Source organism: Bufo gargarizans, chromosome 6 (genome assembly GCF_014858855.1).
Source record: "Bufo gargarizans isolate SCDJY-AF-19 chromosome 6, ASM1485885v1, whole genome shotgun sequence".
Classification (NCBI taxonomy): Eukaryota; Metazoa; Chordata; class Amphibia; order Anura; family Bufonidae; genus Bufo; species Bufo gargarizans.
Window position 1 is genome coordinate 318,373,950 of NC_058085.1, and position 144,179 is coordinate 318,518,128.

At 43.3% G+C, this 144,179-nt stretch overlaps 1 long non-coding RNA gene across 2 annotated transcripts; it reads left to right on the forward strand.

The window, feature by feature from the left end:
* Positions 1-48,561: 48,561 nt before the first annotated feature.
* Positions 48,562-120,733, forward strand: LOC122942585. 2 transcript variants are annotated; one of them, XR_006390598.1, is made up of 3 exons: positions 48,562-48,649; positions 107,742-107,928; positions 120,455-120,733. It is a non-coding gene; the product is annotated as an uncharacterized LOC122942585 (long non-coding RNA). The 2 variants fall into 2 exon arrangements; XR_006390597.1 differs by lacking the exon at positions 48,562-48,649 and adding an exon at positions 107,262-107,410.
* Positions 120,734-144,179: the final 23,446 nt, after the last annotated feature.

Consider the following 144,179-nt stretch of genomic DNA (forward strand, 5'->3'; position numbering starts at 1 on the left):
GCAATCAGGTCACATGAAGCACTGTTAAAAAAAAAAAGATACAATAGTCCCTGTAAATAACATAGTATCTATAAGTATCAGCGCTGCGATGCAGTCTGCAACAGAAAAAAGAATTTTTATTAATTATCCAAACACATAATCTCAACAATAACAATTCTGGAACACCTATTCTTACGTCTCTATGTTGTACCATTCCTGTGTTATTTTTACTAGAAGTTATGAATGAATTGCTGGCAGTCTGCAGTAAGTGTACAGAGGGGTGTTACCAGTGGGGGGGGTCTCTGCACAGTCTGACAATGGCACCACTGATTGGATACAGTTAGACTGTGCTTGTACACCCCCCAACTGGTTACCACCCCTCTGTACCCTTACTGCTGACTGCTAGCATTTCATTCATAACTTCTAGTTGGAATAATATAGGAATGGTACAATATAGAGACATAACAATAGATGCTCCAGAATTGTCATTACACGAGGAATGCAGGAAGCTGTTAAAACAGGTTTGTTGAACCTGCTCTACTATTGATATTTTAACTGAGAAATGGAATGATTATAATTATGAAAATAAAAAGGTATCGGTAATAAAAGATTCTTCTTGCGAATGGTTGACATGTTTGTTGATGCGATCTTTGATGGCTTGCATGGGTCTGGATAGGTCATCAATATCTGATCAGTGGAAGTCCGACACCCGGGATCCCCATCAATCAGCTGTTTGAGAAGGCAGTGGTGCTCCTGTGAGCGGCAAGGCCTTATTCCCGCTTTCCTTAGGCCAGTGACGTCATGTTCATCTGTCACATGGCATTCAAGTAAATGGGGCTGAGCTGCTATACAATCTACGGTGCTGTGCTTGGTGAGCTGCGAGAAGGCAGGAGCACTCACAGGAGCACTGGTACATTCTTAAACAGGTGTCGGACCCCCACCGATCAGATACTAATGACCTATCCAGAATATAGGTCATCAGTAATAAAGTCGGGGAAAACCCTTTTAATACTAGCAGGCTATTTAAAGTCTAAGGTCTTGGTCAGAGTTATTTGTGTGCTCAAACTTCTTAGTTTCCATACTTTTGCAAGGTACACCTTTCCTTTTTTCAATCTAAAATTGTACAAAACCAAAATAATACACTGATATTTCTTAACCCCTTAACGCCCAGAGCTGTACATGTACGGCGCAACCAGACGTGACTTAATGCTCAGCGCCCTACATGTACGGCGCGCTGATCGGGCGGTTGCAGGAGCTGATAGCCGGACCCCTGCTGTATGTGCAGTGACCAGGATGCGGGTATAATAGTCTATAGTTTGTTCGTGACGCCAATTGCAGCGTGCGCAGGGTATTGTCACAGGCCCCTTCAAAGATGTTACAACGCACGTCCCAGTTTAGGAATGCCAGAGTGGTGTAATGTCTCTGTATGGTAGTGGTACTGGTGTCAACAGTGTCTCCTACCTGGGTACGGCTGGACTCCTGGATCCTGGCTCACTTGCAATAAATTGAGGGTAGTGATAGTGGGAGTAATAGAGGAATTTGCAGCAGAAATTGAGATCCAGAGTTTTGGTGAAGTTCAAACTTGTCTTTACTGATTGTAACTTTCATCCAAGCAAGATACAGAACTATCCCTACCAATGATGCTGCCACCTGCAGGTCAACCTGGAACATTACAAGGAAAAAATTACCTTAAACATGGTTTTCTGCACATTTGTGAATGACATGAGCAAAATCATATGTGATGACAATGTAAAGGCCCTTAACAGATAGTAGCAGGGTAGAGAAGTGTAGTAACACAAATCTGGGGTGTTACATATGCACCAGCATCGGTGAAAACACAGACGCCGGCGCATTAACCCTTGATGTGCCGCAGTCAGCACTGTGTAATACACTGACAGCCAATGCATTACAATACAGAAGTATTGTAAAGCATTGTAAAGCGGATCAGACACCCAAAAGTTGAAGTCCCAGAGTGGACAAAAAATAAAGCGAAAAAAGAAGTAAAAAAAATTAAGTAAAAAAAAAAAAAAGTTTTTCAAGTAAAAAAAAATAATGCATCCTTTTCCCAAAATAAAGTAAAAAAATTGAACTGCGCTAATAAAATAACTTTTTTTCTCACCTTACATTACTAAAATTGCAACACCAAGCGATTAAAAAGGCGTATTCCCTCCAAAATCATACCAATCTAATCGTCACCTCATCCCGCAAAACATTAGCCCCTAGCTAAGACAATCAGCCAAAAAAATTAAAAAAAACTATGGCTCTCAGACTATGGAGACAATAAAACATGATTTTTTTTGTTTCAAAAATGCTTTTATTGTGTTAAATATTAGGTATCGCCGCATCTGTAATGACCTGCTCTATAAAAAATAACACATGACCTAACCCCTCAGGTGAACACCGTAAAAAATATTAAATAAAAACAGTGTCAAAAAGCCATTTTTTGTCATCTTACATCACAAAAAGTGTAATAGCAAGCGATCAAAAAGTCATATGCACCCCAAAATAGTGTCAATTAAACCATCATCTCATTCCACAAAAAATGATACCCTACCTAAGACAATCGCACAAAAAAAAAAAACTATGGCTCTCAGATTATGGAGACACTAAAACATTTTATTTATTTTTTATTCAAAAAAGATATTGTGCAAAACTTAAATAAAAAAGTATGCATATTAGGTATCACCGCGTCCGTAAGAACCTGCTGTATAAAAATATCACATAAACTAACCCCTCAGATTAGCTATTTTTTGTCACCTTACATCACAAAAAGTGTAATACCAAGCGATCAAAAAGTCATATGCACCCCAAAATCATACTAATCAAACCATCATCTCATCCCACAAAAAATGAGACCCTACCTATGACAATCGCCCAAAAAATATAAATAAAATATGTCTCTCAGAATATGCAGACACTAAAACATGATTTTTTTTCAAAAATGCTTTATTATGTAAAACTGAAACAAACAACCAAAAAAAGTATACATATTTGGTATTGTCGCGTCTGTAACAAACTGCTCTATAAAAATACCACATGATCTAACCTGTCAGATGAACATTGTAAATAACAAAAAAATAAAACGGTGCCAAATCAGCTATTTTCTGTTACCTTGCCTCACAAAAAGTGTAATATACAGCAACCAAAAATCATATGTACTCTAAAATAGTACCAATAAAACTGCCACCTGAACCCATTGTTTCCAAAATGGGGTCACTTTTTTGGCCTTTCTACTCTAGGGGTGCATCAGGGGGGCTTTAAATGGGACATGGTGTCAAAAAAACTGTCCAGCAAAATCTGCCCTCCAAAAACCATATGGTGTTCCTTTCCTTCTGCGCACTGCCGTGTGCCCATACAGCAGTTTACAACCACAGTAAACTACAGAATCCAGGGCCGTCTTTACCAAGGAACAAAAGGGGCAGCTGCCCCGGGCCCAGTTGCTCCTGGGGGGCAGCTGCCTCTTGAGCCCTGCTAGCCATTGCCACAGGTGTCAGGCTGTCAGCTACACAGGGGGTGCTGCCATGCCATGCCTGCCTGCACTAAGTCCAGGCATCGTACTGTGTTAGAGCTGTGATCTAGGACCTTAGATGACATCATCACCATGTGACCAGTAACCTAGCAATATTACTGGTCACATGGCTATGAGGTCATCACAGGTAACATAGTAACATAGTACATAAGGCCGAAAAAAGACATTTGTCCATCCAGTTCGGCCTGTTATCCTGCAAGTTGATCCAGAGGAAGGCAAAAAAAAAAAAACCCTGTGAGGTAGAAGCCAATTTTCCCCACTTTAGGGGAATAAAAAATTCCTTCCCGACTCCAATCAGGCAATCAGAATAACTCCCTGGATCAACAACCCCTCTTTAGTAGCTATAGCCTGTAATATTATTACTCTCCAGAAATACATCCAGGCCCCTCTTGAATTCCATTATTGTACTTACGATCACCACCTCCTCAAGCAGAGAGTTCCATAGTCTCACTGCTCTTACCGTAAAGAATCCTTTTCTATGTTTGTGTACAAACCTTCTTCCCTCCAGACGCAGAGGATGTCCCCTCGTCAGTCACAGTCCTGGGTATAAATAGCTCATGGGATAGATCTCTGTACTGACCCCATATATATTTATACATATTAATTAGATCTCCCCTGAGTCGTCTTTTTTCAAAAGTGAATAACCCTAATTTTAATAATCTTTCAGGGTACTGTAGTTGCCCCATTCCAGTTATTACTTTAGTTGCCCTCCTCTGGACCTTCTCCAGCTCTGCTATGTCTGCCTTTTTTACAGGAGCCCAGAACTGTACACAGTACTCCATGTGTGGTCTGACTAGCGATTTGTAAAGTGGTAGGACTATGTTCTTATCACGGGCATCTATGCCCCTTCTGATGCTACCCATTATCTTATTGGCCTTGGCAGCAGCTGCCTGACACTGGTTTTTACAGCTTAGTTTGCTGTTTATTAAAATTCCTAGATCCTTTTCCATGTCAGTGTTACCGAGTGTTTTACCATTTAGTATGTACGGGTGACTTGCATTTTTCCTTCCCATGTGCATAACTTTACATTTATCAGTGTTAAACCTCATCTGCCACTTATCTGCCCAAGCCTGCAATCTATACAGATCCATCTGTAGCAGTATACTGTCCTCATCAGTGTAAATTACTTTACACAGTTTAGTGTCATCTGTGAAAATTGATACTTTACTATGCAAGCCTTCTACAAGATCATTAATAAATATATTGAAGAGAATAGGGCCCAATACTGACCCCTGAGGTACCCCACTAGTGACAGTGACCCAATCTGAGTGTGTACCGTTAATAACCACCCTCTGTTTTCTATCCCTCAGCCAGTTACTTACCCACATACAGACGTTTTCTCCCAGTCCGAGCATTCTCATTTTATATACTAACCTTTTATGTGGTACAGTGTCAAATGCTTTGGAGAAGTCCAGCTATACGACATCCATTGATTCACCACTGTCAAGTCTAGAACTTACCTCCTCATAGAAACTGATTAAATTAGTTTGACATGACCGATCCTTCACGAAGCCATGCTGATATGGCGTTATTTGCTTATTTCCATTGAGATGCTCTAATATAGCATCTCTCAGAAAACCTTCAAACAGTTTACCCACAACAGATGTTAAACTTACCGGCCTATAGTTTCCAGGCTCTGTTTTTGGACCCTTTTTGAATATTGGCACCACATTTGCCATGCGCCAATCCTGTGGGACATTCCCTGTCAGTATAGAGTCTGCAAATATTAGAAATAAGGGTCTGGCTATGACATTACTTATTTCCTTTAGGATACGGGGGTGTATGCCATCCGGTCCTGGCGGTTGGTCTATTTTAATCTATTTAAGTCGCTGTTACACTTCTTCCTGGGTCAGACAGGACACTTTTAATGGAGGATTTGTTTTTACATTCTGCATGTCATCTGACAGTTTATTTTCCTCAGTGAATACATTGGAGAAAAAAATATTTAACAGCTTTGCTTTCTCCTCGTCGCTCTCTGCGACTCCCCCCTCATTACTCTTTAAAGGGCCGACACCTTCAGATTTATACTTTTTAACATTTATATAATTGAAGAACATTTTAGGGTTAGTTTTACTCTCTTTGGCAATTAATCTCTCTGTCTCTAGTTTGTTTGAAGAAAGTGAGGAAGCAGCACACTGTATAAGCAGGGGGTGCACGTCCGGCCAGTGTGGACCAGCACCTTGGTCCAATGTACTAGAAGTGAAAAATAGCCAGCAGCACTCCAAATCAATTCAAAAGTTGATGATTTATTGGACCCAAAATCAGGCGACGTTTCAACAGCTTGTTAAAGACAGCAACAAGCTGTTGAAACGTCGCCTGATTTTGGGTCCAATAAATCATCAACTTTTGAATTGATTTGGAGTGCTGCTGGCTATTTTTCACTTCTGTCTCTAGTTTGGCCGCTTTTATTTGTTTTTTACATGTTCTATTTTTTTCCTTATAGTTTTTCAGTGCTTCCGTGCTACCCTCCTGTTTCAGTGATTTATATGCTTTCTTTTTGTCATTTTTTTTGCTTTCTTTACCATTCTATTTATCCACATTGGTTTCTTTTTGTTCCTTAACCTTTTATTTCCATACGGCATGTACCTCTCACAATGAGATTTTAGGATGTTTTTAAAGATATCCCATTTTGTGGCTGTATTTTTATTTTTGAGGACTTTGTCCCAGTTAGTTCTGCCTATGGCCTCTCTTTAGCTTTTTTGAAGTTTGGTATTTTTGTTCCTCCCTGTAGAAACGCTCTTTTGAATGATAATTGGAAGGTTATTACTTTATGGTCACTATTTCCCAGGTGTCCCCCAACCTGCATGTCTGTTGTTCTGTCAGGCCTATTGGGTTAATACTAAGTCCAGTATGGCCGTCCCTCTAGTCGGGTCCTGAACCAGTTGGGAGAAGTAATTGTCTTTAGTTATTGCCAAGAAGCTATTTCCCTTATGAGATATACAAGTTTCAGTTTCCCAGTCTATATCTGGGTAGTTGAAGTCCCCTATAATAACCACCTCATTATGATTTGCCGCCTCGTCTACCAGGAGTGTTTCAGGAGAAGTTTGCCTTAACTGTGGAGCTTTTTTTGTGTGAAGATTACATCAGAAAAAGGTGACGGGCTGTTATGCTAATATATTGTAAACTACCGTATAGTGGGGTGCTGTATACTGTGTGGGGGCCTGTATACTGTGGGGGGCTGTATACTGTGGGGGGCTGTATACTGTGGGGGCCTGTATACTGTGGGGGGCCTGTATACTGTGGGGGCCTGTATACTGTGGGGGCCTGTATACTGTGGGGGCCTGTATACTGTTGGGGGCCTGTATACTGTGGGGGGGCTGTATACTGTGGGGGACCTGTATACTGCGGGGGGCCTGTATACTGTGTGGGGGGCTGTATACTGTGTGGGGAGTTGTATACTGTGTGGGGGGCTGTGTATACTGTGTGAAGGGCTGTATACTGTGGGGGGCTGTATACTGTGTGAGGGGGCCTGTATAGTGTGGGGGCCTGTATACTGTGGGGGCTGTATAGTGTGTGGGGGGCTGTATACCGTGTGGGGGGCTGTATACTGTGTGGGGGGCTGTATACTGTGGGGGCCTGTATAGTGTGGGGGGACCTGTATAGTGTGGGGGGCCTGTATACTGTATACTGTGGGTGCTGTATATTGTGGAGTGCTATACTGCTGTACTGTATACTGTGGGGGTCTGTATGCTGTGGGTGCTGTATAGTGTGGAGTGCTATACTGCTGTACTGTATAGTGTGGGGGGCTGTATCGTGTATAGTTTGGGGTGCTGTATACGGTGAGGCGCTATACTGCTCTACTGTATACTGTGGGGTGCTGTATACTGTGGGCTGCTATATACTGCTCTACTATGTACTGTGGGGTACTGTATAGTGTGGGGTGCTATACTGCATACTGTGTGGTGCTGTATACTATAGGGTGCTATACTGCATACTGTGGGGTGCTGGGGTGCACTGTAACACTAGGGTGAGCCGAGCCCTGGTCTCCTTTCTGCAGAGCGGTGCCCACTTCCAGCCTGAGCCCAGAGCACTGATCCTGAGCCGCTGGAGTCTTCAGAACTGAAAGCATTTACAGTCATTCACTGGACTCTACCAGATGTGTGGATTTTTTGTGTGTGTGTTGTGGTGGAGGGCGTGATTGCCTGCTAGGGTGTGGGAAGGCGGGATCCAGGGGGTCCAAGTAAATTTTTGCCCAGGGTCCAATCAATATTAAAGACGGCCCTGACAGAATGAGGGCAATAAATATTGAGTTTTGTTTGGCTGTTAACCCTAGCTTTATTAGCAGAATTTTTTTTTATTAAAATGGAAAATCTGCCAAAAAAGTGATATTCTGAAATATCATCTCCATTTTCCATTAATTCTTGTGGAACACCTAAAGGGTTAACAAAATTTGTAAAAATCAGTTTTGAATACCTTGAAATTGTAAAATGGGGTCATTTTTAGGTGGTTTCTATTATATTATCTTAAAAAGTGGGTTTTGGAAATTTTCTGAAAAATGTCAAGATTTGCTTCTAAACTTCTATGGGTACTGCCTTTGGATCCGTCTGATAAATGCATTGAAATACCGGATCCGTCTCTCCGGTGACATCTGGAAAAATGGATCCGGTATTGATTTATTTTAATGCATTTTTAAAGGTCTGCGCATGCGCACACCGCAAAACCGGATCTGTTTTGCCGGAACACCTAATGCCGGATCCGGCACTAATACATTTCAATGAAAATGAATGCCGGATCTGGCATTCTGGCAAGTGATCAGTATTTCTGGCTGGAGAGAAAACTGCAGCATGCTTCGGTATTTTCTCCGGCCAAAAAACGTAAGAGGGACTGAAATGATTTATCCTGATGCATCCTGAACGGATTGCTCTCCATTCAGAATGCATTAGGATAAAACGAATCATTTTTTTTCCGGTATTGAGCCGCTAGGACGGAACTTAACACCGGAAAAGAAAAATGCTAGTGTGAAAGTACCCTAAGCCTTCTAACGTCCCCCAAAAATAAAATAGCATTCACAAAATGATCCAAACATGAAGTAGACATATGGGGAATGTAAAGTAATAATTATTTTTGGAGTTATTATTATCTATTATAAAAGTAGAATAATTGAAATTTGGAAATATTCAAATTTTTCAAAATTTTTGGTAAATTTGGTATTTTTTTATAAATAAAAATGACATTTTTTTACTCAATTTTACCACTGTCACGAAGTACAATATGTGACGAGAAAACAATCTCAGAATGGCCTGTATAAGTAAAAGCGTTTTAAAGTTATTACCACAAAATGTGACACTGGTCAAATTTGCTAAAAATGGCTTGAAAAAAGTGTTGAAAAGTGTGTTTCATCTTCAACTTGCTTTACTGTACACAGTAACAGTAATTTTGTCCAGGGGTGCCCAAACTTTTGCATGCCACTGCAGATAGATAGATAGATAGATAGATAGATAGATAGATAGATAGATATGAGATAGATAGATATGAGATAGATAGATAGATAGATAGATAGATAGATAGATATGAGATAGATGATAGATAGATAGATAGATAGATAGATAGATAGATAGATATGAGATAGATAGATATGAGATAGATAGATAGATAGATAGATAGATATGAGATAGATATGAGATAGATAGATAGATAGATAGATAGATAGATAGATAGATATGAGATAGATAGATAGATAGATAGATAGATAGATAGATAGATAGATAGATAGATAAGAGATAGATAGATAGATAGATAGATATGAGACAGACAGACAGATAGATAGATAGATAGATAGATAGATAGATAGATAGGAGACAGACAGATAGATAGATATGAGATAGATAGATAGATAGATAGATAAGAGATAGATAGATAGATAGATAAGAGATAGATAGATAGATAAGAGATAGATAGATAGATAGATAGATAGATAGATAGATAGATAGATAGATAGATAGATATGAGACAGATAGATAGATATGAGATAGATAGATAGACAGTCTTTTTCAGCTTTCCGGCATAGGAGCGCTCAGTCGTCTGCCCGCTCTTGCCCTTGTGTTCTTCTGCAATCCTGTGAACAGACAGCTGATGCTACCTGGGAATGTGGAAAGTGACTTCTGGAAGACGCAGAACTTGACACGATAATCTGTTCATTTTCACCACCCAGCTATGTCAAAACTGCAGACACTTCAAAGCCGGAATGTGATCGCCTGGGGCCCCGTCTTAATTAAAAATTAAATAGCGCATATGAAGCTGCATCAATTTGTATTTCTGCAGCAGCGTTTTGCAAGCATAAGTTTCCCCCCAGGTAAAGTGATGTGACAAATACACAATGACGAGCCCTGCACCTAATCTAAATGCCTTCATTTACTATGCAGCGTGCATTTAGTATACTATGTATATCCTCAAAATAAACCAGAGCAATCTTCAGAAATAAATAGGCATGAGATAGATAGATAGATAGATAGATAGATAGTTAGATAGATATGAGATAGATAGATAGATAGATAGATAGATAGATAGATAGATAGATATGGAAAAGATAGATAGATAGATAGATAGATAGATAGATATGGAAAAGATAGATAGATAGATAGATAGATATGGAAAAGATAGATAGATAGATAGATAGATAGATAGATATGGAAAAGATAGATAGATAGATAGATAGATAGATTAAAGTATCCCTTGCACAGGGCTACAGAAAAAAGAACAACCAGCCACTGTGAATGTAGCTTTGGGTGTGACTGGAGTATAAAACATAAATTATACATTTTTTTTAAAAAAATTTTTTACAAAATGTCAATAAAATGTTTGCATAATACTTCTGTTAAAGAAAAAAAATGTCTCAGCTACCTAGAAAGGCCAAGATGTCGTTCATATCCATGTCGCTCTTTGTGTTGCGCTTACGGTGGATAAACCTCCGATGACAGATTCTGCCACGGTATGTAAAGTTGAAAACTTCCTATGTCACTGCTGGATTTTCTTTGATGGGGGGGGGTGGGGGGTGCAGCACATTATTCTCCTGCTCTATGTAAACTCTGTTTCCCTATGGCTGCAGCGACGCAGATTGGCAGCGCCAAATTGGTAGAGGGCTGGCGTGGAGCAGGAGACAGCTTTATGATGTTGATAAAGCGATCTTGACGTTATATATCATGACAAGGAGGATTAGCTTCTTGGCCAATAATCAAAGGCAGATCATTTTGGAACATGTTACAACTCTCCTCCTGCTACAACGGCAGCGGATAATAGGAGGACCTGGAGCCGGCGAGAGCTGGATTTCAGTGACTAAGACGTCTTAACTGCATAGAAAATCCCCATAAAATTATAAAATCCCAGCAAAAACCTAGCCCATTTATTGGAATTTCCAAATTTCCAATCAAGCAGTATCACAAGTATACCTGCCTCTGGTAAGATACCGTGCACATGGTGCATATTATGCTGCGAATTTCCATGCAGATTTCCGTACTAAGGGTATGTTCACATGGAGTCTTTTGCCGTGGAACTTTTTGAACTTTGGTCAGCGCCGTATGAGTTCTGCCGTCCATTCTTATCAATTGCACCCGCACTGAATCCTGACCCATTCATTTCAATGAGGCGGTACACATGAGCGTTGTTTTTCACGCAGCACTTGTGCGTTGCGTGAAAATCGCGGCAGGTTCTATATTCTGCGTTTTTCACGCAACGCGGGCTCCATAGGAATGAATGGGGCTGCGTGAAAATCGCAAGCATCTGCAAGCAAGTGCGGATGCGGTGCGATTTTCACTCATGGTTGCTAGGAGATGATAGTAAATAGGGATCAGCAACCCCGGACCCCATTAGAGTCAATTCACTGTACTATTTTCCCTTCTAACATGGTTGTAAGGGAAAATACAGTAAGAGCATTCTTAATACAGAATGCTAACTAAAATGTCCATTGAGGGGTTAAAAATAAAAAAAAATAAACTCACCTCATCCACTTGATCGCACAGTCGGTATCGTCTTCTTTCTTCTTCCTGCACGACGTGGTGAGCGCGGTGACTTCAGCGCAGGAAGAAGAAAGAAGACGATGTCGGCTGCGCAATCAAGGGGATGAGGTGAGTTTATTTTTTTATTTTTTTTAACCCCTCAAGGGACATTTTACCGGTAGTTAGCATTCTGTATTAAGAATGCTATTATTTTCCCATATAACCATGTTAGAAGGGAAAATAATAAAATCAACAGAACACCTAACCCAAACCTCCCTTTCCAACTGAGCACCCCCATATATCATAGATTGTAAACTCTTGTAAAACGGGCCCTCACTACTATTCTTTGAATTGTTAATAAGTTGCTTACATGGTAATGTTTGATTTTGTCTGTACATGTACCCTCTGATCGTAAAGGTCTGCAGAACATGTTGGTGCCATATAAATAGTGATGTTTATTATAATACAGTACATCTAGTAGAGACAGCAGTGACACCTAGTGGTTGTGAAACACACTGCAAGTGTGGAAACTATTATTTTGATTCACTTATATGCAGTGTATGGAAAAAGATCACAACCTTTACTGCACTTGTGATTTTCACGTAAAACGTGTGATATGGACCATAAATTAAGACCAAAGGTCAGGAAAATGCATATGAAGTACGAAACTGATCTTCAGATTATGTGAGCATGTATGATGGTTTTATGTGTGAAAGATGTGATGGTATTATTGGCACAGTATGGCATTATTATTATTGAGGGCATTATGGGTTAGCATTCAGTGGGTACTGTATGGTATTTTATGGGGTCGGTGCATCATACTCTTATGGTGGTATGTATACTTTTTCTTTCACCAATGAATAGCATCGGTACAGGGAGGAGGAGACTGCTCTGTTTCTCAATGGGCGTCTCCTTCTCCCTGGTAGTAGCGCGGTCTAATCACAGCCAAGAGCGTCACAGCTAGGGAGAAAAAACAGCTCACCTTCACGATCCATGGACTATGCCCTACATAACCTGCTACTTATTTCATAATGTCTGGACCCATGAAAGGATCTCATTAAGTGCTGAATGTCACAATGTGAACTGGGGTATTATCTTGGTGCTGTATGACAATGTTTTATGGGCACCATATAATAATATTATGTGGGAAAACTATGGCAGTATTTAATGGGCATTGTATGATGATAAGATGTGGTCACTGTATCGTGGTATTTGGTTGACGCTGTATGATGGTATTACATTGCCACTACTTAGTGTTATTGTGTGAGGCAGTATTATGGGAACACTATATGGTGCTTTAACATTGCTGTTGTTTGGTGGTATTATGCTGACACTATATGGTGACATTACAGAGGCAATGTTTGACATTTTTCTCATGGCAGCAGAGGGTTAATTCTTTCTATTTCCCTCTGCTTACAATATGGGTTGGTGCTTTAATAAGATATTTAAAACTGCTAAATGATTAAGATTTGATTGACAGGTGTAACTGGTAGCATAACATTTTGGCTTAAAATTAAATGAACCTCACCCATTTGTCCCCTGCAGGCATCAGCTAAATACTTCTTCTAACACACATCGCTCAGAAGCTGTCAGATTAATGGGGCTTGTGCAATTACACATACAGCAGGAAAGTCACTTTACCATGGTTACACAGATTTCATTTACCTGATATTTCACTGAGGTGCAGCTTATATAAGTTCAATTATTTATATCAGGTACGGTAAAAAAAACTACACCGCCCCCCTTCATCTTTACCATGTTTTCCTTTATATTGTGGCGTGCCCGACAGGACAGGGACCATCCCAGAAAATCCTTAATAGGATTAGACAGACCTTTCTGCTAAGTACTTAAAGATTGTCTCTTTCGTGTGAGTCTTCGTGTTCTCTACAGAAATCCCATAATTAAAAACACTCAGTTATCATATGCCAACGACTGTAATGTCTTAATGGCTGAGAACGACTGCAGTTCGCGGCGTCATTCTAATGAATAAAAAATTAGTTTTACTGTCTTGACCTTATAAATGACCACATTTTTCAGACTATAAAGCACACATCCAATGTCATAACCTAGACTACCAGGGAAGCAAACATTAACTCCTCCTCTACCCTAAACCTTCAGTGAAGCTTGTGTAATGACCCAGAGTGGGCATTACCACCTCCTTTGTACCCCCACTATCTTGGTTGGTGCATCCTGCGTCATCTCTGATATTTAATGTAATTTCCTGCAATATGTGTATATTCATTTCCTTGCAAATGTTATGTTAATATGTAATGTGCCTGGTCCGCCAGCAGGTGGAGGCAAATCTGTGCAGAGATAGCTTCTCTGGAGAGGAATCTCCTAGTTTCCTTCCAGCCCTCTCTAGGGAGGGAGGAGTTTAGTTAGTGGGTCAGTCTAGTCCACCCTCCTTAGGGAGAGGTGGAGTTGTCGGCTAGCAGAGCACTGCTTGCTCTGCTAGGCCCACAGGCCCTGCCTCTGAAGTCTACATGGTTGCTTGTCCCCTCCTCAGCTTGCATTGCCTTCATCCAAGCTGAAGCTAGAGTTTGAGGTACTTCAAAGCCAGGACAAGAAGTTCCTAGGATTAGAGTAAGAGACAAACTACAGACAGCAAAGTTCCAGCAGAAGAAGAAAAGTTCCTATTTACTCCAGCTAGCATAGCAGAGCTGAGATTGTTGTAGAGAGGTATTTGCCTGTCAGATTAAGCCAATACCTGCTGATGACCAAGATACCGTTTGGAAACAGTTTGGATTAGCGTTTATGCCAAGTAAAGCTGTGTTCAACGTTACTACAAGTCTGGACTCCATTTATTCTACTTACTCATCATCCAAGTTCAACTACCCTTTTTGCACTTGCTTTGGACTACACCACATCTGGGATCCAGGGATATTCAGGTAGGAACACTGTGACATGTGTATACAACATCTACAGAGATTGTAGGCCACTCTACACCACTCTGGCAATCCTACCCTGGGTACCAGCATTACTATCTACAAAAGGGAGCCTTGTGCTTCTACTGCTTAACGGCAGCTGGCGTCACGTTTACTTGCTCTATAAGAGGGAAATGTTTCATAGAAACCTCCTAAGGAGCAAGGGATAACCCAGACGCTGGCAGTGGGCCGCTGCAATCAATTGGCGTCACGAACAGGATAAGGAAAGGATAAGTACAACGTTTAAAAACTGTGTTCCATTAAGGATTCTGACAATACCATACTGTGTGGCGCATACCATTATACTAAAAAACAGGAATCAAACAGAAAAACGGTGTGCCTACCAACTTTATTAACCTATTGGATTTACAACTTGACTTTGAAAGTGACTTCGTTAACTTTGCCGCACAACGACCGGCGCAAAACACTGCCTGCCGGCACCCAAAGAGTTAATTCGCCATTTTTGTATGCTATGGTGCATCATCTTTTTCATGCCCAGAGGCGCAAAGCTGAAAAAACGCCCCCACTGGAAGCGCGAAAACCTAGCTTTGCTTACAGGGAGCAAGACTACTGTATGACAAAGGAGTGGAAACACCTCCCAAGAAGCTCCTCCTTAATCACCAGTGCTGGCCTGCGAAAAAGAGAGCAAGATGGTGCAGCAGGATGACAAAAAGGGTGGACGTCCTGCGTCACTAACGGAGTACATCAGAGGGCAGGTTCTTTCCTTCTCTGCTGTCACCGCCAGCTCTCTGAGAAGGTCTGGCAGACGTTCTTCTGTACCTCTTGCACGATGTTCTTTGTTTTGGTTTCACTTTGTCATCTCCTTTCCTTCTCCCAGCTGTCACCTATTCACACTAATTGCCTCCCTTTATATTCCCTCCCATACTGTCTCACTTTGCGGTTTATACTACTTCCTGGATTGAAGTGATCACTGCTGGAGACTTCTGTTACTGCTTGTTGAGATAAGTGACTATTGCCTTAATGCATTATTTTATTGCATTATTAATAATGTGCCTTATCTAATTGCACTAACGTTTTAAGTTTTCAGCAACATTCAAGTTGGGCTGGACGATATGGCCTAAAATCTATATCACAATATAATTTAAAGCATGTGCGATATAACGATATATCACAATATATTATTTTTTTTGCTGTATGTATACAAATTACAAAACTTTTAAAGAAACTTTTAAGATGTCTATTTTGTAACAGATCTTTTTCCAAGCAATGTAAAGATGAAGTGTTAGTAAAACTCAAAATTGTTTAAAATAAAGTGCAAAATGTAAAAAAAATAAACATTACATTTCTTCCTGCTGTCCTGATTACTTAGTTATAGTGCACAAAAATAAAGCTGCACATATTTGAACTAAAAACCCTTCAAGTTCAACAAGTTTATTTTCCATTAAAGGGAACCTGTAATCAACTTTATGCTGTCCATACTAACAGCAGCATAAAGTAGGGACAGGCGAGTTGATTTCAGCGGTCTGTCATTTAAAAGTTAAAAGTAAGTGGTTGCCGAGAACCAACATCACAATAATTGCAGACTGGGCCTGGAAAAGAGTCACGGCCTCAGGGAATCAGACAATAGCCCCTCTACTACCCTACATAATCAGGGAATCAGGCAATAGCCCCTCTACTACCCTACATCATCAGGGAATGAGACAATAACCCCTCTACTACCCTAGATCTTCAGGGAACCAGGCAATAACCACTTTACTACCCTACATCATCAGGGAATCAAACAATAACCACTCTACCACCCTACATCATCAGGGAATCAAGCAATAACCCCTCTACTACCCTAGATCACCATGGAATCAGGCAATAACCACTCTACAACCCTACATCATAATGGAATCAGGCAATGGCCACTCTACTACCCTACATTATCAGGTAATCGGGCAATAACCACTCTAATACCCTATATCATCAGGGAACAACCCCTCTACTCACCTAGATACCAGGGAATCAGGAAATAGCACTCTACTATCCTACATCACCAGGGAATCAGGCAATAACCACTCTACCACCCTACATCATCATGGATTCAGGCAATGGCAACTCTAATACCCTACATCATCAGGTAATCGGGCAATAACCACTCTAATACCCTACATCATCAGGGAACAACCCCTCTACTCACTTAGATACCAGGGAATCAGGAAATAGCACTCTACTACCCTACATCACCAGGGAATCAGGAAATAGCACTCCATGACCTAGACAACCAAGAAAGGCACTGTAATCTGTCCACCACGCTAGACCAAGAGCCAATGAAGTGTTGCTGCTTAGTCGGTATTCCATTATCTTCCCCTGTATATACAATTTCATATTTAGAAGACAAAACTGGATTGCACTGAGGTTTCTCTAATGTTGTAACATCGTATGGCAAATAGTAAACAGAAGAAATAACAAATTGGCAAACTCAATAGAGGCCGACCAATAAACAGGAACTGAGCTCCACTGAGAGAACTGTGGTCACCTTGTTTGTTATGTCTGATACAGAGCCATCCTGTTCATTACAGCAAATAGCTGCAAAGTTTTTACCAAACGATTTCCGCTGATATGGAAACACAGGGAACACATTAATCTAAGGCAGATGCCACATGAAGCTTTTGGGCCGTAACAGAAAATCTGTAACAGGGAGCCCATTTACAACATGCCAATAATAATACTTGCTTTCCAATTAAATGATTGTCAATAGGACTTTTTTTTATTTTATAAGGGCAAATTGGGGAGATATATTATTATACTTGTACTTAGATTCCATCGTAGAATGCGCCAAAATTATTCTTTAGAATTTATAAAGTGTTTGCACCTAAAATAATACTCATTTGCAACATGAGAAAGTCAATTTTTAACCAAATTTGTACCTTCTTTTGTTTTTGTTTAGACAGGCACTTATTTTTTACAATTACTGGAATGAAATATATGCAATAGTTGATAAATTATTGAGGCAGTATGTCTGAGAAATCAATTTATCTAGCAAAGTGACCAATTTGGATTGTCTAGGAAGCCGATTTACATATTCATGTATGTCATATGACATCTTTCAGCTCTGTTGATTGGCTGACAGACGACATAGGTAACAATCTATTTACCAGCCTTTTAATAGACACCTTAGAAGGTTATGCTAATGTACGGTACTCCTTTTTAAGATAATTGTTTCCATGACATTTTCTTTAACCAAAAATTATTCCTAGAACTGCATCTGCACCCTTAAAAATTGTCATCCTGATTTTTATTCAAACTCTCATCTCATGAAAATCAGCTTTCCTTTCCTGCAGTACCACTTTTCACTACAACAGTCAGCAAATATTTCCTATAGACATCAATTAAACAGCGCCCCAGTTCTCCTCTAGCAGAGATGGAAAAATTATCTTTGAGGTATAGTCATTTTGGAATAATCCCCTCATTTTATTTAGCAAGAAATAGCTTTATAACAGGACGGTTTTGAAAATAAAGCAAATATATTTTTGAGGAAAAAATAATTATACAAGCTGGTAATAGTTACAGAAATGGAAGCCATTGTACCCTGTAAGCCTTGAACCACAGCTCACGTGTAAAGACTAAATGAAGGCAAAATTCTAATGTTTTGCATACAAACTGCTGCAAGCCAACACAACACAATGTAGTTATAAACAGAATATAATTTGTCTGTCCTGCATCCCACTATTTTAAAGTCACATGTGGCCACCATATTGCCTAATTTCTTTTTCTTCTTTTCCATTACATTTAATGTATTCCTCAAAAAACTGCCCCTTAAAAATAAAGCAAACATGCTCTAGGCTGCAGCCGAATTAACAAAAATTTCATAAGAATATGCAAATAGAGTTTCCTGATGTAAAATGGGACAATGGACACTTAAAGGATCACGCAACCTTCAAAGAAAGACATCTTGGCCCAATGCGGGTGTACATCAATATAGTGGGATAATTCTTAATAAAGGAGTGATGGTGCCATGAAAATAAAAAACAAAGTGCATACAAAAGAACAGAAATGGGCACATTCAGGGTACACAGTCAGACTTTCTCAAAGAAAGCTAAATTTTGCCAGTGGGAATATTATAGACTTTACAGGAGTACACCCATATAAACGAAAACTTTACAAGTGATTATGTTTTTGGATAAATAGATATTAAAGGAAATCACTACAAAAATATTAGATGTCAATAAAATTTTACAGGTAAAAATATAATAAAAGCCAACATCATAACATTTAGATATAGAAATAAACAAATAAATAATACAAAGTATATCCTACATTAAAGGAGTTGTCCAGGACTCAAATATTGATAGGTCATCAATATCACATCAATGGGGGGTGACTTCCAGCACCCCCACCAATCAGCTGTTTGAAGGGGCTCACAGTGGTCACATCAGGTTTATTATATGCAGTATACTATAGACGCAGCAATGAAAGGGTCACAGATAATGATGGCAGGAAATCAGTGAGAAACTTTCTCCATTCCCTAATAACCAACTTGAGTAACCGAGATAAAAATGCCTGAGGGAAACCATCCCTGATCTTTACTGAATGCCATGTAAAATTATACAGTGGATTGTGTTACAGCTAAAACTGTTACATTGTAGCGAGATAGAAACTGTGACAAGTAAAAACTGATCTCTAACCATAGTAAATCTCATCCGGATTCTTTACAAAACCATAGGAAAAAATTATATTTATTTATATTTTAGCTATATTCTTACACATGGGTATCCCTATTTTAGTAGTCACATTCTTCTAGATAGGAGGCACTGCTATATGTAGTAGATAGGGAACAATATTATATTGGTTATATTCTTGTACATAAAATACAGTATTATAGTTGTGATACTTTTTTAAACAGAGGCAGTAGGGGCAGTTTTATAGTAATCTTGTACATAGGGGCAGTTTTATAGTAGTTGCCACGAAGAGAGACGGATCAGTGGTAATGGTGAGCCACTGTACCAAGTAACTGGTGTGACGTTGAGCCAAACCCTAAGGGCGTTATCCTGGTGCCTCCACGGTATTCATCCTTTAAGCTCTATACAGGGATGTGGACTTCGCTGCAGGTTAGCGACCACACTGCTACCTGCTGGGATGGTTCCGGTGTACTTGGCAGCTGATCCTCGGAACACAGGCAGGATCAGGAAATGCAAGAAGGCACAGTCTGAACAGGAACTAAGATTAGAACACAGGACTCTGGAACACCACAGCAGGCCGACTGGAACAAGAGCAGGGTAACACAGACTGAACATGAACAGAACTATACTGTGACCAAACAAAACCACTGACAGACCATGGCAGGAACACAGGCAGGAACAGGTGAGACATGACAACAGACACTGGTCAGACATACAGACTGGGTAAGGAGTGGACAGAGAACAGAGCACCAGAAGCAGACACAGGAACTATTGCTGCTGCTCTGCCAAGGGGTGGGATAAACAGACAGAACATATAGCTGAGCTCGTTAGCCCACACCACTTACAGGTACACGAAAACAGAAAGAGGGAATGACCTTTACATGGAACAGAACCCACAGCAAGCAATGGCAATTAACCCCTGCCTTGCTTAACACAACAGAGAGGCATACACAATGGTCATGTTTGCACAGAGGCGAATATGCACATGGCCCTAGACACATACCCACAAGTATAAGGTAACCATCCCACATGGAAACAATGGGACACCACATGTATCCGTGGCCAGTATGCACAAGACAGAGGCAGATGTGAACTACCACACCGACACTTGGCCTTAGATACACATCACCAGTATCCGGCAACTAGCCTACACGGCATACAAGGACCACATGAACAGATGTTATAATAGTAGTTATGTTCTAGTTTATGGGATAGTACTATAGTAGTTATATTTTTGTATTAGTATTATAATAGATATATTCTTGTACATAGAAACATAGAATGTGTCGGCAGATAAGAACCATTTGGCCGATCTAGTCTGCCCAATACACTAAATACAATGGATTGCCCCTGGCCCTATCTTATATGAAGGGTGGCCTTATGCCTATCCCATGCATGCTTAAACTCCTCCACTGTATTTGCAGCTACCACTTCTGCAGGAAGGCTATTCCATGAATCCACTACTCTCTCAGTAAAGTAATACTTCCTGATATTACTTTTAAACCTTTGCTCTTCTAATTCAAAGATATGTCCTCTTGTAGCAGTTTTTCTTCTTTTAAATATTCTCTCCTCTTTTACCTTGTTGATTCCCTTTATGTATTTAAAAGTTTCTATCATATCCCCTCTGTCTCGTCTTTCTTCCAAGCTATACATGTTAAGGTCCTTTCATCTTTCCTGGTAAGTTTTATCCTGCAATCCATGTACCAGTTTAGTAGCTCTTCTCTGAACTCTCTCCAAAGTATCAATAACCTTCTGGAGATATGGTCTCCAGTACTGAGCATAATACTCCAAGTGAGGTCTCACTAGTGCTCTGTAGAGCGGCATGAGCACCTCCCTCTTTCTACTGGTAATGCCTCTCCCTATACACCCAAGCATTCTGCTAACATTTCCTGCTGCTCTATGACATTGTCTGCCTACCTTTAAGTCTTCTGAAATAATGACCCCTAAATCCCTTTCCTCAGATACTGAGGTTAGGACTGTATCACTGATTTTATATTCTGCTCTTGGGTTTTTATGTCCCAGGTGCATTATCTTGCACTTATCAACATAAAATTTTAGTTGCCAGATTTTTGACCATTCCTCTAGTTTTCCTAAATCCTTTTCCATTTGGTGTATCCCTCCAGGAACATCAACCCTGTTACAAATCTTTGTGTCATCAGCAAAAAGACACACCTTACCATCGAGGCCTTCTGAAATTTCACTGATAAAGATATTAAACAATATGGGTCCCAGAACAGATCCCTGAGGTACCCCACTGGTAACAAGACCATGGTCTGAATATACTCCATTGACTACAACCCTCTGTTGTCTGTCCCACAGCCACTGCCTAATCCATTCAACAATATGGGAGTTCAAGCACAAAGACTGCAATTTATTGATAAGCCTTCTATGTGGGACAGTATCAAAAGCCTTACTAAAGTCTAGATAAGCGATGTCTACTGCACCTCCGCCAACTATTATTTTAGTCACCCAATCAAAAAAAAAAAATAAGATTAGTTTGACATGATCTCCCTGAAGTAAACCCATGCTGTTTTTCGTCTATCAATCCATGGGATTTTAGATGTTCCACAATCCTCTCCTTAAGTATGGTTTCCATTAATTAATTTACTGGCCTATAGTTGCCCGATTCCTCCCTACTACCTTTCTTGTGAATAGGCACAACATTTGCTAATTTCAAATCTTTTGGGACGACTCCTGTTACCAGTGATTGGTTAAATAAATCTGTTAATGGTTTTGCTAGTTCACCGCTAAGCTCTTTAATAGCTTTGGGTGTATCCCATCAGGCCCCTGTGACTTATTTGTATTAATTTTAGACAGTTGACTTAGAACCTCTTCCTCTGTAAAGACACATGCATCAACAGATTCATTAGCCTTCTTTCCTAACAGATCCTTTTCCTTCCTTTTTCTTTTGTAAAAACTGAACAGAAGTATTCATTGAGGCAGTCAGCTAGTTCTTTATCTTCTTCCATGTACCTTCCTTTTTTGTTTTTAATTTGGTAATTCCTTGTTTTGGTTTCCTTTTTTCATTTATGTATCTGAAGAATGTCTTATCGCCTTTTCTTCACTGACTGAGCTAATTTCTCTTCTGCCTGTGCTTTAGAAGCTCTTATAACTTGCTTGGCCTCTCTCTGCCTAATCTTATAAATTTGCCTGTCACCCTTGTTTGTTTGTTTTATAATTACTAAATGCTATCTTTTTGTTTTTAATGAGTTTGGCCACTTCTGCTGAGTACCACAGTGGTCTCTTTCTTTTTTTGCTTTTACTGACAAGCCTAATGCAATTATCTATTGCCTTCAATAGTGCCACTTTTAAGTAGTCCCATTTCTCCTGGACTCCATTGAAACAGTTCCAATTTGATAGGGACTCGTATACCACTAATATAATTTTTGAAAAGTCAGTTTTTCTAAAAGCTTTTGTTTTTGTGTGGTGTGACTCAGTCACTGTACTTATAGTAAACCACACTGACTGGTGATCACTAGATCCCAAGCTTTCCCCTACAGTAATATCAGATACCTCAGATACCATCAGATACATAGGGGCTGTATTATAGTAATAATAATCTTGTACATATGGAACAGTATTATAGTAGTTATAGTCTTGTACATAAAGAAGCAGTATTTTAGTAATTATATTCTTGTACATTGAAGGCAGTATTATAGTAGTTATATTCTTGTACATAGGAGCAGTATTATAGTAGTTATATTCTTGTACATAGGGTCAGTATTATAGTAGTTATATTCTTGTACATAGGAGCAGTATTATAGTAGTTATATTCTTGTACATATGGAACAGTATTATAGTAGTTATAGTCTTGTACATAGGAAGCAGTATTATAGTAATTATATTCTTGTACATAGGTAGCAGTATTATAGTAGTTATATTCTTGTACATATGGAACAGTATTATAGTAGTTATAGTCTTGTACATAGGAAGCAGTATTATAGTAATTATATTCTTGTACATAGGTAGCAGTATTATAGTAGTTATATTCTTTTACATAGGGATCAGTATTATAGTAGTTATATTCTTGTATATAGGGAACAGTATAATAATAGTTATATGTAGATTGCAAGCCCTCATGGACAGGGCCCTCTCTCCTCCTGTACCAGTTTGTAACTCATATTGTTCATGCTTATTGCAATTGTCTGTATTATGTATGTACACCCCTTATGTTATGTACAACGCTATGGAATGGATGGTGCTTTAATAATAAATAATAATAATATTCTTGTACATAGGAGGCAATAGAATAGTAGTTATATTTTTGAATATAAGGGGCAGTTTTATAGTAGTTGTATTCTTATACATAAAGGAATCTAAATAAAGTACATGAAGGTAAATATATTCTTTTTCATAAGGGACAGTGTTATAATAGTTATATTTTGTACATAGAAGGCAGTATTATACAAGTTATTTTCTGGTACATTGGGACAATATTATAGTAGTTAGTGGTACAGGTAGAATCTCAGTCCTGCTATAAGTAGGTAATCACAGTTTTATTCTAGCAATGTGTAGCTTATTTTATTGTATTCTTGCACCATAAAAATAGATAGATAGATAGATAGATAGACAGAGTACATAGATATGAGTCTGGACGTGCCTTCTAGTCAAATTCAAAAATATATCTTTCCTGTTTGGAAAGTTCCACTGAGCACATTTATAATCCGGTTGATCTGTTATTTTTTGTTAGTTTTGATCCCTCCCTGGATTTGTATTTCTGCTGTCAGGATTTTGTTATTAATGGCTCTCCTTCTCAATAAATCTTTTTTCTATTATTTCTATGTGTGATCTCTGGTAGCTCTTCACCTTCCAATATTTCTCAGTGATGGCAGGTGCTCGATCCCTTGGGGCTAGTTATTTCTTAATAAAAATTCTGTAACTGAATATAATTGTTGACTATTGCTTTTATCATTTTATATATAGCTTTCTGGGTCACCTCGATTACCACCATAAATTTTTCCTTCACAAAACACAGCTCGGTGTCACCTGCAGAGTTACTTTTTTGCAAGATGGAATAACCATAAAATCACACTGCAACTTCAATGATTACCTATGGGAAAAAAATTCATAAGAAAATATTGAAATGTTATGGGGTAAGTTACCTCAATGTTATAATTTTTCCATGACTGAGGGGTGTTTCATTAAAACACAGGTTAAAAAGTGATGGGCCCAGTACAGACCCCTGGGGTCACTAATCAAAAATTGTGCCATCCAACAACCAGAAGACCTTTACATGTGTAATAACCACATGTGAAGCACAGTATCTAATGCTTTGGAAAAGGAAGGGGAATTCACGTTTCCCCTTGTGCCAGAAAACTGATGTATAAAAGTTTTACATTTTGGAAAATTTTTCCTCAAAAATGTGCGACTTTTTGTAATTGTAGGTAGCTCTGGCCACTTTTGAAAACTGGTTGTGTATGGTTAGCAAGGCTAGTGGTTATAGGCCTGATTTATTAAGCCTGACTATTCCAAAAGTCGCATAAAATATCACAAACTCACTTACTAGAGGGTGACATGAGAAATGAAGATCTCTAGGCAAAAGCACTAATTGTTAATATGCGCCAACAATCAAACAACGTACAAGAAATTGTATCAATGCAGGCTCAAGCAAAACTAAATTCCAAAATTCCCCTCCTAATAAAGTATATTACATATACTGCCAGGCAGACCTATGGCTAGATTCTTTAAATGCAGTACTTCCTTTATACCTGCAGATGTCAGAATGTGCAATGTCTCTTTTCTACCTGCAAACGTCAGTATTATCAATTGCAGTGCCCCTCTCTGCCTGCAGGTGTCAGTGTTTGCCAACACATTCTGTAAAATGTTTTTTTTTTTTTTCAATTATGGAAGTTGCTAACCTTTATAACACTATATTAATGCAACAACGTTAAGACACAACATTTGTAATCATACCCCCAACCCTCCCTGAATTCCAAGGACTCACTGGGACTTGTATAACTAGTATTTGGACATTGACGGAGAGTTTGAATAGTCTCTATGACAAGCCTGAAGAAGGACTGAACGCTGACAAGATGTGTTGCCATGAGGACTAATGTTAAGCAAAGTATACTAAAATTTCATTTGGCTGCTTCACCGAATTTCACAAAGAAATTCGCTTCTTGATGAATTACTTTGTCACGAAGCCCATTTCTTTGTAAGTGGTGGACGCAAGGTCAGGGAACAGCGATTGCACCGCCCCCCGTCTTTGAACCCCTCAGATGCCATGTTCATCGCTGATCACAGAATGGCCAACGTCACCGCTCGTGAGATTTCGCACTGGATCTTCAATCAAGATGGCAGCAGATCTCGCTCAAATGAATGATGTATGTTTTGTTTTGTTTTTTTAACGCCATTTCAGGGAAATTTGATTCGTTACCCTAAAGCATGAGGAAATTCAGCTTTGCAGCTAATGAAATTTTCCCTGAAGTCCACTTTGGATACTTCGACTCGCTCAAAACTAAAGAGGACACAAAAGCAGTAGTCCTTGGTCATGTAACGTTAGGCACATGTATGTGTATTTTGTTGCAGCTTTGCTTAAGTATGGTTGCAGTTTCTTTAGGAACATTTCTGAGAATTAATTCTATGGCAAATGTTCTTGGTAGTAGTAGTTTTCCCTATTTACATCCATTGGGCAAACCCCCTGAAGTCATTGATTACACACACATTTCCTAAACTCCCATTCAAAACACTCTGGTAATTCCCTGATCCGGCAGAGAATGCAAGGAATCAGACAGACACAAACTGCACCATGCAGCGGTTTGTGTGCCGCCGATTATCTGCATTTTTGCCATATTGTGGCCAGATCTCTGCCAGACTGCATTATAGTTAATGGGGCCAGCGGGCATTCCGTCTGCATCCAGCAGTGCCGGAGCCAGTGAATTCCGGCTGGAACAGCCTGCCAGAATCAGTAACGCAGATGTGAAAGTAGCCTAATACAGCGCCACATCCATCAAGTGACATCTCCTGTGATGTAGGTGTTCTCTTTCCTCATCTTCTCCTTCTCTTGTCTCTGCAGAGTTTGACAAACAAACATCTTAGTTTCATACTTTTCCATCATCCTCCCCACCTACTGAACACCCCATCCTGCCACCCCCAATACTGTGCCCGCTGTGCTCCCCAATAGTGATGAGCGGCAGGGGCAATATTCAAATTTGCGATATTTCGCGAATATTTGGGTGAATATTCGTCACATATTCGAGAATTCACGATTATTTACTTGATGGCAAAAATCAGCAATGTAATATGCGCGTATTGCGAGGACAATACAGGCGTGGGTCACTGTTGCTACATTTTCAAGCTGCTAGAAGTTTCCTGAGACTGGAGAAAATGGTTGGCACGGCAGAACATTACAATAGCTTTATATGCAGATAGAGTTCTCCAATATATTCGCGATTGCGCAAATTGGCAGTTAATGATGCAAATATTTTTGCGCATATTACTGATTGGTGCACTAAGTATTGTTGTGAACTTGTGACATCACAGCACTATGTCTGTAGCATGTATGTATGGACAGCAGAACCTCAGCTACACTATATCAGGATCTAACCTACACTGACTATCTCCCACTAACTATCTGTATTATATATATCAGCTAACTAACTATCTAATGTAAGGACACAGTAAAGCACAGAGCACAGCAATGACACTGCTGACTCTCTCAACTTTAAAAAAACTGCAGAAAATGGCTGCTGGGGAGGTTCTTATATAGTGAGGGGTAGGCAACTTTCCTATTGGTTGCTAGGGATGTTGCTAAGCTTAGACAATGACATTGCAGCCTTCTCATTGGCCCACAAGCAAGAACGGAGGTTACTGATGAAAAAAAAAAATCTAGAATATTCGAGAATACGAATATATATAGCACTATATTCTAAATCTTCGCAAATTCTCAAAGTGGCGATATTTGCGATTAAAATTCGCAATTCGAATATTCGCGCCCAACAGTACTCCCCAATATTATACTGCAGAAACAAATAAACCCCCTGAAAATACTAGTACCACACATAGTGCCCCCTTCAATAATTATTGGCACACATTATTGCCCTAAAAAATAACTGCGCCCAGCACATAATGTCCCTGACGCTAATAGTGTAAATATAATGCCCCCGCAAAATAATTGTGGTAGTGTGCCCCCCACAGTAATAGTGCTCTCCAAAGTCCCACGAATAGTAATACTTCTCTGTCACAGTGCACTTAGTATTAGTAATAATTCTCTTTATAATGTGTGCTAGTACAAAAAATGCCCTGTTATGTGGCAGTAAAGAAAATACCTCTCTCAGTGCCCTCAGTTGAGCCCGCATAATGTGTGTCCCCTTACTGTGTGCCAGTATAAAAAAAAACTTTCTTAGTGCCCCCAGTTTAACTAAAGTCCCCATAGTGCCCCCATAATTTGTGCCAGTGTAAAATACTTCTATACAGTGCCCCCAGTTGATGCCCCCATAATGCTCCTCTTCCCCTTTCCCCATAGAGCCCCATAATGTGTGCCAGTATATAATGCCAATATATAGGGCCCCCAGTAGATGCCCGCCATAGTGCTCCTCCCCATTCCCAAAGTGCCACCCATAATGTGCCCGTATAAAGTGCCCCTATAGAGCACCCCAAGAAGATGCCCCCATGAAGCTCCTATCCCCCTTGCTCAAAGTGCCCCCATAATGTGTGCCACTATAAAATGCCCCTATTGTGCTCATCCCCACCCCCATAGTGCACATACAATGTGTGACAGTATAAAATCCCCCCCAGTAGTGCTCCTCTACCCTACTTCTCCATAGTTCCCCCATAATGTGTCCCAGTATATAATGCAAATATATACGGCCACGAGTAGATGCACCCAATTTGCTCCCCCCATTCACCATACTGTATAACAGCATAGTGCAAATGAAAAAAATAAACACATATACTTACCTCCATAAGTAACGGAGAAGTGAGACACCTCCCCCCTGCCCCATCGCAATGTTCAAATGTATTGCCGTCCTAAGGACAGCGATACAGTTGAATATAGCGAGGTGAGTGTGCAGTGTCCCAGGGGGTCAGTAGTGTATGCTGGGCTTTGTAGTGCAGATTGACCACTAACCTGGGATCCACTGTCGTCTTCAATTGGGGCAAATACTGGAACAGGCAGGTATTTAACAGTTCGTGACGCCAGTGTCAGTTAAACGGTGACACGCCGTGTAAAGTATGGTGGAAGAATGAAGCAAGCACAGGATAGCCAACAAAAACTGGAACTTTTACTGAATATCAGTCAGGATAATACATGGACACAGGAAGAGCACAGTTCCATAAAAGACGGTTGGTTTCTTATAGCAATACAGGTGGTTCTTGGGAGTTACAGAATGGCCGGTCCTAGCAATGTATAATACAGAGTGTTGATTGCAGGAGATGCAGTACAGGCGGCTTACACACTATTCCTGACTGGGTCCTGACTCATATGTGACTTTCTCTCCAAGGTCTAATGCCCTTTATCTGGCGTACCCTTGAAGCTGTCCTTATCTAGTACCTCCTCTGTTATATGGAGTACCTCTTGCTTATCTGATCGGCCTCTGTGGTATTCTGTGTCTTGGCTTGTGGCTTGCTTATGCTGCTTCAGCTAAACGGATGGTGACTCAGGAGGAAACCTCTCTGCAGTCAGTCTGGAAACTTCTACACTTCCTGAACTAGGCCCTAGCCTATTTATACTGAACTGGGGGCTCCCTCTGCTGGCTGTGATAAGGATTGCCAGTAACCGGCCTGACTGGCTTAAAGGGAACTACACATTCAAATCTAGCAGTGTCGGGTAGCCTACCCGTATGCTGCACACCCCCAGACTTTGACGTGAGTAAGGCCTCGTACTCACACACATGCCTGAACCAACATAAGCTGATGCATAATTTAAACAGTACATTATAAATATAATAAACAACTATTTCACATAAAAATATAACATTTGCAATAACTGACGCAAGAAAAAGGGGCGTCTTTTTTCTTTTTAGGCACGGCCGCTGACCTGGCACAGCGGACTTAAGGTGAACCAGGTTAGTGTATTTTTCTTGACTGAGGTATAATAAGGAACTACACAGGGTTTCCCCGTGGGTGTAGAACAGGCAAGGGCTCACGTGGAGGAGTCCATTCTTGCGCACAAACATCAAGCAGGCTATTTCCGATAGTAACTGTTCGAGAGGAGACACCACCAGCATAGTCAAAGTCTCTTAAATGGACTGGCGGAAGTCCCCTGGTCATCCGGGTGGACCTTCTCAACACAGGGGTTTCCTCTCCTCTTAGCACCGGGGTAGAAGAGAGAGGAGCAACAGGAGGATCTCCATCCGTGAGACCTTGGTCAGGAACAACGGGAACAACAGGAACAACAGGAACAACAGGATCCACTAGAGGGGGAACTGGATCCGGGGCATCTTGAACCGGCTCTTCTGGAAGTAAAGGTACTGTAGGTGCCGGAGCGGGCACCAACAAGTTCAACCATGGTGTCAGAAGCCAATGCATGGGATCAGCGTCATACCTTAGATTACGGACAGCCTGCATAGGATCCTCGGGCTGTGTCGATGACTCTGACACAGGGGGTTCAGATATAGAACTCTCGGCACTGGGTTCTGGTGTCAGGCAGAGCTTTAACCGGTTTCGGTGTACAATTTGGGATCCCCTGCCCTCCCGGGTGATCTCATAAGTGTGAGTTCCAACATTTGGGATTGCAGTGACAACATAAGGACTTTGCTCCCATTTACTGTCCAGTTTACTGGTACGGCGGTTATTTTTTAACCATACCACAGCCCCTATCTTCAGGGGTTCTGCATGGGCTGCTTGGTCATAGTCTCTCTGCTGCCGGTCTCTAGCATAGTCCATACGTTCCTGAACAATAGCTTGGGCCGTATTCAATCGCCTTTGGTGTTCAGCAACCCAGTCGGTATTAGGGAATGGGTTGATGCAATCAGGTACGAGTACATCCAAGGAGTGGTCAGCAGGCAATAATCCTTGGCGCCCAAACATCAAATAAAAGGGGGTATACCCGGTGGAACAGTGTATGGTATGATTGTATGTGAACATGAGCTGTGGCAACAGATTAGGCCAATCTCCCCTGGTTTCAGGAGGCACGGTCCTCAGCATCTCTATCAAGGTCTGATTCATTTTTTCACATAATCCATTACCTTGCGGATGGTAGGCCGTCGTCCGGATCTTCTTACAGTTGTGCAGGCGGCACAGTTCATGGAACAGATGGGACTCAAAAGCAGGACCTTGATCGGTGAGGATCTTTTCTGGACAACCGTAGGGCAGGAGGAAGTGTTTCCAGAACAGTTCGGCTGTAGTCTTGGCCGTCTGGTCTCTCACAGGCACCGCTACAACAAACTTAGTGAAATGGTCAATAATAGTCATAGCGTACACATACCCTGAGCGACTAGGCTCCAGTTTCACATGGTCGATGGCGACAAGTTCAAGAGGACGAGTACTTACAATGGGTCTCAGTGGTGCCCTCTGATCATGGTGTTCACCTCGTTTCAAGGCACAGGCTACGCACTCCCGACACCACTTCTCCATGTCTTCTCTCATGCCCACCCAGTAAAACCGCTGGCGGATATTTGCCTCAGTCTTTTGGACCCCGAAGTGACCGGATTGATTGTGGTACATCTCCAACACCATACCTGCATCTCGTCGGGGTATGAGAATTTGATGCACTCTTTCGTTGGACACTGGGTCTAGGCTTCTCCGTAGCAACAGGCCCTTTTGTATGAAGAGTTGATGGCGCTGTCTCCACAGTTTGATGAGCTCAGGATCTGTACTCTTACGCCGAATCCTCTCAGGGGTTCTGCCACTGGTAATGAAGTCCAACAATTCACCCATCACTCTACTTTCAGACTGTAGTTTCACCCACCTTTCTTCTTTGAGTTCCGGCCTACTGGAGGGTGAAGGAACTGCAGCTCTGTTACTGGTAGCCCGAGCCTGATCCTGTTGAGCAAATTTATGGTAGAAGGCCGGCATTTCTACATCTTCCCAAGCATCTCGCACATCATCAGGAGCTGTCTCTGTGGGAAGTCTGGATAAAGCATCAGCATTGTCGTTAGTACGTCCAGCGCGATATTTTACAGAGAAATCATAGTTGGCGAGACGAGAGGCCCATCTTTGCTCCAGAGCCCCCAATTTAGCTGTATTTAGATGTGCCAGAGGGTTATTATCAGTGAATGCAATGAATGGGGTAGCGGCTAGATAATCTTTGAATTTTTCCGTCACTGCCCACACTAATGCCAGGAATTCTAGTTTGAAGGAACTATAATTCTGGTCATTTTTCTCAGCTCCTTTCAGGGAGCGGCTTGCATAAGCTATCACTCTTTCTTTTCCCTCTTGAATCTGGGCTAACACAGCCCCCAGGCCTCGCTTGCTAGCATCAGTATACAGATGGAAGGGCTTGCTGTAGTCGGGATAACCTAACACGGGAGGCTCGGTCAGTTTCTTTTTTAACAACTGGAACGCTATCTCTCTCTCTTCATTCCACTCAATGAGCACTGGAGTTCTAGGACTTTTCTTGGGCTGCCCCCTCAAGAGTTCCTGGAGAGGATCGGCTATTTGAGCAAAATGGGGGATGAAACGTCTATAGTAGCCGGCAAAACCAAGGAAACCCCTCACCTCTTTGACGGTAGTGGGTACCGGCCAGTTACGGACAGCCGCTAACTTATCAGGGTCAGGTTGTACGCCCTCTCCGCTTACCACATGCCCCAGGTATTTTACCGCAGGTTTGAGCAAGTGGCATTTAGATGGCTTTACCTTCAGGCCATATTTGACAAGGATTTCAAAGACCTCTGCTAAGTGTTTCAGGTGGTCTTCATATGTTTTTGAGTACACAATGACGTCATCTAGATACAGCAGCACTGTTTCGAAGTTTTTGTGACCCAAACACCGCTCCATTAGTCTCTGGAAAGTTCCTGGGGCATTACATAACCCGAACGGCATACAATTGAATTCGAACAGGCCCATGGGAGTGGTGAAAGCAGTCTTTTCCCTATCTGCCGGGGCCATGGGTACTTGTACAAAAAAAAGAGCAAGGATTTTTTCAAGGTAAAAAATCTCATTTTATTCAATATAAATCACATGATCATTACAGGTATTGCTCAATAGGGACAGGACATGGAGACTGAGCCACAAGGGGCTATACAATGTGGAGAATCACAATGGGGGATAATGTGACCATACCCAGCAGAGAACAACAATATACCAGAGGCCGTGAGCAAAAGTGTAGTTGCGGGTGCAAATGCTGACCCCTAGTATAAAACAACTACTGACTATTGCTCACAACCTCTGTCCGGGGATGCTGTGAGGTGTCAATGGACGGTGCAGTACTACTAATAAAGATGGCATATAACAATGAACTGCAAACCTCTCGTCCCACCCTGATCCAGCTACCAAGTTACCTACCCATGTTGCTGCTGTAGAATGGTAACACGACTCCCCCACTGTTTCAACCTCGACACGTGTTTCGCCACGTAGGCTTCGTCAGGAGGTATATCAAATATGGGGCCATGGGTACTTGCCAGTAGCCACTGGTCAAGTCCAATGTGGAGAAATAGGCAGCGGAGCCCAGAGCAGTTAGTGACTCTTCAATGCGGGGCAGTGGGTATGCGTCTTTGTGGGTTATTTGGTTAATTTTTCTATAGTCCACGCAGAAACGGATACCACCATCCTTCTTCTTTACAAGGACCAGGGGTGCCGCCCACGGGCTACGACTGTCCCGGATTACATTAGAGTCTTTCATCTCTTGGATCATTTCTTTTACAGTCTGATATGAAGTAGGCGGTAAGGGTCGGTATCTCTCCTTGATAGGAGGATGAGAGCCAGTAGGTATGGTGTGTTGTATGGCACTAACCTCTCCATAATCAGCAGCATGTTTACTGAAGGCCTGGTGGTGCTCTTTGACAAGCCGTAGTATCCCTTCTTGTTGATGTTGGGGGGTAGTCTCGTCCCCGACATGTAGCTCTTCCCACCAGGGTACTTGTGACTGGGGCACCGGCGGACATCCGCTGACTGCAGCTGGCGGCTTTTCTGTCACTGGAAGACGGATGATGTCTTGGAAGAACACCTGAGAAAGCTGGGCAACAGGGTAATGCTTAGTAAGCGCCACAGGATGATCACTCAGGTTAATCAGACGGACAGGTACTTTACCTTGGGAGACGTTCACCAGGCACTTGGCAGCTCTCACATAAGGGTAGTTCTCCATCTGGATTGGCTCCACCAGGGCTGGATAATCTTGGCCTTGGACTCCCAGGACAGCACGACACCATAAGAGAGTTTGGGAATTAGGAGGCAAAGTCACAGGCCTATTATCACGAATCTTGGCAGTACAAATTTCTCCTTTCCCGTTAGCAAACCTCTGCTGGGCACTTAACACAGTGATAGTCTTTTGAATCACCCTCTTGGACGCAGAGGAAGCGGTGGGCAGAGTCTGATGTAATACGGCAAGTATTTCAGCATAACAGTTTTTGAAGACATTGGTGCCTAGAATGACAGGATGTCCTCCTCTGTCGCCGGCCTGTACTACTATCACCCCCTGTTGAGGCAAGGTGACTTCTCCCACCTGCAGGGTGGGTTCCCAGTATCCATGGATCTTTACCGGTTTGCCATTGCTGGCGATAATCTCTACCCAGGATTCAGGCGGCTGGGTCAATTGATTGGTGTCCCAGAATCTTTCAAAGGCGGGCAGCTGAATAGTAGTGACCTGAGACCCAGTATCTAATAGGGCTTCAAAGGGGACCCCGTTAATCTCCACATTGATTTTAGGATGGGATCCTACATACCGTGGCATCCAATTTGGATCTTTTGGACCTAGTGTTCTACCTCCCGAGGGGTGGTCCTCAGCCTCAGGGGTTGCCCGTTTAACTGCCAGCAAGTGGATTCTGTGTGTCCCATCTTTTTGCAGTATGTACACACGGGCCGCTGGCGACCCCTATTGCGCCTCCCAGGATCCCTGGGGTGAGTCTCTTGGTATGGAGGTGGGAACGGCTTAGAGGGTGACAGGAACTCCTCTTCTGACATCATAGGTTTTTCCCATTCCTCCATTTTTCTGCACACTCTCTCTAGGCTTTTAGTGAGGTGATTTACTTGCTCTGTCAGCATGGCAATAGTATCGGTAGCTGTAGCTTGAACAGCTTGACCGGCCTCAGCTCGGTTAATGATAAACGGTTTTGACCTGCAGGCTGATAACTCAGGTGGGGTGCTCAACTCTGTAGATACTGCTGACCCCAGAATTTTTATAGCCAGTTCTTTAAAGTCCAGAAAGGTACTGTTGGGGTGTTGGGCGGACAGCATCTTTAATTGGGTCCTTATTTGCTCACTAGCCACTCCAGTAATAAATTGTTCCCTCAGGGTCTGATCCTGGTTATCAGCTTCCTTGGGATCTATCTGGATTACAGCCCCCAAAGCCTCCTGAAGTGATAGGGCATAGTCACGGAGGGACTCACCGGACTTCTGTTTCTTGCCAAAGAAGTGCATCTTTATCTCTGAGGCAGTCCTCGTTTCAAAAGTGGCCCTGAGGCGGGTGAATATCTGCTCTAGAGTACTCCTTTCAGCAGCAGGCCAGGATAATACCTCTCTGCGGGCAGCCCCCTCAAGTTGCGCTAGCAAGATTTCCATTTGCTGCTCGGCATTTATGGGGTACAGTTTGAATAAGGCCAGCAACTTTTCTTTAAAGTCTCTTAGGGTATGGGCCTCTCCGTTATAGCGGGGAAACCATGGGGCCCCAAAATAGTAAGGCATGGTAAAGGGCATCATGCTGGGGGCTATAGGATGATTAGGAGCCGCAAGCTCTCCCGGGTCCGGCCGCTCGGCAACTCCCGGATCTGACATGTTAACTTATTACGAGGTGGCCGCTGGTGACTAAAGGGGCCGGAACAATCCCCTTCCCTCCGGATACAAGTTCTTACCGGAATCGCCGGGTTCGCACAGGCCAAATCTCGTGAGACTCCGGACGTCCTGTGTACGCGGTGACGTTGCTGACGCAGGAAAAGCAGGGCCGCGGCGGTGCGATGATGAAGAGGGGCGGGATTCTCTGTGTCTTTGAAGGGATCCGCCCACGGAGGTCCTCAGCAGCGCGGGAAACTTTACTCCAGGCGGCCGGTGGCCATCTTGATCACGATTCCCTGACAGCAAGCAGGGTGTTGCAAAGTCCAATAAATCACAGTCCACACATACGATTTTCCCTCTGGGGGTAGCGCAACACAGTACAGCGCCTCTGATTCCTCCCAGGCACAATTTTAATCCACCGGCTTGGAAATAAAGGGTTACAGTCTTTGCCATACGGTGGTGAAATAGTTAAAGCACACAGTTCACACTTCTCTGCACTGTAGAAGTATGCGGATCCTGTTCGTGACGCCAAAAAGAGCGATGCAGTGTCCCAGGGGGTCAGTAGTGTATGCTGGGCTTTGTAGTGCAGATTGACCACTAACCTGGGATCCACTGTCGTCTTCAATTGGGGCAAATACTGGAACAGGCAGGTATTTAACAGTTCGTGACGCCAGTGTCAGTTAAACGGTGACACGCCGTGTAAAGTATGGTGGAAGAATGAAGCAAGCACAGGATAGCCAACAAAAACTGGAACTTTTACTGAATATCAGTCAGGATAATACATGGACACAGGAAGAGCACAGTTCCATAAAAGACGGTTGGTTTCTTATAGCAATACAGGTGGTTCTTGGGAGTTACAGAATGGCCGGTCCTAGCAATGTATAATACAGAGTGTTGATTGCAGGAGATGCAGTACAGGCGGCTTACACACTATTCCTGACTGGGTCCTGACTCATATGTGACTTTCTCTCCAAGGTCTAATGCCCTTTATCTGGCGTACCCTTGAAGCTGTCCTTATCTAGTACCTCCTCTGTTATATGGAGTACCTCTTGCTTATCTGATCGGCCTCTGTGGTATTCTGTGTCTTGGCTTGTGGCTTGCTTATGCTGCTTCAGCTAAACGGATGGTGACTCAGGAGGAAACCTCTCTGCAGTCAGTCTGGAAACTTCTACACTTCCTGAACTAGGCCCTAGCCTATTTATACTGAACTGGGGGCTCCCTCTGCTGGCTGTGATAAGGATTGCCAGTAACCGGCCTGACTGGCTTAAAGGGAACTACACATTCAAATCTAGCAGTGTCGGGTAGCCTACCCGTATGCTGCAAGTGCTTCCACAATGGAAGCGCTAATTTACCTTGGCCCTGCTGACACCACCACTAAGAATGGGCCCCCCTCCCACGCTGGGCCCCTGTGCAGCTGAACCGGCTGCACAGGCAGTATGTCCTCCCCTGAGCTCAGCCCCATTCAAGGTGTAAACATTCCATATCTGATACAGTATTGTATACAGTTGAGTACCTTGCCCTCTATAGAGGGGTGGTATTCCCAATTCCTTTACACTGTTTTGGACAGGTGGCACTCCCATTTAAAAGAAGCTCAAGCTGGTGGAGGTACTCCGACCACATCCAGCTGCTGTTTTCTAAAGGGCAGAGCATATGTCAATCACAATCAGATTGTGAGTGGGTTTGCGGTTTATGAGACAGATTTTTAATGGACGGGCAGCAATATGTGGCAAAGTATCATTTTGGTATTGAGAATTTTGATAGTGCTCATCTAGTTAGCTATCGGTAAGTCCAAATTTAGGTAACATGATATGTCAACCCTAGTTGCATGGTCATTTAAATCAGACTGGTTTTGGAGTTGGGACCATGTAATGTGGAGTGGGGATTACAGCTCGAAAAAAATAAATACATTTCAAGGCTTCTAAATGGCAGCTAGGCATATTTTTTTTAAAAACAGCTAGCTGTGTACTTCTGTTGTATAATATAATATCACAGCAAAATATTACATATAAACCTTAAATATTATTTTTAAAAAAGCATAAGCTATTGTAATAGAAATACCATAGCACTAATATTCTAATACTGGTCTGAGTATAGTGTACGTAATGGAAAGTCTCTGGCAACATCTAGTGGTGAAGGTTAATAATGACCATGGGATATTAATTTCCTATCTGTGATATGAGTTTAAAAAAGCAACAGAAGCCTTAGTTTTGCATTAGTTTTCCTTTTCTAGTGCCTAAAACACTATTCCTCAACCTGTGGCTGTGTAGCTGTTGAAAAAACAAGCATCCCCAGCATTGCCTGTCAGCCACAAACAATATAAAAAATGTCTTTTAATGACACCTGGTGTCGGTCGTGTGAGTGTCTGAACTATACATGATAGCAGTAGGCGCTGTCCATCCTTTCTGCAAACTCTGATGCGGCCATCATTAGTACCAAGGCAGAACTCCTTTCATCACTGAACACCATTGTTGATAGAGAGAGAAGCACTCAGACAGATAAACTAAGTAATACCAGAGACATCACTGCCATCCTGCCAGAAAACTGACATAAAATAATGAAGGATAAATAGCAGGATGTAGTTAGTGACGGGGATGTGGAAGGACAGTCCTGCATTGACAATTGGCAATGTAATGGCACTTGTAGGCACTTGTGGATACAGATGTCTGCTATATGATTCAGGCTTGATGTTTGTCTGCCATGGTTGCTAGCTAAGTGATGGATGCCTGTGCCATAGTCCCTCACCTGCAGCAGTATCTGTAAAGCTATGATTTCACTAATCACTCTGCTGTCTTGACAGCCTGATACTTTCTGGGAGCAGTGTTCTGAATTCTGAAGATCTCTCTGGAGTAGCGATCTTACAGGAGAATTGGATGCATTTCCTAGGAGTAGGAGCTCTGACATGTGCTTACTCTCCCTTTGCTGTCTTCTCAGGAATTCGCCCTCTTGGCAGGAAGGAGGACCAACCCACTCCTACCAAGAGGGGAGGAACAGGGTGGTGCCAACCATTACCTATTCTAGTTGGAATGAATGGCCAATACACATGGAAATACACAACCATATATAATAAGACACAATAAAACATAACAATTGCAGGTACTCCCATGTCTGATGTTTCGCTGCCAACTCCAGCCTTGAATATAGGGTCAGGTTGGGCCCAATATGACTGCCAGCTTTTCCCCGAACCCACAGTGCCACTGTGGTTCCATCGGTTTTAATAAGCGTCTTTACATGGCACACAGGTTTTCCACTGCAGTCTATAAATTAGGAACCACTACAAGATAGAAAAAATAATAATTACTGAAAAAAAAAACACTACAATGATAGCAGTACTGCAACTATTTTGAACAGCAATATATGAACAGTAATAAATAGCAACAGGGCCTCCTCCAACTCCACAGAACAAATCGAAGTTCATACAGCTATTGTTCTAGCACAGAAAGAGTCTGAATATATAGCAGTCCATTTAGGCGCAGTTACTGGTCACGCCCCAAATATTTACAGTGCAGGGTACAGGCAGCAACAGGACAGCTCCTGTTTGCATCTCAACCCCGATGCAGTGATACCACTGCTGGGCCAGTGGTGTCCTCGGTTGGCCTGGATCCCTCTCTCCTTGCAGCTGTGTTGATGCACAATGCAAGGCTTGCAATTCTCTTGACTTGGTGGAAGCTATCCCTGCTCCAGTCTACTTCACTTACCGCTGGGACCTAGATTCTTGTGGAAGGCTGTCTTACCATATCCTTTTGCCATCTTTCTTGGACATCAACTGTATGGTTTGCACCCCTGGCAGGGGATAACATGCTATACACGGGCACACGGCCAAATTGCCATGGTTTACATCATCCAGTGTATTTATGCAGCTCTTTCTATGTGTGAGTGTCATGTCTCCATTCACACAGTCCAGATGAGAACACAGAGCAACAGCATCATCTGCCTCCAGCATGAAGACTGTGCCACTGTTCCATACGGCAGATAATGGCCAATAGGATAGAGAAGGCGCTCGTAGGGTAAGTAAATTCAGCAAATCAGGTTTGTAGTAAAAGAAATGGTTTGCTCACCTATTGCGGTTGCATCAATTGGACGCAACTGCAATGGAGATCGAGTGTAAATAGGTGACGGTTGGTGCAGCCTAGATTCGTCCGATCGCCTTGGGCAGGAGCCACCCTGCTGCTTGGGTAACGGTATGAAGAAGAGTACGCTGGACCTTAGGTCGAGCGTGTGGACCACAGAGGGTGCACAAAACAACCGGTCAAAGGCAATATTTGAGTTCAGCAGTGTTCCATTTATTCGTAAGACAACGCGTTTCGGGGTGCTAAGGTCCCCTTTATCAAGTCTGAGCTGGAGGGATATCACGGCTCGTCTGTAGAGGCACGTGCAGAACGTGAAGCAACTTAAGCAGGGCGGAATCATGACTTCAGATGGAAACAAATTTATGAATATTCTAAAAAACAAATATATAGCACTATATTCGAAATATTTGTGAATTCTCTAAGTGCCAATATTCGCGATTAAAATTTGTAATTCGAATATTCGCGCTCAATACTAATTCTATAGAGAGAGACTTCAGCAAGAGAGTGTGTAAAGAGGGCCAGAGTTTCCAGTATTGCCTAACTCATGCATTGTCATCTTGGAAAGAGCCTGCACTGTGTACAGACTGTTGTTGTCAGGCACCCATACAACCACCAACATCAATGCCACCCCAAACTGGTGTGCCCTCCTTTTCACTGCACTGGCCCCAGGGAGTGACAGCCTGGGGGAGACCACTCTGACACATCCTCTAGTCAGGGCCACTACACCACTTCCATCCTCTGCGGCTCTTTCTTGCTGCATATGCATTACAGTCACTCACCCTGAGTCTTCTTTATGGTGTTGCTGCGCTATCTTGAATAGTCTCATATTTTCCAACTCTCCAGGAACATCTAGGAGGCAGTGGCGTACCACCAATATAGGCAGGCCACGCCGTTGCTATGGGGCCCGCAGCACAGGGGGGCCCGGAGCACATGGAAGGCCCCGCCCCCTACTCTGCACAAGATAGTGACTGACAGTTTATTCATAGAAGGCTTTCTGTGGACCACCCACTTGTTTTTTTCTCCCTTCGGCTCCTACCCCGGGCCCCCCCTTGGTTGACAGCACGCCACCCCTCCCTGTCTGACCTCCGGGCTGCGGGCTCACTCCCTCCTCTGGGCTGAGCCTGCGGTCATCTGCATTTCACACTAGCCAATCAGCTTTTAGCAGCGCAAAGATCCTGCTACTGATTGGCCAGTGTATCGCAGGCACAGCAGGAATGTAGGAAACAGATGTATGCACGTGCTGCCCGGAGTGCCCGCCACCTGACTGCCGCCCTCAAGAAAAATCATCAGCAGTGTGCCAGTGAGTGCAGCCCCCCCACCCCGGCCCATAATGAAGGAAGGACCGCTCAGGTCAGTGAACATAGGACCCGGCGGCTAGAATAAACAGACGTGTGTGCCACATACAGTAAGAGGTCTGACAAAAAAAAGTTCATATATGTGTTCCAGGATGGGTATTCTTGAGGGCAGCAGCAAGCATTGGGATTTGGAGGGGGGGGGGGGGGCTGTGGGCTCATAGAGGACTCAGGAGGACAGTGTGCTTTCCTCCTACTCTCCAGAAAGACACACTGTACTCCTGAGTCCTCTATGAGCCCACATGCCCCCCCCCCCCCCCAGCACATCAGTCACCTTGCGGGAGGGATATGATTGGTGGCTATGTATGTGCACACTCAGCACCAGCAGCAGTGAAAGGGGTTATATATAATGCCCCCCAAAATGTCCGGGGCCGGGCACCTTACTTACCTCATTCCCCGTCACCCGCATTGCTCCTGATGCCCGCACAGTCGCCACTGCCTCCCGTCACGCAGATGAAAACATCCAGTGACATGGTGGGGCAGTCAATAGCAGGCCATGATTGGAACGAGCCTCCCTAGCATCGTAGGTGACGCTAGGGAGGCTCATTTCCGACGCAGCCTGCTATTGACTGCACCACCCATTGGCCATAAGTATTATCTGTATGCGGTGCCTGGGCATTTTGGGGGGCATAATAGGGGTTAGATAGCCCCTTTAACCCTTAAGATACCGGAATTGGCAAATAGGGGTGTGGTAGGGGAGGAGCCAGGGCAGGAGGTGGGATGGGCCAGGGGTGGGTAGTGGGCGGAGTTAGGGGCCCAATTCAGATTCTCGCTATGGGGCCCAATGATTTTTATGTACGCCCCTGCTAGGAGGCTCCAGGAAGAAAATGGACAGATCTCCTGGGACATATCATACCGGAAAGTGGAACTGGGATGCAGCCCCACAGCACAAACACAGCACAAACATTCATAACCCCTGGAAACGAGCAGCGTATAATATGATGGAAAAATGAATCCAGCCAGCAAGGGAAATAAATATGGACGATCGCAATACATTAGTAATTGCCTTGTATTAACTTTCTCTACATGATAAATGCCATTTGCTGAAGTGAGACAACCCCTTTAAGGAAGCAGCTGTATTTTGTCCAGTTAAATGATGGAATGTATTACAGTAAATGGGTTTGGGCGGGCACAGGAGGCGTCCGGCGTATGCTGGATTGGCCAATTTCTATTGGTTTTCTGTTCTTTCGTAATTGACATAGCCTTCGAGTTATGGGGTGGCTTGGGAAACTCCATTCTTTGCTAGAATTTTGGCACAAAACTCTGTTGAAAATTAAGCAAACCAATGGCTATTATGAAGTTAGACAAGTGCTTAGCCTTGCATCAAATATGGCAGATCTTTAGACTGTCTGTCTAAGGCCTCATGCACATTACCATATTTAGCGAATCATACATTGACCCATTTATAGGGCTGCAAAAGATTCAGACAGCACACGAATATCATCAGTGCATGTAGCATTTTTCTGTCTGGCTGAATATTGGCATATGTGCTGGGTAGTGGCTGGATCTCCGCTGGTTCCCATTATAGTCAATTGGGCCGGCGGACATTGCGGTAACATCCGGAAATGCCGGATCCAGAGAACTCCACCAGGCTGTTCTCTGGCGGAACAGCCTGCAGGGACTGTGTGTGAAAGAAACCTTAGAAAATCTGCTCCATTGTTTCCAAAAAAAAGTATCAGAGAATATGTAATGACAGTCAGTGCCCTGTAGATGGCGACATTTAAACAAAAAAAAACACAGCTGCCTGCAAAAAGGGAAAATTAAGAATGACATTTATACATTAAATATTCCTGCAGTCTTGTGATATTAAAAAAATAAAATAAACAGTTAAAGCCCCCTTCCCTTTTTATTCACCCCCTAATGCTATATGATGAACATGTATGTCATAAGCGTTAATGGGAAGTACAGCTTTGAGCTGTAGAATACTGCTGAGACACACCAGCAGTAACAAGGTAGAGAGATTACTTTGATCATGGTGAATTTACCCCTCTAATGCCATTAGCGACCGTAGGCTTTGTGGGGATTTGCTCTGGTAGACAGGCTAGCGGACGCAGTATAGAGGCAATGACAACGTCTTTAACTTAAACAGTTTGGTGTTTATTCACACATAAGTATAATCAAAACAAAACGTCAGTTTCAAGGAAAACAGTCACCTTGAGTCTGGTGTTTGTTCACACCATGCAGCAATGCAGAAGTCCTTGCACATGGCAAAAACCACCTGCTCTCACGCCAACAAGGTAGCAGGCCTTTACCCAGGCCCAAACTCCCAGGTCCCAACACAGAGACAGACAGAGCTTCACTGTCAGAGAGGAGTAAATCCCTACCACCTGACAGTGCTGCCTGTGTTTTATAGCCCAAACCAAGACCCGGCCTGGAATGTGGGGAACAGCCACCCACCCTTAACTTTGGCTGCTTTCAGTAAGAGCCGTCCCGGATCGGCTTTACAGCTATACTCAAGAGCAAAACCATGTCAGCCAGCACTAGCTGCCTCTGACACATGAAATGACCAGCTCTTACCTCACCGAGGACATACCTTCCGTCAATGACGGACCCTTGCGCCTTCCTACAGCTTAGACAGAGGGAGGGGGCTCCCTACAGCGAAATCGAGGGTCTCTGCTCAGTTGCTATAGCAGTCTGGGGCCTTGTGAAGGCTCATAGGTCTGTCATAGCGAGCATCCTGCAAAGCCGAGCCTGATGCACAGCCTAACAGGCAGCCTGTGAAAACCCCATAGACTGCAATTGCATTCTATTGCAGCCTATGGTACAAGTGAGCCGAAGATCTCATGTATAAGTCCATTAAGGTGAACAAAGCGTTACTGGTATCAACCTATCTGAAAATGTCCAAGCTATTGTAGTATTTATTGTCTGCAGTTTTTTTGGTCATGTTACCGCCCCCCCACCCCCCGAAAAAAGTGATCAATAAGTAATATGTAACCCAAAACGGTACCAGACTACCAGTAAAGATTACAGCTCAGCCCACAAAAAATTAGGACTGACGCAGCTATGTAGATAGAAAAATAAAACCGTTTTGACTGTCAGAATATGGCACTGGAAAGAAAAAATTTTAAAAAATATTTAACATTTTTTAAAGTATTAAAATATAATGTAAATATATAAATAATTTAAAAGAAAGTACCGGTATATAAATTTGGCAACTCCATAATAGTACTGACCCACAGAATAAGCCTGTCATGTGTACACTGAACGACATAAATACAAAACAGACAAAAACATGGTGGAATTGCATTTTTTTAAAATTTTACCTTACAAAGAGTTTTTTCCCCATTTTACAATAAAAGCTATGGTAAATTAAATTGTGTCATTAAAATATACAACTTGGCATACAAAAAAAAGGCCCTTATATGTATATGTGGATGAAAATGTTAAAAAGTCATAGCTCTTGGAAGGGTGGGAGGAAAAAAATGAAAACAAAAAAACAAAAATTTGCTGTGTACTTAAGGGGTTAAAACTGAAAAATAGTGGAGTAACTCAGGAGTTAAGCAGCCTCATGGATCTTTCCTTCCCACGTTATCCAAATCCATTATTTTTAAACCTCAAATGTGGAAAGAAGATTTAACAGGAACCTGAATGCTGAAAATCAGCTTAACTAGATGGCTCTTGTTCCCGGCTGAATGGGGGCCTTTATTTAGGGATCAGACCCATATGTACTGAGCGATGAGCAAGGTCATTTCATGTCACAGCACTGAAAATAAAACATATTCTGTAATAGCAGGAAAATAATAATAATGTAATAACCAGTGCAGAAACTTTTATATTCTGCTGTAAGGTGAACGCTGGCAACAAACGGGTGTGAAAATCCCAGTGTCTCCAGATCTGCTAAGCTAATGGACACAAAACCCAAGAGACTTGCATCTGTAATAGCAGCAAAAGGTGGATCCACAAAGTATTGACTTTAGGCTCCATTCACACGTCCGTGGTGTGTTGCGGATCCGCAACACACCCGCCCGGCACCCCTATAGAAATGCCTATTCTTGTCTGCAGCTGCGGACAAGAATAGGACATGTTCTATCTTTTGCGAAGCTGCGGACCCGAAGATCGGGGCCGCGCTCCGCAAATGCGGATGCGGACAGCACACTGTGTGCTGTCCGCATCCATTCTGTCCCCATAGAAAATGAATGGGTCCGCAACCGTCCCGCAAAATTGCGGAACGGATGCGGACCCATTTGCGGACGTGTGAATGGAGCCTAAGGGTGTGAATAATAGTGCACATAAAAATTATTTGTTTCTTGGTCTTAATTATTGTTTGCGTCACCTTCAAAGGTATAGTAAAAATACTGTAATACTAAGTCTTATATACAAAAATATAACTACTATTAACTACTATAATACTGCCCCTATGTACAAAAATATAACCATTATAATACAGCCCCCACTGTATAAAATTTTAACCACTAAAATATGACCTCTATTTACAAGAATGCAGCTTCTATAATAATGTCCCATATGTACAAGAATATAACTCCCACAATAGTGTCCCTATTTACAAGAATATAACTACCATAATACTGCCTATGTACAAAATATTTCTACTATAATACTGTCTCCTATGTGCAAGAATATAGCTACTATAATATGGTTTCCTATGTACAAGAATATAGCTACTATAATACTGCATCCTATGTACAAGAATATAACTGCTATAATACTGCCTCCTATATGCAAGAATATAACCACTATAATACTGCCTCCTATGTACAAGAATATAACTGCTATAATACTGCCTCCTATATGCAAGAATATAACTACTATAATACTGTCTCCTATGTACAAGAATATAACTACTATAATACTGCCTATGTACAAAATATATCTACTATAATACTTTTCCCTATGTACAAGAATATAACTACTATAATACTGTTTTGTACCAAACTTTGTGGCTGTTCTGCTTTTTGCTGCTGTAGATAGGGTTCCCAGCCCCGTAATTGTTAAAGTCATAAATCACAGCAATATGTTTCTTTTCAATGGTTTTTATTTTCAATGGATATGCGGCAAAGAATTTTTTTGTGCAAACGTTTACGGCCGTGTCTGGCCTTCGTCAGGCACTGTGCCGCCGGAGGTAAACAGGGGAAGATGCAGGTGCATAAGTTGGAGCCTATGGCCGCCGAGAATATAGCTACTATAATACTGTTCCCTATGTACAAAATATATTTACTATAATACCGCCTCCTTTGTAAAAGAATATAACTATTATAGTACTGTTCCCTATGTACAAGAATATAACTACTATAATTACTGTCTCCTATGTACAAGAATATAAATCCTGTAATACTGCCCATATGTATAAACATATAACTACTATAATACTGCCCCTATCAGGGTTTTCAACCTTCCAGAAATTTCTGGACAGTATGTAAAAATAGATGACTTTTTTCCTGTGTCCATGATTTTTTTCAGGCTGGTGGTACTTAGATTAGGTTATTTTGGTGGCAATTATCATGATATTACAGCTCACAGTTAATACTGGTAATTAGTTCTTAGTATATTTAGCAACAGACATGTATAACTTAGAATCTTTATCTTTCATTATGATCTTCGAATTTGTCCATAAAAAATGTTGGCTGTCTGCGATTTTGGGATAAGTTGTGCAGAAAAAAGGAAAATTCTGGTTGGCAACCCTGGCCCCTATGCACAAGAATATACAGTAATTGCTATAATACTCTCCCCTATATATAAGAATATAACTATCATAATACTGCCCCATGTACAAAAATATTACTATAATACTGTGCACTATGTACAAGAATATAACTACTATAATACTGCCCTCTATGAACAAGAATATAAGTTATAAGTACTATATTACTGCGCTTTGTACAACGATATAACCACTATAATACTGCATCTATGTACAGGAATACAACTACTATAATACGTTCTTGTAATATGTACAAGAATATTATAAAGCTACGCCTTATGGAGCAGAATATCTGCAGTTTCTTTGTACAGTATTCTGTTTCCTGTGCTTCTGGATATTTTCTTCTCCTGTAGACTCTGGCAATCTTTTTTTTTTTTTTTTTCTTGGTTTGTTGTGATTTCTTCAGAATGTTAATGTGACAAATCATCTTCTTAATCAGTTAAGTAAATGTTGTAGATAATTGCCAGAAGGAATTTCTCGTCTTTGCCAGTATGAATGAGACGTCTCTGAGTGGAGAACAATAGTTCGGCTCATACTGGTGAAATCCCAACAGTCGCGCTTTGTTCCTGCAGGAACCCGGCTTTGTGTCGGCCACAGAGAGACAGAAAGTTGATCCTCCAGCATCAATGTGGCCATTGCACTGAGTTGGTGCAGAACGTTTATCGAGTTGGCAAATACAAAAATCACCAGCCTCACGTTATCAGTATTGCAGGGGGGTATGTTTCATAGGCAGTAAGGGCATATAGTTCCGGCGGTGTTACTGACATTATTTCCTGACTGATAACCCATCTCGTGACCTCATCTCCAATAAACTCTTATTTTACTTTTAAAAAGATATCCCCAGTAAATAAGATATATATCCATCAGTCCTCACCAAGAACAGATAACATAGGCCCATTACATATGAGCCAGGCAGTATAGGAGGGAAGGCTGGGTTTAGTCTGGATAACTGTTGTCTACACAATGAGAGTGGCCATTTTGTTGGATGAAATCTCCTAATTAATGATAGTACAAAGTAGATTTGGTTAACATGTAGAGCTTTAATAGATTGTAGAATACTAAATCTACCAAGGTTTAGAAGAGAGAAGGTCCCAGCATTATGGGACATCAGTGGACATTATCAGGAAAGGGTCATATGGGGACAAAACTACAATTTCCAGCACGCCCAGACTGTTATTATGGGGTATCAATGACCATTACATGTAGAGGGGTATAAGAGGAGAGAACTCCAACTCTTGGCATGTTCAGACTGGTTTTGTGGGGCATCAGTGACCATTATAGGGAGTGGGGTATAAAAGGAGAGAACTACAACTCCCAGCACGTTCAGACTGTTATTATGGGGCATGAGTGGACATTATAGGAAGAGGAATATAAGAGGAGAGAACCAACTCCCGGCATGTTAAGTTATTATGGGACATCAGTGGCCATTACATAGAGTGGAATATAAGAGTAGAGATGTAACATTCCCAGCATTTCTAGGATGTGATTATGAGGCATTAGTAGACATTACATGGAGAGGGGTATAAACCGAGAGAACTAAAACTCCCAGCATTTCTAGGATGTTATTATGGACTATCAGAGGACATTACAGAGAGGGAGTACAAGAGAATAACTACTCTGCTCTGCTCACATCGTGACATCACTCATGTCTTTCACCACTTACTTCTCAGCACTGCTGAGCTCTGTTGTGAGATGTGGAAACAGCTCTCATTGTCTGAACTCTGTTTGTGCAAATTAAGTTAAATATCTGGACTGACATTCTGCTGTTTGGCCACAAGATGCCGCTGTTTCCTAAACACAGACTGAATATTTTTCCATATTTATGATTGGTGGGGTTACAAAGCCTGGAGAGACAGAAAATCCACATATGTGTGAATGAGGCCTAAGTAAAATACTGTTTTGGCAAAAGCTGGTGTTGGAGTTGCTTTCCTCGTTCGTGGCTTTGCTGTATTCTGGAGAACCCATCCTGGTACACGGCTTACACTGTCTCAATTAGTAAATGGGGTGAATTTATATTGGAGTGGAATAAGCAAGTTGAAAAATCAGGGAGGCAGATGATAGCTCTGAAGGGAGTGGGAACAGAAGTGGCCGGGCAGACCAAGAGCAGAGACTACAGCATTGCAAGCAGATTGATCTGCTGGAATTTCAGTGGGTAGTCTTTAAATCCCATGCGCCTTAAGGACCTTGTGATGTTCCAGAGTCATATAACAAGCCTCCATTTCAAAGTGACCATTATTATTATTATTATTATTATTATTTTTATGTTATATTACAAATTTTTATTACCAGAGTGCATTGGATATAGATATTACTCTGCTGCCACATCCCACAGCTGCTTCAAACCCACGTGACTTTAGCATGTCAAGTGAGCCTGCAACATCACAAGGTCCTTACGGCAATCCTAATGGGATTTAGACACTATCTAGTAGGCTGGTTAACCCCTGCCCCTCTCCTGAACTCCCTATTAAGTGTGTGTGTGAAGGACTCAGGCATGCTCACCTAGCCATCCTGTAGCCACAAATGCAGCAGAGTGGGGAAGATCTCTCCTAAACGGCTTATGACAGCTATTAGCTATTCAAGGAGCCATTATATTCAAGGGACGCGGTGTGTGGCATTATTAAAATTTTTTTTTTTTTTTTTTAGGGGCATAGCATACAAATGAGGAGCTACGGATATCTGGGTGAAAAACTCTGCAGAGACTTATCCAGTTGGAAGAAGTCATCATGAAAGTCTGGGCCAGATGGAGAAGAAAAGAAAGCAAACAAATCTAATTACATCTGTAAGTCACTAAATGTAAATGTTTATTTAGCCACTGACAGTGTCTGATCAGTGATGTATTTCCTTTTAAAGTCTGCCCCATGATAATACTCTGCAGACTGCCCATAAGCACCTAGCATCTGACCATCATATGGTCACTGTATAGCCATATTATAGGTTACATTGGCAGCATACACTTGTCCCCGACTGAAAAGCAATACCTGTCCCTGACCATGTGTTGAAGTGTTTCTATGTTACCTTTTTATTCCTTCTTCTGTTGATTTATCTAGAATACATAGTTAAACGGGTCACCAATCTGAGACGTTGGTGGCCTAGCGCTAGGACGCCTAAAGTGGTTCCCAAAGGTGGAACCTAGTGATATGCTACCAATGTCTAAGATAAGACATGGGGGGGGGGCTAATTTAAGGAAAATGTATTGTGCGCCACCATTTTTCCCCTGCAACTCAACCTACCAAGCTCCCCCCGTAGGTTCGAATCCTGGTTGTGCCCCTGCAAACAGTACCTGTCAGTCAGAGAGTACTCCCATATACAGCCAATATGTTTCAACTGAAAAATAACTAAAATGACACATAGTATTAATAATGTGCATTTTTTTCCTGAGTTCCCCTGGCCCTGTGCATGAAGGATCACAGGAGCCATGATTCACTGACTTTTCTACATTATGCATTAATAATTTTTTTGGCTTTTTCTAAATTTCCGAAGCCATACTCTGTGGTGATAGAGGGGTTTGACGTGTTCACATATTTAATAAATCTGTGGGGTGATTTTGGATGCCTTTCAGGTGCAGCAGAGGACTGATAAGAGGCTGTGATGTTCAGGGACTGGAAACATGAAATGCTTCCTGCATAGGGGGGATTATGACAGAAAATCTCAAATATATTAAAGGATTCCACAGAGTTATTTTGTCCAAGAAAAGCACTTAACCAAAATGGCCATTTTTAAACATTGAAAACGGGGTGATTTATTCACCAGGGCGCTGGAGTCATTGCTAGAAAACCATTTTAAAGGAGACCAGTCGCCAGAAAAAAGCTGCCTTTAAGGGGTTGTCTAACTTCGGTAAGTGGCATTTATCATGTAGAGAAAGTTATTACAAGCCACTTGTGATTGCCCATATTGCTTCATTTACTGTCTGGATTCCCTTACGTCCTACCAGCAGCACAGATCGGGGTTAACTGCCCCCTGTGGACTGGTAGGACCGGCGGAATTTTTAATGAGCCCAAGAACCAATAAGCGATCTTCAGCTCCCTGAAAGGGAGTAGATCGCCCCCAGCCCACCGTGTTTTTTTCTGTCCTTTGGACAGGTGGACTGGCGTGATGCTCCCCCTTTGGGGAGCTGAAGAGGCTAAGGGGCTCTATTGAGGCCTTTGGGGGGAAAAAATCGCCACTTTTGTTTCCCCCCTTTTTTGCCTCTATTTAAGGCTAATTGCGGCCATATAATTTTACAAATGTACCGTCGAGGGGGAGGGCGCCCTCCCCTGTTTCTCCCGCCTGTTTTTCTGGCGACTCAGCGGTACCCCGTCTTGTTCCTGGCCGGGTTCGCGCGGCGCCGTGGGCGCCGCCATCTTCCAGAAGTGACGCGTAGTGGCGCAACGTCACTTCCGGTTTCTCGATCTCTGATGCGGTGACATGGTTTAATCTCACCGCTCGTTTTTTTTTTTCCTCCAGCAGACATCCTGAGTAGTCAGGGTGGTTTGGGAAAGGTACTGGGTTTTGGCTGAGCTTATTATAAAGCTCCTTTTGGATCTCTGGGTGTGTTCTCCAGAGGTCCCGCCCACGGGGCGGGGCCTCCCCTTTTTAAACGGCCCAGAGACGGTCATTCAGTCTCTGGTAGCATCGCTTTGACAAGCTAGCTCCAGAGTTCCCTGTGCTTGGATAGATTTCTTACTTTGAGTAGTTTTCTTCCAGCTCTGATTACTTCAAGTGCTGGTGGGCGCCCATATGGTCTTTTCTTCCACCTCCCTGTGTGTGTAGGTGTTATGACCTGTCTCTTTTTTCTGTTACAGTGATGGCTTCCCCTAGGGATACTGATCAACAGCGGAAGTCCACAGCCAAAAGGAGGCACTTGGCCTGTTATGAATGTAACACACCCTTGGACGACAACTTCCCTTACTCAAGGTGTGAAAGTTGTTGCACACACGCAACCACGGAACCCACGATGCAGGAGATGTTCCAGTGCAGGGATCTTGGTCTCCTCTGGAGCGGCGTCTCTCTTCCAATCTCCGCGAGATGCGAGCTATCCGGCTAGCCCTCCTTCACTTCGCCCCTCAGATCCGGGGCAAGGCAGTGAAAGTCCAGTCAGACAATATGACTGCGGTTCTCTACATAAACAAGCAGGGAGGCACAAGGTCATTGCCCCTTCTGTCAGAGATCGGGGTAATTCTTCGGTGGGCAGAGGCGAACCTTTCCCATCTATCTGCCACTCATATTCGAGGCTCCCTCAATATGATAGCGGACCGCTTAAGTTGAGGACTACCGACCATGGAGTGGTCTCTGCATCCGGAGATCTTCAGGCAGTTAGTTCACAGATGGGGTATGCCAGAGGTGGATCTCATGGCGACCAGGTTCAACGCCAAGGTGCTGAGGTTCTGTTCCCTGTACAGGGAAGACAACCCCCTGGCGATAGATGCTCTGTCGATACCGTGGAGGTTCAGGCTGGCTTACATCTTCCCTCCGTTTTCCATGATACCGAAGGTATTGATGAAAATCCATCAGGATCAGGCCTCAGTAATAGCCATCATACCGTTTTGGCCCCGGAGATCCTGGTTTACCCAGCTCATTCAGATGAGTCGGGACAATACTGGAGACTCCCCCCGGAGCAGACCCTGGTGTCGTGGGACACTCACCTCTGCCCAGATCTGCACAGGTTCAACCTGACAGCCTGGAGGTTGATCAGTCCCTTCCCAACATAGAAGGGCTTTCCGAGTCGGTCCTGAGAACTTTGTCGCATTCCAGAGCAGAGTCTACGAGGAAGGCCTACTCCAGGATTATGAGAATCTTCGTGTCATGGTGTGATTCCAAACAGGTGGCGTCTGCAGATCCGCCCCTTCCTGCGATACTGCAATTTCTTCAAGATGGATTAGATAAAGGTCTTTCTCCAGCCACCTTGAAAGTACAGATTTGTGCCATTTTGGCCTGCCTTAACAGGCCACATTCTCGGGACCCACTCATCAAACGCTTCCTGAAGGGAGCTGAAAGACTAAAGCCTACTATACTGAGACCTATTCCCCAGTGGGATCTCTCAGTAGTGCTCAGGGGGTTAGCATCTCCCCCCTTTGAGCCATTGGAGGAGGTAGGGTTAAGATTTTTGACCTTAAAATTAGTTTTTCTTCTGGCTGTAGCTTCAGCCAAGAGGATTTCTGAGCTACAAGCTTTCTCTGCAATTCACCCCTACATCGTTTTTTTGCAGGACAGAGTACTCCTGAAGTTTCTACCTTACTTCAGGCCTAAGGTTCCAACCTTCCAAAATATTAACCAGGTAATCTCTTTACCAGTTTTATTTTCAGCCTCCTCCTCTGATACTCCAGCCAGACATCCGCTGGATATTTCGAGGTGCCTCCAGGTCTATGTGGATAGATCTAGAGAGTTCAGGATAGATGAGAATCTGCTCATCCTGTTTGCCGGTAAGTCTAAAGGCCGTAAAGCGTCTAAAGCCACCATTAGTCGCTGGATCAAGGAAGCCATTAGGGAGTCCTTTGCCTCCCAATTTCTAGATCCTTCGGAGTTTGTGAGGGCCCACTCTACTAGGGCTGTCTCCACCTCTGTTGCGGAGAGAAGTCTTCTCCCCTTAGAGTTGATCTGCAAGGTGGCTTCCTGGAGCTCTGAGTCAACCTTCATCTCCCATTATAGGATAGATGCTAGGGTGGCAGAGTTTTCGGCTTTTGGGCAGACAGTTCTTAGTTCTGCCAGGCATGAGGACCCTCCCTAGGGAATTCTTCTTGCTATCTCCCCATCTGTGCTGCTGGTAGGACGTAAGGGAATCGTTAATTTCTAACGATAATTTGTTTTCCCTTAGTCCTAACAGCAGCACACAAATATCCCACCCTAGGTACATGATGCTTGTTAAAGACACGGTGGGCTGGGGGGCGATTTCCTCCCTTTCAGGGAGCTGAAGATCGCTTATTGGTTCTTGGGCTCATTAAAAATTCCTCCAGTCCTACCAGTCCACAGGGGGCAGTTAACCCCCATCTGTGCTGCTGTTAGGACTAAGGGAAAACAAATTATCGTTAGAAATTAACGATTCATTTTTCTATCACATTATACACTGCTTGTTTCCATGGTTACAGACCACACTGCAATCCATCAGTGGTGGTCGTGTTTGCATAATTTAGGAAAAAGCACTAGCCTATGTGCGCTACCATGGCCCCAACCACCAGAGAGGCTGACGGATTTGCAGGGTGGTAACCATGGAAACGAGCAGTGTATAATGTGATAGAAAAATGAATGCAGCCAGCAAAGGAAGCAATATGGACATTGACAATACATTAGTAAGTGGCTTGTATTACCTTTCTCTACATGATAAATGCCACTTACTGAAGTGAGACAACCCCTTTAAATTAGAGCATCTGACCCATTATTACTCTGTTGATTGGCAAAGGCTGCACCTAGAGCAGAGGGGCATTTGAGACCAGCCATTTTCCTCATCGAGGATTGTAACCAAATAGAGATGTATTTTAGGACCCACTCAGTTCCATTTAAATATAAAAATGGCCCTTTTTAGGGTTCAAATCTGACCAAGGACAACAACTGCATGCAGTTTTTATTTGTTTGTGTGGGTTTCCGGTTTCCTCACACACTTCTTAAAGGGAATCTGTCAGCAGTTTTAACAGTACTATACAGCTGACAGCACTTGACGGGGCTGGGAGAGCAATACAAATATATCTTTTGTGGAGCTTTTATCAACAGGAGTAGTGTGAATATGAAGCTTTATTGTGCTAGATTCTACTCCTTAAAAGGGTTATCCAGTTTGTATCAACATCCTTTAAAATAATCATTTATGAAAGTAGTTATTATTTTGTAATGTATTTCTTTCACCTTAATTGCTCTTATCTTCTGTTCTGGGCTGTGGTCACCCTGTCCATGCAGTTTTCTTATTTCCTGTGATGTTATGTCCATGGGGGTGTCAAAGCACCAACGGGGCAGTGATAGGGGAGTGTCTGTGTTATGAGTTGGGAAGGAGATGCTGTAAGGTGTCGCTGGAGTTGTGTTAGAGAAAGGAGAAGTGCATCATGGGTTTGGTTGGATACAGTAACAGGAGGGGTTACATACAGGGTGGAAACAAACCCGAGTGATTTGTTTACATGGTGAAAACGGGTCAGGAGATACCAAATTTAAAAAAAGGAATGGAGAAGATATGCATGAGGTAAGCAACTACATGAGCATTTCTATTAAAGACCGTCAAAATCCTGTAAAACCCCTTTAAGTGCAATGGAGGTAAAGCTGCACTATAAAAGTGCTCTCTGCATTGAGCTGTTTCACAGATCTCCCCTCTGCTATAACAGCTATCGTTGTCTCCTGGTTGGATGTTGCAGCTGTCAATCAAAGGAGAAGGGAGGGAATGTGAAGCAGCTCAATGTAGAAAGCAAAGTGTACTTCACAGGTATGCTTCCATTGCACTATAGGAGCAGTACCTGAAAACATAAAAGTTCATATTCACACTACTCCTGAAGATAAAAGGTCCACAAAATGTATGCTTGTACTTCTCTCCCCAGCCACTCCTTAGTGCCGACAGCAGATTAGCATGGTCAAAACTGCTGACAGACTCCCTATAAAACATACTGATTGATCTGGAACTACTGTAGCTTGTGAGCTCCGATAGGCACAAGTAGTGATGTGAATACAACCTCTGTACAGCTCTGTGGAATATGTTGCTGCAATATAAATAAGTAAAAAAGTTATAATACTGACAACAGCAGCAGCTTTATCGGTTATCACCCAGCTTTCCGTGAGTCCTGAACAGCAAATGTATGCAGTGCCATAGGCCTGTTCTTCTACTGCACACTGACTAGACATCTGGGAGGCATTGGGGGTTAATCAGTTACTGTATACAATGTATCCGCCACCTCCAAAAGGGGTTTGGGGGGAGGTTCTGTGACCCAATCTATTATCTTCCATTTTAAAAATTTGTTTCAAGTATCAAAGGAACGGAAATTTTAACGAGCAGAGAATGTCCTTGTGATCTTTTACCAGACAGTAAAATCAAGAAACAAAAACCATAAAAATACAAAGTTTATGTGTCACTGGTGTGAGACCTGGCAGCACCGCGTCCTGGCAGAGGGAAGTGACTAAGAAGAGAAAAAAATATGGCTCCAAAGGACCGAACACTGCAGCTGTAGATTTTATTGTATTTACATTACAAAATGCTCGTCAAATGAATTAGACCAGATGGTCATCGGCGTAACCATGTACCCATAATAGCAACAGGGGAGGAGGACAGCAGCATGAAAGGGACCAAAGGAGGCCTCATCCTGTAATTTTATTACATTTTATTGTAATGCATCCAGTATATCTGAGCCCATCAGCCTACGCCATGGTGATACTGTCTACTGAGCCTGTGTATCTAAGCCTATCATGTTTGATACTGACTGATGAGTTGATGTATCTAAGCCTGTCATTACTGATACCATCTACTGAGCTGGTGTATTTAAAGCCTATCATGAATTAATCTATCTGCTAAGTCTGTGTAGGCTAAGGCTACTTTCACACTAGCGTTCGGGGCTCTGCTTGTGAGTTCCGTTTGAAGGCTCTCACAAGCGGTCCCGAACGGATCCGTCCAGCCCTAATGCATTCTGAGTGGATACGGATCCGCTCAGAATGCATCAGTCTGGCACCGTCTGTCCTCCGCTCCGCTCAGCAGGCGGACACCTGAACGCTGCTTGCAGCGTTCGGGTGTCCGCCTGGCCGTGCGGAGGCAAACGGATCCGTCCAGAGTTACAATGGAAGTCAATGGGGGCGGATCCGTTCGAAGGTGAAACAATATGGTGCATTTTTCAAACGGATCCGCAGCCCATTGACTTTCAATCTAAAATCTGGACGGATCCGTCTGAATACAAATTGTACTTAGACTTTTTTAGTAAAATATAATGCAGACGGTTCCGTCTGAACGGATACCAACGTTTACATTATAGGAGCGGATCCGTCTGTACAAATACCAGACGGATCCGCTCCGAACGCAAGTGTGAAAGTAGCCTAAGCCTGTAATTTGTAATACTGGCTGCTGAGCTGATGTATATAAGCTGGTCATATTTAGTATATCTAGGCCTAGACGTAAATATGGTGCAGTGCGTAACAGCGGGGAACCTTCCATGCCAGTACCATATCTGACGTTGGCAGAGAATCAGAGAAGGCAGCCAGTGGGTAGAGCATCTCCTCCGTCCACTGTAAAAAAATAAATAAGTGAAATTTGAGATTGAAGGAGCCTGGAACGCGTCAGCCTGCAAGAAGGCAGAGGGGAATGGGGCAGCGCTCTTCATCCATCTCTATAGCTGCACCAAGTACAGTATGAGGGGAATGACCAGAGTGTAATTTTTCTTGGTGCAGTGCTCGGACTGAGATTATAATACTTTGCAATGGTGGAAAAGGGAATTATGTCAGTCTCTTAAACATTTGGTTCATCTGACATTACATCAGAATCTGTGCTGCTGAGAGAAATATTCCAGAGCATTATACACATAGCAACTCACCCCTGAGCCACCTGCAGATGTCCTCAAAATATTTGCTCTAGAAACTACTAGCTGTGACTTTGGCTACAAGCTCGTGCCTGCGATGACCAGGTGGGCAATGAACCTCGGAGGTTGGAGGCATTGTTTCCTTCATTGTCATGATCCTCTGAACAGACCAGACCATGAATGATCAGGCAATGGTTCCCCATACAGAACAATGACCAGTGACCATCTAACTCCATCAAACAGAAAATAAGCAAATCTAGTCATACATTAGCACAGGGGTAGCCATAGACAATGGTGGTACTGTTGCTGCACAGCAGGGGGAGCACATATGTATGTTTGGAGGTCTGGGGGCAGTGAACCAGTGGTTCACTGCTAAAGGGTTAATGTCCTAATGCACTATGGTTCACTGCTAGAAGCGTTAATGCACAGTGTGTATGCACTTCCACTGACAAAAATAGCTAATATGACTTTACTGTGCTCTCTATACCCCAAAAGGCTGTATATAGGTAGGAATTAGTTAACTTATTGATCCCATGACTCCTGGATAGTGAGTTCTTGGTAAATAACCCAACAGGTAGGGCATACATCCTGCATGTAAGGCTTCTTTCACACTAGTGTTTCAATTTTCTGGTATTGAAATCCGGGAGAGGAACTCAATACCGGATAAAAACGCTTCCGTTTGTCCCCATTGACAACTGAACAGAACGGAATGCTACAAAATGCATTCCGTTCCGTTTGTTTGTATTCCCATACCGGAGAGCAAACTGCAGCAAGCTGTGGTTTTCTTTCTGTCATGGGATGCGGAGCCAAACAGATCTGGCATGACCCACAATGCAAGTCAATGAGGACGAATCCGTTTTCTCAGACACAATAGAAAATGCATCTGTTCTCCATTGACTTTACATGGTGTTCATGACAGATCCGTCATTGCTATGTTAAAGTTAATACAACCGGATCCATTTATAACAGAAGCATTTTGCTGATCCCTACTGATCAGGCAAAAACTCAAGTGTGAAAGTAGCCTAACCTGGAGAGATTGAACTTAATTTTGCAACTGCCTGTGTGTGATATATGCCCAAAGTGCTTCAGTAAAGTACAGTAAACTTATCTTCAAAATTGGCCTCCTCCTTGCCTTGCATCGCCTATTTGCACTGTGACACACTAGCACATCAAGGGAGCCCTGCCTCGCATTCCAGCACCTACTGACAATTCTTCCTGGTGCCCCCAGGAAGAAGGTTTGGCTGAAACGTATGTTGGGGTGACGATACCGCAGTCCCCTGGATCCCTTGGTCTGGTATACTCATTTACTTTGTATGTGTTATATTATTTAGGAATGCTTTTTTGCCTGAGAGAGATTATACTGCTGCATTTTTGTGGTTGAGGTATTATAATGTGATTATGTAGGTAATTTACAATATTGACAACCATATGGCATATTGTATTGCATTTAAGTAGCAAGCAGTACTTGGCGATTTGTGGCTATTCCCTATTCTATTATCTGATAATATTTATATGACCACTGCGAGAGTCTGGGGATGGTTTTTTTTGGTGACGTGGTGTTCATCCAAGATTGTGGATATTTTAATGAAATTTTTAATTATTATTTTTATTATGTTTCAATAAAGATGTACTATTTATGGATACTGTGTTGCTTTTTGTTTGCTGGTGCTTACTATTGCGATTCCACACAGAATAGACGAGTTATCACTATAGGTGTTATTATTTCTTTTCATGGGAGTCGGGACAACACAAGATCTGACACTGTGATACAATGTTAAGTAGTCAGCGTACAGCTTGTATAACAGTGTAAATTAGGTGTGCCCTCAAAATAGCTCAACACACAGCCATTAATGTCTTAACTGCTGGCAACAAAAGTGAGTTACACCCCTAAGTGAAAATGGCCAAATTGTGCCCAATTAGCCATTTTCTCTCCCTGGTTTCATGTGACTCATTAGTGTTACAAGGTCTCAGGTGTGAAATGGGGAGCAGGTGTGTTATATTTGGTGTTATCGCTCTCCCACTCTCTCATACTGGTCACTGGAAGTTCAGCATGGCTCCTCATGGCAAAGAACTCTCTGAGGATCAGAAAAAAAAGAATTGTTGCTCTACATAAAGATGGGCTAGGCTACAAGAAGCTTGCCAACACCGGGAAACTGAGCTGCAGCACGGTGGCCAAGACCATACAGCGGTTTACACTGCATCAAATTGGTCTGTATGGCTGCCATTGCAGAAGGAAGCCTCTCCTAAAGATGATGCACAAGAGAGCCCACAAACAGACTAAGGATTACTGGATTACTGGAACATTGTCCTGTTGTCCGATGAGACCAAGATAAACGTATTTGGTTCAGATGGTGTCAAGCGTATGTGGCGGCAACCAGGTGAGGAGTACAAAGACAAGTGTCTTGCCTACAGTCAAGCATGGTGGTGGAAGTATCATCGTTTGGGGCTGCTTGAGTGATGCTGGCTGTGGGGACCTACAGTTCATTGAGGGAACCATGAATGCCAACATGTACTGTGACATACTGAAGCAGAGCATGGTCCCCTCCTTTCGAAGTATTCCAGCATGATAACGACCCCAAACACACCAACAAGATGACCACTGCCTTGCTAAAGAAACTGAGGGTAAAGGTGCTGAACTGGCCAAACATGTCTCCAGACCCAAACCCTATTGAGCATCTGTGGGGCATCCTCACATGGAGATGGTGTGAAGCAGAAGGTTGGATGGTGTGAAGCAGAAGATGGAGGAGAGCAAGGTCTCTAACATCGACCAACACCGTGATGTCATCATGGAGGAGTGGAAGAGTATTCCAGTGGCAATCTGTGAAGCTCTAGTGAACTTGATGCCCAAAAGAGTTAAGGCAGTGGCCACACAAAATATTGACACTTTAAGCACAATTTGGCTATTTTCACTTAGGGGTGTACTCACTTTTGTTGCCAGCAGTTCAGACATTAATGGCTGTGTGTTGAGTTATTTTGAGGGCACACCTAATTTACATTGTAGTGGGGGGATGTGTACTAGGATAGTGCACAAATATGATATCTCTTGGCGCAAATACATAACCTCAATGCGCCACCCACAGCAGCATGGATCCCACAGTTCTGTGATCAGCCACGCTATCTGCACCAGCTCGGACCCCAAAGACTTGAAAAAGGAGTATATTCACTCCGAAACACATTGTCGCTCTGTACCAATCGAAAATAAAAAAAGATTTTATATACATCCATTGAGGTTGTGTATTTGCACCAAGAGGTATCATATTTGTGCACTATCCTAGTACACATCCCCCCACTGCATTCTACACCACTACTCTGGAGGACTGGCAACTCCATTTACGAGGACTGAGAGATACCGGCAGCACCGACCCTTTGCCCTCACAAGTGTTGTGCCTGCGTAGGCACAACACCAAAAGGTGAGCATAACGATTGACACGTTTTATTCATAAACATTGTTTTATCTACATACTACTCTATGAGCACCTTTCCTTTTTCTGCCACATTTACTTTACATTGTATCACAGTGTCATCTCTTCAGTGTTGTCCCATGATAAGATATAATAAAATAGTTACAAAATTGTGAGGTGTGTACTCACTTTTGTGACATACTGTATATAGAAAAAAAAACATTTTATTACAGTGCTTCTTTAACTCCTTAAGTACACAGCCATTTTTTGCAAATCTGACCAGTGTCACTTTAAGTGGTGATAACTTTAAAACGCTTGACTTATCCAGGCCATTCTGAGATTGTTTTCTCGTCACATATTGTACTTCATGACACTGGTAAAATGAAGTAAAAAAAAAAAATAATCTTTATTTATAAAAAAAAAATACCAAATTTACCAAAAAATTGTAAAAAATGGCAAATTTTAAAATTTCGATTTTTCTAGTTCTATAATACATAGTAATACCTCCAGAAATAGTTATTACTTTGCATTCCCCATATGTATATTTCATGTTTGGATCATTTTGGGAATGATATTTTATTTTTTGGGGATGTTACAAGGCTTAGAAGTTTAGAAGCAAATCTTGAAATTTTTCAGAAATTTCAAAAACACAATTTTTAGGGACCAGTTCAGGTCTGAAGTCACTTTGTAAGGCTTACATAATAGAACCCACCCAAAAATGACCCCATTCTAGAAACTACACCCCTCAAGGTATTCAAAACTGATTTTACAAACGTTGTTAACCCTTTAGGTGTTCCACAAGAGTTATTGGCAAATGTAGATGACATTTCAGATTTTTTTTGCAAATTTTCCATTTTGATCAATTTTTTTCCAGTAACAAACAAAGGTTTAACAGCCAAACAAAACTTAATATTTAATTGCCCTTATTCTGTAGTTTACAGAAACACCCCATATGTGGTCATAAACTGCTGTACAGGCACACGGTAGTGCGCAGAAGGAAAGGAATGCCATATGGTTTTTGGAAGGCAGATTTTGCTGGACTGTTTTTTTTTTTACACCATGTCCCATTTGAAGCCCCCCTGATGCACTCCTAGAGTAGAAACTCCAAAAAAGTGACCCTATTTTAGAAACTACGGGAAAGGGTGGAAGTTTTGTTGGTACTAGTTTAGGGTACATATGATTTTTGGTTGCTCTATATTACACTTTTTGTGAGGCAAGGTAACAAGAAATAGCTGGTTTGGCACAGTTTTTATTTTTTGTTATTTACAACATTCATATGACAGGTTAGATCATGTGGTATTTTTATAGACCAGGTTGTCACGGACGCGGCAATACCTAATATGTATACTTTTTTTTATTTATGTAAGTTTTACACAATGATTTCTTTTTTTAAACAGTGTTTCCATAGTCTGAGAGCCAGAATTTTTTCAGTTTTTGGGCGATTACCTTGGGTAGGGTATGATTTTTGCGGGATGAGATGACTTTTTTTGTGCACTATTTTGGGGTGCGTGTGACTTTTTGATCGCTTGCTATTACATTTTTTGTGATGTAAGGTGACAAAAAATAGCTTTTTTTACACCGTTTTTATTTTTTAGGGGTTAGGTCATGTGATATTTTTAGAGCAAGTTGTTAAGTTCGCTGCGATACCTAATATGTATACTTTTTTTATTTATGTAAGTTTTACACAATGATTTCATTTTTGAAGCAAAAATGGGTAGGGTAGGGTATGATTTTTGCGGGATGAGATGACGTTTTTTTTGGGGCACTATTTTGGGGTGTGTGTGACTTTGTGATCGCTTGCTATTACACTTTTTGTGATGTAAGGTGACAAAAAATGGTTTATTTAGCACAGTTTTTATTTTAAATTTCATCTGAGGGTTAGGTCATGTGATATTTTTATAGAGCCGGTCGATACGGATGCGGCGATACCTAATATATATACATTTTTTTATTTATGTAAGTATTACACAATAATAACATTTTTGAAAAAAAATAAATCATGTTTTAGTGTCTCCATATTCTGAGAGCCATAGTTTTTTCAGTTTTTGGGCGATTATCTTAGGTAGGGACTCATTTTTTGCAGGATGAGATGATGGTTTGATTGGCAAAAAAATGTTTATTTAGCACAGTTTTTATTTTTTATTATTTACGGTGTTCATCTGAGGGATTAGGTCATGTGATATTTTTATAGAGTCGGTCGATATGGACGCGGTGATACCTAATATGTATACTTTTTTTTAAATGTAAGTTTTACGCAATAACAGCTTTTTTAAAACAAAAAAATGTTTTAGTGTCTCCATATTCTGAGCCATAGTTTTTTTATTTTTTGAGAGATTGTCTCAGGTAGGGGCTCATTTTTTGTGGGATGAGGTGACGGTTAGATTGGTACTATTTTGGTGGCCAAACGCCTTTTTGATCGCTTGCTGTTGTACTTTTTGTGATGTAAGGTGACAAAAAAATTGTTTATTTAGCACAGTTTTTATTTTTTATTTTTTTACGATGTTCATCTGAGGGGTTAGGTCATGTAATATGTTTAGAGAGGCGGTCGATAAGGACACGGCGATACCTAATATGTATACTTTTTTTCCCCCTATTTTTTACCAATTTTTTTATTTTATTTAGGGAAAATTTTAACTTGAAACTTTTAATTTTTGGGGGGAAAACTTTATTTTTTCAACCTTTTTTTTACTTTATTTTTTGTCCCACTTTGGTACTTGAACTTTTGGGGGTCTAATTCCTTTACAATGCATTCCAATACTTCTGTATTGGAATGCATTGGCTGTATGAGTAATACTGTGTGTATTACTCATACAGCTTCCGGTCTGTGAGATCCAGGGGGCTGGATCTCACAGGCACGTCACAGGAAGGCAGCAGAGATGGCTCAGGAAGGCATCGCGCTGCCTTCCATGCCATCGGGTCCCCCCTACAGCCGCATGGGGACTCGATGGCACCGCCGCCAGCAGGCACCGGGTTCCGATCACCGCCCGCTGGGTGGCAGTAATCGGAAATACACATGACGTACCAGTATTAATTTCTAGTAGAGAATGAGGATGGCACTGCCCAAAATGGTACTTCTTTAACATATCCCCTGGCTGTTCAATCACTGCTGCACAGTTATCTACAATTGTAGAATGCCACAGAAGAAGTCAGTAATCCCTCTACTGGCGAAATTAACTTCTCCATTTTCCTTTACCACTGAGAAATAAGTAATAAGTAAGAAGGTAATAATACCTTCTAACATCTGACTATCCACCTGTCATGGATGTAGTAGGTGAGAACACCAAAAGACAACAAGAAGGAAGAGGAAAGACACTAGACCTCACCGCTAGGCAAGGAAAAGGGTCACCACCTATAAAACCCTGCTCCTGGCCCTAACTTCTATACATATGGGCACCTCTCGATGGTAGAGATGCCCATACACAGGAGCCTGGAAAACCCTGGTAACCCTTTGATGCCCTAAAGGTAATGACAGGGCAGAGACAACCCGTTCCTTCCCTGGTGAAGGAACCGGCATCTAGCTGAGGACTAGTAAACAACCAAGGGGGAATACAAAACACAACAAGTGGAACACCTAACATCTGAGGATGATGGATAAACAGGACTTCAACAAGAACCACACTCCAGCTCCTCCAAAACCAAATGAAGCTATCCAGAGCAAGGAGTGATGGGTAAAGTCAGACTAAATAGGGAGAGGTAAAGGTCACATGATCCACACCTGAACAGGAGGTGTGGACATACCAGAAACACAGACAAAGTGAAACCAAAAGAGGCTGTCAGATCACTCATGTGCAGTCAGTCTTTCAGACCTTCTAACACCAGTCACAGGTGTGACACCACCATTAGTTAAATTCTCTAAAATCAACCCATATCTCATTATATATTGTGTCGACACCAGACATCTGAGAAGCTCTGACAGACGTTCTTCAGAACCTCCTCCTTGAGGTTCCTTTTGTTTTGCTTTCGTTTTCTCATCTCGTTAGCCTCTCTCAGCTGTGATGTAGTTGCACTGATTGCATCCCTTTAAATCCCTTCCCATACTGCATCACTTTGCGGTTTATACAACTTCCTGGAGTGTGTGCATGCTGGATGCTACTACTGAGTCTTCTACAGATAAGTTTTGTCCATTCATTTGTGTTTTCCTGTTTGCTGGATCCCAGGTGACCCTGACTCCCTCCGTATCAAGTGTAGGGAGCCGGTGGTCGTGTCCCCTCACTATTATAGGGTGTTCAGGTGTTATACAGTCGAGGAACGAGGATATGCGATCATCTACCATTGAGATTTTTGCATAGGCTGAGCAGTTAGGGAGAGAGCCAGGTCTGTTGCAGGGCTCTCCCTTTGGTTCCTTAGTTTTTGATCCAGTCAGTCGGATCTTCATTTTGTGTCTTCTAGTTTTCTGTACACCTTCCGTGACATTATAAACCGCCACCTTCTGAAGAACGTCTGTCAGAGCTTCTCAGATGTCTGGTGGTGACAGTACCCCTCCTTCTACGAGTGGACTCCGGACACTCAGAGCCCACCTTCTCAGGATGGGACCTATGGAAAGCCCTGATGAGACGAGTGGCCTTAATATCCATTACTGGGACCCACAATCTCTCTTCAGGGACCATAACCCTACCATTGATTGGCAAGCGAGGCAAATAAATGGTTGGAGTGACTTTTGCAGAGAGAATTGCCTCACGACATCTGTTTCTGAGGTTTCTACTAAGACTGTACCATCTTTTCTCTCAGAATTTTTGGATGTGTTTTCTGAGAGTGGTCTTCAGGACTTGCCCCCTTACAGGGAGTACGATTGCCCTATTAATCTCACCCCAGGCACCAAGCTGCCTAAATCTCATTTATACAATCTCTCCCAACCTGAAAGGGTCGCTATGCGTGCTTATATCTCTGAGAGTCTGAGAAAGGGACACATACGACCCTCGAAGTCACCTGTTGCAGCTGGTTTTCGCATGGACCCCGAGAAGGTCCGCGCTGTGCTTGAGTGGGAGCTTCCTTAGAATCAGAAGGCGCTGATGCGTTTTTTGGGCTTTGCCAATTATTACAGGAAGTTTATTTTGAATTATTCCTCTGTTGTTAAACCACTCACTGATATCACTAGAAAGGGGGTAGATTTTTCCTCCTGGTTGGTAGAGGCGCGTAAGGCCTTTTCTAATATCAAGGAGAGTTTTGCTTCCGCTCCCATCTTGGTACAACCTGATATTTCTCTACTCTTGATAGTTGAGGTTGATGCTTCTGAGGTGAGTGTGGCTGAGGTCTTGTCTCAGGGTCCCTCTCCTGCCAAATGGCGACCGTGTGCCTTTTTCTCGAAGAAACTCTCCTCCGCAGAGATAAATTACGATGTGGGAGATAGGGAGTTGTTGGCCATCAAGTTAGCTTTTGAGGAATGGCGCCATTGGCTAGAGGGAGCCAGACACCTTATTACCGTGTTTACTGACCATAAGAATCTGGCCTACTTGGAGTCAGCCAAGCGTCTGAACCCGAGACAGGCAAGATGGTCTTTGTTCTTTTCAAGGTTTAATTTTGTTGTCACGTTCCGCCCTGGGGTTAAGAATGTGAAGGCGGATGCCCTGTCACGTTGTTTTCTGGGAGGTGGGAATTTTGAAGACCCGGGTCCCATTTTGGCTGAAGATGTGGTGGTCTCTGCTCTTTATCCTGAATTGGAGGCAGAGGTTCAGGTAGCCCAGTCAGAAGCTCCTGATCTTTGTCCTCCTGGGAGGTTGTTTGTGCCTCTCGCTTTAAGACACAAGATTTTTAAGGAGCACCACGATACTGTCCTTGCTGGGCACCCTGGGGCAAGAGCCACAGTGGATCTCATCGCTCTGAGATTCTGGTGGCCGGCGCTTCGTAAGTCGGTTGAGGGTTTTGTGGCAGCCTGGGAGACCTGCGCTCGTGCCAAAGTCCCTCATTCACGGCCATCAGGTCCTCTCCTTCCGTCACCCATTCCTTCCCGTCCTTGGACACATCTGTCCATGGAATTCATTACGGACCTGCCTCGTTCCTCGGGGAAGACTGTGATTCTGGTGGTGGTAGACCGTTTTAGCAAAATGGTGCATTTCATTCCTTTTCCTGGCTTGCCCAATGCTAAGACGCTGGCGCAGGCATTTATTGATCACATTGTCAAATTGCATGGTATTCCTTCAGACATAGTCTCTGATAGGGGCACACAGTTTGTTTCCAGATTCTGGAAGGCTTTCTGTTCTCGCTTGGGGGTTCGGTTGTCATTCTCTTCTGCTTTCCACCCGCAGTCGAATGGCCAGACAGAGCGCGTCAATCAGAATCTGGAGACATATCTGTGCTGTTTTGTGGCGGAGAATCAGGAGGATTGGTGTTCTTTTTTGTCCCTTGCTGAGTTTGCTTTAAATAACCATCGTCAGGTTTCATCCGCAGTTTGGGACATTCTCTGGAGAGGGGTCTTCTGGTTTAACTGATGAGGACAGATTCTCCTCGTCTTTGTCATCTATTTGGCAAAAGATTCAGGATAATCTAAAGAGCATGAGTGAGAGATATAAGCGTGTGGCGGATAAGAGACGTGTGCCTGGTCCGGACCTGAATGCTGGTGATCTGGTGTGGTTGTCTACTAAGAATATCAAATTGAAGGTTCCCTCCTGGAAGTTGGGTCCTAAGTTTATTGGGCCTTACAAAATCTTGTCCGTCATCAATCCTGTTGCCTACCGTCTTGATCTTCCTCAGACTTGGAAGATCCATAATGTTTTTCATAAGTCCTTATTAAAACCTTATGTCCAACCCATTGTACCCTCGTCTTTGCCTCCTCCTCCGATTGTGGTTGATGGTAATCTTGAATTTCAGGTCTCTAGGATTGTGGATTCTCGTGTTGTCTGCGGTTCTCTCCAGTACCTCGTTCATTGGGAGGATTATGGTCCTGAGGAGAGGATGTGGGTCCCAGTGACGGACATTAAGGTTACTCGTCTCATCAGGGCTTTCCATAGGTCCCATCCTGAGAAGGTGGGCTCTGAGTGTCCGGAGTCCACTCGTAGAAGGAGGGGTACTGTCACCACCAGACATCTGAGAAGCTCTGACAGACGTTCTTCAGAACCTCCTCGAGGTTCCTTTTGTTTTGCTTTCGTTTTCTCATCTCGTTAGCCTCTCTCAGCTGTCATGTAGTTGCACTGATTGCATTTTTTTAAATCCCTTCCCATACTGCATCACTTTGCGGTTTATACAACTTCCTGGAGTGTGTGCATGCTGGATGCTACTACTGAGTCTTCTACAGATAAGTTTTGTTCATTCATTTGTGTTTTCCTGTTTGCTGGATCCCAGGTGACCCTGACTCCCTCCGTATCAAGTTTAGGGAGCCGGTGGTCGTGTCCCCTCACTATTATAGGGTGTTCAGGTGTTATACAGTGGAGGAACAAGGATATGCGATCATCTACCGTTGAGATTTTTGCATAGGCTGAGCAGTTAGGGAGAGAGCCAGGTCTGTTGCAGGGCTCTCCCTTTGGTTCCTTAGTTTTGGATCCAGTCAGTCGGATCTTCATTTTGTGTCTTCTAGTTTTCTGTACACCTTCCGTGACACATTGATACATAGCCCAGTTTTGTTTGGATGAATATCTGGGCAGTATTTAGGAATAAAGGGAATCTGGGTGACGTGGCCATGCTGACTTTCCTCCAGGGATAATGTAGAATAAAGTATCAGAAACATGATCTACGCAAGATAGAAAAAAGAACAGTTATATGAGAATGCACATAACCATTGTACCCATCTAACCTTCTGAGAAATGTCACGTCTTCCCGTGGTTACTGATGACTGTCCATTGTGTTTGTGCCTTTATTCTGCATTAAACTGTGTTCAATAAAGTGTGAAACCAAGAAAATCCAACCTTCTGCTTCACACCTGTAATATAATTATTTTGTACTCATGCGGACAAGACCCCTACACAGAGACTAATGACAATAACAGTTATGTTCTTGTATTTACAGGGTATTAGTATAGTAGTTATAGTCTTATGCATAGAGGTATTATAGTAGTTATATTCAAAGTAAGTGTTATAATGGGCCCTCACTCTTAGTGTTTCAGTTGTATATCAGCCAGTAACTTTGTGATGTCTTTTGTTTTGTACATGAACCCTCTGAATTGTAAAGCGCTACACAATATGGTACCGCTATATAAATAAACATTATTATTATTATTATTACAGAAGGCAGTATTATAGTAGTTCTATTTTTGTACATAGATGGCAGTATTATAGTAGTTATAGTCTTGTACATAGGGGCAATCTTAGGCTACTTTCACACTCACGTTTTGGCTTTCCATTTGTGAGATCCGTCATGGGCTCTCACAAGCGGTCCAAAACAGATCAGTTTTGCCCTAATGCATTCTGAATAGAAAAGGATCCGCTCAGAATGCATCAGTTTGCCTCCGATCAGTCTCCATTCCGCTCTGGAGGCGGACACCAAAATGCTTCCTGCAGCGTTTTGCTGTCCGCTTGACGAAACTGAGCCAAATGTAAGTCAATGGGGACGGATCTGTTTTCTCTGACACAATCTGGCGCTATAGAAAACTGATCCGTCCCCCCTTGACTTTCAATAGAGTTTATGACGGATCCGTCTTGGCTATGTTACAGACAATACAAACGGATCCGTTCATGACTGATGCATGCAGTTGTATTATTGTAATGGATCCGTTTTTGCAGATCCATGACAAATCCGCCCAAAACGTGAGTGTGAAAGTAGCTTTATAATAGTAGTTATTATTTTCACACAAATGCCTCTCCTTTACTATTTATACGTTCATACCTCCAACTTAATATTAAACTTCAAGACTTTTCCCGTCCGCAAGTTTGGCTGGAAAGTCTTCTTGAGTGTACTCAGACCCCAACCAAATTAATCTCCCAACTTTATGATAAATTAAGAGCTCCGGATGGTCTCTTTACCCCGGTGTTCATTAGACTCTGGGAAAGGGATCTGAAGAGAACGTTTTCCAGACAAGACATAGACCAAATATTGACTTCCCCACACAGAGCGTCGAGATGCGTCAGAATACAGGAAAACTGCTATAAAGTGGTAGCCAGATGGTATAAAACTCCAGATAAAACGTGCTTATACTCATCGTCTGCTTCAGATACATGCTGGAGATGCTCAAAGTCTAGAAGCTCCTTTCTACACATTTGGTGGGAATTTCCTCCCCCTGAGAGATTAGTGGAAACAGATATTTGAGATCTGCAACCAAGTCTGTGGGTCCTCTCTCACCCCTCAGCCGGAGATGGCTTTGTTAAATCTATACCACACAACTAAGAAGATTCCCAATTTAGGCCTTTTTAGACACTTAATTAATGCAGCTAGATTTTTAATTCCACTCTACTGGCTTTCGCCTGACACCCCTTCTATTGAAAAATGGTGTTCCAGAGTGGATCAGATATATAGGCTCGAAGAAATTTCTAATTGGGAATGTAGATCTATTAGTAAATTTAGGGCCACTTGGATTGCATGGGAAGCCTATAGAGGGCTTAAAGATCGATAACTATCGGTGTTTTTCTCTTCTCTTCCTCTGGGGCCTTCTCTAGTTTTTCTAGTTTCTCTAATCTCTATATAGTGATTTTATATTGCAATCAGGTACATGTATGGAGGTCTTATCATAGACCAGATACGGACTCTCTCTATTGGAATTGGAATTTGGACACTCGCCCGAATATTAGATTTTATTTTATCACGCTATTACTTTATGCAATCAGTTGTTTTGTCTCTCAATTGCCTCGCGATCTTTAACATATCATACTATTGTTGATTTGTTAATTCATTTGTTAGTGCATGGAGGTTTGTCATCACCCTCCTATGCGCCTACTTTAATATGTATTCCTGCTTTTACAAATAAAGCTTTTGAAAATTAAAAAATAAAATAAAAAAATGAATAAAAATAATAGTAGTTATTTTCTTGTACATAGGAGGCAGTATTATAGTAGTTATATTCTTATACATAGAGGGCAGTGTTATAGTAGTTATATTCTTGTACATAGAGGGCAGTATTATAGTAATTAAATTGTTGTACATACGGACAGTATTATAGTACTTATATTTTTGTACATAGAGGGTGTATTATTGTGGTTATATTCTTGTACATAGTGGCAGTATTATAGTATTTATATTAGTATATTATATTAGTTATATTCTTCTACATAGGGTCAGTATTATAGTAGTTATATTCTTGTACATAGAGTTATAGTAGTATGATAGTATGGAGAAGTAAAGTTGAGGTCATCCAACCTTCCCTCAGCCATAACATGGAATCTTTATTGGAGAATATGAAAAACATTGCTTTTTATAATTTTTCATTAAAGATTCCTGTATGAAGATGTGCTGGATGACCTCTACTTTTCTCCATGCTGTATGACCCTCACAAGTCCATAACACACATCTTCTTTTGGGATAAACCATTACGGTTAACTGTAAGTACTGTACCTGGTCATCACATCGCTACTTGCAGTATAATAGTAGTTATATTCGTGTATATAGAAGCAGTATTATAGTAGTTATATTATTGTACATAGGGACAGTATTATAGTAGTTATATTCTTCTACATAAGGGGAGTATTATAGTACATATAGTCTTGTACATAGGGGCAGTATTATTAAAGTAGCTATACAGTAGTCCTGCACATACGGGGCAGTATTATAGTAGCTATATTCTTGTACATAGGGGGCAGTAGTATAGTAGTTATAGTCTTTGACATAGGGCGCAGTATTATAGTAGTTATATTCTTGTACATAGAAGGCAGTATTATAGTGGTTGAATTGTACATAGGGGCAAGTATCATAGTAGTTATATTCTTATCCATAGAAGGCAGAACTATACTAGTTGTAGTATTGTATATAGGGGCAGTATTATAGTAGTTATATTCTTGTATACATATAACAGTAGCTATATTTCCTTCCTGTACACATCGGAGCAGTATTATACTACAGTATTATAATTAGCAGGTTCGTGTACATATGGGGCAGTAATATAACCACTATTCTTGTACATAGGAGACAGAATTATAGTAGGTATATTCTTGTGTATAAGGGAGTATAGTACTTATCTTCTTGAATATAGGGCAGTATTATAGTAGTTATATTCTTTTATATAGGGCAGTATTATAGCAGCTATATCCATACCTGTCATATATATGTCATATCTGGACAGTCAAGATCCAGAAATATTTATCTTTTTCTGGATCTTGACTGACAATAAATGGGTTACAATTTACAAGGTTACAGATAAAAGGACTTAAAAGAGTTTTTATCTTTCAAACCTGAAATGCCTCTTGCAATTGAAAAACGTGAAAAAATGTAAGGGAGGTTGATGGGGGAAGGGGGGGCTCTGAGGAATGTTTGGCCACTTCAAACCAGCAGAGCTGCTGGGAAAGACATGGAGGTTCTCAGGAGAGAGAGATAAGCGATTAGATAATCTGAGCTGTGTATCTGGGCAATGGAATCTGTTTCCTTAGAGAATGCTGCACCAGGAGTATTTACATTATTTTGCATTTTGTCAATAGCTAAACCAAAGTTCTAGTGAGGAATTGCTTTAGTGGTGTCAGGTGGTCATTTTGCATGGTCTTGCGTACAATTTAATTGCAACAGTGTTTAAGGCAGGCATCCTCAAACTGCGGCCCTCCAGCTGTTGCAAAACTACAACTCCCAGCATGCCCGAACAGCCTACTGGTATGAGCCTACAGCAGTGCATTGTTGGAGTTGTCGTTTTACAACAGCTGGAGGGCCGCAGTTTGAGGATGCCTGGTTTAAGGGAAGACCAGTCCAATTAGCACATTAAATTGTTCTGCACATAAACCAGGAGGCTATACATACATATCCTGTACTGTATGAAGATCATTGATGGCTATAAAGGACAGCATAGTGGCTGGGTGTCCTGGTATGTTAGTAGCAGCCATCGTTGTTTTATATATTACAAAGGAGACATATTAATGGACTTAAAGGTTGTCCCTATTGTTATTGTGTTATACCCCTAGTGCCTCAATTTCCACCCATGCTCCAAAAACATACTTAACTTTACTGTTTGCTCATAAAATTGGGCCTAGTTGACACTGTATTTTGCCCTAGGCACTGGAGGTCAAGCATCTATGGCGTCACTAAGATGGAGGTGGCATGGTCACAAATTTTTTCTTGATTTTTCCTAATGCGGGAGGGGCCTGGCCCACAAGGTCATAATGCTGACCAGGAGCTTGCCTGCACTTCTCTCCCTGCGATGATAAAGCTCCAATACCACATTTGCCATTTCTCTTACATCCTCCTATAACACCAGGTCATGAATCAGGAGGGAGAGGAACAGTGAACTTGGAGCTGAATAGTATTGCAGAGCACCTCACCTCCTTCTGCACCTAGACAACACAACTGGCTGCAAGAGTACTGACCTCCGACTCATAATTGCTCCAGCCATGCTCCTCCACTCTTCAGATTTACCAAGCATGTCTACCTGCTGTCTACCTTGGGCTACCAAGTTCAATCATCCAGGCTCCATCACGACCAGCCCAGCCAGTTGCCATTGTGCTGGGCAATGCAAAGAATGGAGGTCTGGTTTAATATAGGGGTCTAGGCTAGGGCCTGATTTATTTTTGGCCAATGATTTTGGACTTTAATTAATTTAGTGGGTTTGGTCTGGTATATAAATTATTTAGAGGGTGTGGGGTCTAAATGGTGTATGCCATTATATAACTATACAACTTTATATGGTACATGGTCCAGTTTTATTTGGGGCACTATCTCTATTATGGCTCTATTTACTAGGGAGCACTATCTGTATGGTGTTATTTACTGAATTGCACGTTAAAAGAGAAAAATGTGTATAGCATTATTAACCACTTCAACCCCCCTAGCTGAAACACCCTTAATGACCAGGCCACTTTTTACACTTCTGCACTACACTACTTTCACCGTTTATTGCTCGGTCATGCAACTTACCACCCAAATGAATTTTACCTCCTTTTCTTCTCACTAATAGAGCTTTCATTTGGTGGTATTTCATTTCTGCTGACATTTTTACTTTTTTTGTTATTAATCGAAATGTAACGATTGTTTTGCAAAAAAATTACATTTTTCACTTTCAGTTGTAAAATTTAGCAAAAAAAACGACATCCATATATACATTTTTCGCTAAATTTATTGTTTTACATGTCTTTGATAAAAAAAATGTTTGGGTAAAAAAAAATGGTTTGGGTAAAAGTTATAGCGTTTACAAACTATGGTACAAAAATGTGAATTTCCGCTTTTTGAAGCAGCTCTGACTTTCAGAGCACCTGTCATGTTTCCTGAGGTTCTACAATGCCCAGACAGTACAAACACCCCACAAATGACCCCATTTCGGAAAGTAGACACCCTAAGGTATTCACTGATGGGCATAGTGAGTTCATAGAACTTTTTATTTTTTGTCACAAGTTAGCAGAAAATGATTATTATTTTTTTTTTCGTACAAAGTCTCATATTCCACTAACTTGTGACAAAAAAAAAACTTCCATGAACTCACTATGCCCATCACAAAATACCTTGGGGTGTCTTCTTTCCAAAATGGGGTCACTTTTGGGGTAGTTATACTGCCCTGGCATTTTAGGGGCCCAGATGCGTGAGAAGTAGTTTGAAATCAAAATCTGTAAAAAATGACCGGTGAAATCCGAAAGGTGCTCTTTGGAATGTGTGCCCCTTTGCCCACCTAGGCTGCAAAAAAGTGTCACACATCTGGTATCGCCGTACTCAGGAGAAGTTGGGGAATGTGTTTTGGGGTGTCATTTTACATATACCCATGCTGGGTGAGAGAAATATCTTGGCAAAAGACAACTTTTCCCATTTTTTTATACAAAGTTGGCATTTGACCAAGATATTTATCTCACCCAGCATGGGTGTATGTAAAATGACACCCCAAAACACATTGTCCAACTTCTCCTGAGTACGGCGATACCAGATGTGTGACACTTTTTTGCAGCCTAGGTGGGCAAAGGGGCCCACATTCCAAAGAGCACCTTTAGGATTTCACCGGCCATTTTTTACACCTTTTGATTTCAAACTACTTACCACACATTAGGGCCCCTGGAATGCCAGGGCAGTATAACTACCCCACAAGTGACCCTATTTTGGAAAGAAGACACCCCAAGGTATTCTGTGAGGGGCATGGCGAGTTCCTAGAATTTTTTATTTTTTGTCACAAAATAGTGGAATATGAGACTTTGTAAGAAAAAAAAAATCATCATTTTCCCCTAACTTGTGACAAAAAATAAAAAATTCTAGGAACTCGCCATGCCCCTCACGGAATACCTTGGGGTGTCTTCTTTCCAAAATGGGGTCACTTGTGGGGTAGTTATACTGCCCTGGCATTCTAGGGGCCCTAATGTGTGGTAAGTAGTTTGAAATCAAAATGTGTAAAAAATGACCTGTGAAATCCTAAAGGTGCTCTTTGGAATGTGTGCCCCTTTGCCCACCTAGGCGGCAAAAAAGTGTCCCACATGTGGTATCGCCGTACTCAGGAGAAGTTGGGGAATGTGTTTTGGGGTGTAATTTTACATATACCCATGCTGGGTGAGAGAAATATCTTGGCAAAAGACAACTTTTCCCATTTTTTTATACAAAGTTGTCATTTTACCAAGATATTTATCTCACCCAGCATGGGTATATGTAATATGACACCCCAAAACACATTCCCCAACTTCTCCTGAGTACGGCGATACCACATGTGTGACACTTTTTTGCAGCCTAGATGGCAAAGCGGCCCAAATTCCTTTTAGGAGGGCATTTTTAGACATTTGGATCCCAGACTTCTTCTCACGCTTTTGGGCCCCTAAAATGCCAGGGCAGAATAAATACCCCACATGTGACCCCATTTTGAAAAGAAGACACCCAAGGTATTCAATGAGGGGCATGGCGAGTTCATAGAATTATTTTTTTTTGGCACAAGTTAGCGGAAATAGATTTTTTTTGTATTTTCTCACAAAGTCTCCCTTTCCGCTAACTTCGCACAAAAATTTCAATCTTTCATGGACTCAATATGCCGAAATGGGGTCACATGTGGGGTATTTATACTGCCCTGGCATTTTAGGGGCCCTAAAGTGTGAGAAGAAGTCTGGAATATAAATGTCTAAAAATTTTTACGCATTTGGATTTCGTGAGGGGTATGGTGAGTTCATGTGAGATTTAATTTTTTGACACAAGTTAGTGGAATATGAGACTTTGTAAGAAAAATAAAATAAAAATAAAATATCTATTTCCGCTAACTTGTGCCAAAAAAAATGTCTAAATGGAGCCTTGCAGGGGGTGATCAATGACGGGGGGGTGATCAGGGAGTCTGTATGGGGTGATCACCCCCCTGTCATTGATCACCCCCCTGTAAGGCTCCATTCAGACGTCCGTATGTGTTTTGCGGATCCGATCCATGTATCCGTGGATCCGTAAAAATCATACGGACGTCTGAATGGAGCCTTACAGGGGGGTGATCAATGACAGGGGGGTGATCAGGGAATCTATATGGGTGATCACCCCCCTGTCATTGATCACCCCCCTTTAAGGCTCCATTCAGACGTCCGTATGTGTTTTGCGGATCCGATCCATGTATCCGTGGATCCGTAAAAATCATACGGACGTCTGAATGGAGCCTTACAGGGGGGTGATCAATGACAGAAGGTGATCAATGACAGGGGGGTGATCAGGGAGTCTATATGGGGTGATCATGGGTGATCAGGGGTTCATAAGGGGTTAATAAGTGACAGGGGGGGTGTAGTGTAGTGTAGTGGTGTTTTGTGGTACTTTACTGAGCTACCTGAGTCCTCTGGTGGTCGATCCAAGCAAAAGGGACCACCAGAGGACCAGGTAGCAGGTATATTAGACGCTGTTATCAAAACAGCGTCTAATATACCTGTTAGGGGTTAAAAAAATCGCATCTCCAGCCTGCCAGCAAACGATCGCCTCTGGCAGGCTGGAGATCCTTTCTCTTACCTTCCGTTCCTGTGAACGCGCGCGCCTGTGTGCGCGCGTTCACAGGAAATCACGGCTCTCGCGAGATGACGCGTATATGCGTCACTCTGCGCAGAGCTGCCGCCTCCGGATTGCGAATCTGCGTTAGGCGGTCCGGAGGCGGTTAAAATTGGAGCATTACGTTTATGGTGCTGTTTAATATGAGGCACTATCTTGTACTGCAGTACAGTATTTGGGGTCCTGGAGCATCACAGCAGACACATTATTAGGGATGACAAAGATGTCTGTGTAGGAACCACTGAACTGAAGAAGTCAACGTGGTGATCTGGGCCATATGGGAATAGGAACAAATCCAATTAGAAAATACATCAACTGTGGTGGCATCGGATAAGGTTTGGCAGCTTCTGATTAGCATTTTATTAATGTGTTTAGTCTGTGGAACTGTAGCACTCTGTAGACCACCTATGTGGTATCTGACCACTGTATGATCATTGTATTTAATGACCATATAGGGTTCTGGGTTCATAAGGTAATTATATTCTATTCACATCTGTGGCATTGTGATCAGGCCGCCAGTTCCAGCAGAGAATGTTGGAAATCGTCCGGACCCAAACCACGTGAAGCCGTTTCTGCCCAGCCAATTCTCAGCATTTTTGCCGTATTGCCAGACCCCATTATAGTTAATAGTGGTGTTACTTGGTCACAGTTTAGTGGTGTTATCCAGTCACAGTATGGCGGTTTTGTACAGTAAAAGTATGGTGATGTTGTCTAGTCATAGTATGGTGATATTGTTTAGTCACTGTATTATTTGAGGTTGTGGCTAATATATCACTGAAAAAAATGCACCAAAATGATATGCAGCTGACAATACTAGCTAATTCCTCAGGCCGATGTAAAAATCTGAGAACTTTGCCAATATCTTCCAATCAGGAACATATCGGAGCCCCTCGTGCACCACGTCACGGTGTCTCAGCACGCATGGGGTCCTACCACTAACCTGCCCGTGGTGTGTGAACAAGGTCTGAACAGTGCAATTAACTCACAGCCAGGCTCTCACATGCCTCCATAGTGGTATCACCAATGCACTGTGAGGTAGGATAAAGCTGTGAGCCGCACCCACAACAGACCATGTGACACAGAAGATACCAGGTGCAAAAGAATGTTACCAACAATATAAAGTGGCACATTCCATACACATAAGGACAAAAACTCACTAAAAAAATTGGCCTAAACGGGTGAAAATGCTCCAAACCCTGACACTGTGGCGTGTCTATAACCGGGGGAGCAATTCCTCTGCATAGGGTCCGCAGACAACGGCAATCCCCAGCAAAAAAATAGCAACCAATGAGATTCCTCCTTTCATTTTCCAAAGGAGCTGTCCAAAATGAAAAGTGGAATCTGATTTGTTACTATGGGAAACTAAGCCAGTTCTACTTTACACCAGTTTGATAAATGACCCTCATAGTCTCTATCACTTAGTTATTAATCGTGCCACCAATAACAATTATTTTCATGGCTGCAACTGATGATCTATAAAAAAGTTTTATCTTTGATCTTCAACTGAGTAAACACTATTCAATTGTTATTAGAGGTGCCTATAAACTTTGTGTGAGTAAATCAACCTTTTAAAGGCTTATTTCCTAGAGGAGTGTGACGAATACCAGACCTCGTGCCCACTTGACGTCACCTACGTCGAGCTCACGAGACGCGGTATGGTCATGGGTTACCACAGCGTGACGTTACGCCCTCCAGAGGAGCAGGTAAGGTCAGCTTGGTACAGTTTACACAGACACCTCCTGTTTACGTGGGCACAGAGAGGCAATGAGCTGAGAGCCTTTTCACTGCCGCCATGAAACAGTGCCTTTTCAGCCCGGGTATACTGCCACCAGCTTCTCGTTTGATATAAACCCGGTCTGCTAACGGGATTATATAGGATGAGAAACCAACCCGCAGTAGCTTATAACTAGGCCGAAACACGGACGTGGGGATTCATGATCGAGATACAAGATAGCACAAGATTAAATTATATATTTAATCGCCTTAAGGGCACACTAGCTATAATACAATATGCACAGAGAATATATACAGTGGTCTGAGGTTACAGATACAGGTGATATAGGTACAACAGGGTTAAGCAGAGCAAAAGTCAGTTACCGTGTAGATGAAAGTTCCTTGGGGTGATAAGGGTGAAATAGTCCTTGGCTGCAGTCACGTGGGGGCAGTGATGTCAGCTGGTTCCCGGTCTCTCCAAACACATTGGCACGATGTGACCCCCTTCAGAAAAGACACGCCCGCTTGTTGGCACAAACCTTTTAAACTGTAGCCGGCCCCTCCCCTCCCGGCCTTTGGGAGTGGTCCCCCCCCTCCCTGCTGATCCTGGCAGCTCAATGACCCACAAAACCCTTTAGGCTTTATAGCTCCAGACCAGAACGTCACAGGGGGATGGTTCTGGGACTAACAGATCCGCCTGGGTTCCAGCTACAAGTAGAGTCCAAGCATGGTGCCGTTAGTTGGTTTCTGGGGGGAGATACAGTACAGACCAAAAGTTTGGACACACCTTCTCATTCAAAGAGTTTTCTTTATTTTCATGACTATGAAAATTGTAGATTCACACTGAAGGCATCAAAACTATGAATTAACACATGTGGAATTATATACATAACAAAAAAGTGTGAAACAACTGAAAATATGTAATATTCTAGGTTCTTCAAAGTAGCCACCTTTTGCTTTGATTACTGCTTTGCACACTCTTGGCATTCTCTTGATGAGCTTCAAGAGGTAGTCACCTGAAATGGTCTTCCAACAGTCTTGAAGGAGTTCCCAGAGATGCTTAGCACTTGTTGGCCCTTTTGCCTTCACTCTGCGGTCCAGCTCACCCCAAACCATCTCGATTGGGTTCAGGTCCGGTGACTGTGGAGGCCAGGTCATCTGGCGCAGCACCCCATCACTCTCCTTCATGGTCAAATAGCCCTTACACAGCCTGGAGGTGTGTTTGGGGTCATTGTCCTGTTAAAAAATAAATGATGGTCCAACTAAATGCAAACCGGCTGGAATAGCATGCCGCTGCAAGATGCTGTGGTAGCCATGCTGGTTCAGTATGCCTTCAATTTTGAATAAATCCCCAACAGTGTCACCAGCAAAGCACCATCACACCTCTTCCTCCATGCTTCACGGTGGGAACCACCCATGTAGAGTCCATCCGTTCACCTTTTCTGCGTCGCACAAAGACACTGTGGTTGGAACCAAAGATCTCAAATTTGGACTCATCAGACCAAAGCACAGATTTCCACTGGTCTAATGTCCATTCCTTGTGTTCTTTAGCCCAAACAAGTCTCTTCTGCTTGTTGCCTGTCCTTAGCAGTGGTATCCTAGCAGATATTCTACCATGAAGGCCTGATTCACACAGTCTCCTCTTAAGAGTTTTTCTAGAGATGTGTCTGCTGCTAGAACTCTGTGTGGCATTGACCTGGTCTCTAATCTGAGCTGCTATTAACCTGCGATTTCTGAGGCTGGTGTCTCGGATGAACTTATCCTCCGCAGCAGAGGTGACTCTTGGTCTTCCTTTCCTGGGGCGGTCCGCATGTTAGCCAGTTTCTTTGAAGCGCTTGATGGTTTTTGTGACTGCACTTGGGGACACTTTCAAAGTTTTCCTAATTTTTCAGACTGGCTGATATTCATTTCTTAAAGTAATGATGGCCACTCGTTTTTCTTTACTTAGCTGCTTTTTTCTTGCCATAATACAAATTCTAACAGTCTATTCAGTAGGACTATCAGCTCTGTATCCACCTGACTTCTCCACAACGCAACTGATGGTCCCAACCCCATTTATAAGGCAAGAAATCACACTTATTAAACCTGACAGGGCACACCTGTGAAGTGAAAACCATTTCAGGTGACTACCTCTTGAAGCTCATCAAGAGAATGCCAAGAGTGTGCAAAGCAGTAATCAAAGCAAAAGGTGGCTAATTTGAAGGACCTAGAATATGACATATTTTCTGTTGTTTCACACTTTTTTGTTATGTATATAAAATTCCACATGTGTTAATTCATAGTTTTGATGCCTTCAGTGTGAATCTACAATTTTCATAGTCATGAAAATAAAGAAAACTCTTTGAATGAGAAGGTGTGTCCAAACTTTTGGTCTGTACTGTATGTATATTTCCCTGGCATCCCACTACCAAACTAAGATCATGGGCATGTTCATCATGGCCAACGGGACACAAATATGTATCCGGTTTGCGCCTGTGATGACCGGGCGATTCATAATTCCTTATGAAATGTAGATGCAAGGGCTGAGACCTCCTGCTGAGGGTTTTCCTGCAGGATTAGCTTGCCTCCAACCTGGCTGGTTGAGGTGTGACTTTATCCACTGGGGGTCTCCTTGAAACCTGGACCCCTGGGGCTTCCCCCTTGCTAGCTGACATCAGATGGCTGGGGGTGAGAACTTATTTTGGATGTACACTGACTAAGTACATGCCAAAAGGTATGACAATCAGGGCTGTGGGTATTCATGGGTCATGGCATAGTGGGCAACACTGAGTCCTGGCATAGTGAACATTCAGGGACATAGCTAAAGGTTCATGGGCCCTGGTGAAAGAGTTCAATTTGGGCCCCCCTACTCTGAGTGCTTTGTGGCCAGGGCTAGGGAAGCACATAGCTTTTATGCTACCTGAGGCAAAAATTTAAACTACACCCCCCCCCCCCCTGCCAAATTATTGTTCTAACCCCTTCCCTCCAGCCAGGGGTGTAACTTGACCTGCATGCGACTGCTACCTCTGCACCCCTATAGCTACGCCCCTGTGAACATTGATAGGTCCTAACATAGTGGGCATTTGTGCATCGTGGCATATTGTGTGACGGGTCTTGGCATAGTGGGCATTGATGGGTCTTGGCATAGTCATTGATGAGTCCTGGCAGCCCTTCAGATCCACAATAAATCTTCTAGAGCCCCATAGGCCAAGCAAATCCTTAAAAAAGGTAAAAAGGTTTTGACTCTTGGTAGGTTGATAAGCTGAGAGCATCATCCCTGGACATGGAGTGGATGGAAGAAAAAAAATAGAAAGCCTAGCAATTCTCAAGTCTTCTGTGGAGCAGAACTTCCCGTATCTTGTAATGAAGCCGTTTTTTCTATTTTCTACACTTGGCCTCTTGACCCGTGTTTTGTTCTCTCTCAGCGGAACAAGTCCAAACATTTGATATTTTCTTACAAAGACTTTCTATGACTCCAGCTTGTTTCCCCCAGGGGTTTGGAGCTGGCCAGTAATTAGTATGACAAATGTGTATGTGTTGACGAGCAAGAAAAACTGCAAGGTGTTAATGGGTCCTCACAATTTTCAGTTCTTTTGATCATTGGCATCTATTAATGGACTTCAACAGCAAGAAGTTTTCAGGTTGGTTGGATATTTTCTTAGAAGTTTCCATTTAATTTTGACACATTTACACTTGTTTATAGTTGAGGCTGTTGACCTATCATCACTGCTCAGTGGTGGAAGCTATTTTTTGAAGCTTGAGTTCCAGACCTTCTCCCTTGAACAGTTAGTAGAATGGTCAGGCAACTATTGCACAATAAATGTGACTTAAGCCTCATTCACGCGTCAGTGCTTCATGTACGTGTGCTGTACGTGTTCTCCACGGTTCTCCATTATGTCTAATGGAGCAGATACTTTGAAAGTCTGGCTGGATATCCTTGCCTGTGAATAAGGTACTGTACGTTCTTGTAGAAGTGGTGAACAAACCCATCCTACCATAACTTTTATTAATGATGCTATGCATTATTTTCTATATTTCATAAGCCATGTCCCTTAAGCCATGGACCGTAGAGGTCCTGTCCAAGATGGATGCCTCACTCAGCCTCCTCCTATCTTATGGACAGGAACTTTATGGTCCTGCACAGATTTGCCCAAAAAGGGGATGTGGCTTATAGTAACTGCCATATAGTCATCTTACATACACATTGCTCAACATCTATGTAACCCTGTAAAAATCTATGTAACCCTGTATTTTAGTATATTGTGTCTGTACCTTTAACCAAATATGCCTAGTCATGCTGATGCGGAAGGCGGATATCCACATTTAGTTTAGTTGTAGTCGTGACCTCTGGGAGTTGGGACTCCTAATGGCTAAGAGAAGCTGAGCTTTAGGAACTTATAAAAGGGTTTGTCTCACCACCAAATATCGTGGTTGTAGCTGAGCAACAAGTGTCCCAAAGTCGGACAAAAAATAAGTAAAAAAAAGTAGAAAAAATAAAGTTTTCCCTCCCAAAAATTAAAAGTTTCAAGTAAAAAAAAAATAATGTCATTTCCCCCAAATAAAGTAAAAAAAACATTGGTAAAAATTAGGGGATCGACGCGTCCGTATCGACCAGCTCTATAAACATATCACATGACCTAACCCCTCAGATGAACACTGTAAAAAATAAAAAATAAAAACTGTCACCCCATCCCACAAAAAATGAGCCCCTACATAAGACAATCGCCCAAAAAAATAAAAAAAACTATGGCTCAGAATATGGAGACACTAAAACATAATTTTTTTGGTTAAAAAAAAAAAGCTGTTATTGTGTAAAAGTAAATTTTAAAAAGTATACATATTAGGTATCAAAGCGTCCGTAATAATCTGCTCTATAAAAATATCATATGACCTAACCCCTCAGGTGAACACCGTAAAAAAAAAAAAAGTGTCAAAAAAGCAATTTTTTGTCACCTTACATCACAAAAAAAGTAATAGTAAGTGATCAAAAAGTCATACGCAGCCCAAAATAGTGCTAATCAAACCGTCATCTCATCCCGCAAAAATCATACCCTACCCAAGATAATCGCCCAAAAACTGAAAAAACTATGGCTCTCAGACTATGGAAACACTAAAACATGATTTTTTGGGTTTCAAAAATGAAATCCTTGTGTAAAACTTACATAAATAATAGTTTCTACTCTAGGGGTGGGTGCATTGGGGGGCTTCAAATTGGACATGGTGTCAAAAAAACTGTCAAGCAAAATCTGCCTTCCAAAGTATGGCATTACTTTCCTTACAACCACATATCAGGTGATTCTGTAAGCTACAGAATCAGGGCCATAAATATTGAGTTTTGTTTGGCTGTTAACCATTGCTTTGTAACTGGAAAAAAATATATAAAAATGGAAAATCTGCCAAAAAAGTAACATTTTCAAATTGTATCTCTATTTTCTATTAATTCTTGTGGAACACCTAAAGGGTTAACAAAGTTTGTAAAATCAGTTTTGAATACCTTGAGGGGTGTAGTTTCTAGAATGGGGTCATTTTTGGGTGGTTTCTATTATGCAAGCCTCACAAAGTGACTTCAGACCTGAACTGGTCATTAACCGCCTCCAGATCTAGCTCATCTTTCTTCCTCAGCTAACACTAAACTGAACTAGGGGCAGACCTAGGTCCAACTCCTTGTCTCCTACAGGGTAGAGTCAGGACTGTTAACCCTTTCTTATCCACACAAAACTATATGGGTAATTCAACACATTAGAACATTAAATAACAAGAAACAAGTTTGTAAGAACCCTATTCTGTGGTACTGCAGGGCTAGTGAAGAGCATCAGGAAAGTGTGACCCAAGAGAGGAGTGCAGAAAACTGTGGGAAAACCCTATGAGCTGCCACTGAACTGTAATGTTGTATTTCATGTACTGTGTCCTCTGATCTTGGAGTGAATTGTAACCGCCATGCTTAAGTATCTCTATAGGGTAACGTCTGCTTGTGTTAGACCCATACTGACTGTTGTTGTCCCTCAACTATAACTGCTCCTCTATTGGGAGGGTCCTAAAACTATAATAGAAGGACCCCTTACATTCTGTGTCTGAATCCTACCTTCTTATTTCACATTGTTGGAAGCCTAAGACCACTGTTCATAATGTCATCTCATTCTATGATTTGTCACATGCTGAGTGAATGAGTCCCAGTGATGTGCCTGGATTCAGCATGAAACGTCTGCAGCCAATCATATATTGTCAATATATTGCCAATATCATATATTGCAGATTGCCCTGAACTCACTTAACAAGCTGGGAAGGCTGATAACATTTGCATGGGACATGTGAGAGGACCATCACTTGAGTTAGTAGAGGTGATTTTCCTCGATCTTTGATGATTTTTCTATTTGAAGAAGATTGCACCCTTCACCAAAGCACCCAGACCCTTTCAATGCTGCATTTACGTTCATTAATTGTACAATGATCTACATTATATCTCTATATGAGATTATGCTTGTGCTCCAACAGGGTCAGATTTTCATATGAAAGAGATACTCAAAACAGAAGATGAGAAAAACGTCCTTATAGGTTGTGTCTGGTGTTGCAACTCAGCTCTACTGGAGTAATTGAGCTATAATACTGCACACAAACTGTCAAAAGGTGTGGTGCCATTTTTGGGCAAAATTCAGCCATGTTTTTCCAATTCTGGACAACCCCTTTAAAGGAGTTCTCTGGGAATTAAGAAAATTAAACTACTTAAATATTACCATTTTTATTTTATTTTTTGCCCTATAGGACACACTCCCCCCCCCCCCCCCCCCCTCCCAAAGTGCGGGGAAAAAATTATTGACTCTTATGGGATAAATACAGAAATAAAATTGCCAAAGCATTGCATGTGGCCAGCACATCGCAGGCTGTGCTGCATAGGGACAGCAGCCTGCGATGTACCGGACATCGATCCCCATTTGTTACCTGCTGGCCTGCTGGAAGAGGGAGAGTGCTGGCAGATGCACTCCTGGCAGGGAGACCATGGGTGGGTGCACTGGAGAAGGAAGGCAATGAGTGGGAGCAGGCTTTCCTGTCACACATGATTACTCCGTCTCTACATCTTTTCTCGTGCCTGCTCTGGTGTACGTGCCCTGGTGACTGTGCTGCTGTGCAAAATTCTATAAGCTCCATAAGGTACCCCTAATAAAGTGTCCCCTTATTAAAGTGTCCCTCCAATGTGTCGCTGGATACCCCACTATGGGGTGTCAGCAGCACATTGCCTGATAACAGTGTATTAGCAGCAGATTACCCCATAACAGTGTATCGCAGCAGATCCCCCCATAACACTGCATCAGCAGCAGATCGCCCCATAACATTGTGTCAGCAGCAGATGCCCCCATAAGTGTGTTAGCAGCAGATTTCCCCATAACAGTATGTCGCAGCAGATTCCCCCATAACATTGTGTCAGCAGCAGATACCCCCATAAGTGTGTTAGCAGCAGATTTCCCCATAACAGTATGTCGCAGTAGATCCCCCATAATATTGTGTGCAGCAGATTACCCCATAACAATATGTTGCAGCCGATCAGCCCATAACATTGTGTCAGCAGCAGATCCCCCCATAACATTCTCATCCACTGATGTTTTCAGCTAGTGTCCCCATAAATATGAAGGACACAGTGCTGACAGTTCGTCCATTACTATGCTTTGTTGCAGAAAACGAACGTAATTTCCTGCTACATACTGTACATTTGGGAATGATGTCAAAGCAGAAAAGGCTTTCATAGGTGATAAAATACGCCAAAGAGCATGGAAATAGGGCAGCTGAGAAACATTTTGGGCTGCCTCCTACTAAAAAAATGATACGGGAGTGGAGGAAACACGAGGATCAACTGGAAAAAGGGGATAAAAGTAAGCACACTTTTCATGTGTGTGTTGCAAAGGGGCCCCAGCTTCACTTGGAAATGAAAGTGGATCACACGTCACAGAAACAATGGTTTTTCAGTCTCTACAAAAATGATCATGTTAGCCCAGCGGTCCGTGCTGGTGCTGCTCCTCTTTCACTCATGCTGCCATGCGCTGTGCTGACAAGCGCGGGCAGAAGGTAGCTTAAAGAGGACCTTTCATGGGTCTGGTCTTTAGTAAGTAAGTAGCAGGACATTTAGAGAATACGTATGGGATGTCCCTGCACTATTATTTCTGGGCGCCGCTCCGTTGCGCCGCTGTGGCCCACGTTACCTTGTCCCACGATGTATGCTAATCACTAGCATCGGAACACCAGGGAGGAGACATCAGCTTCTCTCCCTGGGCGTTCCTTCTCCCTGGCTGTATCGCTGTCCAATCGCAGCGCAGAGCATCACAACCAGGGAGAAGGTGAGTGTTTTTTTCTCTCTGGTTGTGACGCTCTGCGCTGTGATTGGACACGCCCCTCCAGAGTATAGCCAGTCAGGTGGTGCAGTGGGTCCACACCTGCATGCATAACAGTTTGCTCAGGCCATACACCCCGCTGATCTGAACCCTCCCAGTCTCACCGAGTTACACCAGGAGTCTAAATGACCTGACGTCTGCTAACCCAGCATCATTGGGTCCCTCTGCCGCAGTTAACCTGGCTCCTGCTCCGCCATCTTCCTACATACCAGGATCTGGACCTCACCTTTCAGCTCCTCCATGCTTCAATGGTGACCCTAAGCAGTGTCAGGGGTTCATAAATTAATGCACCCTTCATTTTGAACTCTTGCCTCACCAATTTGCCTCGGACCATGCCAAAGTGGCTTTTCTTATGTCACACCTTACTGGAGAGGCACTGGCCTGGATCAACTCTCTCTGGGAAAGGAATGACCCAGTCATAATAGATCTACAGACCTTCCTAGAAGCCTTCCGCGAGCCAGGACACTCCACCTCAGCCGTATCCTCTATACTGCTGTTGCGTCAAGGAAGACAATCCGTGGGCCAGTATTCAGTCCAGTCCCATACGCTGGCCTCTGAACTAGGCTGAAATAATGAGACACTAGTGGCTACCTTTTGGAAGGGTCTCTGTGGGAAAATTAAGGACAAGCTGGCCATACGGAATGTTCCTTCTACCTTAGATGACCTCATCTCCCTGGCTACTCGAATTGATATGCGGTTCCAGGAATGTGCCAGAGAGGTGGCATGTTAGGGGAAACCTTTCCGCCTGGTCTCTTCCCTTCATCAAGCTCCTATCCCTCAGCCTTCCATGTTGTTTGCAGCTCCAGAGCCCATGCAGGTCGACCGATTTAGGCTGACTGAACAGGAATGTGATCGCCTCCGTGCTAAAGGACTTTGTTTCTATTGTGGTGGTTCTGATCATTTTCTCCGTGCTTATCCCCTGAAGCCGGGAAACTCCCGAGCCTAGGGTCTTTTGGAGAGGTGGCCCTAGGTGATGATAATTCCTCTCTACCCCTGACTCTGCCCGCAACATTTGGAGATAATCGGTTCATGGAGACGGCTCCTCTGGATTCCGGATCGGCAGACAACTTCCTGCAGCAAACCATAGTGGATCGATATCATATTCCAGTCCAACGCCTGCAGAGACCATTGGTATCCATGAACCTGTTCTTGATTGGAAGTCCGGAGAGGTGCTTCGTTGGGGACAGTCCTGCCTTGGAAAATGTCTTTCTCCTGTTCAGCCTGCTCGGTTACCCTGGGTACCACGAAATCTTGAAGATCTGCCTGCAGCATATCACACCTATGCCGACGTCTTCGATAAGGAGGCTGAGACATTACCTCCACACAGGCCCTATGATTGTCCTATTGACCTGGTTCCTGGTTCTTCACCTCCCCGTGGTCATATTTATCCCCTGTCAAGAGCAGAGGCACGAGCCATGTCTGATTATATTAAAGAAAATGTTGATAGAGGATTTATCCGGAAATCATCTTCTCTGGCTGGCACTAGCTTCTTCCTTGTGAAGAAAAAAGACCGTTCTCTCCGGTCATGCATCGATTATAGGGGTCTAAATAAGATCACAGTCAAGAACAAATACCCTCTTCCCCTTATTCCAGAGTTGTTTGACTGCCTCAGAGGAGCTAAGATCTTCTCCAAATTAGATCTGCATGGGGCCTACAAATTGATCACAATTCTTCAAGGGGATGAGTGGAAGACCTCCTTCAACACCTGCGACAGTCACTATGAATATCTAGTGATGCCCTTCGGGCTGAGCAATGACCCGGCGGTATTTCAAGAATTCGTCAATGATATCTTCAGAGACTTACTCTATTCCAGTGTTGTGGTCTACCTTGACGATATTCTAATCTTCTCCGCAATTTGGCCACTCACCGGAGGCAGGTTCGTCTGGTTCTTCAAAGGCTAAGAGAGAATAATCTGTACCCCAAATTTGAAAAATGTATCTTCAAACAATCCTCGCTTCCATTTTGGGATACATAATATCTGATACTGGCCTGCAGATGGATCCTGAAAAGTTGTCTGCAATTTTGAAGTGGCCTCGTCCTTCTGGTTTAAAGGAAATTCAACATTTCCTGGGGTTTGCCAACTACTACCGCCAGTTTGTGCCACACTTCTCTTCTTTGACAGCTCCCATCTCAGCCTTAACTCGCTCGGGGCGAATCACAAAAAATGGACTGCTGAGGCTGAATCATCCTTTCAAGCCTTGAAGCAGGCCTTCTCTACGGCTCCAGTACTCTATTGTTCTGATGCCAGTAAGCTATTTTTTCTGGAGGTGGATGCATCGTCTATTGGAGCTGGGGCGGTGCTTTAACAAAAGTCTCCCTCAGGTAAGATGACAACCTGTGGCTTCTTCTCCAGGGCCTTCTCCGCTTCTAAGCGCAACTACTCGATTGGGGACAGAGAGTTGTTGGCCATCAAGATGGCAATGGAGGAATGGCGATAGCTTCTGGAGGGAGCCAGTCATCCTGTGGTGATCTATACCAACCACAAGAACCTCACCTACCTGTAGTCTGCACAGAGCAGCGCTCGGCTATTTTCGGCGGCTCCATAGAAATGAATGGAGGGCGGCTGCGCATGCGCAGTGCACCCTCCTCAAGTTTCTCCGCTCCGTTTTGCTTGTAGGGGGGCATATCCTAGCAATAGGCCCCCATTGTCTATGATGGGATAACCCCTTTAAGCAATAATTGTGTGACATTAACAAAGCACTACCCTGTTGCTCAACTGTTTCTAGTAACTTTCCAGGACATTGTAAATGAATCGGCAGCCACTGCCGAACAGTCTACTCAGAACTTGTCCACCCAATAATATAGTCCAACTACACCGGTGTAAAAGAACATCATCAAGCCTTCAGCAAACATTCTTCAGACTTTGGAGAAGTCAACTTTATCCGGCACACCATCCTTACTGGCTCGCACCCTCCATTCAAGGAAAGGTATCAACCTGTCAAAAAGATGATCCAGGAAATTAAATGAAGGATGCTAAAATTATCAAAGACAGTCATAACATTAGATTCTGTGTGGATTAAATAAAAATCAACAACATAACCCTCAAGTATGCTTATCCTTTGCCACATATAGAAGAGTTCTTAACAGCATTAGGATCCTCAGCCTACTTTTGTACTCTGGATTTAATCAGTGGACACTCGCAAGTACCCATGGCTCCAGGAAATTGTGAAAAGACAACGTTCACTATCCCCATGGGCTTATTTGAGTTCAACTGCATGCCCTTTAGAGTTTGTAATACACAAAAATCTTCCCAGAGACTAATGAAATGCTGCTTGGGTCACCAGAACTTTGAAACTGTTCTGCTGCACTTGGATGATGTCATCATATATTCCAAGTCCTATGAAGACCATCTACAACATCTGGCTGAAGTCCTCATCAAGCATGGTCTCAAGGTCAAGCCTTCCAAATGTAATTTGCTGAAACCAGAAGCCAAGCCTGAACCAGAGAAAATAGCTGCAGTTCAGAACTGGTCTACCCCTGCCAATGTAAAAGAAGTGAGAACCTCTTTATTGAATTTGCAGACTACTACAGATGCTTCACCCAAATTGCTGAGCCGCTGCAAGAACCCCTGAAAGGACATCCAAAGAAGTACCAAAAGCCCCAAATACCAATCAATTGGAATGAAGACAGAAATTGCCTTCCAACTCCTGAAGAAGAAGTTGACTGAACCATCTGTCCTAAGCTATCCTGATTACTGTCTCAAGTGTAAGATGGTAAGGAGAGAAAAATTGCCTACGCCACCAGATCTCTTAGAGGAGCTGAAAGAAATTACCAGAACTACAGTTTCTTCAAGCTAGAATTTCTTGCACTCGTATGGGTCATCACTGAGAAATCAAAAGACTACCTTGCAGCAACAACATTCGTGGCATATACCGATAACAACCCTCTGGCCTGAACACAGCCAGATTAGGAACTCTAGAATAGAGATGGGCCTCACGTCTTGCAAACTTCGTGGTCAAGTACAGAACAGGCAAGTGTCATAAGAATGCAGATGCCTTATCCTCAGGCTCAGATTGGCACACAGGTGAATCCCCCAATAATAAAGGTAATTTAACTGTAAAACAGATAAAAAGTCTCAAACCGCAATGTTGCTTGGAGCGCAGCATGTCTATAGTGAGGTAGGTTCAAATTCACACTCGGTCCTCAATTTCATATATAAGATCGCCCAGCTCAAAATTCTTCCATATGAGTGTCAGTAAATAAAGGTATGTAGAAAGTGTCTTTCAGATGTGATTGATCACTGGGTTCCAGGTCCGGGCTCTCTCCACGGTCAATGTTTCTATCTCCTGGATGTTATACACGAGAACTAAACATAGTGAAGTAAGGAGGGGGAGGGGAGTGGTTATTTTGGATAAATAAAATTATGAAGTGGTGATGAGGGGATTGTTACAAGATGAGAAGACATAAGACATTTTTAAAATATCCGACAACTATTTTTAAAAAAGAGGTGAAAGGTCTATTATCTTGGAAAAGATAAATAGATGATTGTTTATTTATATGGAAAGGAAACATACATGATCTTAATAATTTTCTAGTGTATATAAATGATAATACATGGAATATCCATTTTACTGGAACTGTTAGTGCAACCGCAGTACATTTTTTAGATTTGAGCATCTGTATAGAAGGGGTGCTTTTAAAACCAGCACTTATTTTAAACCAACTAATGCAAATACATATATATAAACTACGAGCTGCCATTACAAACCCTGGTTGAAAAATATTCCTAAAGGCCAGTTTAAAAGAATATATAGCAACTGTACTAAAGTACAAGATTATCACCAACAGAGTGCATTGATTTAGGGGAGGTTTCTTGAAAATGGATATAAAAAAGTTTTTGGAAGGAATGTAAGCAAGAGAGTAAGCAAAAAACTTATAAAAGAAAGTAGACAAAAAATAGATGAAAAACAGAAGGAAAAGCAACCGACCCCTATGAAAATGAACAAAAAATAAATGAAACTGGCCTTTATTACACAGTTCAGTAACAGTGCAGGCCTGATTAAAAATGCTGTATGTAAAAATTGGTCCGTTTAAAAAAATGATCCAGTTCTTCGAGGGTTAATTCCAAACAAGCACACTATTATCTATAGAACAGCTCCTAATATTAAAGATAAATTGGTACATAGCTGTCTACCCACGTGTCAACAGAAAAATAAGAAGCACCAATTCACATGGTGCGGATTTTGTGCAGCTTGCAAAAATCGCACAAAAGGAAATAAACAACTTCGGATTGAGGAGGTTACCTTCAAAAGTAAAGGAATGACTTTTAAAATAGAAGGTGAACTAACTTGCGAATGCATGGGGGTCATCTACATGCTGGAGTGCCCATCTGGCCTCCAGTATGTGGGAAGAACTTATGTGGGAAAATGTAAAACTCGCATGCAAGAACATATCCGTAACATTAAAAAAGGAGTAGATATGCATAGTGTATCGGCCCATTTTAAAGAGGTGCAAGATAAAAATCCACAAGGTTTAAAATTTGTAGGCTTGGAAAAAGTGTGGATGAAATGGAGAGGGGAAGATCCTATTATAAAAATGGATTTACCGTTTGGGCACATTACAGTCAAACGGGTTTAATGTGGAGTTTAATATTAAGACCTGTCTTAAGGGATAATGAATGTACTGTAAAAGTATTTGGGAGTTACATGTAATATAGTTTTTAGGAAGGATGCGTCTTTTTTACAAATGTGAATGCTGTTGGATATGCAGGAGTGTGATTCACGCATTACATGTGTGAGTTGTAAGGGGTCTTCTGACGGTTTTTTATATATGTTAATGCAAAGGTGTTATAGTCTAATGTTGGTGGATATACGTTGGATAGGGGTGTCATGTGGATATGGATAAACTGAATTTCTGTTGATTTCATAGGCTAAAAAGATTATCTCTGTTGTATTTTAACTAGGGTTTTATTAAAAAAAAATACATAAAATATTTTAGTTAACGCCCACCTGATTATAAAAGGGTGGGTTGCAAATTTAGTATAGAGTAGCCCCTGACGAAGCGAGAGCGAAACCCGGGTCGGGTAGGCGAGGAATCAACAGTAGTATTGATCGAGCACCACAGTGCTCGTGTGCTCTGGCCGAACACATCGGTATGCTTGTGTGTTCTACCGAGCACCCGAGCACAATGGAAGTCAATGGTAGAACCGCAGGCATCCCCTGCTCAGAAGAGAAGAGGGTGTCTGGGTCACAAAAAAAGGTTAGAAATTTATAGAAAACCCATCAAAATGGTTTGGAAACAGCATTAAGAGGATAGCTGAATGCGTCTTGGACTCCTATTATCTATGACATACAATAAACAACAACACAAAGGCTATATGCCAAAAGCCAGGTATATGCAAGCCATCAATCTATCCATGAGACAGATGACACGCTTAGTCAGCATATCTTACAATGGGTGAAACTAGTGCATGTCTTTCCCATAAGCCCATGTTTATGCAAATTCGTTTTTACATGACAAAACTGTATAGAAAGGGTATTGAATATTATGTTAGGACAATCAGAAAACGTTTTTGTCTTCCTAATGATATTGATCTAGGTGCGCAGGTCCACCCAAGCCATCTAACAGATCTGAAGTAACTTTGAGGCTTACTGGCTCAGATGAGAGCTGTTTTGGAATGTCTCATAGTGCACAAGGCTGCCATTGTAAGGTATCCTGACTAACCTGTCATCTGTCTCATGGATAGATTGATGGCTTGCATATACCTGGCTTTTGGCATATAGCCTTTGTGTGGTTGTCTATTGTATGTTGTAGATAATAGGAGTCTAAGATGCATCCAGCAATCCTCTTAATGCTGTTTCCAAACCATTTTGGTGGGGTTTCCATCAATTTCTGTGAACCAGACACCCTCTCTTCTCCAGAGCAGGGGGTGCCTGGTTTGATGTTCGGGTCTCTCATTGACTTTCATTATATTAAATTGTACTTGAGCACAGTAGACAGCACTACATATAGATAGGCAGTTTTTTTTTTTTTTCTTTTTTATTATAGATGCATCAGCTGGCTCTGCTTCGGCCAGACAGCATCCTTTTTCTCCATTAGCTGCCTTCTCCAAATCGCTGCAGGGACCTCCATAATCAATCATTTTGAGCATCCTGCTGCTGCCTGCTTCTGTATGCACAAGTGGCATTTGCATGTATCTGTACAGTGGGCCCCCAGAATTAATTTTACTGCTGGGCCCTAGGCACCCCAGTCTGACACTGCTTATCCCGTCTGCCAACTAGAGAAGACCCTACTGAGCAAGAAAACATCTGGGAAGAAGTAGAGATGCCAGATTTCTACAAGCAATTTGCCCAGCAGGATGCCATCCCCACCAAAGGCAAAGGTAAAGAAGTTTTCAACTCCCAACAGCAGAAACATCCAGAACCGCAAGTCGATAAAGAAAGGGGGGTCAAGCTGAAAGTCGAGTGTTAGGAGAACTACAAGACTTCTTCACCAGTGGAAGAATGCTGGAGAGAATCTGCAGAAGAAATGCAGACCTAGAGCTACTGAACCTATGGAGACAGAGGAAACAGCTCTTCCTGCAAAGAGGGCTGATGTTGAGAAGAACCTTTGATCCTATTACCAGTGATGGACCACATCAAATTGTGATACCTCGCAGAGATGCCAGAATTGTCCTGTACCACAACCGATCTGGACACTTTGGTGTACAGAAAACAGAAGCCACCATTCACTGAAGATTCTATTGTATTGGAATGAAAGGAGACATTGAAAACTGGTGTTGAGAATGTTCTACTTGTGCCATTGGTGAGAAATATGATCAGAGAGCTCCTCTACATCCTATTGTGAGCCTAACACCTCTGGAGATAGTGGCCATGGACCATGTTGTAGCTGGCCAGCTAAGACCTGTCCTAGGTTGCCAATATAGCTTATATGTTTATACAGCTAGACCTGCCAATAACCTTAATACAGTTCCTATGTTTGTGTATTAAAGACAAAAGCAGAGTTATTTACAGTGGCTTCATGTTTGGATGTCATATAACTGCTATATATACTGTATATTGTGTTCACAGAAGCAGAAAAGATAATATGCCTTTAAAGGGTTTCTGTCACCTAAAAAATGGGTATTAAGCTGGCTGACATTAGCAATGTGATAATGTCAGCTGAACATAACTATATTAGTGCCATCTCACTGCCTAAAGTCTTTATTGAGAAAAACAAACGTTTATAATATGCTAATTAGCTTCTAGGATCGGGGGGGGGGGGGCGTTGAACTTGATCCTAGAGACTCCGTTTGCCCACCTCTTTTCACAGCCTTCTTCTCTTGATTGACAGAGCCAGGCAGCGCTGCTCTCCTCCCGCCAGCAGTGTCTGCAGTGTAAATCTCGCGCCGTTTAGTATTCAGCACAGGAGCAGTGAGAGAAGGATGCTCGGCGGCTCCTGGCTTCCTGAACAGCACGAGATTTACAGTGCAGACACGGCCAGCGGGAGGAGAGTAACGCTGACTGGCTCTGTCAATCAAGAGAAGAAGGGCGTGAAATGAGGTGGGCAAACGGAGCCTCTAGGAGCAGGTTCAATGCCCCCGCTGCTCCTAGAGGGTAATTAGCATATTATAAAAGTTTATTTTTAGCCTCAGAGGGCGAATCGTTAGCGCTCCTCAACTTGTACAGAAAAGAGCGGATTAGAGCAGCGGAGCACCAGCATATACCGCCACACAGCAACTGTTCCCATAGTGAGCAAGCAAAGACACCTCAGCGGAGCTACCATAGAGGCCATGGAACGTGTGCATTAGTCAAATTGCAGCGGACTCTTAAAGTGGCAGAACGGCAAAGGCCAAATAGTCACAGAAAGAGAGCCAACCCTCCTGCGATTCCTAGAGAGAGAAAGAGACGCATGGTGGGAGGCCAAAGTCCAGCGCTAGAGTGCTTGCACCGCTATTCACGGAGAGACCACATACTGCAGCCAGCTAGTTTCCCGCCAAGCCCAAAGCCTTCAGAAGCGTATTCAAGCCAGCGCATCGCAAGTCTGCACAGAGCATCGCAAATCATCACAGAGCATCGCAAGCCATCACAGAGCATCGCAAGTCATCGCAAAGCATCACAAGTCAGTGCAGAACATTGCATCACCAAGAAAAGACACGTCTCCTTTAAGACTGACATTTGTTCCTTTGTTCCAGAATAATGTCAGAACTTTCCTTTTATTACTTATTATTGCACATAGGTTTTGGCATAAAGAGACATTTTTGTGTTCAGAATTAAGAGACTTTAAAGTAAAACAAAGGACAGTTTGTAATACACGGATTCTATTGCATTTAAAGTGAAAGTCATTTATTTCTGCATTTGTTAATATTGCATTTAAAGTGAAAGGTCCTTTAATATTTGTATTAATTGTTATAGCGTTTAAAGTAAAAATGTCTAAGCCTAGTATAACCATGCCACTGTTAGAGGATACAAAGATAGATAGGGTAGAAGGTGAAGAGCAAGAGTACCTGTCTGAGTTAGAAGAGTCAACAAATATAGCCCAAGCAGATGAACTAAGACGTTCATCACGTGCCAGAAACCCGACCTCAAAGATGCTGGAAAATTTGGAGCAAGAAGCAACATTAAAAGAGAAGAAGTTCACCCGGATGTATTATAGGTGGAAATCATACATTAAAGACATTCGTAGAAAGGTGAAACAAGAAAGTATAAAAAGGAACTTAAGTGGCATGGTGGAAGAATCTGAATCAGAGCTTATGGCAGCATATGTCAACCTGCGGTCATCTATGACACCTTCCCAGGATATTGTAAGGAACATGGACACGTGTACTGAGATCACTAAAGATTTAGTAAAGCTCATGAGAGAACTTTTATCTGCAGCAAACTATTGTGAAGTTAAAGAAAGAAAGAGAATGAACCAGCTTTTTATGAGAGACTATATAATGTCCTTAAGGGGAACCACAATCTCAAGTGTGACTTCATTCGCTAGCAGAAGTGCCACCCACATATCAGAGCCCTCAAGTACTTCAGCTAAAAGAAAGGAATTGGTTAAACAACTTGCTGTCAAGAGAGCAGAAATTGACATGGAAGCTGCCATTGAGGCAGAGCGCCATCAAATGGAGGCACAGCGCCATCAAATGGAAGCTGAGATGAAAAGTCTGGAAAGGCAGAAAGAAGTTAAGATCATAGAAGCCAGACTCAGAGTACACGGAGAGGATATGAATCAGAGTAAAAGATGAAGAAAAGTAATCAGACATAATTGTCCTTCTCTCCTCTCCTCTCATTGCCTCTTCCCACGATCGACTCCAAGATTTCTCCTGTGCATCCCCCATACTCTGGAACTCGCTACCCCAACATATCTGACTCTCACCTACAGTGGAATCCTTCAAAAGAAACCTGAAAACCCACCTCTTTAGACAAGCCTACAACCAGTGACCCTGCTGCCTCCATACCGCCATGACCAACTTCACCCGCACCTACTGTGTCCTTCTCCCATACCATGTAGATTGTAAGCCCTTACAAGCAGGGCCCTCTTTCCTTCTGTACCAGTTTGTAACTCGTCTTGTTTATGATTAGTGCAATTGTCTGTATTATGTATGTATACCTCTTCTCATATGTACTGCGCTATGGAATGAATGGCGCTTTAATAATAAATAATAAAAAAGGGACTCACCTAATTCAGAACTAAGTGAGAAAATAGAATCGTGTGATTCTATCCCTAGATGTAACTGCAACGGTCAAGAAAATGTTACAACTATTGTCCCAGCAAGACAACAGAGAACAGAGCTAGACTTCCCGTTCCAGAATCCACTGTATTTTCAGGAGACGTACTGAAGTTCATAGAGTGTAAGGCAAGCTTTGAAATGATCATTGAGCATCATTGCTTCAGTCCAGTTGACAAGTTATTATACCTTCAGAGATATGTTGGTGGAGAAGCCAAGGAAGTTCTTGAAGGTAACTTCTATAGAAAAGACGAAATAGCCTACAAGCAAGCTTGGGGAAAATTTAATGCAATATATGGTCATCCTTTCTTAGTACAATGAGCATTTAGAGAGAAACTAATAACTGGCCTAAAATAGGTCCTAAAGAACACTTCAGACTCCAAAAGTATGGTGACTTCCTGCAAGCATGCAGCAATGCCATCCCACATGTTCAAGGTTTAGAAGTACTGAACGACTATCTAGAAAACCACAGGATGCTAGCCAAGCTACCTGAAGAAGTGGATTCTAGATGGAATTGCTATGTGACTAAACAGTTAGATCTAGGTAAGAACTTCCCAAGTTTTAAAGAGTTTTCTGAGTTTGTCAATGAGGAAGCACGGATCGCATGTAATCCAGTAACATCATATATGTTCTGTGGAGAGAACCACTCCATACACAAGTGCCAACAATTGAAGGAGAAGTCCCCAGAAGAAAATAAAAAAAAATTGCACTGGATAACCAACTGTGTTTCGGATGTCTAAGAAAAGGCCATGTTACTAAGGAGTGTATGAAAAAGTCCACATTTGCAGAGGACACCATCCTAACACCACTACATGAAGAACATCCAAAGAAAGATACATCCTTCATACTTAAAGATACTGAGGAAGGAAAGAAAGTTTCAGTATTCTCTTGCAGAGTGAGGGAAGGAGAAAGCAATGACACATCAATGGTTGTACCAGTGTGCATTTCAAATCCTAAAAGGAGGAACAAGAAGGTATGCGCCTATGCGCTACTGGAAGCCCAGAGTGACGTCACCTTCAATGAACAAGAAATCTGCAAGAAATTACAAGTGGCTACAGAACCAGTGAAGCTCAAACTCACCACAATGACGGGGAAAGACACAGTAGTGAACAGTCAAAGGGTGAAAAGACAAGATCGCATACCAACCTGTGAAACAGCCAATAAATGGGAACACCTATCTGTCATATCTCATGAAATGTCTCCGCTGAAGGAGTTTGGTGTTGGACTGTTGATAGGCTACGATTGTCCCGAAGCTTTGGTACCATGAAAGGTAATCACAGGAGGAAAGGGTGAACCCTACGCTGTTCAAACTGATCTAGGATGGGGTGTTGTTGGAGGAAAACAGCAGATCGCCAACTCAAGACAGGTGACAGGATTGTGTCATCGAATATCTGTCCAAGAATTACCAACAGTAAGTCCAGCAAAAGTAATCAAGATCCTTGAATCCTACTTTGCAGACCTAAGTTCTAAAGAAAAGATTGTATCCCAAGAAGACATAAAGTTTGTACACACTCTAGAAGAAAATATTCAGCAGAATCAACAAGGTCATCTTGAAATGCCCTTACCTTTTATAGAACGACCTCGTCTGGCAAATAACAGAAATCTTGCCCTAGCAAGATTGAAATGTTTGAAAAAAAGGATGGGAAGAGATCCCAAACTCAAGAATGATTATTTGGGGAAGCGGACCTAGCCGAGCATAGTGGTGGACGCTTAGCCTTGTGCTCCTCACCGGACCATTCGGCCATATAGCTTTACAGCCGAACAGCCTGGTAAGTACCATTAACATGCGATAAGAACGTATAATCCCTCCCATCTGGGTTGAGGACTCTCCAAACATCCGAGACCCGCCAATCTGAGAGTGCTAATTGTAATTGTGACCTGTTCGAAAAATGGGCAAATTGTCAAAGGAGAGAGACAAAGACTCTGCGTGCATGCCAAGAGCACAGAAATCGCAAGGTGACTTGTCAAGGTTCCTGAATTAGGCGCTGCCCTCTCCAGCTAGAGGGAAGAAAATGGCGGCGGCTGCTGCCCGCTTTGAGACACGACAGGACGACTCTGATGGCGGCAGCTCCTGTGCTTATTCAGACACGCAGGGAGAAACCGACCCGCTGCCAATTACAAGATCCTTCTTGAAACACTCTTTGTTGCAGGCCCTATCTCCGGGGATGAAGGAGCTAGCTGATATAAAGATGGAGGTACAACAGATGGGGAACCGAGTTGAATCACTCAAAAATTCTCAATCGGCTATTGTACAACATAGCAGGGGGATTCAAGTTCAACTACAATTCTTGTGCTTACAGTTAAACACTGCTTACCTTTGCCTGGAGGATCAGGAGAATAGAGGATGGCAAAAGAATGTGAGAATTAGAGGGCTCCGGGAATCTATTTCTTTTGAGGAGCTATCAGAATGTGTACGCCGGATCTTCTCCATATTAGTATGTTGGACATGTGCAGCCACCATTACAATTGAACGGGCCCGCAGGGCTCTTAGGCCTAAACCCACAGGGGAAGATCAATCAAGAGACACGGTCTGCGCAGTTTTAAATTACCTGGGTACAGCGGAGATCCTCAAAAAAGCAAGAGAGAGGGAGGACATTCTCCTGGACAATCATAAGATTCTGATTTTTGAGGACTTGGCAGCTAGCACGCTTGCAAAACGCAGGATCTTACATCCAGAGACACCAGAGCTGCGAGCTAAAAAGTTGCCCATGAGATGGCTTTTCCCTTTTGGCCTAAGCACTACAATCAAAGGCCGTCAAATCACTGTACGTTACCCGGACGACCTGCCTAAAATCTGGGAGGCCTTGGAGATGCCACCCCTAGACATACCCTCGTGGCTGCCAGCGGCTTCTTCAGAAGACCTTCCCCAGCGGCCCTCACTTCCACCGTGGACACTATCTTCTGAAACCAAATCCACAAGGCAGAAGCCGGCTCCTATGGACTGATGCTTTCTTCTATAAGGTGACATTGCTCTGTTTTATAACAATGCCACCAGTTGTGGTATTGTAGTCTGACCCTGATGGACAAATCTCTTACAAAATGTTTATATTACTGTCAAAGATATCCTTATTAGAATGTTGTGATTGGGCCGATCTTATGAGATAACCCAGTTGGGAGTTGTGGTCACCATACAGCTGGTGGAGATTGTTTGGGGCGATGGGGTATTTTTGTAATCCCCCCCCACTCACTCTAGAAATCTTTTTTCCTGGCCCCACAGTTAGTCATGTTCGTATATCTTGCCACAAATAGGTTCTGATATATTTTACATAGGCTGGATGTGTGTGGAGTCTCTGGTTCCCCCCCTCAGCCTCATACAATTTGATTGTCATTGCACTGTTGCGCAGGCTTGCGTTGTCTGGGCCTCTGCGCCCTCTATTCTTTGTTCATACTTATACTTACCCCTGTTACCCACCTTGTGTTGACTTGGAGCCCCGTGCTTCGGCCGTTGGCTGGGCTGTGTGCTAGATGATAAGCAGCATGACTAAGGTCACACTTTGCTCACTGAATGTCAATGGGATGAACATCCCTCAAAAAAGAAGTCAAGTGTATCATACCCTTAAAAGAGAGGGTGCTGACATACTCTTTCGACAAGAGACTCATTTCCAACATTGTCATGTCCCTAACGTGATTAGTAAATGCTTCCCTGTCTGGTACCATGCCACTTACTCCTCTGCTGCTAGAGGGGTTTCTATTGGCATTGGTAAAAATATACCGTTTACCTTGATGGCCAAATTGGTGGACCCTTTTGGACACTACTTGTTTGTCAAGGGTAAGTTTCTAAATAAAACTATCACTATGGCTAATATATATGCCCCAAAAGTTAAGCAGGTTCCGTGGTTCCTCCAGATATTAGGTACCCTCCGGGCAGGCATGGGATCCAGCCGGTTCTCTCCGGTTCTGCCGAACCGTTTGTTAAAATTACAGGCGGTTCGCAGGACCGGTGAGAAGCAGGGATCCCGACCCGGTCCTGCAGCTGCGCCTGCACCAGTGGCGTAGCTATAGGGGTGGGGGCGGAGCGGAAGCCGAGAGGAGAGGCCCTGTGTGACGCGCACTGTGCAGGGCAGCTGGGCAGGCGAAGTGAGGAGGGGCCGGGGGAGCGGCTTCAGTTGAGGTGCGACGCAGGACTTAGTCACGTACCTCACTGTGACCTCCTGCGGCAGATCTCGCGAGATGACGCGATGACGCGGCGCGGGAAGGCACAGTGAGCGAGGCATTGGTGACCGCCTGTACCAGGATGCCACAAGCTGTGAAGGAGAGAGAGGTAAGTATTAATTATTTCTCCTAAGCAGGTGCCTACTCCACCTTCCCCTCATCCTGACCCAATGTTTAGATTCTTTTAGCCAAACAAGAGTTATGGATGGGGTTGATGACAATATTTAAGGTGGCCACACACAGGGAAACACATCTATTTTGCCCACAGAGTAAGAGCAGCTTTTTTAAGCGGTACTCCACTATGAAATGGCCCCCTCTTTATTATTAATATAATGGCCCCCTCTTTATTATTAATATAATGGCCCCCTCTTTGTTATTAATGTAATGGCCCCCTCTTTGTTATTAATGTAATGGCCCCCTCTTTGTTATTAATGTAATGGCCCCCTCTTTGTTATTAATGTAATGGCCCCCTCTTTATTATTAATATAATGGCCCCCTCTTTATTATTAATGTAATGGCTCCCTCTTTGTTATTAATGTAATGGCCCCCTCTTTGTTATTAAAGTGGGGGCCATTATATTATCAATAAAGAGGGGGCCATTATATTAATAAAAAAGAGGGGGTCATTATATTAATAATAAAGTGGGGGCCATTACATTAAAAATAAAGAGTGGGCCATTATAATAATAATAAAGAGGGGGCCATTACAGTAATAACAAAGAGGGGGCCTAAGGCTTTTTAAAAGTTGAGTGGTATGTGTGTAGTGTATATATAGTGTATTTGTGTGTAGTGTATATACGGTGTATGTAAATATGTCGTGACTGTGTTGCATATATATGGTGTATGTAAATATGTGTCATGACTCGTGACGCGCTGCGTATCCACCGCTGAGTAGGGAACCTGTTGTTAAAAATTTGAATCCCACCCCTGCCTCCGGGAATTCGTAGAAGGCCTATTGATATTGGGGGGTGAATTCAATCTGGCCATGGACCATACCATGGATTCCACTTCCAAATCCCCACTTCTCTCCAAAAAACAAGTGCGTAGATTACAATTAGCACTCTCAGATTTGCGGGTCTCGGATGTCTGGAGGGTCCTCAACCCAGATGGGAGGGACTATACGTTCTTCTCACATGTTCATGGTACTTACCAGCGTTTGGACTATGTCTATATTTCCAACGGCTCACTTCCTTCTATTGTGAGTGCAAGCATTGGTAACTCCACTATTTCTCACCATGCTCCAGTCACAGTACAATGGAAATTGCAAGATCTACCGCCTAGGGTATGGATGTGGCGCCTTAACCCTGCGCTTTTAGAAGATGAGACTAATAAGATCCAGATAGAACAGATAGAACAAAAGATCAGAGAGTACTTTAGTGGGAATGATGAACCTCAAACTCCCATGCCCATAATTTGGGAAGCCCACAAGGCAGTTATTAGGGGGAAATTGATTAGTCTAGGCACTAGAATAAAGAAGCAAAGAACTCAGAAGTTAAATTTATTGCTAATTTCTACCCTAGAAACCTTGCATAAAACAAAACAAACTGCTGAAATACAATGCATGCTTAAATCACTACGCCTTCAGGTTAAAGACCTCTTAAATATTAAAACGGCCAGAATACTACAGTCACTACGCTTCAAATACTACTCCCATGGGGACAAAGGTTCTAAACTGATGTCTAACTTATTACGCGCACAAAAAAGCTAAACTTTTATCCACGCCATTAAGACTAAGGAAGGTAAGAGACTGACTACAACGCCTGCTATAGCAAGAGAGGTCTGTAAATTTTACTCAACTCTATACAACCTAGAGAAGGCAGACTTGAAGGCAGATTCTAACCAGCACTATTTAAGCATATGCATTGACTCCTTCCTTCAATCTATCACAATACCCACTTTATCAGTAGACAACAAATCCAAACTCCTACAGCCCTTCACACAGTGGCGTAGGGATCGCCATAGCAACCATAGCAGTGGCTATGGGGCCCTATGCCACTGGGGGCCCGTCCGGACCGCATAATTATATATATTTTTTTATTAATACACACAGGCAGCCAGGCCCGCCCGCCCGCCCAGTGTAGTGGGCGGGGAGCGGGCGGTCCGCGGCTCGGGCCTGGCTGGGGGGAAGCAAGGAAGGAGGAGCTGTAGTAGGCCTGGAGCAGGCGGGCCCGGGGCGCACTGTCTGCCGCACAAGGAGAACATGAGGTAGGCGGTGGAGGGGGCCAGAACGGGGGCGTAGCGGAGGCGCAGCGCCGCAGTGCAGGAAAGATTTCCTCCGGCTCCGCCTCCTAGTAACTAGAGGGAGGACTCAGGAGGCAGACTCAGGTGGTGGAGGGTGCGGGGCTGGGCCGGGGGGGGTACCTGTTGTGGAGGGACTAGGGAGGGTGACGGTCCCGCCGGCCGCACTGGCGCCAGTCAGATCCGGCGCTATGCGGCTATGCTATCGCTTTAATGACACTCCCCACTGGTCTCCAGTCTCCAGTCCTGCCACTGCCTGCTGCTGTCTGTGACTCTAAAAGTAAGTGATTCACTTAAAGTGAATTTAAGGAAGTGAGAACTTATGATATCTCAGAACTTTATCTAAATTCTTAAGTTAAAAAGAGCTGCCTGCAGAGTGGGGTCCCCAAGAGAAGCAAGGGGCGCCCTCCTTATCTTTATATGCAGGCAGCTCTTTTTAACTTCAGAATTCAGATAATCAGACTCTCACTAATTAAAAATTTACAGCACACACACCCTGGCCTGTAGTGTCCACCATCAGACAGGGGAGGGAAGAAACCCCAGAACTAGAGTGTGCCCCCCACTTGGGGGGCACACTGACACTCTAGTTCTGGGGTTTCTTTTCTTCCCTCCCCTGTCTGATGGGGACACTACATGAGTGTGTGCTGTAATTAGTAAGTAAGAGTCTGATGATCTGAAGTTAAAAAAAGAGATGCCAGCAGTGATAAGGAGGGCGCCCTTTCCTTCTTTTGGGGGGCACACTCTTATATGACAGACTAAGGGTACTTTTACACTTGCGGCAGGACGGATCTGGCAGGCTGTTCAGCCTGTCGGATACGTCCTGCCGCTATTTCGCTGGACCGCTGCTCCGTCCCTATTGACTATAATGGGGATGGGGCGGAGCTCCTGCGCAGCACGGCACTGCGCGGTGAGAGGCCACTGGACGAAAAAGTCGGACTTGCAGTACTTTTCGGCTGCCAGCCTTTCACCGCACACTGCTGCGCTGCATCGGAGCTCCGTCCTCGTTCCCATTATAGTCAATGGGGACGGAGCGGCTGCACGGCGACATAGCGGCAGGACGGATCCAACAGGCTGAACAGCCTGTCGGATCCGTCCTGCCGCAAGTGTGAAACTACCCTAAGTTCTGCTCCTTATTGAAGGTTGCTGTACTCGCAGTAGATGGTTCCAGTTCCACTGCGGGCGGGCTCAGGGCTGGTGGTCTGGTGGTGGCAGAGGCACTATTGTGGCAGGCACCAGGCTAGTCTGGACTGGGAGTCTGATGGGACTGACTTGTAAAAGTTAGATGAGAGAAAAAAGTCTGAGTCCACTCAGACTTTTCTCTCTCATCTCACTAAAGACGCATGGTAAGGCCCCATTCACACATCCGTAAGTGTTTTGCAAATCCACGAGACCGTGGATCCGCAAAACACTGACATCGGTAATGTGCAATCCGTAATTTGCCTACTTTTGTCTGCAGATGCGGACAAGAGTAGGACATGTTCTATTTTTTTTCGAGAACGGAATTGCGGACCCGGAAGTGTGGGTCCGCAACTCCGTGTCCAGGCTGCACATCGTGCGGCCCCATAGAAATCAATGGGTCCGCAATTCCGTTCCGCAAAATGCAGAACAGAATTGCGGACGTGTGAATGGGGCCTTATTGGTAGGTGCCAGACCAGATGTGACAACTCCAGACCCTCAGACTTTTCTATGCTCATGGCGGTGGGAGATCTAGGATGGGTGTTTGGGTGGGAGCTCTGGAAGGGGTGGTGGGAGGCCCGATAGATATGTGGGGGCTCGGGGGGGCCCATAAATTTTTTTTGCTATGGGGCCAATGCATTTCTAGCTATGCCCCTGCCTTCACAGTTGAGGAGGTGAATAAGATTCGTTGCACTATACCATCGGGCAAAAGCCCAGGCCCGGATGGCTACCCTATCTTTTACTATAAGAAGTTTAAAAATATTCTGACTCCATATTTCGAATCGTAAGACTCTGTAATGACCTGCTGCAGGGCTCTGCAAAATAGAAACCACAGCAGCATGTCCATCCAATTCTTCTTTATTGTGCAAAATTCCAAGGCACAGAATACAAAAATAGCAACGTTTCGGCTAGGAATAGCCTTTATCAAGCATATGTTAAAACCATACACACTCACATATAAATAGTAAAGGTTAAACACACCCACATTGATGGTGACCCAATGATCAAATAGACTGGAGAATACAGCAAATCACAGAAGGGAATTCACAGCCCTTCCTAATCAATGCGAATACGTCCATCTATCTCACCTGTACCCGATGATCCATAGTGCACGGCGTTCCATTGTGGCATCTGCGCATGTCCACGTATTCACCAGTCTATTTGATCATTGGGTCACCATCAATGTGGGTGTGTTTAACCTTTACTATTTATATGTGAGTATGTATGGTTTTAACATATGCTTGATAAAGGATATTCCTAGCCAAAACGTTGTTATTTTTGTATTCTGTGCCTTGGAATTTTGCACAATAAAGAAGAATTGGATGGACATGCTGCTGTGGCTTCTATTTTGCATAGCCTGTTGTTGGACCGCCTTGGATCTGTGGTTCCTTGCCCAGCTGCTGCATTATACCACCACGCTCTACACAAGCCATATGTGCTGCTCTTAATACTTTTTTCTACTACCTTGATCTGAGGAGCGGGCACCGGGAAGTCTGTATACCAACACACATGATCTTGTGAAAATGGACATACTCCCAGGCTCTGGTAAGAGCTCTGAAATTCCAAGTGACACAATATACAGACGTGGACAAAATTGTTGGTACCCTTTGGTCAATGAAAGAAAAAGTCACAATGGTCACAGAAATAACTTTAATCTGACAAAAGTAATAATAAATTAAAATTCTATAAATGTTAACCAATGAAAGTCAGACATTGTTTTTCAACCATGCTTCAACAGAATTATGTAAAAAAATAAACTCATGAAACAGGCATGGACAAAAATGATGGTACCCCTAGAAAACACAGAACATAATGTGACCAAAGGGACATGTTAATTCAAGGTGTGTCCACTAATTAGCATCACAGGTGTCTACAACCTTGTAATCAGCCATTGGGCCTATATATATGGCTCCAGGTAATCACTGTGTTGTTTGGTGATATGGTGTGTACCACACTCGACATGGACCAGAGGAAGCAAAGGAAAGAGCTGTCTCAAGAGATCAGAAAGAAAATTATAGACAAGCATGTTAAAGGTAAAGGCTATAAGACCATCTCCAAGCAACTAGATGTTCCTGTGAGTACAGTTGCACATATTATTCATAAGTTTAAGATCCATGGGACTGTAGCCAACCTCCCTGGACGTGGCCGCAGGAGGAAAATTGATGACAAATCTAAGAGACGGATAATCCGAATGGTAACAAAAGAGCCTAGAAAGACTTCTAAAGAGATTCAAGGTGAACTTCATGCTCAAGGAACATCAGTGTCAGATCGCACCATCCGTCGTTGTTTGAGCCAAAGTGGACTACATGGGAGACGACCAAGGAGGACACCATTGTTGAAAACGAATCATAAAAAAGCAAGACTGGAATATGCCAAACTACATGTTGACAAGCCACAAAGCTTCTGGGAGAATGTCCTGTGGACAGATGAGACAAAAATCGAAGTTTTTGCCAAGGCACATCAGCTGTATGTTCACAGACGAAAAAATGAAGCATATCAAGAAAAGAACACTGTCCCTACTGTGAAACATGGAGGAGGCTCTGTTATGTTCTGGGGCTGCTTTGCTGCGTCTGGCACAGGGTGTCTTGAATCTGTGCAGGGTACAATGAAATCTTAAGACTATCAAGGAATTCTAGAGAGAAATGTACTAGCCAGTGTCAGAAAGCTTGGTCTCAGTCGCAGGTCATGGGTCTTGCAACAGGACAATGACCCAAAACACACCGCTAAAAACACCCAAGAATGGCTAAGAGGAAAAAATTGGACTATTCTAAAGTGGCCTTCTATGAGCCCTGACCTCAATCCTATTGAGCATCTTTGGAAGGAGCTGAAACATGCAGTCTGGAAAAGGCACCCTTCAAACCGGACACAACTGGAGCAGTTTGCTCATGAGGAGTGGGCCAAAATACCTGCTGAGAGGTGCAGATGTCTCATTGACAGTTACAGGAAGCGTTTGATTGCAGTGATTGCCTCAAAAGGTTGCGCAACAAAATATTAAGTTAGGGGTACCATCATTTTTGTCCATGCCTGTTTCATGAGTTTATTTTTTTACATAATTCTGTTGAAGCATGGTTGAAAAACAATGTCTGACTTTCATTGGTTAACATTTATAGAATTTTAATTTATTATTACTTTTGTCAGATTAAAGTTATTTCTGTGACCATTGTGACTTTTTCTTTCATTGACCAAAGGGTACCAACAATTTTGTCCACGTCTGTATATGTATACAGATAAGGATATCCAGAGACTGATTGGAACCGATTCTGGTGATGCATCCTTTCTCAGTACACCCTCTGTTGATTTTCTTAGACGTAAGTGTGAACAGGAATCTAAAAAGCTCATCACTATGGAACTCCATCTAAGCACTTTGAGGGAATATTATAAAAATCGACGTATCCCGAGGGGTCTAAGATCCCACCTATGGCCGAATTTGTTTCCAAATGATACAGTCTTTTGTGCCAAGTTTGAGGCGGTGAGTAACAAATACTCCTTTGATTTGATGTTGTTAAAAATTGATTATCTATGCAAAGAAGTTGAGAGCATCAAAAAAATTATTACGGATTTGAATGCACAAATACAAGGTATGCAGTGCCATAAATGTGAGACCGAAAGGGTCAAGCGTGATAAGTGGCACAGAGACCTTGAGGACTACCAGTTGGGAAAGGTCTACAACTGGCGCAATCCACAACCTCAGAATAGACCAAGAAAGAGACGTAATTGTCGGTTTGACCATGGGCATTTTGGATTCTCTACATTTGATTATGATTCTACAGACTAAGCTTCTACATTTGTTGCTTTTTTAGGCCAGCAAGGCGGCGGAGATGCCGCAGGGGCGGAAGGAAGCACCATCGACCCCACAAAAGGCCTGTTACCCCTGAATTCGGGAAAGAACAGGGGTATGCCAATGAGAACGACGAGACGCAACCCCAGGAGATGACACACTTGGTAGTGAACATTTCTTCGGTAGAACTGACCCCCTAACAAACTCAGGTATTGGGCCATGGCCTTACCTTCGCCCCCACGATTGAAAGGGACTGGTTTACCCTAGAATTAGATTTACAACAGTTCTTTACGAACCTACGCTTAAAACGTTTCTTTGCATCAAGGATTACTGATAATATGATATCTGATGTATGTAAGAATAAAGGTACTGCTGAATTGACATGTAAAAGGTTTGATCTAGGAAACTAAGCAATTTTTCTCCTCCTCACACTAATCATGTAGTTGAGTCTTATATACAAATTGTGCACAAACAGATTGAAACTCTGAAACCCAGAAACTCTGAAACAATCTATCCAAGGCATAACGTCAAGCCATAGTGTTGCTGGAAAAGGATTCCTGCATCACTATAAAACCGGCTGACAAGGGTGGGCGGTGGGCGTCATGGATACTGCGATGTATGTCGGGGAAATTAATAGACAACTACAGGACCTTGAAGTCTATGTACAGTTGTCGGGAGATCCTAAATGGGATATAATGCGCGACATCGGTGTGATACTAGGGGAAGCACTACAGAATTCTATCATTCATGATGAGTTATGTCAATACCTTACAGTGCTTCACCCGAGCACCCCGATGTTGTACATACTCCCTAAAATACACAAGAGTTTGGTTGATCCACCGGGCCGGCCTATCGTTTCTGGTAGGGACTCGGTTTTCAACCCTTTGGCTATATTCCTTGACAGACTATTGCAGATCCGGGCGACCTCTGCCCCATCCTATGTCAAGGACACTGGCCATTTTGTGTCAAAGCTACGTGAGCTACAATTGCCAGTTCAATTTCTATTAGTCACCTTTGGTGTCGTGTCCCTATATACGTCCATTGATCATGCCTATGGTCTTGGTATCGTTGATGTGGCCCTGGCTGACATGGGACTCTCCCCGGGGGTGTGCCGGTTTGTCCTCCGCCTGTTGGAGGTGGTCCTGAGGAGAAATTATTTTCTCCGTGGGGACACCTTCTACCAGCAGAAGCGGGGTGCGGCCATCAGGTCGAATGTGGCCCCCACCTACGCTAACATCTTTATGGCCGAGGTGCAGGACAGACTGGTATACCGATCCCAATTTTTTGGGAGAGTCCTATGTTGGTGGTGCTACATCGACGACATCTTCATGATCAGGACGGGAACGGCGGAGGAATTGGATGAATTTCATTTGCACCTAAACACTGGCGTGCCAGGATTGCAATTCACTGTTACCTTTTCTAACAGTGAATTTCAGTTCTTAGATGTACGAGTTTAGTTAGTTAGGGGCCAAATTGGAACGGACCTGTATCAGAAAACCACGGATAGAAGCACTCAATTCACACATGACAGTTACTATCCGCGACGTATGTTGGATTCCATACCTTGGAGCCAACTATTGAGGGTCAGGAGGATTGTCTCTGATAACCCTAACTTTATACGGAGGGTGGACAACATGTGTGATCGCTTTATTGAGCGTGGCTATCCCAGAACATTTTTAAACAGAACAAAGAAAAGGGTGTCTATGGTTGATAGGGAGTCCGCCCTACAAAAATCGATTAAAGGGGTTGTCCCACTTCATAAAATAGGTTTTATCTAATCTATTTACCCCCACACAACATATCTTCCTATCCATGTTATTATCCAAAAGCTACCTTTCTTTCAAAAAATCATGTAAAGCGATTCCTTTGTTGTTTTCTGTATCCCATGGATACGGCCTCTTTCGTCCGGCCGCATCGCTGTGCCGCGCCTGCGCACAACGGCTGAACAAGTACTCGGGCCGCCTCTCCATTCCTACAAGTACGCGCACGCCCGCGCATGCGCAAATACAGCAGGCGGGTGCCAGAATCAAATAGCCGGCACCCGACCTCTATGACAGGGAGCGGGACCTTAGGGGTTAACTGCCGATGATCGCAGCCCCCTATCATAGAGGTCGGGTGCCGGCTATTTCACTCCGGCACCCACCTCCTGCATTTGTATTAACATTGGTGGCGCAGTGCGCCCCCCCCCCCCCCCCAGTATAATATACATTCAGTGCGGCCACCCCCCCCCCCCCAGTATAATATACATTCAGTGCGGCCACCCCCCCCCAGTATAATATACATTCAGTGCGGCCACCCCCCCCCAGTATAATATACATTCAGTGCGGACCCCCCCAGTATAATATACATTGGTGGCGCAGTGGGAAGTGCCAATGAGGGTTAAAAAAATAAATAAAAAATTAACTCACCTCCTCCAATTGTTCGCGCAGCTGCCGGTCTCCTGTTCTATCTTTAGGACCTGTGAAAGGACCTTTGGTGACGTCACTGAGCTAATCACATGGTCCATTACCATGGTGATGGATCATATGATGTACCATGTGATGACCACAGTGATGTCACCAAAGGTCCTTTCACAGGTCCTAAAGATAGAACAGGAGACCGGCAGCTGCGCGAACAATTGGAGGAGGTGAGTTAATTTTTTATTTATTTTTTTAACCCTCATTGGCACTTCCCACTGCGCCACCAATGTATATTATACTGGGGGGGTCCGCACTGAATGTATATTATACTGGGGGGGGTGGCCGCACTGAATGTATATTATACTGGGGGGGGGGGGGGTGGCCGCACTGAATGTATATTATACTGGGGGGGGGTGGCCGCACTGAATGTATATTATACTGGGGGGGGGGGTGGCCGCACTGAATGTATATTATACTGGGGGGGGGCGGCCGCACTGAATGTATATTATACTGGGGGGGGGGGGCGCACTAAATGTATATTATACTGGGGGGGGGGGCCGCACTCAATGTTTATTATACTGGGGGGGGGGGGGGGGGACCTCACATACGGCTCCATGTGGATGACCTCATACACATGAACGAGCACGCAGGGTGAGTCATGAGGAGGCGTGGCCTTCACTCAACTGCCTGAGAACCAGGAAGTTATCAGGACATCTACTGCTGATAAGATTAAAAAAGCAAAGTGGGACAACCCCTTTAAGGCCAGATCCGTGGCTAGGGTTCCCTTTGTGTCTATCTTCGGCTGGGACAGTGGCAACATTGCGCATATCCTAAGGAAGGAATGGCACATATTACAAAGAGGTCTGCCAGAAATTGAGGAGTTCAAGTCCCCGCCGATGTTGGCCTACAGAAGGAACCCTAGCCTACGTGACAGGTTTGTCAAATCTGATGTTGGTGGTCGTGCCTTGGATACACAGAGGTACCTTGCCCCACACAGAAATGGCACCTTTCCATGCATGTCTTGCTGTAATTGTAGCAATATCTTAAAAGGGGATCATTTCTCTCATCCCTATAGTGGCAAAAAATTTAAAATTAATGGCTACTATACTTGTAGATCACGTGATGTTGTGTATGTCATTCAATGCCCTTGTAGTCTCATCTACGTGGGTGAGACTACCATGGAAATTCGAGAACAGATCAATAAACATAAAAGCATAATTTGCAAGGCAAACATGGACAAACCTGTAGCCAGGCATTTTGTGGAGGCCGGACACTCTATCAACCAGCTGCGATTCAGGGTCATTGATAGTGTGGGTACCCTACGTAAGGGTGGGAATAAGGATGCGATACTGAGAAAAAAAAGAATTGAAGTGGATATACACGCTTAGGTCCTTACAACCCTTTGGACTCAATCTTGAGTTTAATGTGGCAGGGATCAGCTAGATCCTCATTTGTTATATGTATGGTTTGTTTTTGTATGTTTTTACTATTGAAGTTTTCATATACGCCCCTTTTTTTGAAGGCACTCTGTGTATAGTGGTGATACATATATGTTAATATACCTGCAGATTTGGGTCATCCCATGACCGCAAGTATTTAACAGTGATTGTTCTCTACTGTGTGAATAGCGCCCTTATATGGCGTCCTCATGGAAGGCATCCTCAAAGAAGGACATGAAGAGAAAGTTAATAATCAGCCTAAAGAAGGAGAAATGTGGCACATCCCACATCAAGGTGTCTACCACTCAAAGAAACCAGATAAGATTAGAGTGGTATTTGATTGCTCAGCAAAGTACAATGGTGTTGCATTGAACGATCATCTACTAAAAGGACCAGATCTTACAAACACTCTGCCTGGAGTACTCTGTAGATTCAGATAGTATCCCGTAGCAGTCATGTGTAACGTTGAAAAGATGTTCCACCAGTTTCATGTGAAGAATGAAGATAGAGACTTCCTGAGGTTTCTATGGTGGGAGGACAGAGATACAGATTCAGAGCCAGCAGAATACAGAATGAAAGTACACTTTTTTGGAGCAGCAGCATCTCCAGGTTGCGCCAATTAGGGTATGAAGTACCTGGCCAATCAGAATGAAAAGGATTGACCATCAGCAGCAAATTTTTGGAAGAAAAACTTTTATGTAGATCATGGTCTTATAGGTTCAGAGTCCACAGAATCTGCAATCAAACTAGTGAAAGAAAGCCAAGAGTTATGCACAAGAGGAAACTTGCACCTTCATAAATTCATCTCAAACAACAGAGAGGTACTGGAATCCATCAGTGACTCTGAACGTGCATCATCAATAAAGAATGTAGATCTCAATTATGATCATCTTCCAGTCCAGAAAGTACTTGGATTGGGATGGAATGTAGAGAATGTCAAGTTCTTCTTTGAAGTATCTATTGAAAAGAAAATTGCAACTAGACATACTATTCTTTCCGCAGTGGCTTCTATATTTGATCCATTGGGAATCTTGGCCCCAGTAATCCTCAGAGCAAAAGAAATACTACAAGAATTTTGCAGACAGAAGTTGGGATGGTATGAGCCCATACCTGAAAATTTGAGGCCAAGGTAGGAGAGTTGGATAAGAGACTTGCAAAACTTGAGAAAAGTTCGGATACCCAGATGTTTTGTACCTCCTGATTTCGGAAAGTACAAGAAAATAGAACTTCATCATTTTTCAGATGCCAGTAGTTATGGTTATGGTTAGTGCCCCTACATCAGAGTGATAGGAGAAGAACAGATACACTGTGCCCTGGTTATGGGAAAGGCCAGAGTTGCACCTACCAGTATTTAGACAATACCAAGACTTGAACTGACAGCAGCCGTAGTTTCAGCATCAGTAAGCACATTTCTGAGAGAAGAATTGGAGTTGAAAATAGATGAAGAATATTTTTGGACAGACCCACAAGTTGTCCTAGGATACATAAACAACGAAGCTCGAAGCTTTGACATCACATTGACACAAAGCATAACCCAGCAGATCATGCTTCAAGAGGTCTGAATGTAACAGAATTGAAAAATTCTAATTGGTTCACAGGCCCAGAATTCCTTTGGGAAAAGGAAATTACGCCCAGTAAAGGTTACGCAGAATTGTTTATGGGTGATCCAGAAGTAAAAGTTGTACAAACATTGAGCACTGCTGCCACGTGTCAAGATGACATACTTGAAAGACTAGCCAGATGTTCAAAATGGAATACAGTCAAAAATGTAGTAGCTCGAATTCAACATTTGGCAAATGGAATCAGAAAGAAGGAATCATTGAATGTAAAAGAAAGAATGACAGCTGAACAAACAGTCATAAGACTTATTCAACAGAGATTCTACAGTGAAGAGTTGAAGAGACTTAGTCAAGAACCTAAAAGGCTTCCAAACAACCACCCATTATACAAGCTTAATCTTTTTCTGCAGGATGAGAGGGAGACTGGAAAATGCATTGTTACCTAGCAGAGTGAATCATCCAGCAATTCTACCCAAAAACTATACCTTCACAAGATTAATTATTGATCACTACCACAACAAATCCTGGCATCAAAGAAGATGCTTTACCCAAAGCTGTTTGAGAGAAGGTGGTTACTGGATAGTGAAAGGAAGCAAAGTTATAGCAAAGTATATAAGTAAATGTGTAGTCTGCAGAAAGGCACGTAGACCTACCGAAGAGCAAAGAATGGCACATTAACTGGCAGATCGTGTCAACTGACGCATTCATAACCATTAGAGGTACTGTCAGAGAGCTTAGATCTGACCAAAGATCTAATTTTGTAGGAGCAAAGAATGAATGGAAGAAAGCTCTGAAAGAGATTGATAAAGAAAAAGTAACTGAGTATTTGTTAGAGAAACAGTGATTTTCATATGAATGCTCCACATGCAATGTCTATTTTTAGCAGTCGTCCACTAATATCAACGATCCAGCAAGTTTGTACCCTTTAACTCCCAACCATCTAATTCACCTTAAGTCTGATTACATACAGCCACCATAGAAACATAACCTGGCAAGTTCACCTGTCACGACCCGGGATCCACATGACAGACCTCTAAAAAACTACAAATAAACACATATGAGAATATCGGAAGTTTATTACAAAGTAACCAGAGCAAGGAATATAAAAAAGCTCAATGTACTGTGCAAGCTCATTGGGTGGGAACCCACTGCGCCACTAACAGGCAATACTCTGGAGGGGCATATCTAAGCAACACCCGGATTTCACTAGGGCCCCTGATGGTGGGGATAGACTTTGCCAGATGGTAGTTGCCAGGAGCGACTCCAGAGCGTCAATCAGCCAGTGACAGCAGGGACTGGTGGACCAAAGGTACCAACAAGGTACTGACAGTACATAGAACGAGGCATAAACATGAACAAGGTATGGAATCACAGGTAAAGAAAAAACATACCCTAGTATCAGGAATATTTACCCCTCCGAGGAACGACAGACCCCCTTCTGGAGGAGCGAGGACATAACAAAGCATAGAGAGGTAATAACCTAACATAGAAAAGCTAAGCAATGACATGAATGCCAAAGACCGATTGGACAAACGTGCTGACACCCTCTTCCGAAGGCAAACACAGGGAAATCGGAAGCAGATACCTGTCCTGAAGCAGAAGTAGCAAAACGGCTGCAGGCAGTGCTGCACCAGGGAAACGAGATCTCCAAGCAAGGGAAATGGGAAGCAGATACCTGCGCCGAAGCAGAAGCGGCAAAACGGCCGCAGGCAGAGCTGCTCCAGGAGAACGAGATCTAAAGAGATCTCAAATACGAAATTAAGTCAAAGGGGTACAGAAGTACATGGGCAGGTTCACACATGAAGCTGCAGCCAGCATGCTGCCGCTAGCAACTAGCCTTCACGGAGTAGTGCGCAGCCAGTACACCAGGGGGCGAGCAGCCAGCCTACACGACCATATGTCATGGTGAACCGCACCATGACATTACCTCCCCCTCCATCCTCCCTCTGGAGAATGACATGAATGCCAATAAATGATTGGACAAACATGCTGACCCCCTCTTCCGAAGACTAAGCTAAGGGAAATCGGAAGCAGATACCTGCGCCGAAGCAAAAGCGGAAAAATGGCTGCAGGCAGAGCTGCATGCTAAAAAAGGTATCACCGGACGTTGCCAAAGGAAAACGGCATACCGCCATGAGGGAAAAACCGTATACAGGAAGCACACACCACAGAACCGCCGCTAGCATGCATCCCAGAGCCACCGGCCTACACAGGCCGCAACCTGCAGCCAGTACGCTGGAGGTCGTGCAGCCAGCCAACAAGCAACATCTGCAACGGTGAGGCGAACGTAACAGATTCCCCCACAGCCAGGCACAAAGCACAGATGAGATGCTGTATGGATCTTACTTTTTCATTCTGTCACGACCTGGCGTCCACATGACAGACCTCCGAATCGCCCGGCATCAAACTACGAATAAACACATATGAGAATATCGGAAGTTTATTACAAAGTAACCAGAGCAAGGAATATAAACAAACAAGCTCAATGTACTGTAAAAGCTCAGTGGGTGGGAACCCCCTGCGCCACTAACTGGCAATACTCTGGAGCAACATCCGAATTTCACTAGGGCCCCTGATGGTGGGGATAGACTTTGCCAGATGGTAGTTGCCAGGAGCGACTCCAGAGCGTCAACCAGCCAGTGACAGCAGGGAATGGTGGACCAAAGTTACCAGCAAGGTACCAACAGTACATAGAACGAGGCATAAACATAAACAAGGCAAGTACAGGCATTGAATCACAGGTAAAGCAAAAACATACTCTAGTAGCAGGAATATTCCCCCTCCGAGGAACGACAGACCCCCTTTCGGAGCAGCGAGGACATAACAAAGCATAGAGAGGTAATAACCTAACATAGCAAAGTTAAGCATAGACATAACAAGACATACAGGGTATAGCTAGGAACGAGGAAAGGCCGGAGAATGATAATGAAAAAGTAGGCAGAACCAAGAACGGAGAAAGAGAAAGTCCCCAAGGGGCAGCAGCATGGGGAAAAGCAAAGTACGAACACAGACTGACAGGACAGACAAAACGACCATACGTCATGGTGAACCGCACCTTGACATCACCAAAGAGGATTTATATGCTAAAATGAGATGGCGAAGAGTTCAATATCTATCAGAACAGTTTTGGAATAGATGGAGAAAAGAGTACTTAGCCAATCTTATGCTAAGAAGTAAATGGTAAACACCAAGAAGAAATGTCCAAGTTGGTGACATAGTGAAAGAAGAAGATTTACTTAGAAGTCAATGAAAATTGGCCAAAGTTCTAGAAGTTCAAAAGGATGAAGACAAACTAGTAAGAAGAGTGTTGTTATAAATAGGAGACTCAAAACTTGACAAAAAGGGAAAACGTCTCACTACTCCACTCAAGTTGGAACGTCCTATACAGAAGTTAGTTGTTTTACTTGAGAGTGATAAAAGACACTTGGAAGTTGAGAACATATATATTGTGTTCACAGAAGCAAAAAAGATAGTGTGCCTTTAAGATTCATTATATGGATGTGAGGTAAGCTCAATGACATAGCAGAAACAACAGGAAGCATACAGTTAAACTGTTGTTGCTGGGAAGGAGTCTAGACTAATCACAGCCAGCCTTACACACAGTAGGAGTCTTGGCCAATCACAGCCAGCCTCACACACAGCCTGTGTGGGAAATTCACTAGCAGAAGCTGCTAGAAAGCTGAACAGACATTCACTCCATTAAGAGCTGTGTTTTATGGAAGCATAGAGGCCAAAATAGGTATTTAAAACAGTTATCTAATGTTCCTACTGTTAATATAGTGATTAGAACTGTGTACTGAACCAGTTATATGTTTGTTTACTTACAGTTCCACCAATTGCAAATACCATACAATTGCAAACTACAAAGTTCACAAGCACAATTCAAATTCCATATTGCAATCCAAATTGCATACAACCATATCAGATCATACTCAACCAGTCTGCAAATTGTTACTGCTAATTGCATACTGCAAACTGCGACCAAATTCAGCAAGTAGAACTATTAGTTAGACCTCAGATATACCTCTCAGAGAAATCATAAAGTGCTTAAATAACTTAAAGTGAGAGTACAGATACTGAAGAGAGAAATATATCCACCATTTTATGTTGAATAACTAAATTGAACAGTTAAACCACCATCCTATGCATACCGCCATTTTGTGATATCTGTGTTAGCACTCAAGCTCTTAACTCAAATTTCTTAACTCATCGCGTTATCTTGAGACAAAAGCCATTGAAAAGCAATTGAAGGTGTTTGCTTAACACATTTAGTTTAGATAATACGTCTCATAAATCATGAGTGTTAACTCTACTACATCCATAGGCCACAATATCCCTGGAGACGTTTTGTAACACTTGTCACGGTGCTCCTACCTGAATACGGGTGGATCCCAGACGTAGTGTGGTCCGAAGCAGTGCAAAAGGGGTTGATAACTTGGATGGTGTAGAACAAAGTTGAGTCCAGACTTGGTAAACAGTTGAACAGTTGCTTTAGTTGTAATAAACGATAATCCATACAGTTTCCAGACTTTATCTTGGTCTCCAATAGGTTTCAGCAGGCAAATAGCAGGCAAATACTCTCTCTGCAAACAAACGTTTGTCTGCTGTTCCTCTAGGGAGTAGTTCTCATAGCTCAGCTATGTCAGTAGTCAGTCTCTTACTGTCGATAACCCTAGGAACTTCTTGTCCTGGCTTAGAGTACCTCAAGCTCTAGCTTTAGCTTGGAATTAGGCGATGCAAACCCGGGGGGGGGGGGGGGAGGCCTGCAACCACAATGCTCAACCTCAAGTGATAAGGTTGGCTTGGACAGGCAAAACCTGTCCAGACAGGGCCAGGCCTGTTCCTAGCAGGGAGGATTTCTCCACACAACCTTTCCCCAGGAGGGGTAGGCTGGAACTCCCTCACTCCAGCTAACTCCTTCTCTTCCCTCTAGAGGGGGAGAGAGAATGGACAATCTAGTCCATTCCCTGCAACTAGCACTGCCAATTGTTGCTGCCATCTTGTGGTAAACCAGACAATTACATGAACATTACAGTTACAATGGGATGAATATGCACATTATTAGGAGATGACATAATGGCACTTTGGGTCATTACAGATGTTGAGAGCTGTACCACCTGACCAAAGAACTGATTGGCCAACTTTGCTACCTGAGCAGGTGTACCTCTATAAAAACACCATCCATTGTTCTACTGGGTACACACCATTCTACCTTCTGTTTGGCTGTCAAGATAAACTACCAGCAGACCTCACCTTAGACTTATCAGTTCCAGATGCCATTAATCCTTTATCACAGACAGATTGGTTGAGTGAACATCCAAACGCCTACCTGATATGATGAGATTGTTCAAATGCCCATGGCAAATGCACACAAGAAACAATAAAGAGACTATGGCCAATCTGTCAAAGCAGAGTCTTTCAAAATTAGTGACCATTTATGGCTGAAAAATAACTACCGTACTAGCAAACTGAATCACTAGTATACATCATCACACCTATCCCCTATCTTGGGACATACAGGTCCTTCTCGAAAAATTAGCATATTGTGATAAAGTTCATTATTTTCTGTAATGTACTGATAAACATTAGACTTTCATATATTTTAGATTCATTACACACCAACTGAAGTAGTTCAAGCCTTTTATTGTTTTAATATTGATGATTTTGGCATACAGCTCATGAAAACCCAAATTTCCTATCTCAAAAAATTAGCATATTTCATCCGACCAATAAAAGAAAAGTGTTTTTAATACAAAAAAAGTCAACCTTCAAATAATTATGTTCAGTTATGCACTCAATACTTGGTCGGGAATCCTTTAGCAGAAATTACTGCTTCAATGTGGCGTGGCATGGAGGCAATCAGCCTGTGGCACTGCTGAGGTGTTATGGAGGCCCAGGATGCTTCGATAGCGGCCTTAAGCTCATCCAGAGTGTTGGGTCTTGCGTCTCTCAACTTTCTCTTCCCAATATCCCACAGATTCTCTATGGGGTTCAGGTCAGGAGAGTTGGCAGGCCAATTGAGCACAGTAATACCATGGTCAGTAAACCACTTACCAGTGGTTTTGGCACTGTGAGCAGGTGCCAGGTCGTGCTGAAAAATGAAATCTTCATCTCCATAAAGCTTTTCAGCAGATGGAAGCATGAAGTGCTCCAAAATCTCCTGACAGCTAGCTGCATTGACCCTGCCCTTGATAAAATACAGTGGACCAACACCAGCAGCTGACATGGAACCCCAGACCATCATTGACTGTGGGTACTTGACACTGGACTTCAGGCATTTTGGCATTTCCCTCTTCCCAGTCTTCCTCCTGACTCTGGCAACTTGATTTCCGAATGACATCCAAAATTTGCTTTCATCCGAAAAAAGTACTTTGGACCACTGAGCAACAGTCCAGTGCCGCTGTTTCTGGTTCAAAAGTGTCTTGACCTGGGGAATGCGGCACCTGTAGCCCATTTCCTGCATATGCCTGTACACGGTGGCTCTGGATGTTTCTTCTCCAGACTCAGTCCACTGCTTCCGCAGGTCCCCCAAGGTCTGGAATCGGTCCTTCTCCACAATCTTCCTCAGGGTCCGGTCACCTCTTCTCGTTGTGCAGTGTTTTCTGCCACACTTTTTCCTTCCCACAGACTTCCCACTGAGGTGCCTTGATACAGCACTCTGGGAACAGCCTATTCGTTCAGAAATTTCTTTCTATGTCTTACCCTCTTGCTTGAGGGTGTCAATGATGGCCTTCTGGACAGCAGTCAGGTCGGCAGTCTTACCCATGATTGCGGTTTTGAGTAATGAACCAGGCTGGGAGTTTTTAAAAGCCTCAGGAATCTTTTGCAGGTGTTTAGAGTTAATTAGTTGATTCAGATGATTAGGTTAATAGCTTGTTTAGAGAACCTTTTCATGATATGCTAATTTTTTGAGATAGGAATTTTGGGTTTTCATGAGCTGTATGCCAAAATCATCAATATTAAAACAATAAAAGGCTTGAACTACTTCAGTTGGTGTGTAATGAATCTAAAATATATGAAAGTCTAATGTTTATCAGTACATTACAGAAAATAATGAACTTTATCACAATATGCTAATTTTTTGAAAAGGACCTGTATATCTTTGAGATTAACAAAGAAAACAGAGCACTCAAGTATTTCACAACTGTCTCAAATTATGCTTAAAAGAGACTGTTCAGGGAGAAATTCTAGTCACTGAGCAACCATCTGGGGAACCAAAGTTGTCTACTCCAGTGCAACTACTGATGCACATAGGAAAATAATTATTGCACTCAGATCATCTGCATTGGTTTCTTACTCCGTTGTTTAACTTCCTTGTTCTTGTTGGAAATACTCTAGCTCCACGTCAACCAGAAGTTCCATCCTATGAGGAGTCCTCTGCGGATCAAAAGGAACCAAGTTGACACCTGAGGATGAGGAAGAACAACAGCAACGAAGATCCGACCAGACCACAAAAAGGAAACTACCTGCCTGGTACCTGTATTGAACTGTGACTGCCTTTACAGACACTTTGGAGTTATAGAGGCAGGGTAAGAGACTTGATGCTAGTTTAATTGTTTGCATGCATGCTCTATCTGTCTTCCAGGTGACCCATCTTCATGGCAAGAGTGTGCCAGATGCCCCTGATGCAGTGTCCTGAAATACACTGCAAAGCATTGAAAGTGTTAATATCACTGTATTTTATGTATTATGTGCATATACTACAAAACACATAAGATTGTATAGGGAGTAGGAGGTCCCATGAGGCTAGACAGGGCTGGCTCCACCCTTCCTCTCTAGAAGGAATACTCTGGAGTTAATGGCTGACTATTGAGGAGTGAACGCCTCAGAGCAGCAAGGAGCAGCTCTTGTAGGGAGATTCCATTCCCCTACAGACTACAAGCAACTTATGTGCTAGCCCTCAGAAGGGAAAAGATCTATAGAAGGTTTAGCCAACAGAATGGGATTGCAGTAGTGGAAATATTGTAAGCTACAAGCTGCCCACCATTACCAAAGGACAGGCGGGCCCCCTGTTTAGAGACTGTATTTCTCTGAGGATACTGTGGATATAAGTTCTGATGATAGAGAAAGTGGATCCTTTAGGCTGGAAAAGGGAGAGATTGAGCAGCCTGATTGAGAGAAGGTAGCCTCCATATACAACCATTGGGAACTACGTGAATCGACTGTAAAGACTGCATTTTGTGTGACTAGTGCTTGTGTGGATCACCTGCTGACCGGCTTCAGTAAAGTACTGTGGATTTGTTATATTAACACTGGTCTCATCATTATACCACACTACATTTGCACCGCAAGGTGCTGGTGTCATGACAACTGGGACCATGCCTCACATCCTAAAACAGCAACATAAAGGGCAACACAATTGCCATCAGGAGGAGAACCCCAAAACCGGAGTGTGCCCTAAAGAGAAGAACCTTCCCGTCACTGCACGCCGGCCCAGGGGGCTTCAGGAAACAGTGAATATGACTACTATACCCATCCAGCCATCCACATTCACGTGTGCCCCTAAAGCCCGCTTGCTGCAAAGACAATATGCATGAAGAAACTGAAGGCAGCGATACAAGTGATTCTGAGCAACTCAGCTTGATTAACTTGGACAGTAGTGACGACTAGAAGAGTAATGTCTGTAATGATGGTTGTTGAAGCTGCTGTTTACTCCAGTTCATGTTTACATTGTTTGGATATTGTTCTGTTTTTTTATTAAAAATGTTAACACACTTTTTGTTCAAACTTTTTTTTTTTTTCATTTTTTCCCCCTCTAAAACCTAGGTGCATCTTATGGCCAGGTGCATCTTATATGGCAAAAAATACTGTACTTTATTATAAATATATTCCCAAATACCTTTCATTCGTTATAATGGCTCATTTTTGGAGCAATCATTAGGAGAAATAAAATGGCCACCTCTCTATTAGTACACACAAAACCTGTCCTAATCACACCGTAGGACATTACTTTACAACACTGAGCTAAAGAGCTGCCTCATCTTCCTCTCTGCTCTACTTGTCAGGATCATGATCTTGAATACAGCTGATAAGAACTTTAGCTGAATCTCTGTAGGATTGGAGTTCCTAAGTTGACATGAAGTACAGAGAGGACAGACATTTCATTTCCCCTGATGATTGCTCCCCCTATAAAACCATTTCAAACTAATGAAAGGTATTTGGGAATATATTTATAATAAAGTAATATTTAAGTATTTTAATTTTCTTAATTCCTGGAGAACCCATTTAAAGCTCTCAAAAATGTTCTCCAGCTGCAGCCGGTAGTTGAATTGTGAGTAAGCCTCCAAGAACCAGGTTTTAGTTGCTCTCTTGATCTCCAAATAATAGTAAGATAAATGTAAGACGTCCTGTTCAGGCGAGGTAACAGTGTCTGCCCCTCCCCATCCTCCCCTCAGTATCAGAGTTGAATAGGAGTTGACTTCCTGTAGGACAGCTGGTGTGAGTTTGACAGACTGCGGGTGGCATACGATCACTAATGTAAACCAGATTGCATAGGGCGGGTGACACACAACTAAACTTTAAATAGAATCTGTGACCCAGTCCAGCGGCACACATGACATAATCGCACAGTTCACGGTGACATCATAGTCCCAGATGTTCAAACCTCCTTTCAGCAAAGTCAAGGCTAAGACGGAGTTTAATGGGAGCACACCAGGGTCTTGGTGACATCTGCTTATAGAGAAGATGGAAAAATAAATTATGCAGTGATTTGGGGGGGGGGGGGGGGTGTTGGCAGTTAATGGTGAGAATGTTGTAATTACGATGTCACTTTTTTTCAGACAGCTCTTCACGATTCTTTTTTACTGAGGCCTTTGTAAAGCAAGAGCCAGTACAAAAATGAAAAAATATATAAGCTTTAGCAAAGTTTATAGTTTATCAGCATTATAAAATGCAATATAAAATTCCATAAAAAGAAATAGATGATCTCCCTGGGTCCTGTGATTAAGAAGTAAAGACATGATACAGGTAAGTGACTAACTCGCTAATTAAAGGAGTTTTCCTGGTCTTCAATCCCTCCTTTGGATCAATATCAGATTGGTGGGGGTCTGACACCCGGTACCCCCACCGATTAGCTGTCTGAAGAGGCCACGGGATTCCAGAGAGTGCTGCAGCCTCTTCCTAGGCCAGTGACATCATGATGGTCACATGGCCTATTTGCAACTCTGTCCCATTCAAGTGAACAGGCCTATGCTGCAATACCAAACACAGCTGGTATATAATGTACTGATCTATGCTTGGTATACTGCTCTTACCACGGCTCTCTTCATACAGTGATTCAGTGGATGGTTCCTGGAGTCGAACCTTCACAATAAGATATTGATGACATGTTCTATTACTGGAAAACCCCTTTTAAAACACGGTGGCAGTAACCCAGCACAGCCACCAACACAGTGTACAGAACTGTCTGCTTCCGTGATTCCAGCTCCATACACTGTTAATTCCAGTAACCCCAGCTCGCTCCTGCTGATCGTTAGTCGAGCCGGGTGTCGGATCCCCATAAATCTGATATTGATGACCTGTATTAAGGATAGGTCATCAATATTGAAGTCATGGAAAACCCCTATTTTTCATTTTTCAAACCAGCACCTGCATCTAAATACTTGTGTAATTGCATGTAATTAAACATTTAGAGCCACTGAGTTATTAAACAAAATGTATCTGTATAGTGCCATCTGCTGTTTGCTCTTTTTCTTATTTCTCTGAAGGATGGAACTGAGTATGTGCGCCCACCTAAGTGATGTTATTGAGGTGGTCACACATACTTGGTTCCATCCATCAAGTGCCACAAACTGGATTGGCACTAATGGGCGGTCTTTAGCGTTGCCCTAGCCTGTTTTTACAGGTTAGGGCAGCGTGAAAGACCACCCTTCAGAGCCAGTGACATCACCGGGATCAATGCTAGGCAGGAGCTGTAGATGGCGCAAACTTAGCCAGACTGTCTAGATATGCACCAGATTTATTATAGAGGCTCAGAATGGGTGATACATGTTTTGCAGGGATAGACACTTTTCTCTAACTCTATACCAACTATTGGTTTGCTTGGTTTGACGCAGAATCTTGGAGCAAAAAGATGTGTATTAGGCCACACCCCTTTCCTGCTAAACCCTGCCCCTTTTCAAACGAGACTGAAGACAATGGTGAAAACCTAGTTGCGCCCATTGAGGCAACTTTCTAGACAGATTCTAGGTGCCACCAAGTATGCCTTGCTGTATCTTTTGGTAATTCTTAGAGGATGGAACCAGGGGCGGTGTAAGAATTTTTGCTCCATTTTGGCGCATTTCTGACCCATTCATTTCTATGGGGCTGAATTTTTGCAACTGTTCTGCAATTAACAGAGCAAGCCCTATTCTTGTTTAGCCCTTGCAATTGATGGGTGTGAGAAAAATACAGAACGTATGCAGAAGGACACCCCCCCCCCCCCCCCTCGCAGCTCACCTGGCCCTGGTCACGTCTGCAGCAGCTGGCTTCTCCTCTGTGTAGTCCTGCTATCTTCTCTGTGCTTCAGACAATCGCTGGTTTGAGGACCGTATTTTTCGCCCTCTAAGATGCACCTAGGTTTTAGAGAAGGATAATAAGAAAAATATATTTTCCATTACACCTCAGGTCAGACCAGCAATCAGACCCCCAATGTTAATCAGACCTCCAATGTTAATCAGACCTTATATCAGACCCCCAATGCCCTAGATCAGACCCCCATGTCAGACATCAGCCCCATTCATCAGCCCCCCCATGTCAGCCATTAGCCCCCCATGTCAGCCATTAGCCCCCCATGTCAGCCATTAGCCCCCCATGTCAGCCATCAGCCCCCCATGTAAGCCATCATGCCCCCATGTCAGCCATCAGCCCCCCATGTAAGACATCATGCCCCCATGTCAGCCATCAGCCCCCCATGTCAGCCATCATGCCCCCATGTCAGCCATCAGCCCCCCATGTCACATTTCTCCCCCTCCTTTTTACATAATCCCCTCTGTAACATCACCCCCATGTCACATTTCTCCCCTTCCAAACCATGTCACATCACCCCCTTCGTGTCACATCATGATCACATCATTACCCCCCCCCCTCCATTTATGATTGTTGTTTGTGTAATAATTTTTTTAAAACACATTTCTGCCGTGCACTCTGGCGCTAGTGCGTTCATCAGTGATCACCTACCCACCTGTCCTGCTGCTACGGCAATCTTGCTGTGTGTGAGTCAGACTCGCAGACACAGTCAGCTCCAGTCCCTGCTGCCGCCTGCCGCCGCTGCGCCACTCGCCAGTCACATCCTCCTAGCCTGATTCCATGACCGTTTTTCCCTGCTGCCGGGCCCGTGCTGCTCTGTGAGTGAGGCCCGGGGGCGCACGCAGGCAGGGGCGGGCGGGCGGCGGCGCAACTCACAAGTAAGTGATTTAAAAAATAAATTAAAAAAGGTTCATTTTTCCGCCCTCCCCCAGGGTGCGCCCTAAGGCAGCCGCTTGGTCTGAATGAAACTGAGTATTCTCAGAGGTTGTAGTACAATTATACACATTCCTTTACAATGTTAACATTTGGGCTCTGGATTTGTGCATATACTTTGCTGTACCTTTTAGCAGAATAGATTGGTCCCAGAAAGAGTGTAATTAGTTGATGGGGTAGACTTATTTGAAGATGCATACTCACCCCCCAATCCCCAGCTGCTGCCGTTCTGATGCTGCTCCGATCCCTGCTGCTCTCCACTTCCTGGTCCTGGGCCTGACTCACAGGAAATGGCATGGCCAATCACTATGTGAGATGGCTCACCGCTCCAGTGACTGGCTGAAGAGGCAGTCTAAGCCATTTCCTAATTATTTCGAGCCCAGGACCAGGAATTTAAGGGCAGTGGGGATCAGAATAGTGATGAAATGATAGCAGCATAGGATCAGTGCTGTGAATAATGATTATTTCAAACCTTTGCCCTTTTTAATAGAATAAGCAATTATTATGTATGTACTGTTCATACACCATTGTTGCATGTCCCCTTTAAAATCCTGAACTGATAACATGGGAATTGTATTCAAAAAATTGCTGATGCATGCTGCTCTGTGCTATGGCTGTGCCCTCTAAGCCTCCTGGCACTCTATACAGCAATGCGTGTAATTACAGATCTGCAGTCTTCTTACAAGACTGGGTTATACTGTTTTGTTTCTTTTAAGAACTGTAATTTACGTGACCGTAAAACCATAACCCTGAAAAGAGGTTGCAATAACGCCTGTACAATACTCATAGATGCCGGTACAGGACATTTTACTCTTTAAAAACTTCTTAGGTGTATTAAGACTTTTCCCCGCCATTCATGAGGGGTGGGGTGAGCAGCCTCCGGGTGGGCTGTGAATGTAGAGCAGGCAATTATAGCCAAGTGATAAAGTACAGGGAAGCCAGGTACTGTATAATTACCTGCTCTGCATTTACTCCAGACACCTCTCAAGAGCTTAATAACCATATCCTGGAGAGAAGGGAGTGCTGGTATTTACATGGGACTGTATCTGGGAGGGTTTGAAGGGAGGGGGTGATGTTATTTACATGGGACCAGGGGCGTTGCTAGGGTCTCAAAAGATCAGGGGCCCAAACCCCAATGCATATGGCCCAATTCTGTAAGTCGACTGATGGACCCCCTCTGCCCCCTCGCAAACACTAGAACTGAAGACATTTTACTGTACTTGCTATACAGCAGTACATACCTATCACATCCAGTGCCACCTAGGTGACGTCTCCTCTGATGTAGATCTTCTCTGTCATTATCTTCTCCACTTGGTCCAGACAACTTTTTTCAGCCGCGCCTTATCTCTGCAGAGTATGACACACAGACATCTTAGTTTCCTCACCTCAATTTTCTAGCATCATGCCCCAACCTGGAGTCCCCACAGTGTTATCCTGCGGCTCGCTGTACTCCTCAATATCCCAAATACTATCCTAAAGAAAAAGGAGTGCACCCATAGTAATAGTGCTCCTCATAGTCCCACCAATAATAATTCCCTTCTTGAATGCCCTCATTAGTAATACTGCCCCCTACTGTGCCCCCAACAGTGATAATGCTACCCAAGAATGTCCCATTAGTAATACTGGCCCCCACAGTGTCCCCAACAGTGATAATGCTCCCCAAGAGTACCTCCATTAGTAGAAGAGCCCTCCAGTATTAATAATACGCTCATAGAGCCCCAGTAGGAATAAGACCCTCCTATTGTCCCCCAAGTGGTAATAAAGCTCTCTACAGAACCCTCAGTAGTAATAAGCCCACCACAGTGCTCTTACTAGAAATAAGGTGGATCTATAAGTCTCTCCTATAGAGCCCCCAGTAGTAATAAGAATGCCTATAGTGTCCCCTGGATTTAAAATGCCCCTACAGTGCCCCCAGTATTTATGTTTCAATGGTATTTATTAAAGTTTTCACAATAATAAGGTACACAGTATATTGTGCATACAATAAAGGACGTGGTGTCCAGTCAAATAGACACTCCAGACACATAATATAAAGAACAGAAAGACATACGAAAATTAAGCAACAATAAGAGGAATATCATAAAGTCAGGGGTAACAGTCATACCGCTTCAGAGCACATGGGTTAATTAGCAGGTGGCGATCAATAAATAGAAGGCCCAAACTCACATCCATCTCTTAGGGTACAATACATCTTAAATGCAACTATCAGAGTTCATGATAGAGGGAAAGATCAGTAGAGTGGGGGGAGGACGACCAGGGCTCCCAGACTCCCTCAAACAAGGAAAATGTATCCGAACGGATAGCCGACAGCCTTTCAAATTGGTAAATCTTGTTGACTCTATCAATCACTGCTTGATAGCTCAGTGATAAGGAACGCCATTGAGAGGCAATGTGGATCCTAGCTGCAAGCAGGATAAACTGGGCCAACTTGAATTTAGCGTTTGTTAATTTAGATGGCTTGTCGCCAAGCAGAAAGACCGAGGGTGTAGGGAGGAGGGTGTGCCCCAACAAGGCTGATAGCAAGTCACAAATGCGACCCCACAACCTGGAAGCTATGGGACATGTCCACCAGGTATGGAGCATCGTGCCCTCCTCACCACATCCCGGAAGCAAGTAGAGGGGACCTCTGGGTAGAAGTGATGTAGTTTGGCCGGCACTAGATATGTCCGGTGAAGTATCTTAATAGAGGTCTCCGCCAGAGTAGTTTGCCATGACCCTTTAGATAATGTCTGGGAGCGCTGGTGCCATCTAGATACACTGGATTCCTCTAACAGATCAGCCTCCCATTCCAACATATAATGGAGCTTGGAGTCCTCTGGGGGTGCAGTGAGGGTAGAATAGATCCGGGACAGTAGACCTTGTTTATATAGAGAGAAGGACATTAGCCTTTCAAAAGGTGTATAATCAATTTTGTGGGAACCATTCTTTAGGGAATGGAGGAAGGAGAATACTCTCCGGACATTGAATTGCTCACAAGCTGGGGGGGGGGGTGTATTTCTCAAGAAAATCAGGCATAGATAGAATTTTACCCAGTACTAGGAAATCCCGGAGGGAGCACAATTTTTTTTCAACCCACCATGAAAAGGCCCTAGATTGAAGTCCAGGGGGGAAGGCCGGGTTGCCCAAAAGGTATTCCAAGGGGGACAGTTTGGATTGGAGAGAGCATTTAAACCTAATGGATCTCCATAGGAGCAAGGCGTAATAGGAGAGCTGGGATTTGGTACGGAGAGAGGAGGGTAATGAAGATGTGGTCCAAATAAGGGCTCTCCAGGAGAACGGCCCAAACAGCGATTGTTCAAGGGTAACCCATATAGGTTGAGCTTGTGAAGAGAGATGCATCAGGAACAGTTGAGCTAATCTGGCTGCCTTGTAGTATTGAGCTAAGTCTGGTACTGAAAGGCCACCATGAGCCCTATGGCGACACATAACAAGCTTAGAAATATGAGCTCGTTTATGGGCCCAAATAAACTTAAGGATGTCCGCCTGGAGAGCCCCCAAATCAGACGCAGGGAGTGGGATCGGAAGGGTGCGAAATAAGTATAGTAGCTGTGGGAGGACCACCATTCTTACTATATGTATCTTACCCACCCAGGACACTGGGAGGGATTCCCACGACTGCAGGTCCTTCTATATCCGAGTAAACATGGGGAGATAGTTATATTTATATAGAGTGTTAAGTGTTTTGGTCAGCGATATGCCCAAATATGGAAGGAAATGTAGGTTATGTAGAAATGGGAACCCACTTTGAAGGATCTCAGAAACCCGAGAAGTGATATTACTCAACAGAAGTTCAGACTTGGATTGATTAACTTATAGGCCTGACGCAGCTGAGAAAGACTTGAGAAGGGACAAAAGGGAGGGAAATGAAATGATAGGGTTGGTGAGTGTTAACAAAAGGTCACCAGCAAAAAGGCTAAATTTATACTCCACACCCCCAACCGAGATCCCTGTTATGTCTGGATGAGATCTAATCTTTATTGCTAATGGTTCAATGGCTAAAGCGAAAAGGGCTTGAGAGAGGGGGCAACCTTGGCGTGTTCCCCTAAAAATTGGCATGGACAACGGATGCGAGGAGGGCAATTTGAGGCTAGCCTGAGGCGAAGAGTATAGAGCTTGAATAGCGGAGAGGAAAGGGCCTCTAATGTTGAAATGAGAGAGAGTCCGCCGAAGATAGGCCCAAGAAACTGTGTCAAAGGCCTTCTCTATATCCAGCGCTAGTAAAGCAACTGGAGTCGCAGTCCTGTTCGCCTCATGAACTAGGCCCAAGACCTTCTGTATATTATCTGGGGCTTCCCTGCTGGGGATGAAGCCAACCTGATCCTTGTGTATCAGGCCAGGGAGAATTCCATTAAGTCTACGCGCTAGAATGGAAGTGAACAACTTGTTGTCTATGTTCAAGAGTGAGATGGGTCTGTAGTTGGAGGGGAGGAAAGGGTCTTTGTGTGGTTTGGGTATCACTGTAATTTTGGCTGCTAAGAACTCGGGTGGGGGTGTAGAGCCTTGTAACAAGTGGTTACAGTATTTAGTAATGAAGGGGGTTAACTGGTCTGCAAATTTTTTAAAGTAAAGCGCTGTATAGCCATCCGGGCCTGGGGCTTCTCCCAGTTTCAGGGCTTTGATTGTGTAGGTCACTTCTTCTGCCGTGATGGGACTATTAAGTTCCTCTAGCGCAGCAGATGAGACCCTCCGGAGGGAAGTGGAGGAAAGGTAGTCGTCCGCCTTGATGCTGGAGTCACCATTTTGTTCCGAGTATAGTTGCTTATAGAAGGATTGGAAGGTGTCATATATGATGTCTGGGTGAGTGGTGGTTCTACCAGTCTGTGTATGGATTTGGTAAACTTGATTAATTCTCTGTGTGGCCTTGAGTTGGCGAGCCAACATCTTATCTGGTTTATTGGCGTATCTGTAATAGTAGGAGAATGTCCAGCGGAGTGCTTTTTCTGTATTGTTTGAAAGTAGGGCATTCAGCTGCGTTTTAGTGTCTTTTATTTCCTTCAATAGGTATAGGGGTTGGGGTTTGCTGATGGGCTCTCACTAGTTTAGCCAATTTAGACTCTAGAGTAACCTGAGCTGAGGATCTGTCCTTTTTAAGTCTCAATGCCACCTGAATGAGTTTGCCCCGCATGAAAGCCTTGTGGGTCAACCACAGGTTCATAGGATCAGTATGCGGCGTGTTATTCAACAAAAAGAACTGTTTAAGTTTGTCTAGTAACGCATTAAACACAACCGGTCGGGTCAGCAATGATTCATTCAGGCGCCAAGTAAAGGGGATGCTGGAGTTACTGGCTAATGCAAAATCAGCTATGACCATGTCATGGTCCGACAAAGAGGACACAACATGTCTGGAGTAGGCTAATGAGGGGAGGCAAGAGGAGGAAGCTAGGATTAAATCAATCCGGGTGTAAAGTTGATGAGAAGGAGAATAATAGGCATATCCCCTTTGGGGGCCATTGTGCTCCCTCCAGGTATCCGCCAAGGACAGGGATTTCATCACTTGTTTAACTTTAACATTGTGGGATGGAGGGCGTGTTTGAGCCGGGAGGGTGGAGCAGTCGAGTACAGGGTTAGGTACAAAATTAAAGTCACCACACCACAGCATCTTGTGGTAAGTGAGGGGTGCAATAATGAAATGCATAGAAACAAAAAAGGCAATAGGATCCTCAGTAGGCGCGTACACGTTAACAATACACAGGGTTTCTTCCCTATAGGTGCCTAGAAGAATTACATATCTTCCATTAGGGTCTATTATGGAACTCTGTAGAGTAAAAGGGAAGGAGTTACGCAATAATATAATAGTCCCTCTACTTTTAGAGACATAAGTAGATGAATAGAAACGTGTGTAATGTGGATGGAAGTATTTGGAGTGAGAGGTGGGCGTGAAGTGGGACTCCTGCAGGCAGATCACATCGGGTGCATGTTTGATGCAGAAAAAGGCGTTTTCTGGGGGAGTTAAATCCCCTTACATTGTGTGAAAGCAACTTACAGATGGCAGGATAACAAGGAGTATGTAAGGAAGGCGAAGTGAGCCCGTGTGATCCGCCTCAGGAGCGCCACCTCCGACCGCCACCTCCGACCGCCACCCATACACCAAAGCAGCACGAACAATTCCCCTGGCACAGATAATGACAAAAAAAGGAAAAAAAAAGAAAAAAGAAATAATAAATTGTAAACATATAAAACAATATAGAACTAAGCCTAAACAGGCTTGAGAAAAATAGGTGGGTGCAGTAGAGCGGGGTGAGGACAAAGTCTCCCAACCCAGCCTAAAGAGTAATGTCCAGCAGTATTGATCCCTTTAAAACATAACTTTTACTAATCAGATTATAAAAAAGTACCACAGTGGTGGTTCACCAGTGCATAAGTGAAAAAGACATACAACAATAATAATAGATGCAAATCTTCCAGCCTAAACATGGGGACAAATCTTCCAGCCTAAAGAGCCCAAACATGGGGACAAACATGACAGTCCTTCACGCCGGGTCCCTGTTAGATGTTAAAGTTCGGGAAAACAGCAGCCAATAATGAAGGGACTATAAAAAGAAGGCTAGTGTCCTGCAACACTGAAAAAGGGAAAAGGGGTATGGATCGGAACCGTAGGGAAGAGTAATGATGATCCTGACGCCATAACAGGCTAGTAGATCACTAGCAGAAGTCCCGGACCTAAGTAGGTGGTGATGAAGTCGGCTTCCGCGAAGACGAGGGCACCGTTGTCCAGATCCTGGCTGGCCGTTACGGTTCTGGGGCGGCTTCTGGAGCTGGATCGTGGTCACATGGAACTCCCGCCTTCCGAAGGATCTCGATTCCCTCTTTGGGTGAATGGATCGTATGATCCCGTGAGTTCAGTCGAAAAGAAAGGGAAAAAGGGAATCCCCATTTGTATCGCACCTGGGCATTTTGCAGAGCCAAAGTCACCGGCCTCATGTCCCTGCGTCTGCGAAGGGTGGAAGGAGCCAGGTCGGCATATAAATGCACTGATGAGGGAAGGCCGGGAAGTTCAGTAAGGTTGCGGGCAGCTGCCAGAATTTGATCCCATGTGCCCGGGTGATGAAATTTTAGGATAACATCCCTTGGTAAGGCATCTGAGCGAGGTCTCCCTAAGGCTCTGTGAACCCTATCCATCAGGAGTTTTGCTGGATCTGTTTGCGGCAGCAGGGCCTGGAACAGCGCCGACAAAGTGGCCGAGAGGTCAGTGAAGATTTCAGGCAGACCCTTGATCCGGAGGTTACCCCTCCTGGTTCTATTTTCCAGGTCCTCCAATTTGAGTTCCATCGCTGCGATCTGGGCCGCTTGAGATAGTATGTCCGCCGTGTCTGAGTGTAGTGCGTCCGATAGATCATCGGTACGTGTCTCCAAGTCAGAGACCCAGGTGCCCAGGTCATGGATCTGGTGGGAAAACTCGTCCACAGCTTGGGACAGTTCAGAGCGGAATAGGGAGGCAATATTTTTATAAAGTTCAGCCTGACCTGGGTCATGAATGTCCGGCGGTAGCAAGGTAATGCTGGCTTCCGAGGACGCTGGGCTCCGGGGTGCAGGGGCCGGGTCCGCCATATTGCTGCGGCCTGAGTTCTTGAAGAGCTCCGGCAGGGTCTGTGAAGGTGCGGGTGTTCCCATCGATTTTGTCCTCCCTTTGTTGTGGGTCATCATAGGAGTCCCTTGTATGAAGGTTTAAACCCGTGGAGCTGAAGAATCAGCGCTAAATGTGGGGAAAATTCGGCGCGAGGAGCGGAGCTCAGGGGAACACGTCCGCCATGCGAGCCTCGCGCATGCGCCTCCGCCCCCAGTATTTATAATGCCCCCTACTGTTATAATGCTTGCCCTGAAGTGCCCCCAGTATATATATTGCCCCCTACTGTTATAATGCTCTCGCTGAAGCGCCCCCAGTATTTATAATGCCCCCTAACAATACAGCCTGTGGTTATATTCCTCCATTTAGTGTCCTCAGAAATTATATTTCCTCAGCCCCTCCACCATACAGTCCCATGTAAATAACATTATTTCCCTCCCTCCGCCAGAGTCCCATGAAAATACCATCACATCATCTCTTCAGCCCTCTCCAATATACAGTCCCACGTAAATAACATCACCCCCTCCCCAGCCACCTTCAACATACAGTCCCCATGTAAACAACATCACCCCCTCCCCAGCCGCCTCCAACATGCAGTCCGATGTAAATAACATTACCCCTCAACATTTAGTCCCATATAAATAACATCACTCCCTCCCCAGCCACCTCCAACATGCATTCCCATGTAAATAACATCACACCACCCCACTGTCCAATGTAAATAAATTTCCTCCCTTCAGCACTAACATACAGTCCCAGTTAAATAACTACAACTCCCAGCATTGCTCTGCCCCTCCCTTCACTTACTTCTCCTCATGTAGCAGACCTCACCACAGTTTCTTCCCAGGACTTCTCTGAGTCTTCACTGCTGAGCCTTCCTCTCCTGCATTGGTCACATGATGGTGACATCATCGCAGGTCCTTCTCAGCTACTGCATTTAGAACTGATCACACGGACTGTGATGCCATCACAGGTCATTCAGCTTTTGCAGAGCATTAAATTCAATTGCATTACCGTCCGGAGGACGGCAATACAGTTCTATCTATCTCGCAGGAAGTACATTCGAGGGCCTAGAACAAAACATCAGGGGCCCAGGCCCCAAATGTTTTGACCTAGCAACACCCCTGCATAGGACTGTACGTTGGAGGAGCTAAAAGGAGGGCAGTGATGTTATTTACGTGGAACCGTATCTTGGAGGGGGCTTAACGGAAGGGAGAAATTATATTTAGATAAGTAATGGTTCCCCTGCATAAATACCAACCTCTTAGGGCATGTTCATACCTAATTCTTTCTTTTGTTCTGCTTGTTAGATGAGCAGAACAACAAAAATAAGCACATAATTGACACGAACGGAGCTTGACTTTGATGGAGTCCGTTCAGTTTCCATTCGGGATCTTGTCTTTTTTACCAGCCCAAAATTCCTGCATGCAAGGCTTTCTTGTCCAGTATTTTTGACAGAATCTGTGACAGTGGCCCTGAATGAAGCCTCCAACGCAGATGTGAAGACGCCCTTAACATTAAGTAGGCTGACATATTATTTATTTGAGTTATGGCAACTTTCGTACTCCTCATCGGCTAAAAATATTCCTCAAAAATTGTAAGAGGAGTATTTTTAAGCTACTTTCACGCTAGCGTTTTTTGCGGATCCGTCATGGATCTGCAAAAACGTTTCCGTTACAATAATACAACAGCATGCATTCGTCATAAATGGATCCGGTTGTATTATGTCTTCCATGACGTCTTGAACACCATTGAAAGTCAATGGGGGACGGATTCATTTTCTATTGTGTCAGAGAAAACGGATCTGTTCCCATTGACTTACATTGTGGGCCAGGACGGATCCCTCTCACTCCGCATCCCAGGACGGACAAAAAAAACGCTGCAGTCAGCGTTTTGGTGTCCGCCTCCAGAGAGGAATGGTGAATGAACGGAGGCAAACTGATGCATTCTGAGCGGATCCTTTTCCATTCAGAATGCATTAGGGCAAAACTGATCTGTTTTGGACCGCTTCCGAGAGCCCATGACGGATTTCACAAACGGAAAGCCAAAACGGTACTGTTCTGCCTCTCCAATCTAAGCATTGAAAGTGTGATCTCTGTAACTTACAGTTTTGCTGAGATAGCAGTAACCATCAATCTTAGGTGAATTGGCTGACAGTGACTCGATCCAAACAACATCTTGTAGATCGTGAAGAAGTTTATTTCAAACTGTGCAGATCATACACCAATGAACAAATGGATAGGTCAAAAAATCATGCTGTGAGCAGCTAACAGCAAGTAGCTGAGATGAGGGGTGAAGCCAGAATGAAGAAGAGGGGAGGAGACAAGAGAGAGAGCAGTAGCTAGGGTAAGAGAGAAGGGACACACATAATGAAAAGGCAAACCATGTATGTGTAACATGATACTCCCTGTCGAAATCTATGATTTCTAATAACATTTATAACAATAATAACCTTGTTCAAGTCCATGAAATATAGATGTTTTTCTACTGGAACACCTGCAACAAAAAGAACAAAGGAACATAAACAAGAAAACATTACTTCAATACTTGTAGAAAAGCTGTTGAAGTGTGGAACGGTAGGAAGTAGATACTTCCTTGAGTCCATCTTCAGAGGGGAAGGCAGCAACAGCACCAGTCCTTCTTACCTGCCTTAAACAGGTTGCCTTGAAGGTCTGTCTTCAGAGGAGAAGGCAGCAACAGCACCAGTCCTTCTTACCTCCCTTTGTATCAACCTGGTGTGAGGAGTTCATCTTCCTGTTTAGGCAGAAGCAGTACTAGCTCGTTTATGGGTCTGAAGTAGTGTCTAGCAGAACCTTCTTTCATTACCTCGACTTCTGCTTTCCGTACCTTGCCATCGTTACTTGGAATAGTCTTTGTGATAAGACCCATAGGCCAATTATTACGATGAACGTCCTTATCCTTGAAGAGAACAATGTCTCCAACTTGCAGGTTGGGTTTGTCTACTTGCCATTTTCTGCGACTTTGAAGGTTGCAAAGGTACTCCATCTTCCAACGCCTCCAAAATGCATTAGCAAGATGTTGAACACGTTGCAATTGATGTTTGTAAACATTGGTAAAATCAAAGTCCTGAGGAGGAATACTAGCTATTCCTATCTTTTGAGTTAGAAGGGTATATGGAGTTAGCAATACTGGAGACTCTGAGTCCGTGGAAACAGGAACCAAAGGTCTAGCATTGATTATGGCAGACACCTCGGCAAGGAAGGTGACCAAGACTTCATGGGTAAGCTGAGATTTGTGATCAAGCAGCATAGAGTCCAGGATTTTCCCGAAACTCCGATCATGCGTTCCCAAGAACCTCCCATGTGAGAAGAGTGAGGCGGGTTGAATTCCCACTTACACTTGTTGGAATTTAAGAAGTTCTCCATTTTCTCTGCTCCTGTAAAGTTGTTCCGCAATCGGATCTAATTAACTTAACAGGTCCACGTATGGAAACAAATCTTCTGAAGGCATTAATGAAGCAAGAAGAGTCCATAGTTTCTATAACTTCAATGTGCACAGCACGAATGCTCAAACAAGTGAACAGCACGGCCCAACGCTTATTATTAACGACTCCGCCACGGGTCTCACGTGTAACTATGGTCCAGGGGCCGAAAACGTCAATACCGACATTGGTAAAGGGTGGTTCGGTACTCAATCTGTCTGTTGGTAGCTCTGCCATTTGTTGATTTAGATGCTTTCCTCTTAGTCTTTGGCACTTGACACATTTATGGAGTATGGAGGCTATACATCTTTTCATCCCTATTATCCAGAAACCAGCAGACCTGATTGCGCCTTCGGTGAAGTGCCGGCCTTGGTGTTGAACTTGCTCATGGTAATGTATGACTATAAGAGCAGTAACGTGGTGACGGCCTGGAACGATGAGAGGATTCTGCTCCTCGCTAATCGCAGTAGACCTTGCAATGCGACCGCCAACACAAAGTAGTTTATTCTGATCAATTATAGGATTCAACTGGTATAGAGGGCTATCCTTGGATAGGTTGAGTCCTTTTGACAAGTTGTGGATCTCTTGCGAATATACTTCATGTTGGACACATTGGATGATGACTCTTTCCGCTTGAGCAACTTCTGCAATAGTGGGGAGTCCTTTACAAATGTGCCACTTACGACACTCCTGATTTGTGCTATCCTTGCTTGCGAAGTGATGAGCAATGTGAATAAGATGTGCAGTCGCTCATACAGCCGAAGACCACTTAGAAAACCACTCAAATCGACGAGATTTCAGTTTTACCTTTGCTTCCACTTCCACAGAGGTGTTAAGTGTAACTGCAATGGTTTTGATTTCCTTATCAGAGTCCGGCTGGACAAGTTCAAAGATAGACTCTACAGGCCTTGAGAAGAATTCTTAATTCAAGAGTACTGGTGGGGATATCCATGATATATCCAGAAATGTAGCAGCAGGCACTGTACGACTGCCTAAGTCGGCAGGGTTAAGGTCGGTGGGTACATAGTGCCATTGCTCTGGCGTGGAGAATTTCCTGAAGCGTTCCACTCGATTGCCGACATACACATGGAATTGTCTTGTTTGATTATGTATGTATCCTAGCACAATTTTGCTATCTGTGTAAAAGTCAAAGGAATCAATGTCAAGGTCTGTTTCGTGCTCTATAAGCTCAGCAATTTCAACAGCTAACATGGCTGCACAGAGTTCAAGCCTTGGGATGGTATGTGCAGGCTTTAGAATTAGCTTGGTTTTGCCCATGACGAATCCTACTCCTATTCCAGAAAACCACAGAAATAAGATAATAATGCACTTATTAAAGTAGATGCAAGCCCTATATATGGACTAAGTCCTCACTCTGATATGATAATGTCTGAGACACTTAGTCAATATATTTTGATCAAAACACATCTAAGCCCGCCTACCGAACGTCAAGGTGGTCTCAGGTCAGGCGGGTCCTACGCTAAACCTACCTAAGCCGTTGGGCTTCTATGTTCAGGAGCGCAGACGCCGCACATATGGTGTGCTGCTCCTAGTAACCTCCATGTGCATCAAGCAACCAATGGGAGGAGGAGCAAGCACAGCCATATGTACCACCTAATTAAGGCGCTCTATTGGATAGGGGAGGGGGGCAAAAGTGCAGAGGAATGCTACTCCCAAGATACTAGGTGCGCATTCACACTTGAAGGTGCCACTCCCTCAAGCAAAAACTACATAAACAAAATAATCACAGAAAAACCCTTAACGTTCGGTAGGCGGGCTTAGATGTGTTTTGATCAAAATATATTGACTAAGTGTCTCAGACATTATCATATCAGAGTGAGGACTTAGTCCATATATAGGGCTTGCATCTACTTTAATAAGTGCATGTTTATCTCATTTCTGTGGTTTTCTTCAATAATATGGCCAGGGACATCCGCAAATTTGTATCATATCGTGCAGGATGTTTATATCTTAGTTTTTTCTGTGATTTTTTTGTTTATGTAGTGTTTGCTTGAGGGAGTGGCACCTTCAAGTGTGAATGCGCACCTAGTATCTTGGGAGTAGCATTCCTCTGCACTTTTGCCCCCCTCCCCTATCCAATAGAGCGCCTTAATTAGGTGGTACATATGGCTGTGCTTGCTCCTCCTCCCATTGGTTGCTTGATGCACATGGAGGTTACCAGGAGCAGCACACCATATGTGCGGCGTCTGCGCTCCTGAACATAGAAGCCCAATGGCTTAGGTAGGTTTAGCGTAGGACCCACCTGACCTGAGACCACCTTGACGTTCGGTAGGCGGGCTTAGATGTGTTTTGATCAAAATATATTGACTAAGTGTCTCAGACATTATCATATCAGAGTGAGGACTTAGTCCATATATAGGGCTTGCATCTACTTTAATAAGTGCATTATTATCTTATTTCTGTGGTTTTCTTCAATAATATGGCCAGGGACATCTGCAAATTTGTATCATATCGTGCAGGATGTTTTTATCTTAGTTTTTTCTGTGATATTTTTGTCTACTCCTATTCCACCATTAGAGTGTACAGCTGGGAGATAAGCTACAGCAGCTATGGCTTCCATGGATGCATCCGAAAAGACATGGATCTCTAGTCTGGTGGCATTCTTCAAGGACACAGAAGTGTAAGAGCGTGGTATCTTAAACTGTTCCAATGCCTGGAGGGACTGCTTCCAGGATTCCCACCTTTGTTGTTTCTCGTTGGGTAAAGGGGTATCCCAGTCAGTGTTCTCTGTAGTGAGTCATCTGAGTAATATCTTACACTGAATAGTAAAAGGGTGCTATGAACCCCAAAATGTCGTAGATACTGTTCACTGCAGAAAGTACTCCTCTTTTTGTAAAGGGCTTGTCGCAAGCTGATGTTTGAAATGTGAATGTATCTTGCTTAACATCTCATAGCAATCCAAGGCTGCGTTGTGTGAGGGAAAGGTCAGACTCTGGTTGGAATTCCTTGGCACTGACAGCATGATCATCGGAAGGCAATGCTCCCATTACCTTATTGCTGTTGGAGATGATTTTGTGTAGTCTGAGGTTGGCAGTGGCGAACATGTTCTGGGTTCTGGTGAGAAGGTCAATGGCCTCTTCTTCCATAGGTAGGGACTTACTTAAGACCGTCATCCACGTAGAAGTTCCTTTCCACAAACTGACGTGCATCCGTCCCGAACTCCTGCTCGCCTTCTTGGGCAGTTTTTCTCAGTCCATAAATGGCAACTGCGGGGGAAGGGCTATTGCCGAACATGTGAACTTTCATCCGATAGTCTATGACCTCGTTGTTGACATCATTATTGCGATACCATCGGAACCTGAGGAAGTTTCTGTTATCTTCACAGACGATGAAACAATGAAATATTTGTTGAATGTCGGCCATAATGGCAATTGGCTCTTGTCTAAAGCGGAGTAGGACTCCCAAGAGGTTGTTGTTCAGATTGGGTCCAGAGAGAAGATTGTAATTGAGAGAAACGCCTTTATAGCGAGCGTTTGAGTCAAAGACCACTCTAATCTGGTCAGGCTTACGAGGATGATAGACACCAAAACACGGTAGGTACCAGCATTCTTCTCCTTGTATAAGAAGGGGTGCAGGTTCAGCATGATCTCTCTCAAAAACCTTCTGCATAAAGTCGACAAAATGTTTCTTCATCTCCGGTTTCCAGTTCAGGTTGCGCTCTAAAGAGATGAACCGTGAATCTGCGTGTTGTCTATTATTTGGAATTCTCTTCCTTGGAATGCAGAATGGTAGCGGCGCCACCCAGCTGTTAGAATCATCTTGATAGAACTCTTTACTCATGGTTCTCAAGAATTCCTTGTCTTCCATTGTGGCTGCTAACTCATTGTCTTACTTCAAACACTGTGTTACCAATGTTGTCATCCCGAAAGATAGGGATCTGATTGCACTCAATGATAGTAGGCAAGGGTATTTCCAAGTTGCCGTTGAGAAGAGTAACTACAAGGTCACTGGCTCTTCTACCCCAGACTTCTGTAATCCCTGCACAAGTACCTAGGGTATAAGGTAGAGCGCTTCCTGTTATGCCTAAGAGATCTTGTACTTGCAAGAGATCAGTTACTCTAGTCATCAAGAATGGTATACAGTCTTACGGCCCTTTCGGGTTTGCCCTTTGCGTATACGCGAACCAAGCATATCTTAGCGCAGGATTTCCCACAAAGTCCTTCCCCACAGACTTCAGTGCATGTTGAGAAAACTGGGGTGGAGGTTGCTGTTTGTTCAGCGTGCTCCCCGCCAAGCTTTGCCCTGGGGGGAATGTCAGTGAATGGAGTAGTGCTGTGTTGGTACAGATGAAGGGCTTGAACGTGGTTGTCACTACCGCATTCTATGCACTTAATGTTCTGTGGAAGCACAGCATCTGAAACAAACTCCAAATTCCTTTAAAAGTTTATTGCGTTCCTGTAGAGGTTTCTTTCTGAAGCCGATGCACTTCTTAAGTGGGTGTGGCTTGTTATGTATGGGACATTGGCGATTCGGATCCTCAAGTTTCTTGTTTTGTCCAGTCTTCGGAAGAACCGTAGCAGGTGCAGGTTGAACATCAGTCATTTTCACTAACACTGGACCCCTGCGGTCTCTGTGCGTTATGCGTGTGTTTGCAAGTCCTGGAGAAGGTAGACTAAGAGGGTTACAGTCACCGTAGAAGAAACTTGGGTCATTCTTAGAGTCCACAATTTCCTTTATGAAGGTACAGAAGTAGGAAAAGGGAGGAAAGGCTACTCCATACCTTTTCTTGTAAGTAGGTCCTTGACTAACCCATTTTTCTTGGATACCATATGGTAGCTTAAGGACAATAGGGTTGATGCCACGAGGGGTGTCAAGGTAACTAAGACCGGGTCGGTGTGTGTCAGCCTTAGCTAGTTGAAGCTCTAGTAGAAGATCACTAAGTTTTTGAAGCTTTAGATTGTCTTTAGCTGTCATCCTTGGGAAGCCTTGCAACCTTTTGAGTAAGGCATCTTCGATGGCCTCAGAGCTGCCAAAGCTATGATCAAGTCTGTCCCAAGCATCGTCGAGACCTGCAGCAGGATTGGAAATGTAAACGGTTTTAACTCTCTTGATACGTTCAGCTGACTGAGGACCTAGCCACCTGATGAGTAGATCCAATTCTTCTACAACAGTGATATCTAATTCGCTGATTGTTGCTTTAAAGGTGAATTTCCAGCCTCTGTAATTTTCAGGTTTGTCATCAAACATGGTGAGGCCCGTCCTAGTGAGTTCTCTGCGAAGGATGTACTTGGCAAACTGCGACATGTCTGTGTTTTCAGACTTTGGGTATACAATTGCAGGCGGAACAAAGTTAGTTGCAGTAGCTGGTACATTGACGTTGAGTGACTTGGGAACATAAGATGGTGCTGAGGCGTTTAACACTGGAGCTGTTGTACGGTCCAAAGGTGTGTTGGTTTGTAGCCGCATAATAGTGGATTGGTTAGAGGATGGCAGGTTAGTGCAATAGTGTGGTAGGTAATATCTATTCGTACCCGTTTCTGCCACTTGAGAACGTGTAATAGATGTAGAGACAACACCTTGGTTGAGTTCTTTGGCTGCTATGACAGAGTGATGGAGTTTTGATGAGGTCTGTGATGACACTGATGCATAAGATATAACAGAGTGATGGCTACTGACACTTCTTTCATTGTCACTTACAGCCTGCTCTAAGACTCTTAGTCTTGCCATGTCTTTGGCGTGCTCACATTTCTGCTTTCTTCTGTGCAGCCTCAGCTTCCATTTCCGCTTTCTTCTGTGCAGCCTCAGCTTCCATTTCCGCTTTCTTCTGTGCAGCCTCAGCTTCCATTCTTGCTTTCTCTTGGGCGAAAACTGCCTGGATTTTAGAAGCTTCTGCATCAGCGCGGGCTTTGATGAGTCGTTGGCTGAGAGTAGAAGATGTTGATCTTAAGGATTTAGAAGATCGTGTGGAGCGCTTAGAAGTTGTGGAGAGATGGGATATAGATTCATGGAAATGTGCGGTTTTTACATCTGTTTTTGTCCTTGTTTGTATTACTAGATTGTCTCTTTCAAGATTGAGCCCATTCAATTCCTGTAATTCTTTTAAGGAATTTTCTGTGTTGTACCGCTTTAAGAGATCAGCATATTTAGCAGACAGTCTTTGGTAGTTCTCATAGGCAGCATTCAACTGCTTAACAGCGCCCTCTAGGTGCAATACCTTATGAGTTGGTTGAGACAGAGCTGACATGCATTCAATAGTTTTAGACCATGAGTGGCTGATGTTCTGCAGCAGTTCTTCTTTGTCAGCCTCATAGTTCTCTTGGACTTTCCAGGTTGGCTTCACTAAACGTTTTTGTTTTATGTGGCCTTGAGGATCTGACTCCTGATCTGTTGGAAGTTCAGGTTCTTTCTGTGTATTAGGTTCCTCAGATTGTACATTCCCTTGCTGGTGCATTGTGATGGCAAGCAGAGGGTTAAATCACAAGGTATGTCTTTGCATAGAAATGTATCAATCTTCTGGCTCTGGGAGGGGGTTTCCTAGGCAACCAGTGGGAGGGGTAGTCAGAGAGAAGTTTATGGCTGCTGCAAAGTTAGTTTTGATTGAATACAGAGTTTAGATTGACTTGCAGGCAGAATGCATGTGACAATACAGTCTAGGAGCTGATTAAATAACAGTTGCATGAACAGTTTCTTCAATAATCTGTGCAGAAAACTGATGAATCTTATGCTGGCTGGAGTATACAGGCTTGTACATATATTCTGCTATATTCCAGTGTCTATATACATCTCACTATACATGCATAGCTAGCAAGGATCCCTTTAAACATATTTTGCAGATCTTGTAAGATCCCTTCACTGATTTTTTTTTTGACTGTTCTGCCTCTCCAATCTAAGCAATGAAAGTGTGATCTCTGTAACTTACAGTTGTGCTGAGATAGCGGTAAACATCAATCTTAGTTCAATTGGCTGACAGTGACTCGATCCAAACGACACCTTGTAGATCGTGAAGAAGTTTATTCCAAACTGTGCAGATCATACACTGATGAACAAATGGATAGGTCAAAAAAAATTGGTAACAGAGCAAGTAGCTGAGATGAGGGGTGAAGCCAGAATGAAGAAGAGGGGAAGAGACAAGAAAGAGAGAGCAGAAGCTAGGGGAAGAGAGAAGGGACACACATAATGAAAATGCAAACCATGCATGTGTAACATGATAGGTAGTGTGAAAGTAGCTCTTCTGAAAAATATGTAGTGGGAAGGAGGGAAATTTTTCATCATTTTCTATGAACCCATAGTAAACACCGAAAGGATGGTCACATGATTGCTTAATTTTATAAAAAATTTTACAGCATGGAGAACTTTTTTGTTAGCTGCTTGGCAAGCTTAGGTTTCTACCGATTTTTGGTTTGAAAATGTGGACTGTGACCTTTTGCCCTAGCTTTTTTCTCTGTGCTATAGACATCAATCTACCCTGCTGGAAGGAGAACTGAGGAGGTGGAGATATGGAGTTTACCCCATTGCTTCCAAATGGGCTGCTAAAGGGCATTTCCATAGAGGGTCGGACTGGGGTTCCTTGGGCACAGCAGAGAAAATTATTCTCAGGGACCAACCCCTATAGCATGAATAATGTCTAATAGGTTTTGATCAAAAGAAATAGACCCTAA